The sequence below is a fragment of the Balaenoptera borealis genome (assembly GCF_965194805.1).
Source record: "Balaenoptera borealis genome assembly, chromosome: 18".
Taxonomy (NCBI): Eukaryota; Metazoa; Chordata; class Mammalia; order Artiodactyla; family Balaenopteridae; genus Balaenoptera; species Balaenoptera borealis.
The window spans coordinates 77,603,161-77,747,339 of NC_138877.1; the positions used below are offsets into that span (position 1 = coordinate 77,603,161).

General features: G+C 47.0%; 1 protein-coding gene and 3 long non-coding RNA genes across 4 annotated transcripts; 1 reads left to right on the forward strand and 3 right to left on the reverse strand.

Moving 5' to 3' along the window:
* Positions 1-1,967: 1,967 nt before the first annotated feature.
* Positions 1,968-42,796, reverse strand: LOC309616077. The gene is made up of 3 exons (XR_014237261.1): positions 36,256-42,796; positions 4,879-13,969; positions 1,968-4,574 (listed from the first exon to the last, which is right to left on the reverse strand). It is a non-coding gene; the product is annotated as an uncharacterized lncRNA (long non-coding RNA).
* Positions 13,959-25,885, forward strand: LOC309616079. Its single transcript, XR_014237263.1, has 3 exons — positions 13,959-17,536; positions 17,734-19,834; positions 25,864-25,885. It is a non-coding gene; the product is annotated as an uncharacterized lncRNA (long non-coding RNA).
* A 6,004-nt stretch (positions 42,797-48,800) lies between the features above and the next one.
* ANKRD10 (ankyrin repeat domain 10) lies at positions 48,801-81,890 on the reverse strand. The gene is made up of 6 exons (XM_082365806.1): positions 81,476-81,890; positions 77,834-77,986; positions 73,970-74,061; positions 62,201-62,436; positions 53,658-53,747; positions 48,801-50,430 (listed from the first exon to the last, which is right to left on the reverse strand). Exons 1-6 carry the CDS (start codon positions 81,683-81,685, stop codon positions 49,955-49,957), a joined length of 1,257 nt encoding a protein of 418 aa, XP_082221932.1. The 5' UTR covers positions 81,686-81,890; the 3' UTR covers positions 48,801-49,954.
* A 13,967-nt stretch (positions 81,891-95,857) lies between these two features.
* LOC309615847 lies at positions 95,858-109,296 on the reverse strand. The gene is made up of 4 exons (XR_014237101.1): positions 108,409-109,296; positions 105,641-105,742; positions 104,668-104,762; positions 95,858-100,535 (listed from the first exon to the last, which is right to left on the reverse strand). It is a non-coding gene; the product is annotated as an uncharacterized lncRNA (long non-coding RNA).
* Positions 109,297-144,179: the final 34,883 nt, after the last annotated feature.

Consider the following 144,179-nt stretch of genomic DNA (forward strand, 5'->3'; position numbering starts at 1 on the left):
TTCTTATTTATTTATTTATTTATTTATGGCTGTGTTGGGTCTTTGTTGCAGGGTGCAGGTTTCTCACTGCAGTGGCTTCTCTTGTTGCGGAGCACGGGCTCTAGGCGCACAGGCTTCAGTAGTTGTGGCACACGGGCTCAGTAGTTGTGGCTCGCAGGCTTAGTTGCTCCACGTCATGTGGGATCTTCCTGGACCAGGGCTTGAATCCGTGTCCCCTGCATTGGCAGGCGGATTCTTAACCACTGCACCACCAGGGAAGTCCGTATTATTTGATTTCAAACACTAAAATATTATATAGGCAAGTCTATTCTTTTCACTTTTACCCCCACATTTCTTTTTTTATTTCATACAAGTCTTTGATTTCTAACTCTTTATTAAAAAGTGCCTATTTTCTATTTCTGTGTATGTCAAAATGTACTTTTCCTTCCTTTGACCTGGACTTACTTTCTCCATTTATATTTAACTAAATTTGATCGCTTTCTCTCCTCTAATAAGATACATTTGTCTCAGTTTAAAATTGCCAATTCAATTTTTTTTCTGATAAATATTGTTTCTTTAACGTCTTCCTCTGTAGGAAATTTTTGTTTTTTACCTGTGTCTTCTTAGGATTCTCTTTGGAGAAAGAGCCCTTTTGGGGTGCTTGTTTCAGTCCCCCCTTCGCAGTTGAGGGGGTCTTTCATGGTGGTTAAGAGGGTGGGATTTAGAATTCTTCAGCTCTGCTCCCAAAGCACATGAGGGGACGGGGGCAGAGGGCCCGTGTGCTGGGCGTGGTGGTGAGATGTGCAGTCTCTGAGTGGAAATCGGGGTTATGAGTCCCCAGGGTCCCCCAGACCAAGACAGCTCTGCAGCCATGAAGAGGACGTGCTCTTAGAATAGATGGAACTGTCAGATTCAGAAATCAGGGTTGGAGTTATTGTAGAAAATGCTTCAGAATACTTAACATCAAAAAGCGGTAGACAACCAAATTACATCTGGAACTGGAGGTGGGTACAGCAGAAGATAGTGGTCTACAGCTCCAACCGGCAAGTTTTTAAAGATTAAAATATCCAGCACTCAGATAAAGAGGCCCTTTCCAAAAAAGGTAAGTTGGTTTAAAATTTTCCCTAGGAAAACTTAGGTATACATTTCAAAAGCCAAACACTACTCTCATCACTTGACTCAGCGGCTCCGTATCAGACATTTATCTCAATAATAATAACAGCCAATGTTTATGGAGGCCTGTGAGCGCTGTTGTGATTGCTTTACGTGTATTTGTTAATTTAATTGAAAAGAAACACCATGAGGTAGAAATTACTATTACCCCCATTTCCTGGTGAGGAAACGGAAGCCCAGAGCAGCCCGGCACTGGAAAGAAGTGATTGGTCAGGAACCCCGAACACGATGGAGTCTGGAAAGTGGGAAACTTCTGAGGATCCAGCATCAAGTGTCTGTGGGTGGGACCGGGGGGAGTGGGAGTCACTTCCGCCTGGCTGTGCACCAGCGCCTGGCGGGTGGGCGTGTGAGCAGCGGCTGTGGCTGGTCCAGCTGTGTGTCCTTGGCCTGTAATGAAATACAGACTCCCTGTCAGACGGGGTCCACGAAGTGCTTTCTGGTCCTCGTGGCTGAATCAGAGACAACATTTACACACTGAAGATGTTCCCTAGGGGATTCGTTAATTCAGTTGTCACGGAATGGGGAAGTTCTTTTGCTTTTGTTTGCTTTTCATTTAAAACCTTGCTCCGAAGTGGTAGCTTTCTGCCGCCAGCTCTAATTTTACAAAAAAGATGCACAGGTTTGCAGCAAAAGGGATCTTCGGTTCACTGACTGGCCCGAGGCCGCCAGCTCCTATCAGAGGCTGAGGAATAGACCTCCGGGATCTGATTCTGAGTGTCACGCTTTACTCACTGCGGAGTGAGCTCTATTTGAAAAAGGTGTTTTTCTCTAATAACACTTTAAATTTGTTTTAAAAATTATTTTATTTATTTTTGGCTGTGTTGGGTCTTCGTTTCTGTGCGAGGGCTTTCTCTAGTTGCGGCAAGTGGGGGCCACTCTTCATCGCGGTGCGCGGGCCTCTCACTGTCGTGGCCTCTCTTGTTGCGGAGCACAGGCTCCAGACGTGCAGGCTCAGTAGTTGTGGCTCACGGGCCTAGTTGCTCCGCGGCATGTGGGATCTTCCCAGACCAGGGCTCAAACCCGTGTCCCCTGCATTGGCAGGCAGATTCTCAACCACTGCGCCACCAGGGAAGCCCTTTAATAACACTTTAAGGTGCATATTTGCTCTGGGGACAACAGAGAGCTAAAGCTCAATGAGCCGTTCGGCTCCGGCAAAATCACGGGGAGAATTTCAGAAAGAAACCGGCCGTCATGCATGTTCTGGGTTTGTTTCTGCCTCCTTTGTTAGTCTGAGGACAGTGTCTGCTTTCTGCTCCCAGATTTCCCAGCTCAGGGCACCTGTCAGTGTCCAGTGGTGACCCTTCAAGGTGCCCCTTGGCCCAAAGAAATACCTGACAATCCTGTTTATTAAGTGGTAGCGTCCAAACAAGTATTTGTATCCTCACAAGCAGGTAATTGTTTGAAAAAATAATACACATGCATCAGAATTAAAAACAATATTTTAGTCATCCTTACATAAGAACAATTTCCAGCTAATGGGCGAGCACACCTAGTTGTTACCCCTCAGCTTCTCTGTCCTTGCCACTTGGGGAACCACCACCCTCATTATCGTGGGGCCCTGCCACCCCCATTTCCTGGTCCACGTTGATTTTTGCCTGGTACTTGCTTCTTAGCACAGCAGCTGGAGGAAACCCAGCTCCACAAAGGCATGGAGCTGCTATCTGATGTGAAGTTGTGGACTCCTTCAAGCTCGTCGTTCCCCGGAACGTTACTGAGTATCCTTGGAAGTATAAAGCATCCCGTGGCACACTGGGGTGTGTGGTGCCCCCCAGGGTTCCTCGGCACACAGTCTGGGAACCACTGACATAAGCTCAGTTTCAGATTTGCAGCCACTGGTTTAGGAAATGTACAGGCGTGAAATCGGCCCCAGGAAGTCTCCTTGTCCGATATTCTGTGACTGTAAAAAATTTGTACATTTGTGAAAAACACTTCTCAGTGGCAACAGAGGTCAATCAAAATTCTTCACACCTTCCTTTGCATGAGCGCACATAATATGAGTTAATCTTCCAGGCCTCCCTTTTGGGTGAAGAAGGCCAAGTAAGAATGAAAACAATATTCTGAGCAGCTTCTTCCTTTTTCTTCTTTTTTGGCTGCACTGCACGACTTGTGGGATCTTAGTTCCCCAACCAGGGATTGAACCTGGGCCACAGCAGTGAAAAAGCAGAGTCCTAACCACTGGACTGCCAGGGAGTTCCCTATCCTGAGCTTCTTAGCTGCATTTTCCTGTGTCTGGCTGGTCCTGAAAATCGTGCTCCAGTTTTCTCCCTTTTCTGAAGGCGGCTCAGGCCCAGCGACCGGACCTGACAACTAAACCCTGACAGTGAGAACTGGACAAGACAGGAGGCGTCTAGGACTCCAGGCTGAGCAGTGAGCATGAGAAGTGTCCCCTACACTAATGACAGGTCAGTCTTCACCGAGTTCCCGAGAGCACCGTGACCAACTTCCTATGCCTGATTGATGCGGTGGGAAATTATCAAGCAGTAAAGGAAATTGACTCTATAGAAAGCCTTATTCATATTTTTCTTGACTGAAAACCCAAATGGGCCCCTGAGGGACTAAAGTTCCTGGAGCTGCAAAGATTTGATCATGTGTAGAAGATGGTCTATGTGAAAAAAAATACCTGAATTCCTCGCCTGGGTTCTGTAAAAGGAGATTCAGACAGACGGGACTCCCTCTCTCATAGTCTCACTTGGGGAAAGAATTGATATTATTTAAATGAATTAAGCCTCAACTGGTTATAAATCTCTCTTAATCCATGTCCTTAATTTGAACTTTTTATTGTTCACCAGATTTTTTAGCCTTTTTCAATTTTAGAAACCCTTCCTCTAATGCCCCAATGCTCCGTGATCTTGTGTAAGTGTTTCTGCCCCCTTCCCCCAAGCTGGGAATTCAGAGCTCACCAGTGTGAGCGAGAAGGAGATGAATCTTTACGTAGACGTGCAGAACATCCCTTCTGCAAGGCACATATTCATGGTGGTGCCCAAATGTGAGATGACGAATGCATTTCCATGAAATCCCATTTAGTACGTGACCCATGATGTTGGCAAAGATGGAGAGAGAAGAAAACATCTCAAGTTAAACGCAAAGGAAATGGCCAATTACATACAAAGGGATCCTCTTTAACCTGTTCTTAAAATGAACTTTTTATTTTTGAATAGCTTTATTTAGATTCATACAAAAGTTGCAAAGAAAAGTCTGCAGGGAGTTCCCACCTGGCCCACACCCCATTATTAACATCTCATTGTCATCATTACATGTGTCACAACCAAGAAGGCAGCACAGATACATGACTATAAACTCTATGCTTTACCCTGATTTCATAAGTTTTCCCACTAATGTCCTTTTTCCATCTCAGGGTCCCATCCTGGATCCTCATGTTACAGCCTGAATATTGTGTCTCCTCAAAATTCATATGTTGAGGGCTTCCCTGGTGGCGCAGTGGTTGAGAATCTGCCTGCCAATGCAGGGGACACGGGTTCGAGCCCTGGTCTGGGAAGATCCCACATGCCGCGGAGCAGCTGGGCCCGTGAGCCACAATTGCTGAGCCTGCACGTCTGGAGCCTGTGCTCTGCAACAAGAGAGGCCGCGATAGTGAGAGGCCCGCGCACCGCGATGAAGAGTGGCCCCCGCTTGCAGCAACTAGAGAAAGCCCTCACACAGAAATGAAGACCCAACACAGCCAAAAATAAATAAATAAATTTAAAAAAAAAATTCATATGTTGAAACCCTAGCCCCCAACATGAGGGTATTAGGAGGTGTGCACTTCGGGGGGAAATTGGGTCGTGTGGGCCGAGCCCCCATGATGGGATTAGTGCCCTTAGAAGGGACCCCAGAGAGTCCCTCGTCCCTTCCTCACCACGTGAGGACACAGCAAGAAGACAGTCTATGGACCAGGAAGTGGGTCCTCACCAGACGTGGAATCGGCAGGTGCCCTCATCTTGGACTTCCCAGCTTCCAGAACTGTGAGAGAGAAATAACTGTCTGTTGTTTAAGCCACCAAGTCCTGAGCCTGTTGTATTTTTTGTTATAGCAGCCCGGACCGACTGAGAAACCTCACAGCCTTCAGGCATGATGTCTCCCTGGTCTGTGACGTTTTCTCAGAAGTTCCTTGTTTCTCGGTGACCTTGACAGTTTTGAGGCATACTGGTCAGTATTCTGTATGCTGCCCCTCAGTTTGTGTTTGAGTGATGTTTTTTTTCATGGTTACACTGGGGTTATGGGCTTGGGGGAACCACATCCCAGAGTGCTGTGCCCCCCTCACCCTGGCACACAGGTCCCTGTATCCTGCTTGGGTGTAAACTTAGTGGGGAAATTGCTGTGACACAGGATGTGCACATGTTTAACTTCAGTAAATGATGTCAGAGTTTTCCAAGGTGTAATATCAATTTACACACCCACCAACCTCATCTGGAAGTTTCTGCTTCTCTTCAACCTCACCAACACATGTTATTGAACTTCTTTTTAATTTTAGCCTTTCTGATGTGTGTAGTGGTTTCCCAGGGTAACTGTTTGCATTTTAGTGAGTTTGAGAGCTTTTTATTCTTATTTTTTTATTTTTTTATTTTTTTTAACATCGTTATTGGAGTATAATTGTTTTACAATGTTGTTAGTTTCTACTGTATAACAAAGTGAATCAGCTATATATATACATACATCCCCATATCCCCTCCCTCTTGCGTCTCCCTCCCACCCTCCCTATCCCACCCCTCTAGGTGGACACAAAGCACCAAGCTGATCTCCCTGTGCTATTCGGCTGCTTCCCACTAGCTATCTATTTTACATTTGGTAGTGTATATATGTCCATGCCACTCTCTCACTTCGTCCCAGCTTACCCTTCCCCCTCCCCGCGTCCTCAAGTCCATTCTCTACGTCTGCGTTTTTATTCCTGCCCTGCCAACTAGGTTCATCAGTATCGCTTTTTCAGATTCCATATATATGCATTAGCATAAGGTGGCTATTTCCTTTCCCATGTTAGGGAAGTTTTCGACTATAATCCCTTCAAATATTTTCTCAGGTCCTTTCTCCCTCTCTTCTCCTTCTGGGACCCCTATAATGCGAATGTTGGTGTGTTTAATGTTGTCCCAGAGATCTCTTAGGCTGTCTTCATTTCTTTTCATTCTTTTTTCTTTATTCTGTTCTGCGGCAGTGAATTCCACCATTCTGTCTTCTAGGTCACTTAACCGTTCTTCTGCCTCAGCTATTCTGCTATTGATTCCTTCTAGTGTATTTTTCATTTCAGTTATTGTATTGTTCATCTTTGTTTGTTTGTTCTTTAATTCTTCTAGGTGTTTGTTCTTCAATTCTTCTAGGTCTTTGTTAAACATTTCTTGCATCTTCTCCATCTTTGCCTCCATTCTTTTTCCGAGGTCCTGGATCATCTTCACTATCATTATTCTGAATTCTTTTTCTGGAAGGTTGCCTATCTCCACTTCATTTAATTGTTTTTCTGGGGTTTTATCTTGTTCCTTCTTCTGGTACAAAGTCCTCTGCCTTTTCATTTTGTCTATCTTTCTGTGAATGTAGTTTTCCTTCCACAGGCTGCAGAATTGTAGTTCTTCTTGCTTCTGCTGCCTGCCCTCTGGTGGATGAGGCTCTAGCTGAATTCTTCTAGCTGGTGCTGGCAGCACCTACCCCAGGTAAGCAAGCACTTTCCTTCTGTCTCCACCTGCGGCCACCTGCCTCTCCTCAGATTTCTGGTGAATCCTTTGTCCTGTGACCTTAGTGCTCTGATGGGCTTAGGAAAGCCCATCAGAGCAGGAATTTGTAGTTTTCCGGTCTTCTCCTAGTTGTAAGGGTGGAAGTGACCCTCTTTCTGGCTTTCTACATCCCCAAGCAGAAACCAGAATAACGTTATAGTTTTGGAATCTTTTCCTGCTTTTGAGTGAATCGTGTAGATAGACCATGAGATCTAGTCATATTTTGAATATTTACATGGACGTTGAGTTTATTTATTTTAATGGCTGTACAGCATTCCATGTTATGGTTATGCGACCATTTATCTTTTTTTCTATTACAACTGTGCTTGTATGCATTTCTTTGTGTAAACTCTGAGTGTTGGTTGGAGTAGATCTCAGTGGACTGATTGCTCGGTTTTAGGACAAAAGCATTTGTTTTTCACTATAGTCTGCCAACTCCCTGCCCAAAGCGGCTCCTCACATTTATACTCCCACCAGCAGAATGAAAGTTCTTTTTAACCATGTTCTTGCTAACAGTTAATATGGTCAGGCCTAAAATCTTTTGCTAATCTGATGGAATGATATCCTGTCATTTTACTTTTTCATTCCCTGATTACTAGTGAGATTAGGCATCTGTTCAGATTTTTATTGGCCTTTCTGAATTTTTCTTTCTACCAGCCTGGGTGCTAAAAAAGTGCCTTTTATACACAGAATATCTCTAGAAAGACATACAAAACATTAATATGGGTGCTGCCTCTGGAGGAGGGGGCTAGGGGCTGGAGTCAGACAGGAGACTCTTTAATGCATCCCTTTCTGATTTTTTTAAAACATCATGTGCATGAACTGCTGTTTCAATGAGTCCATTAGTATTTGAAAACACCGATAAGTGAGAATCAGACATTCGCACACACCCCCCTCGGTAAGAAGACGCAGGCTCAGGGAGAGGGTCCTCTCCATCCCTACAGGAGGAGGGCGTGACCAGCAGAGAACAGAGTCTGTGGAAGCAGACGGAGCAAGAACCAAGGGCCAGCGCTCAGCGCCTGGGGTGGCGCCCCTCCACCTTCCTGTGAGGCCCAGTCCTCTTCCTTTTTCTTCTCATTCCCTCCTTTCTTTCCTTTTCCCTTCTGTTTAGATCTTTTTAGCCTCAAAATAAATCCCACTCTTTTTTTTTTTTTTTAATAACAACAACATTTATTGAGCATTTCTGTGCCAGGGAGGTTTTTTTTTTTTTGGCCTCGTACCTTGCGGGATCTCAGATCCCCAACCAGGTATCGAACTCGGGGCATGGCCGTGAAAGCCCAGAATCCCAACCACTAGGCCGCCGGGGAACTCCCAATACATCCCACTGTGATTTAAGCTGGCCTGAGTTCCTGTTGCTCATGGTGAAAGTACTGGACTGTTAGGTCACACTGGGAGACAGGAGAGTGAGGCTCCGGCACCGCCAGGCCTGGGTTCCACCCCTGGCTGTCCACTTCCTAATGTCCAAAGGTGTCATTGTCACCTTTCTGCGTCACTGATGGATGGTATTTCATTGTATGCATCCATCCTCCCATAGATGGGCCTTTGGGTAACTTCCAGGTTTACTATTACAAATAAAGCTATTGTGAACATTTCAGCACATGTCTTTGGTGGGCACGTGTCTATCTGTTGGCTATAAATCAGAAATAGATTTGCTAGTTTTAGGGGAGGCGTTTGTTTAGCTTTGTAGAGACTGCAGCACACATTCTGAGAGTCGTTTCACCAACTTCGGCTCCACCAGCAGCGTGAGAGTTCCAGCGCTGCATGTTCTCAACAACACTTGGTGTTGTCCCTCCTTTTCGTGTTGGTGTCGGGCTTATTGCATTTTTAAAGAGTTGCTGGCCTGGAAATTTACAACAAGAAAATGTCAGCCATGCCATGCTCACCCAGCTCGTGCCCCGGGAATGAGGGTGTCAGGACAGTGACTGGCAAGAGAGGGGCTTTGCCGGCAGGAATGAGCCTCTGGGGAAATGGCATTTCTAGCCACAAATTAGCAAATTGGCATCACTGTTGTATGGTCTCGGTTAACGTGAGCTTGTCCTGAGGGCTCAGCTGCCCATAGTGAGTGCCTGGCTCATGGGAAGAATCAGTGTTTCCAGAAATCAGAATAGCGGTTGCCTCTGGGGGTGGGATGTATGATGGACCAGGAGGGTGTGTGAGGGAAATTTTCTGGTGCTGAGAATGTTCTAGATCTTGACCTGGTGAATATACATGGAAAAAAATCATCGAGCTGTACCCGTAAGATTAGTACACTCTACGGATTATACTGTGTGTGTATGTAGACCCCTGTTAAAAAAAAAAAAGTAACTACGTTCCCTTCTCTTCCTCTATTGGACAAAGGAAGACCTCTGTCAGCCTGGCCTCTGTGATTTTGACGAAGGAAAGGAAACGTGGCATCAGGACAGAGAGGAGACGGCCTGCCAGCTCTGTCTGGGAGAGGGGACAGGTCTGCATGGAAGGTTCTTCCTCTGAGCCGGCGGGAATCCCAGCTAATGCTAAGGGCCGTCAGAGGACCAGGCGTGGAGGGGAAAATACAAGTCTGTTTTCCCACGTGTCAGTAGAAGGAAAAAGTTAAGAAAAAGTGTTACCTTCGGATTTACAAGGCACCATGCTGGGTTTGCCAGTAGAAGAAAACCCAGTTGCTCAGCCAGACTTAGAAAAATATTATTTGGTCCCTGAGTGAAAACAGATGCTGCTTCCCATTACACCCTCTGGCACCCACCAGCAGCAAGGCGTTCTTCCTGCTGCCTGATCAGATGCACGAGGCTAGCGAAGACGAAAGGAATTCCAACTTCGTCCTCTCCAACTTCTTCATCACTTGTCGCATTTGCCTGGTGACAAGTGGGCAGGGAGACTGTTCTCCCACTGAAGTGCATCTCCTTGCAGTTTATCTCGTCCTCCCATCACGGCTGGACGCGCAGGGACTGTGCACCCCCCACTCGCCTCTCCTGGACCCTCGGAGCGGGATTCCAGGGAAGGACTTTCTTTTTCATCAGGTCTAGGGGTTGGGCTGCTGGTTGACTGATTGCTTCCTCGGCCCCCACTGATTGAATTTTTCCAGCTTTAGAAAGTGGCGTTTGCCTCCTTGCCTGGGCAAACAATAATTTAGGCTGTGAACACAGGTCAGCATATGACAGTTTAATCCTTTCAGGCACCTGTGGGGCTTCCTGTGTGGCCAGCCCTTGGCTAAGCTGCCAGCGGGCTGTGTATCTGGCCTCAGCCCGCCCATCTCCCTCGGTTCTCTGTACCTGCCCCCCTTCTTCCTCCCAGGATCCCCTACCTGCAGCCGTGCCAGCTCACACTGTCATTCGCCATCATGTGGACTCGGTCACACCTTCTAAAGGATTTTCAGCCAGAACTGGATTTCTCTGACACCTTAAGAAGCTGCCCCATAATAAACCACGGGACAAATAACACTTGCCCTGTTTTCACAGCCTGAACTATTATTTTGCTTGATTTATGGGGAATTAGACTCAAGGAAGATGTTGGTCTTTTCAGATGTTGCTAAGTGCACGCTGAAGCCCATCGGGGTCAGGAGGGAGCTCGGGCCCTGCTCGGCTCTCACAGCCCAGCAGGGTTCACAGGGCCTGGCAGCTGCTGGGATGGAGCAAAGAGGTGAAGGAGGGCAGCGAGTGCATCGGCGCGGGGGACCCCCAGCCCCGGACTGGCTCTGGGCCGTGCCAGTGGCCCTTCAGTCCGTGCCAGGGCTCACGCCCGGTGGATCGATGGCGTTTCTCTGAAGCGACGAGTTCACAAGGCAGCCCACCCGACCATCGCTGCCCAGCAGAACTGACCACATTCTCTCTCCGCTCTGTGCAGTGTGGTCACCTTTGCCCGCTGAGCGCTTGAAATGTGGCTCATGAAAGAAATTTTAATTTTATTTACCTTCCATTAATTTGCTGTTTTATTTAAATAGCCACGTGTGGCTCTGGCTACTTTATTGGACAGCACGGCTTTGGAGAGTGGGGAGAAAATCATCCAGACTTCTACTGATACTTATTCTCATCTAACAAAGAAACTAACTTCGCCAGCACCTAATATTCAGAGTGGCCCTGGGGCCCTCGCTTAGTTGGCCTCTGGGGGGGTCACTGCCGCAAGCTGTGCGGGGGCCTGGCCGGGAGGTCCCAGTCAGAGGGTGACCGTGGCGCCTTCGTGGCTTGTTCAGAGTCTCATAAGTAGCCTAGGTGTGTGCCTCTTTTACTGGATTTGCAAATTATCTGGTTTTAAGAAAAACTAATCATTGCAAAGTGGAACATTGATTTAGAAAGAGTCCTGTGCAGAATCACAGCTTGACGGTCACGTTGATGAAACGGACAGGACAGAGGGGACACTTCTTTTTTTTTTAATAATAATTTTTTTAAAAAATTTATTTATTTATTTATTTAGCTTGGCTGTGCCGGGTCTTAGTTGCGGCACACGAGTTTCTTAGTTGTGGCATGCATGCAGGATCTAGTTCCCCGACCAGGGATGGAACCCGGGCCCCCTGCATTGGGAGCACGGAGTCTTACGCACTGGACCACCAGGGAAGTCCCCAGAGGGGACACATCTGCTCCAGCATGGCATGGTGTGTGGAGGCCTCTGCAGGTCTAACTGGACCCCTGCTCCCCTGTGTCTGACAAGGCCACAGGATTCAGAGCGACCAAGACTGTGAGTCACAGGTTTACCTTCCCCATCATCCAGGATAACCCTCCCCGAAGGGTAAGTCGCGTCTTGAAATATTGGCTAATAATAGTATAAAGTCACCGAGATGAGAGAGACACTTAAGGATCAAACACATGAAAATGATGACAATTTTTTTTTTTTTACTGTTTTAAAGATCCTAAATATAATACATTATAAAATTTCACTAAATGTTTGAAAAATTTCCAGAAGCCTCTTTGGATTTCAAATTTAGCAGCAATTTTAGTCAAACACCACGGAGGAAGCACTTCCATCTGTGGGTCAAAGAGCCGAAATACAAAGAAAGTAATGGGGCAGCGTGCCGAAACGCACGCCTTTTTCCCGGGCTCTGTGGGAGCGAGTGGGAAGCATCCCGAGACTGAAAGGGAGTGGGTTAGAGCGCGGTACACAGCGAGGGGGGAGCTCCTATCCAGGCAGATAAAAGCATAGAGGCTCCTTGTTAGCGTCTTATTTTAAAATGATTTCAGATTTACAGAAAATTTGTAAAACTGGTACAGAGAGCTCCCCCGTACCCTTCACTTAGTTCCCCTGATGTTAACGGCACAGTGACGGACACCAGGACAGCAACCCTGGCATGTGTTGTTCACCAGCCAGCAGACCTTCTCTGTGCTTCTCCTGTTTTCCAGCTGATGGCCTTTTCCCAGCAGGATCCCATCCGGACCCCACATGGCATGAGTGTGAGGTCTCCCCGCACACTCCCATTTGGGAGTGTTCCTCAGTCTTTAATGACCTGGACACTTTGGAAGAGTCACGGACAGGTATTTTTCAGGATGTCTCTCCCTTTGGGTTTGTCTGATACTTTCTCAGGTGTCAGGAATGCCTCGGAGGGCACGCTGGGTGTCTGTCCGCCCCTCATCCGGGGTCCACAGGTCCAAACATCTCGCTACTGCAGACGCTAACCGCCGCCTCCTCACTAAGGTCTGTTTGCAGGTCTCCCCTGAAAAGTGCTGCTGTTCCTTTTGTAACTAGCAAGCGTCTGGGAGGCACTTGGAGGCTGCACATGTCTTCTTGCTAATCAAGGTGTCTATGTACCCAGTACTCATGACACCCGCTGTATTCTGCTCCAAAACTAAACTGAAAAGAGATCCATTTTCCACTGTGTATCTATAGAAAGATGTGTCATAGAACATATATTCTTTTTTTTTTTTTTTTTTTAGTTTAGTTTATTTATTTATTTTTGGCTGTGTTGGGCCTTTGTTGCTGTGCACGGGTTTTCTCTAGTTGCGGCGAGCGGGGGCTACTCTTCATTGTGGTGCGCGGGCTTCTCATTGCAGTGGCTTCTCTTGTTACGGAGCACGGGCTCTAGACACGTGGGTTTCAGTAGTTGTGGCACACAGGCTCAGTAGTTGTGGCTCGCGGGCTGTAGAGCGCAGGCTCAGTAGTTGTGGCGCACGGGCTTAGTTGCCCCACGGCATGTGGGATCTTCCCGGACCAGGGATTGAACCCATGTCCCCTGCATTGGCAGGCGGATTCTTAACCACTGCACCACCAGGGAAGCCCAGAACATATATTCTTAACAGTAACTGGCTCTTTTATTAAAGTAAAAAATATTTAATGGAAAAACTGTAACCAATCTCATTGACTGAAGCAGAAAAGGAAAGGATCTGGATAATAGTTATTACAACACATGTGAGACTCATTCACTGTATCTGCATAAGTGAGTTACAACAATCAGACTCTTGTAGCCACAAGCCTCCAAGTGCTACAGATGCCATCAACACACTTATGCTGATTTAGAAATGAAAACATAAAAGAATGTTTATACTACTTTGTAATGAGGTGGGGAATGAATATTTTTTTGTACCAGAATTATTCTGGTTAAATTGTAGCAGGATAATCAAAAGTGTTGAACTTAAAGATGAATTATACAGTTTTCTGTTACAAAACCACAACATAGCTGTTCAAACTTTGTGACCTGCCATTGGGAAAACTAATGGCTGTCAGAAGGATGATTCTTAGCAGATATTTAAAAAATAATAACCAACACTGTTAATTTTGTACCTTAAAAATAAAGGTGATTTAAAAAAAAAATGACTGAGAAAATTACAGCTTTTTGAAAGAAACTTGAGAGAAGCTTTTGAAAACAGATGGGCTAAAATTTTTATTGTTGCCTAAAATGATGTGTGTCATCTATTAAAATGCTCCTGTCTGCATACTTAAAAAAATAGACTTTATTTTCTATCTTATTTGACAATCTTCCCCAAAATGGTGGGTTGCAATTCCATTTGCTATAAAATGTTAATATGCAGTGACTTACGATTAATTTGCGAGAACAACTAATTGACATCATGGAAGATGGAAATTTACTAGCTGAATTTCAAACAAAAATGTTTGCAGAATTGGGGGCTAAGATTGAAAAATGAGTAACATGATTTAGTAAGTCAATTATTCATTACTGTTTGGGTTTGTGCTTCATTGAGGAGTATTTTTTTTTTTTTAAAGGACTTGATCTTTTTTTTTTTTAAATTTATTTATTTATGGTTGTGTTGGGTCTTCGTTTCTGTGCGAGGGCTTTCTCCAGTTGCGGCAAGCGGGAGCCACTCTTCATCGCGGTGCGCGGGCCTCTCACTGTCGCGGCCTCTCTTGTTGCGGAGCACGGGCTCCAGACGCGCAGGCTCAGTAGTTGTGGCTCACGGGCCCAGTTGCTCCGCGGCATGTGGGATCTTCCCAGACCAGGGCTCGAACCCGTGTCCCCCGCATTGGCAGGCAGACTCTCAACCACTGCGCCACCAGGGAAGCCCGAGGAGTATTTTTTACAAGTTTGAGAGCCATTAAAATCAAGTATCAAAGTACACAACTTAGAATCAGACCTTCAAATGCTGTATCAGAAAATGTTAAACTAAGAGTCTCAAAAAGAGTGAAGTGTGTTCAATCACATCACTCTCCACTAAAAATACTATTATGTATTATTGTATTATGTACTACAACACAATACAAAAAAATTGTATTATGTATTATATATGTATTATGTATTATTTTAGGGAGGATAAAAAGGTTTGCCGTACCATAAATAAATAAAATAACCCACAATTATTTTAGGGCATTATTCGTTTAATCTTTAACTCAGCCTTTAAGCATGTTTATTGTTGTGTAGGTTTAAAAATGTAGGTAATATGTTAGCACGGCCATACTTATATATGGTTTAAAAATACATAATTATGTAAGGAGAGTTCGCTTAGATATTTTCACTTCTGGGGATGTGAGATCAAAAGTATTCTTAGACCACGGCTCTGAATCCAGGATGGCTTGAACCTCAGAGCAAATGTTTTATATGTGTTACTTCATTCAATTCTCATAACAAGAAGAGGTGAGTCTTCTTTGTGAAGTGATAGTTGTCCCTAGTTTTTAGTTCAGGAAGCGGGAGGCTGAGAGAAGGTGGGAAGTAAACGCGTGGTTTAAAGGCAGGAAGGGATTCGCCGGAACTGAGACCCAGCCTCGTGTGTCTTCCCCCCGCGCTCGGACTTGGGTGAGTCTGTCCCCAGGCCCCACGGAGTTTCTAAAATGGGCTTTTCCCCTCAGTGTGGAGGCTGAAACCGTGAAATCCTCTTCCATCCTCACGGGCACCTTTGTTGATGCCCCGTGTGCTGTGTCCAGTAGATGTGGAACCGGGGATCTGAATATCAGGACTTGCAAACATTCACCAAGGACAGTGGTGAACGTTTAACTGTCTGCCGGCGCCCCGAGAGAATCAGAGCTGTGCCAGTCTGTGTGTGAGGTCGTTGGGTGCCCATGTGCGACGACACTATTGTGCTTAACTTCTGCTTTCATTTGGGAGCCCCTGCACACACGCTGGCTCATCGCATTATCACAAGAACGCTTTAGACAGGTATTATCTACCCCACTTTCCCTTGTGGGCAGGTGGGAGCGGGCAGGGCGCCGGGGGCTGAGCGAGGACCAGCCTTGTGGGGCGCCGTGGCCACTCCAGGAGCATGAGCGCGCCGGCGTTCACACCAATGAAGTGAGGGGGGAAAGAGGTGATTCTGAGTCCCCATTTTGCAGAGAATTGACTGAGGCTCTGAAGGGGAAGTTAAATGACTTTCTCAGGGTCACACAACTTGTAAGTGTGCCTCCAAAACCCATTCTGAATCTACTGTATCTTTCTGTCTGTGTTACTAAACGCTTCGTTCAGTGGTTCTTACCAGGGGAGGTTCTGCCTCCGAGGGGATCTGCGGGGACGTTTTTTGCGGTTGTCGCAGTGATTGCTGGTATTTAGTGGGCAAGGGCCAGGGATGGCGAAGGTTCTGTAAAGTGCAGGGGGTCCCACACAGTAAGAAGTGTCTTATGGCTGCCCAGCTTTGGTTTTACGGCGTGTTTGTCGTTATCTGGACGCAGAATGAAGCACCACATTAGGGTGCGGAGCTGGACAGCCATGGAGGGGTGCCATCCTCCTCCCGTGGTCCATAGTCAGGTACCAGGACCTCCCGGGGCAGTGATGCCGGGGCCCAGACTGCTGGGGAAGTGGGTGGAAAGCTCTGTGTATATTTCCTCTTCCACATCCTCCCTGGAGAATTTGTTCTTCGGAAGTATTTGTTCATGACCTCTCCGCCCACGTGCAAAACACTTTTAAAAAGCCATCATGGTGTCTCGGGATGTTTTGTAATCAGGCGTCTCTGGTTCTATTCCTGGTCCTCCCCCTTTGGGGCAAGTTCCTAAACCTCTCTGGGCCTCGGCTTCTTTGTAGAATTGAGTAAAATCGCAGCCTCACTTGGTCGTCCAGGAAACCAAATGAGGCAGAGCCTGTGCCTGAAGCACACGGACCACTCGTGCCCCGTCCACTCCCTTCCTTCCTTTTTCTGCTACAGGAGGAGTTCAGTTTGCCTCCTGTAACGTATCCCTCATTTAAACAGGAGAAGTGTTTTCATCATCGAGAATGTCTTTCTTTCTGCAGTTGTTCTTGTTCAAAACAAACAAAAATAAGTAAATGCATGGCTACTATTCTGAGCATCGCAAGGGCTGTGGCCTACTTTGAGATTCTAACACACATCTCCCCGCACGTGCACAGACACACCTGCCCATGCACTTTTACAGGTAAGCCTGTCTCCACCTAGAAAGACAGGGTGGGCGTGGCTCCAGAGGACGCCTGAAGGCCGCCCTGGGTGGTGCTGAGCTGTGGGGGCACCCAGACCTGGCGTGGAACCGGGCCCTAGGGCACAGGCAGGATGGGCTTTGGGCCAACCGGCTGCGGGCCTGCGGCCTGGAGAGACAGGCCGCTCGCAGACGGACAAAGCCTTCAACTGCACACGCAAGCACCCGCAAGTGCCCGCACCGCCACCTTGATTGCCAGGGCTGACCCCCGTCGCCCTGCCCTCCCCTGTTACTGAAGCATCTTCTGGGGCAAAGAGGAAGCTACTGTGGTCAGGGTGTGTGAGAAGCCAGCACCATCATTGGCAGTTTCACCACTAAAAGACCTCATTAAGTCAAGCATCTGAGAGTGACCAAGTGGAATTATTAACTTCGGGGATTTCCAGTTTGGTCTGCATTAGACCATGACCAGAGAAATTCACGCCAATGACAAGCCAAGCGCTTGAGTTTTCCCTCTTAAAAAGTTACTTTTAGGCAGAAGCCATGATGCTCTTTCCGCGGAATTGTTATACGATACTGTGCAAACTGCAGGAATTTTCCAAGTGAGCACTTGAAAGCAGTGGTGCCTGGTGGGTTGCGATTCCTTGGACAGAGAAACAAAAGACAATGTGCCCTAAAAATAAAGCCCAGATAGAGAACCTGATTTTCCACCTGGAGGTCACCCAAAAGCATGGTTAAGAATCTGTATTGGTTTTTCAAGGTCTTTCCAGGGAAAGAAATGGAGGAGGGAGGCGAGCTTTTGCTTCAAGTGGCATCAGAGTCCTTGCTTCTCTTTTGGCCCAGGTCTTGCTATGATCCCTGCAAGTTTTCACTGGTGGTTTACAGCCCAGACCGCCTGGCCCTCGGGGGGACGCTGAGCTGATGGGATCTGCAGGCAGGACCCGCGCATGGACGGCCGCTATCTTGCCCTGGTCACACTCACATACCAGGTGAGTCTGAGAAAACAGCCAGGAGAGAGAGGGGTGTACTTCCTCATGCAGCGTGACCCCCGGAGAGGCAGCGAGGGGTCCCGGGTGAACAGACGTCACCTGCAGGGCTGGGATGAAAACTCCTGCCTTTTAGTCCCAGTGGTGGGAACTGGGGGTAATCAAACCAAATCCTGTTCTGCCCTCTTCCGATATTGCAGAGTTGTAGCAGGTCACATGACCCAGCGTTGGCCCTTCGGCGATGACCGTGGCCCGAGGGATGGCCGAGCAATGGCTTGGAGGGAACCCGGGCTCCTCCTGCCCAAGCGCAGGGAACACAGTGTTGTTTGTAAAAGCAAAAATAACGGCAATAATCTAACACCTGTCGGTGGACCGCTTCAATAAATGTTGGCGCAACCGAACAGGAAAATATATAAAAGCATTTCAAAGAATGAGGACGCTCTGTATGTACCAAAATGAAACCACTTCCAATAAACAAAGTAACAAAACAAAAGTACTATGAGGAAGTGTGATTCCTATGCTCTCGTTTGTGTGAAGTAGATGGCACCCGTGTCTACTGGGTATGGAGATAAATATACTTTTACACAGATAATGCAGTACATAATACTTGAGATGTCTAAAAACCAGTAACAGAGCTTGTCTCTGGGTAAAAGAAACACGAGCCTGAGGAACAGAGGTGGCACCAGAGCTCTTATTACATGTGCAAAGAATGTCACAAAAATAAAAGAGTAAAACAATGTAAAACTTCTCATTTTTCCTTTCGACCATGTTTACTAACTACCGCACAGCTTACCCTGCATTAGCTGATGGGATGAGACAGAGAGACACCAGGTTTGCCGCGAGCATCGGGCCAGGAGGCGAGCTTGAGGCCGGGGTGGAAGGGCTTCACCGTGCAGCCGGGAACCCAATGCGCTGCAGCACCGGCGCTGGGACGCGGCTCCAGGGGGAGCCCGTGCAGGTCTCTGCTCCCGTGGGCTGTTGGGAAGCCCTGGGCTGGCTGGGGGGCTCTGCATCCATGGGGTCCTCACCTCGGGATCCTGGCGTCTGTCGGGTCGACACTGCTGTCCGCAGGCGCCCAGGGAACCATCATCACTTCTCTACATTCACGGAGCTTAGATTCCGTCATCCAGTTAAAGGAGGCGTTTCTCAGAGCCTGGTGGGCGGGCGGGGGGGACCAGAAGGCAGCCCTGCCGGCTGTGCCCGTGCTTTGCTGGCCTCATGTCTGTCTGGGACAGTGCAGGATGGACAGTGCGGGTGGCTGGAGAGCGGGTCACACCGACTAACAGAGTATTCAGGTTAAGAGAAGGGCTTTCACTGCGTGCGCGGATTGCCGGTTTGCGAAGAAGGTAGCAAAGCGCCTCAGCTAGGAATCACCCACTTTGCTCGGATGACTCAGAGGCGCCTCCGCACTCAGGGTCACACTAGAAACCAGTCATGGTTTCACGGGAGGACAGGAGATTGCGCGATGAAACGTTTGCCAGGAAATGGGGTCTCCAGCCTCAGCATTCCCCCGGCACCTCAGGGAGTGGCCCTTTGTCGGGGGCCGCTCTGGGCTTTGACCCTGGCAGATTCCTGGTGTCGAGGTTCGAAGTTCGAGCCCTGGCTGCCGAAGTGATCAACACCCCGAGGGAAGCCACCATCAGCACCTTAATTTTAAAGGCGTGGGATCTTGGATTCCTGAACTGGACTTTCACGGCGGGGCATAGTCTCCAAGGTCTGCTGCAAAAGGATAGGACGCGGGTCTCCAGCAGGCTCCCACTGCTGGGTGCTTGGGTGAGTCACGGGGTCACCAGAGGGCAGCAAGCGGGCGTCCCGCCGGCCGGGTCGGGGGGCTGTCTCCTCCCCAGGGAGCTCGAACCCCGTTGAGCCCGTGGTTTGAATCTACAGTGCGGAGGATTGACACCCCGGCCTCACATTTAGTTAACTGGCGAGGTGTGATCACGGAGGCACTGCCATCGCCCCGAGCGACGCAACCCGCCCGGCTCCTGCGTGTGCGTCGGGCGTTCTCTCGATGCGGCCGGGCCCTGCCTCCCCGTGAAGCACTAAGGGAATGTTTCCGTAGTGCTTCACAGGAACTTGCACTTAATCCCCTCAACAGCCGTTTGAAGTGGGTGTGATTTCCTCCGTGTTGCCCGGGAGAGGAGTAATTCAGGCAGGTGGAGCCGCCGTCCGAGGCCCCTCCCTGCCTCACCTAGACGTTCAGGGGTGAATTTGGCCACTGCGCCCCAAGATGCTCGGAAAATGCACCTGCACCGCCCGGGAGCCGGCGTCTCGGCCCTCCCGCACGGCCGCGGCTCTGGGGTAGGTAAGGGCCGGGCCTCCCGCAGGCCCGGCAAGGCGGCTCCCGCGCCCTGGCCCTGGGACGGGAGAGGCCGGGCTGACGGGCGTGCTCGCTGCCTCGGCCGGGGGTCAGCCTAGGGCCCCCCCCGTCCCCCCGCGGGGACGACAGCGCCGGCCACCAGCCTCTGGGTGCAGCCCTTCCCGGAAGCGCCCCGCGCTGAGGCTGAACCCACGGGTCGCCAAGTCCTCGTGCTACCCCAGGTCCCCTCCAAGCCCGCGTTTGCCCGCCCTCCCCCGCTGCGCCCCGCCCCGTCCCGACCTGCGCCGTGTGTTCTCACTGGCCCGCCGGGGCCCGATTTCTTCCCGCTGGAGCCTCAGCCCTCGCTCTGCGCCGCGTCCTCGCCTCTCGGCCTCCTGGGCTCGACGTGGCCTCCTCGGAGGCAGGTCCAGGGCCCCGCTCAGCAGCGCCACTGGCTGTCTGTCCCTCCTGCAGCAGTGAGGGCGGATCGAGGGACGGTGGTGCCGGCAGAGGGAAGGGGCGGTGGGGGGGCAGGGGCGGGGCTTAGGTGGGGGACAGGTCAACCTGCCCCCGTGCAGGCAGCAGGGGTGGAGGGGCAGCGAGGCAGGCACAGTGGGGCGGGAAACGGGGGTCCCAGAGGGGGTGCTCCCGCCACAAGGTGCCCCTCAGGCAGGGTCAGCCCACAACTCTCTCCAGCGTTTCTTCTTGGCTTTGGCCTTCCTTTAATTCTAAATGTGGATTAAAATGTTCACAGGACTTTCAAGGACCTTAGGGATCAACTGGCTGACGGGTGAGGAAACTGAGGCTCAGAGACATTGAGTGATTTGCCCAAGGTCACACAGCCGGCTGATCAGAGACTGGGGTGCAGGCCCCCGTCGCCGTGTATGCGGGACCACCACTCAGCAGCTGAAACAGCACATGCGTGTTTCTCTGATTCTGTGGTCGGGAGGCTGGGCACGGCTTTGCGGGGCCTGACCACGCTGGCCTCTGTTTGCAGTTTCTGTCTCCTTTCCCAGCCTCAAACCTCCTACCACCCTGATCCTTCTTCTTTAATGCCCCTCGAGGTTGCTCCTGTAGTGCTGCTGGGTCCTTTGCATAGTAACAACATGATTCTTTCACAAGCAGACGTGTTTTTACAGCGCTGTTCAATAGCCCACCACCTGCATGGGACTTTCCATCGATTCTTGTCGGGAAGTCTTCAGGGTGCCTTACAGATAAGTGGCCTTTTCAAAAACATTGCAAAGGACAGAAGGACTAGTGAACATATTGCTTTGGGGCCCTTCTGTGCCCTTGTTAAAAAGAGAGGAAAGAGCTTCATTTCTGAGCATCCCAGGTCCTTTTCCTGTGGCCACAAGGGTGCAAATGTATCCGTTTTGATTTACTTAAGGAACGGTGTTGCTCTAGGAAATGACACAGTAGCATTGCAGAAACAACCGGTCACAGATCCTTCGGGAAAGCGACGTCCTTCCATCCATCTAACCTACACTTGAGGTTCTCAAGGCAGGGGAGGGAATGAAACAAAAACAAGAAAGCCCATCGACACTGGAGCATTTCCATAATCAAGCTACACCAAAGATGCGTGGCATGCTCACTCCCCAAGTGACAAAGCTTGGACACACGGACAGCAGACATACAGATAGCAGCGCCCACCAAGCTCCCGTTCTCTCCAGGTGGCCTTTACATCAGCCTGGCTCCCGGACGACCTTCACCGATTTACCTAATCCCTCTGCAGCTTCATCCCGGCGGCACACTGGGAACAAGGACCCGTCAGAAAGGTGGAGGGCAGGCTGCTGTCCCCTGGGACACGCCTGTGTTGTGTGTGTGACATTGCTCTGATGGGGCCTCCACGTTTCAGGGTCTCCCCAGTCTCGTAGGCTCAGAACATCAGTAGTTATTACAGGAGACAAGGAACTGATGTTAAATGAGCTCCCCCAAATCTGAGGTCACGGTATTAGTCTACAGCAAAACTAAACCCAGTGGGCAAAATACAAGTGTTGGCGGATCCTATAGTCCCTCCTGTCTCCATTCCAGACTGGGTGGCTTTTGACCACAGGAGTTTGTTTCTCGCAGTTCTGGAGGCTAGAAGTCCAAGACGAGGTGCCGGCCGATTCCATGTCTGGTGAAGGCGGGCTTCCCGGTCCATAGACGGCTGTCTCTGGCTGTGACCTCACGTGGCAGAAGAGGGGAGGGACTGTCTGGGGTCTCTTTTAAAAGGGCACAAGTCCCATTCATGGGGGCTCCACCCTCATGACCTCATCACCTCCCAAGGGCCCACCTCCTGACACCATCACATTGCGGATTTGGTTTCAAAATATGCATTTGGGGGGACACAGATATTCAGTCTACGGCAGCTCCTTAAAGGCAAATCTACGCGTGGAGACCAGGCACAGTCCGAGGGCTGCCTGGAGCATTGGACTGAGCCGGGCAGGGCTGGGGGGTGGACGACTGGAGCGGTTGTGGTCCAGCTATAAGAACTGGGCCCCCACTGGGAGCCCGCGCGCTTCGCACGTTGTGGTGCCCCCAGGTGGGCCCCTGACTGCTGGCCTGTGGCCCTCCCGCAGGGCAGGATGCGTCCAGCTGATTCCTGCGAGCTTCCACACGTTTGTGTGTTTGTCCCCCACGCAGGTTGATCTTCCACGACTTTTCCTAGAGGTTCACCACCGACGTATGTATCCCCGTAGACACGCAGCATTTGGTTTTGTCGTTTTGGAACCTTATACAAATGGAGTTGCACGTTACGTATTCTCCCACGATGTTTCTTGCTCAAGACACATCATGTTAATTTGCACAGCTTTGTCCCATTCTTTACGACAACTGCATAGTATTTTTTTATGTAACACACCGCAACTTACTTATCCATTTACTCCTGATGGATCGATGCCCAGCTCTTCCCTCCCACCAACAGCTGGTATTGCCTGGCTTCTAATTATGAAGTGGTAGCTCGTCTGGTTTTAAATTCTCTCGATTGCTAATGAGGTTGAGACCTTCACATATGTTTATGGGCCATTTGTGACTCCTTCTCTGCAAACTGTCTGATAGTGTTTTTTGAATATTTTTCTATTAGGTTATTTGTGTTTTTCTTGTCTGTGTATGTGAATTCTCTGCATATTCTGGATATTAACTGTTTGTGAGTTACCAGCATCTTTTCCTAATCCTGGCTTGTCTTTTTAATCTTTTTTTTTTTGTTCAAACAAACATTTTTTTTTTTATTGTGGTAAGAACTACCCTCTTAACAAATTTAAAGTGTACAATACAGTATTGGCAACTATGGGCATAATTTTGTAGAGCAGATGTCTAGCGCTTAATCATCTTGTTTTTTAATCTCTTGATGGTATCTTTTGATGAGTAGAAGTTTTTAATTTTAACATAGTTCAACTTATCAGTTTTGTTCATGATTGTGTGTGTGTGTGTGTCTTCAGATCCAAATGCACCCCATGGTTATAGAGAGAGTCTCTTTATTATCTCGTAAAAGTTTTACAGTTCTTTTTCGTATTTAAGTCTTTAATCCACGTGGAATTGATTTTTTAATGTGGTGTGAAATAGGGATGTAACATCATTTTCCTCTGTGTTTAATGTATTGCCAAGGTACTACTCATTAAATGGTACTTACTATTTATCAAATAGGGCACACCTGCTCCAACACAAATCTGTTTCAGGTATGAAGGGGCTTGGTTCTTGGCTCCCTGCGCTGTCCTGCTGTCTGTCTGTGTGTCCTCTTGCCCACCCCACGCTGTACTAACCATTCAGCTCCCTGAGTTGTCCTCCTCCTGGGAGGGTACCTGCCCCAGCCTTGCTTTTCTTCCACACAGTCTCAGCTACACTGGGTCCTTCATTTTTCCATGTAAATTTGAGAATCAGCTTTTCAAGTTCCATAAGAAATAAAGCTCATTGTGATTTAAGTGAAATTCTATTGAATCTACAAGTCTGTTTTTACTTTTTTATTGTTATTTTCTAAACTTTTCCCCTCAAAAACAGTATTCAAGTTTCATGTAGAAAACTGGAAAACCCAGTAAAACAAAAACAAAGAAAATCACTAAAGCAAATCTCACCACTAGAAATAAGCACTGCTAACATTTTAATGTCATTTTATCATCTTTTTATATATAGTCTATTATATACAAAATACCTATTGAATACATGTATACATATACAGAACATATATAAATATAACACATATATATACATATAGAATATTTATATATGCTGCAGACCACATGTTATCAACCCAAAATGCCCATTTTTTTCTCTTCTCTGGACTCAGGATGCTCTGTCTAGTCGCCCTGGGCCAAGCAGACGTCTTGACCCTGCGTTGTGTCCTCTCCTGCATAGGACCGTGCAGGCAGAACCACTGCAGCGGCGGGGCTGGAATGCCCTTCATTCCACAGACGCCGCTTCCCTGTGCCGCTGCCCTGGTGGAAGTGCCCTGAGGAGCCTGACGTGTGCATCCCGGGCTGGGATGTGGTTTGGAAGACAGACCCTGAACTTGACAAAAGGCGAAGGAATCTTAACCACTTGGTTTTGCCTTATTTCCCTACTTAGGTATCCAAAGAAGTGATATTTGATAAAAAACCCATGTCTAAATAAGACAACAATAGCTCTTTTGACAAGTACAAAATGAAAATTCTAAATGTTGATACAGCATGCTTTTTCACTGAATTGTGAACACTTTTTTCCCTCTTAACTGGCCATAGAATGATGGGAGGTACCATGTAGACTGTGGATGGGCTGGTACAATCCCCCGGCATTAGCACTAGCGTCAGTTCCTATGGGGCGTGACCCATCTGCCTAATCGCCTGCTTCACAGCAGGTGGACAGCTGGAAACCCCTTCCTCCCTCCCATAACTGGGAACCAGCTGTTGTTCTGTTTTGACTCTGACATGAGTTATCAGTGACTCCCCCTAATTGTCACGCCCAGGTTGAGGTTTGGTGTTGTGTTTTAGGTACCATGTGTGTTATCAAAGATGCACCCTGAACTCCCCTTGCCTTCTTTGGGATGGGAGTTCAGTGGACATCACCAGGTGGCCAGGAAGGTGATATGGAGGGTGCTGCTGCCCCCTGCTGGTGGAGGTGGACATTGCCAACCATCCAAGCAAAGGCAACCAGAGTTTCCCGTCCCAGGGGTATCTTTTTCCCACAGGCCACACAGCTAATTTGATGCAGAATCTGGGATTTTCCTGTAACATTGAAGTGAAAACCACCTGGGTACACAACTCCAAAGCAATGGTGGCATTGCTACTAGAGTTAAGCTAGTCTCAAGCAGAAGTTATTTTTTTCCTACTGCTCACCAGGTATTAAGTATTTATGGTAAAATTTTGCTTTTCCTGGACACTGGACATTGTAACTATTTCAAATGTATTATTTTGTTATATACTGTGTATTCACTATTATTAAAGTATTTTTTTAAATTATTATTTATTTATTTATTTGTTTTTTGGCTGTGTTGAGTCTTCGTTTCTGTGCAAGGGGTTCCTCTAGTTGAGGCAAGTGGGGCCACTTTTTCATTGCAGTGCGCGGGCCTCTCACTATCGCGGCCTCTCTTGTTGCGGAGCACAGGCTCCAGACGCGCAGGCTCAGTAATTGTGGCTCACGGGCCTAGTTGCTCCGCGGCATGTGGGATCTTCCCAGACCAGGGTTCGAACCCGTGTCCCCTGCATTAGCAGGCAGATTGTCAACCACTGCGCCACCAGGGAAGCCCATTAAAGTATTTTTTTAACATGTACTATGGCTACCTTTTTAAAGAATCATTTAAGTATTTTTAGTCTGCCTTATATTTTGTACCAATTTTTAGTAGTACATTTGCTCTGTCGATATGAATTTTATATACATTTATTCTAATTTGTTTCACATTGTGGCTTGCTTTTTATTTACTGGTATTTCCTGAAATACAATTCCCATGTTGGCTTTTAATGGTATGTGAAGCATTTGTAAATGTATTAGTAAATTTGTTGTGTTTACTTGTGCCCTATTTAACAAGATTTCAAACACAATTTATTTATGTTTGGCTCTATGGTTTTCCATTTTTCTTTTTCAGGTTTAAATCACCGTGATTTAAATCACCGTGATTTTTCAGGTTAAAATCACCGTGATCTCATCCCAACTGGACTCCAGTGCCCGGTATAACTTTATGTAGGTTTGCTCCTGTCATAACCCTTGAAAACAGCGTTCCATACATAAATGATAAAAAAATGCTTAAGATTTTGTTTTTCAAAAATGTCCTTGTTGGGTTAGGAGCCCACATTCTGGGTATGGGTAGACGGGCCTGCATCTCCGCCTGCTGCCCCGTAGGGGTTATGATGGGGCGGTGAAGTCTCGCCTGGGTGTGGGGCTGTAAATGACCTTTGCACATCAAGGGCTTTGGGGGCTGCCTCTCTGTAGCAGATGGCCACTTCCTGCCACATTCCCTAGAGAAATCCTCGGAAATAAGGAGTTATTGTCTCCAAGAGTTTGTTCAGTTCAGAGATAAATGCATACTGGACTGAGAACACAGGTGTGCAAAGGGCCTTCACATCCCAGGGACCTGCTCCGGTTTCTCTGAAGTGTGAGGTGTGCAGACCCGAGGGAGCGGCTTTCTGGCTCAGAGTTCCCGCCACTGAAGAACAGCGCTGCCCTAGCCACTTCCCACCCGCAGGGGACGGCACGGGTGGACCCTGCTGGGGACTGGAACAGGGGCTTCCTCTTCTGCCAGTTGGTCTCTGCATGTGGTTGAACCGGTTCGTGTAAATCAGAGACCAGCGAAAGCCAGTTTGGGGAGAGATGGAGAATCCAGCAAGTGGGGAGAGAGGCGGAGACTGAACACTGAACTCGGAGAAACAGCTGCGTTCTCAGCAGTCTCCGGTTCCAGGCGCTTCCCGAGGCTCCGGTGCGCCCCAGCCAGCCCTGCACGAAACGTCATTGCTGCCTCGTCTTGCTTCTGGGGGCCTGAGCTTGCTTCCAGTTCTGACAACCCAAGTACACGAATGGATACAGTGACTGATGCTTGTCTGTTTGACGCTAAAGAAACATGCCTTGTGCAAGAAATCAGGTCGTTTAAACATCGTCAACTCCCATTATTAGATATCAAAGGTTATTTTCATAATGGATGATCATTTATTATAATTTGAAAAACTAAACATCAAACCCCCAATGAATTGACTCTAATATTAATGCAGTAGCATCATTGGATGGGGAATATTCTGGAATCTTGGGCTGTTTGCTTTTAGTGTAACACAAGAGAGCCGGCTTTAAAGCAGCTGAAGGACTACGGTCTTGTTCGGAAGAAGGGCCGGCCAGCAAAGGGAGCAGAAACAAGTGGGTTCAGAGCCCATCTAGCGCATCCTGCCCAGGTTCCCTCCGCGTGAGCCCCCTCCTCTGGACAATCTCCCCTGACAACCCCACCACCCACCCTGGGGGAACTCATCCCCCGTGGCCCCTGTACTCCCCCCTCGTGGCACAGAATCATAATTCCCTGTTTACCCGTGTGTCCCAGAAGCGGGCTGAGCTCCTGGAGGTTAGGGGACACTGTGTGCCCTTCGCCCCGCAAGCCCGCACCCGTGAGGGCTGAGAGCAGAAAGAAGCCTGGCTTTGGTGCAGCCCTCCGTGCCGGCCGTCTCCGTTCTCTGTTAAATACATCCTCAACACAACCGTGCCGGTCACTCACACACCCACTGGGTCGTCTGGCCGTGCGTGGCTCGGGGCCAGACCCTGGAGCAGGCGCCTCGGCCCCAGTGCACACATCTGGGGCGGCCCAGTGCACACATCTGGGGCGGCCCGAGGCGCCCAGGCCACAGGCCTCTTTGTCGCATCCAGACCTCCCTACGTGCTTTTCATTTGAACTTCCACCAACTTCCGGGGTTTGTTTACGAGCAGCTCAGGTTTCTGACAATGTTTTTAGAAATCTGATGAATAATTATCACGCTACCATATATTCTGCTCCGTGAGAGGAGAAAACTCAGAACAACCTGAATGACTTATTCAAGGCCCCGTGCAGCCCCAGGCTGAGGCCAGGACGGTGCCCAGGAGTCTGACCTGTACAAATCAGGGGTCTCTGGGGAAGCAGAACCAGCAGGGTTTATACACATACAGAGACGTGTTACCAGGAGTTGGAGAAGGAAGCAGGGCACCAGGGCAGCTCCACCTAAGCCCTCATGGTCACGACCACTGCATCAACCGGTGATTTGGATGTGCAGTCTGGGGGGTTGATTTGTTGGTGGTGAATTCCACAATGTGGTGTTTATTGGTTAATCCATTAAAAGGGGGATGACCCCAAATCCTGAGACTAGGTTAGGACCACCACCTACGACAGGCTGATTATGACGAGTGGGGACGGAGGCTAGCGTCGCTGGAACGGTGTAGCCCACCAGAACCTGCGGTGGGGGGTGTTACTTCCTCCGTCGGGACCCGGAAGCTGAGCCCTGGGCACTGAGACACGAGCCCGGGTCCCAGCCGAGGGACAGAGCGTGACTGAGCGCAGCCCGGTCCAGTGCTGGAGCCACGGTGATGGGACGCTCAGGGACGCTCAGATCTCAGCGCCCGTCCTGCCCTTGTGCTGGTTCTTTCCCGGGGACCCAGGCGGATGTGAGTCATGCTCGGAAGGAGACCTATTTTCCAAATGGTTGGTTTTCCTGAGCGAATTTCTGCGCCAGCTGGGATGGCTTCCAGCCCCTCCCCCCGTGACCGTCAAAGCCCGGCCAGCGGAGGGTCAGTCTTTCCGGAGGTGCCGGCGGGCGGGCTCCAGGCTCATCTGGAGGATAGTGGCTTCAGGATGGGCTACTTGTAGAGCAATCAGCCGTCTTCATAAATTAACTGATTGCCTCCTCATATTACGGTAGAAAATGAGGGCTCAAATTGCTGATGGCGAATTTGACAACGTGGGGTGACTGATTAAAACATGTAAAGGGGGTGGCCCCCAAATCCCAAGGCTAGTCAAGCAGGTGGAGGGAGTGGAAAGTAACTAGAGCGAAGTCCAGCAGATGTGTCTCCTCTGAGCTGCCCTCTCTTCCAAGGAAGGCCCTGCTGAAGTGCTGATACACAAAATCTACTGGACGTGCCCCCCAAAAATCAAAACCTCAGCTTTTATTTACATGAACACTGTTTATCTTTCTTCCTCTTTCTTTAATTCAAATAATATTATATGCAGTACTGAGAGCGAAAGTGCATTAACACACGCACTTCTGGGGATGGTTTCCAGCCCTGGTGGGACGCGTCATCAGGACAGGCTGAGGAGGAGATGTAGTGATTCCATGACTCTTTCCATCGGTCCCCAACTTCCCTGCTCAGGTGGCAGCAGAAACAGGGTGGCTGGCGGGTTAGAGCTGGGTTCCAGAAGGCCTCACCTGCAGGCTCGCCCACGTCCAGGGGCCAGAGAAGCCCGGCGGTCACCGTGGGCAGCTGCATTGGGTGGACCCCTGCCCCTGGGAGCAGCCAGCGAGCGGCTGAAGGCTGACTGGCCCCTCAGCTCCTCTCCCCGGGGAAAATGGGCCTGATGGTGGGGAATCCCCGCCACCACGCAGAAGCCCCTCAGCCGGGTCCCCCTTCCCCTCCAGACGCCTGCCCCTCTTCCTGGAACCTGCCCAGCCTGCAGGAGGGTGCTCAAGCCCAGCCCCCCTCCTAGAGCCTCCAGGAAGGAGACTTCGGCCCAGAGCCCCACCTCCTGCCCCGGACACTTTCCCGCGTCACCGCTCTGCCTGAGGACTCCGCGGCCCCTGCGGCCCCCCCGCTCCGCAGAGGGAAGCCGGCCTCGGGGAGAAGACGCTGCAGCCCCTTCGCACAAAGTGCTTGGGGGCCTGGTTAGGGGCTGCTCTCCGCACACAGAGGGGGCATCTCTGCAGGGTCCTGCCCCCGGGGCAGGCAGCACTCCACCTCCTGCATCCTGAGGCCCCCCCCGTACTCGGGACAGTGGACACACACAGTGGGTGCGGGATAAGCGTCTGAAGGTGGAGCCAAGTTTGGGGCAAGGTGGAGTCACGCGCAGGCCCCAGCCTCCCTCCTCATCTGCCACGGGGTCGGCGGCCCTGCAAAGCTTGCCCTCTGGCAGCACCTCAGAGGCTCCGTGGGGGACTGCGCCCGAGGATCAGCGCCCCCGAACCTTTGCATTTCCTCCTGGTCATTTCCTGAAGGGAATTTTGCAGCTTCAGAGATAGAGGGATCAGGTTTGACAGCTTACAACTTGCTTTGTAAATATATTTATCCTTCAAGCCCGTTGAAGGATAAAACTGATCAAACCCGTCTCACTCAACACCTCATTAAAAATTGAAACCGGAAGAAAACACACTCTGTCCGAAGATGAAGGCTTTAGATCGGGACAGCTCCCACAGCGTCACTTCTTCCTGCTGGCGTCACCGCCAAAGCCACCGCTGCTAGGGACACGAGTTAGACCTTCTGGGCTGCCCAGCGAGGCCCATCCCCGGCTGTTTACAGCCTCTGGGTCCTGAGGCTGGTCTGCTGCTCAAACACAAAGGAAGCTGCTCCTCTGGGCCTTCGCGGAGGCCTGAACGGACGGGCGCCATGGCCAGTGCCCAGTGTTTGTCTTGTCGGCCAAATCGCAGGTTGCCTAGGTGCGCACTGAATTCTCTAGATTCTGAAGCAGAGGGCGGAGAGGAGCATCTGCAAGCCATGGTGCTCAGGGTCGCCGGGAGCCCCCAGGGGGCTGGAAGAGGCGGGAAGGGTCCCCCTCGCGCCTTCAGAGGGAGCCCGTCCAACCTGCAGACTGTGTGGGAACCCGCTTATGTCGTTCAGCCCGCTGTGCGAGGGGCTTTGTCCCATCAGCCGCGGGAGCCCCGGACCCGCAAATGAGAGGTGGTGGGTTGGGGGCCAGAAGGCACATCATGTCCAGGTTCCGACGAGACAACAGGCAACCGAGGCAGACGAGGCCTAGTGCAGGGAAGCCGGCCTTGCCGCTGCGGCCTCTCCTCCCCTGGGCTCCCCGTGGGCCCGAAGCTGTGCCTTCCGTGTGGGAGGAGAGGCACGGGGACGGGTCCCAGGGCCCCGCCGCCCTCACGCCCGGTACCCCGCTGCACACCCACGTGCCGGGAAAAGGGCAGCAGGGCCCGGAGCAGGCCATATGCTGGCCCGGGGGCGCCCAGGCCCCGCTCCCCCGGCCCCGCACGGCCTCATGTCCCCGCCTCCTGGGCCCCCCGGGGAGAAGCCGTTCTCCCTCCTGGGGCCTCCGACAGCCTGGCCTGAGGACAGCCGAACGGGAGCCGTCCCGGGAGGAAGACCCAGGGCAACGGGCTGCGGTGCGTCCCTCTGTCCCCCAACCCACGGGCATCTGGGGCCGGCGGGGAGGGAGGGGGTTGAGGGCAGAAACGCAGACCAGCACGTGGGCCAGGACGCCGGGACAGAGCAGTCAGCAGGCCCGACTGGAGCAAGCCGAGTTCACACACAGCATTCCTTTAGAAGGTCCTCGGTCCTGGCCCAGATGCTCACAGCAGGGGAACGGGGTGAGGGCTGGTGACCCGACCCGTCTCCTCACATCACACCGGGACCTTCCTAAGGGACGGGGACCTGACCGTCTCCTCACAGCACGTCTGGGGACACCCCTGAGGGCTGGTGACCTGACCTTCTCCTCACAGCACATCTGGGGACTCTCCCAAGGGATGGGGACACAGACAGTCTCAGCACACAGATTTTGTAAACTCGTGACCTGAATTGAATTGACTATGACCAAAGGTCTAAGTGTGTCAAATGTAAACAGTAATGGATGGGCTGCTGTCTGAGGTGCAGGAATTTGAGGGCTTCTTTCTCACGGTACCTCCATAACTGCCTGGGTCCTAAATCTCTCTTGGCTCTATCTCTTTTTCTTTTTCTTCATGGCCGTGCGGCGTGTGGGATCTTAGCTCCCGGACCAGGGATCAAACCCATGCCCCTGCACTGGAATGTGGATTCTTAACCGCTGGACCGCCAGGGAAGTCCCTTAGCTCTATTTCTTTACATCAGAGCGTTGGGTCCCTCATTAAAACACGGTGATTATTGGACCTATGTTGCGTTTTCCTAATTTATAAGACCTGGATCCATCAGCTGTCCAATCTGTCTCCTGTGGCTTGGGGTCACCCCTCCCTACGGCCTTGTTCCTCTCAGGTAGAAGCCGGCCACGTCCTCCAGTCCTGAAGGCCAGCTCCTCTGGGCCCTCTGCCCGGCTCCACTCGCACCACATGGCCCTTTCTAAGGTCCCCCACCTCCCTGGGGAGCTAGTGTTAAGGAGAGCTGCCCTCCCCTCCACGTGCTCCTCAACCTCGCTGTCTGACTCTGGTCCCTTCCTTCCACAAACCCGTCCTCGCACGCGCGTGGCCCCTTTGCCCCCCACTCTGATGGGGCACTTCTCCCGTCTGACCGGCCTGGACCTTTCAGCAGCTCTGGGCCCCGCTGAGCGCGCCTTGCCTCCTGAAAACTCACTCCCCGCGTCCAGTCAGCCAGCTCGCGGTGTTCCTCCGACGTGCCTGCCCAGTCTTACCGTCTTCTGCTTGGGCCCCTCTTCCTCTGGCCTCCTTTACGTTCTCTTTCCTTTCCTAGCCTCGCTAGGTGAACTCACCCATTCCCACTGTCACCTAGAATCTGACCACGTCTCAATCCATATACCTTCTTAGATCTTCTCGAGTCTCAGACTGAAACGCCCATTTACTCACTGTCAACTAGATACATATTGTTCTATTTTATTGGAGTTGATTTACAATGCTGTGTTAGTTTCAGGTGTACAGCAAAGTGAATCTGTTACACATATACACGTATCCAATCTTTTTTAGATTCTCTTCCCATATAGCTCATTACAGGGTACTGAGTAGAGTTCCCCGTGCTCTACAGGGAGGTCCTTATTAGTTATCTCTTTTACATATAGCAGTGTTCAACTAGATATTTTCACATGGCTGTGTTATAGGTTAAATTGTGTTCCCCCTGAAAGAGGCTGCAGCCCTAACTCCTGCTACTTGTGAATGTGACCTTATTTGGAAATAGAGTCTTTGAAGATGACCCAGTTAGGATGAGATCATTAGGGTGGGCCATGGTCCCATATTTCTGTGTTCCTATAAAAAGGGGAAATTTGGACACAGAGACAGGTACACACACCCAGGGAGAACACCATGTGAAGATGAAGTCAGAGATTTATAAGCCTAGGAGAGGGGCCTGGAACAGGCCCTTCCCTCACAGTCTTCACAGAGTACCAACCCTCTGGCACCTTTGTTTCAGACTTCCGGCCTCCAGAAATGGAAGACGATCTTTCTGTTTTCTAAGCCTCCAGGTTTGTGGTATTTTGTTCTGTTGGCCCCAGGAAACAGGCAGTAATAACTAATTCTCACATGGTGCTTTCCAGGAGCCAAGCGCCTTTTAAGGGTGTTCCAAGCATTAACTAATTTAATTCTACACCAATCTGTGAAGCAGATGCTGATTCTCCCATTTCACAGCTGGGAAGATTGAGGCGCGAGCACTGGCTGCGTGGGTCCCCAGAGCCTGTGCCGTAGCCCTTCCGCTCTCCCTCTGACCCTCCAGACCACCTGTCCAGGTGGCTCTGAGCTCCCCCTTCTCCTGCCCCCTCCCCACCGTTGCCTGGGAGATGAGTCAGGTGACAGGAAGGGAATCTGCACTCAGCTCTTCACTAAAAGGCCCGAATCCACCACTATCACAGCTGGACTTGGATGTTAGAACTCTCAGTGGCGTGGAGGTTAGGTCGACGGTTCAGGTGAAAGAGACAGTCACCGCCCGAGAAGAGGCCATAAAAGCCTGCACGAGGGCAGCCTCGTGGGATGGAGGGGAGGGGGGATTCCGGAAACGGGCAGGATTATCATCGCTGCGACATGGTGAGTGGCTTGAGGGAGGGGGTCAAGGGCTCACATGTCCTCCAGCTTCAGGAGCTGGTACATGGGGTCCCCGTTGCCAGGACAGGGGACAGCAGGATGACTGGGTTTGAGAGCCTTCTAGAAGGCGGATGAATATTTGGAGCTGAAGCTCAGGAAGGGGTTTGGGCTGGTAACCAGAATTCAGAATCCTAAGTAGTGTTCACAGACGCAGGTAAAGCATCCAGGGAAGATGTTGGCCTGACTTGTTACCCCTCCTCGTACCTTCTCCGCCAGCTTGCCGAGGGGCAGGCAGCTCGTAGGGACGGCAGTGCTGGCCTCTGCCTCCATCGAGCCGCCCCACCAGCACCGAGAGCCAGAGGAGGGGCCCCTGGCACACGGTGGCGTGGGCGCCCCACTTTTCCACCTAGAGGAGGGGAGGGGGCTTACAGGCCGGGGGTGGTGAAGTTGGCTGTTGCCCAGCTACTTAAGGAGAAAGAAGATTTCTCCTACGTGCTGGGCGGGCGATGCCCTCCAGATGGGACCGGGGGTTCTCCCTCTACCCCTGGCCGCCCTTCTGCCCTTGGATTCATGCTCATGCCCCGCGGGGGCCCCTGTTATGAGCCTCTGCGGCCAGCAAGTCCATCCCGCCTTCAGGACACTTCCACGGAGGCGCTGCCCCTTCCTCGGACCCTGCCTGCCTTGGGCCGCTTCCTGGAGCCCCCAGGCTTCCGCTGGGCAGACTCTGCTGGTCGGAAGAGGCGCCCTGGGTGCACCTGGACACTCTGCTCTGCCCAGCCTCCCAGGTGGGGCAGGTAGAGGCTGGGCCCGGTCCTGGGTCCCCCGGCTCCGCTCCAGTCTTCACTCCAGCCGAGTGTAAGGTCCTGCTTGCTCCTTGACCATGTGACTACGTCAAGCATGTCTCAGATGCTGCTTGTGACTTTACTGAGGAAAGACTATTCCTCCTATGAGGAGCTCCCTGTCCTCGCGCTGAGGCAGCAGCGGGACCCTGTTACGACCCTGAGAAGGATGGCGCTTTTTGCTGCCCTGTCTGGGGATCCGTCAGCTTCACACAAGAACTGCACCAGCTTGGTTCTGCTTTCACATTTGCACTGAATCACAGCACACGCGAAAGGCGCGGACCACGGTTGTGTGGCTTGAGGACGGCAGCCAGTGGGCTCACCTGTGAAGCCATCATCCCGGTAAAGACGCAGAACGTTTCCCCAGGGGCACCCTGTGCACCCCGCCCCCGTCACTCAGATTAGATTAAAAGGAAAACAAAACGAACCTGAACTGTATTATTTTTATGAGACAGTCAAAAAAATAGTCAAGAAATAAAAGAACAGGCAAATGCAAAACAAAGAGGAGCAGGCAAAGCGGGATTTCAGGTCCTGGTAAGATAACAGGGCACGCACAGATGGCAGCCTCGGATGTGGCTCGCTGGAGGAGGGCTGAGTGACAGGACTGGGCACGAAGGTGGGACAGTGTCTTGGGCACCACGGGGGACACTTGGGGGCTGCCGACCGCAGGACTGTTCTTTCTCCAAGTTTTGAAAGGGTGGGGGAGGGCGGGTTAGGGGGCCCAGGGGGACAGGGTCAGTGGGAGGGGTCACCGAGAGGGGGCAACCTGAGGCAAACCCACGGGCAGGGGCTGCGGGATCAAGGCGGGGCCGCCACCCCCCGAGGCCCGCCCAGGCCGGGGCGCAGAGCCTGGAGGCCGTCCGTGGTGGGTCTCCTCTGGGGAAGGGAGCGGGGCTGGGGGGCTGGACGGATGCCGCATCCACGCATCTGCTGGGCTAAGGGGTATGTCGCGAAGTTAAAGAGAATGGTCCACCTAAGAAGGGAAACAATCAGTGCACCAAGCCAGACACATCAGGCAAAACCCCCACAAATCCAGGGAGAATCTGTAAAATCCCAATCCCAGTGGGAAGCTGTAATACCCCTCTCTCAGAACCTGACCAGTCAAGAAGGAAATAAATAGACATTCAGGGTTCAAATAAGAATCAACGAGCCAGGGTCTGTGTGAGTGCGTGTGTGTGTGTGTATGTGTGTGAGATATTCTCTTCTTGTGAAAATAGAAATTTCCCAATTTCTTTGATATCAAAGGAGTTTTTCATAAATTGTGAAAAGTAGAGTTCTTGCAGACCACACTGATCTGGAAATTAATAATAAGAAGCCAAAATATTTATCCACTTGGAAATTTGGAAAACACTTTAGAAAATGATTCCCAGATCAAAAGGCAAATAACCTCTAAGTGACTAGTTATGTAGAAATCTGTAAAGTGAGTATATTTCATCTTAAAACCTTTAAGATGAATCTAAAGTCATAATTAGAGAAAATTTTATAGCTTTACCCATAATTACTTTTATTGTTGAGCAGGAAAGTTTGAAATGAACAAGTTAAGTATTCATTATTAGAAACCAGAAAAAGAATGAATAAAAGAGAATAAGAAGGATAAAATTGAGAGTGATAAAATTAATAGAGTACAAAAAAACCCCTGGACCAATAAAAAATACCAAAAGCTTGTTATTTAAAAAAATATATATTTGGGAAAGCCAAGTTCCTGGCAAGCCTGACTTTTAGGAAAACTGAGAGGGAATATACACAATCAAATTTAGGAATGAGAACAGGGATGCAACGGCAAAAGATGCAAGAGATGAAAAGAACTGTAAAAGCTATCTGTACAATTTTTTTTAAATTAATTTATTTATTTACTTATGGCTGTGTTGGGTCTTCGTTTCTGTGCGAGGGCTTTCTCTAGTTGTGGCAAGCGGGGGCCACTCTTCATCGCGGTGCGCGGGCCTCTAACTATCGCGGCCTCTCCCGTTGCGGAGCACAGGCTCCAGACGCGCAGGCTCAGTAATTGTGGCTCACGGGCCCAGCTGCTCCGTGGCATGTGGGATCCCCTCAGACCAGGGCTCGAACCCGTGTCCCCCGCATTGGCAGGCAGACTCTCAACCACTGCGCCACCAGGGAAGCCCTATCTGTACAATTTTTTGTCAATAAATTTGAAAATATGGATGAAATTAATGACTTTGTGGAAAAATTCACCCATGGAGTGGGAGTGAGCCCAGGTAGATAGCCTGATAACCACGTAATCCTGTGAAAAGCATAGCAAAGACTCACCACCAAAAGAAGGTGAAAAGCTGCCAGAGTCAGACGATTTTTCAAGTGATTTTACCAGATATCCAGGGAACATGTAATCCCTATTTACACAAACTGTTCTAGAACAAAGAAGACTCAAGTACCAATCATTTCATAAAACCTTCACAAACAACTTAATAAAGATCCCCCCCATACACTGTAGAGACATTCCTTCCTCATGACAAGCAAACACACCAAGTAAATCATGAGCAGACTGAACCCAGCAGTGATATGTTAAGAACTCAGACTGCGGTCAAGAGGGGTTTATTCCAGAGCGTGGGGACTGCTTCCTCCCTGAGAGATCCATCAACACAGCTTATCACATCCCACGTTCCAGAGAAGAGAAGACAACTCATGGAATTTTATCACTGCACAACCAAAACGCAGCTGATAGAATCAGATTTCCTAATCACAAGCTTGGTGTAAATAGAAATAGAATAGAACTTCAAGACTATAACAAAAGTGTCTTCCAGAAACCAACAACAAATACAACCTTAAATGAGGAAATACTGAAGGTGTTAAAGGCAGAAACCATTTAGAAATGCCCATTCATGTAATATCGCTTCAGACATTTCAATCAAAGCAACAAAGCAATAAAACTGAGTATACAAATACTGCCAAAGAAAAGACAAACTATCATTACTCTCATTTTTAAATAATGGCTAAAAATTAACTTTATTTTTACCAGATTTATTGAGGTACAATTGGTCTATAAAAAACTGGACATATTAATGTATGTAATTTGGGAGCTTGGACATATGTATAGACTCCTGTCACCATCACCACAGCTGAGTAAATGAACACATCCATCGCCTTGGAAAGTTTCCGTGTCTCAGTTTTGTGTTTTTTGTGGTGATGACATTTAACAGGGGAGTTACCCTCCTTGCAGATTTTTAAGTGCACAATACCTTTTTTTTTTTTTTTAAAGATGGAAGTGCTGAATTTTATTTTATTTTATTATTGTTTTAATAAATTTATTTGTTTATTTTTGGCTGTGTTGAGTCTTCATTGCTGCGCGCGGGCTTTCTCTAGTTGCGGCGAGCAGGGGCTACTCTTTGTGGCAGTGTGTGGGTTCCTCATTGCGGTGGCTTCTCTTGTTGCGGAGCACAGGCTCTAGGCACGCGGGCTTCAGTAGTTGTGGCACGTGGGCTCAGTAGTTGTGGCTTGTGGTCTCTAGAGCACAGGCTCCGTAGTTGTGGCACGTGGGCTCAGTAGTTGTGGCACGTGGGCTTAGTTGCTCTGTGGCATGTGGGATCTTCTCAGACCAAGGCTCAAACCCGTGTCCCCTGCATTGGCAGGCGGATTCTTAACAACTGAGCCACCAGGGAAGCCCCACAATACGTTCTTCTTACCTTTCAGCACATACTGTACAGCAGATCTCTGGAACTACTCATCTGGTGTAACTGTAGCTTTACACCCATGGCGCCCTGCCCCCTCCCCCATAACCGCTGTTCTGTTGTCTGCTTGTCTATGTCTATTTCAGGTGCCTCTCAGCAAAGGAACATGCGGCTCTTGTCCGGTGGCGGGCGTATCTCACTCAGCATAACATCCTCCAGGTCCATCCACATTGCTGCCAATGGTAGGAGTTCCTTCTTTTGCAAGGCTGAATAATATTCCATTGCATGTATATGCTACATTTTCTTTTTCCATTCATTTGTCAATGGACACTTGGTTGTTTCCATACCTTGGCTCTTGTAAATAGTGCTGCAGTGAACATCGATCGGACGGCAGACAGCTCTCTGAGATACTCATTTCAATTTTTTTGAATATATATCCAGAAGTGAGATTGCTGGATTGTACAGTAGCTCTATTTTTAAGTTTTTGAGGAAACCCTACACTGTTTTCCATAGTGGCTGCACCATTTTACATTCCCACCAACAGAGTACAAGGGTTCCAATTTCTCCACAAACTTGCCAACACTTAAAAAAAATACTAACAAAAATACTCATCCCAACAATGTGAGGTGGTGTCTTATTATAGTTTTGATTTGCATTTCCCTGATGATTAGCAAAAAAAAAAAAAAAAAAAAAAAAAAAAATTGAGCACCTTTTCACGTACCTGTTGGCCATTAGTATGTTTTCCTTGGAGAAAAGTCTATTCAGATCCTTTGCCCATTTTATTTTATTTTATTTTTTTTCATTTAAAATTTATTTACGATTTAATTTGAAAACAACTTTTCAAGCATGGTAAGTTCTGGGGATGCGAAGTCAAGGAGTTTTTAGACTCACAGTGGATACAAGTAAACAGTGTGACAGTGCTGTGGTATCTACAAGAGCAACCCAAATAAAATGGAGAGAGAGATGCAAATAAAATTTACCTAAAATATTTGTACATTTTTTCCTGTGATTAGATTCCCTACCTCTATTCTACATGTACACAGAGTATAATGTATATTATCAACAAATTATCAACAACAAAATTATGGGCTCACTCACAAAGTCCCATTTTTAGAATGCATCTATATATGTAATACAAAATGAGAAAAACCAATTCTCTTCTGTATAATGTGAGACAAGCAGAAAGCAGTCCTGATAGGTTATTTTTATGTGTTGCTACTTTCAGCTCACTCTTATATGCACACCAGAAAGGCACTTCTAAATCTAATCTCAAAAAGTAAATATTGCATTGTTCACATTATTTGTACCCACATTCCACATGGCCATTATCATTTGCTTGTTTTATTTTATTTTTATTTATTTATTTTTTTAGAAATGTATAGGCTTTTTTATGTTTTTTTTTAAACATCTTTATTGGAGTATAATTGCTTTACAATGGTGTGTTAGTTTCTGCTTTATAACAAAGTGAATCAGCTATACATATACATATATCCCCATATCTCTTCCCTCTTGCATCTCCCTCCCTCCCACCCTCCCTATCCCACCCCTCCAGGTGGTCACAAAGCACCGAGCTGATCTCCCTATGCTATGTGACTGCTTCCCACTAGCTGTCTATTTTACATTTGGTAGTGTTTATATGTCCATGCCACTCTCTCACTTTGTCCCAGCTTACCCTTCCCCCTCCCCATGTCCTCAAGTCCATTCTCTAGTAGGTCTGCGTCTTTATTCCTATCTTGCCCCTAGGTTCCTCATGACCATTTTTTCTTTTTCTTTTTTCTTTTTTTAGATTCCATATATATGTGTTAGCATACGGTATTTGTTTTTCTCTTTCTGACACTTCACTCTGTATGACAGACTCTAGGTCCATCCACCTCACTACAAATAACTCAATTTCGTTTCTTTTTATAGCTGAGTAATACTCCATCATATATATGTGCCACATCTTCTTTATCCATTCATCTGTCGATGGACACTTAGGTTGCTTCCATGTCCTGGCTACTGTAAATAGAGCTGCAATGAACATTGTGGTACATGACTCTTTTTGAATTATGGTTTTCTCAGGGTATATGCTCAGTAGTGGGATTGCTGGGTCGTATGGTAGTTCTATTTTTGGTTTTTTAAGGAACCTCCATACTGTTCTCCATAGTGGCTGTATGAATTTACATTCCCACCAACAGTGCAAGAGGGTTCCCTTTTCTCCACACCCTCTCCAGCATTTATTGTTTCTAGATTTTTTGATGATGGCCCTTCTGACCAGTGTGAGGTGATACCTCATTGTAGTTTTGATTTGCATTTCTCTAATGATTAGTGATGTTGAGTATCCTTTCATGTGTTTGTTAGCAATCTGTATATCTTCTCTGGAGAAATGTCTATTTTGGTCTTCTGCCCATTTTGAGGTTGGGTTGTTTGTTTTTTTGTTATTGAGCTGCATGAGCTGCTTGTAATCTCTCATCGTCCTTTGTATTTCTGCAGTGTCAGTTGTTACTTCTTTTTCATTTCTAATTCTATTGATTTGAGTCTTCTCCCTTTTTTTCTTGATGAGTCTGGCTAATGGTTTATCAATTTGGTTTATCTTCTCAAAGAAACAGCTTTTAGTTTTATTGATCTTAGCTATTGTTTCCTTCATTTCTTTTTCATTTATTTCTGATCTGATCTTTATGATTTCTTTCCTTATGCTAACTTAGGTGTTTTTTTGTTCTTCTTTCTCTAATTGCTTTAGAGGTTAGGTTGTTTATTTGAGATGTTTCTTGTTTCTTGAGGTAGGATTGTACTGCTGTAAACTTCCCTCTTAGAACTGCTTTTGCTGCATCCCATAGGTTTTGGGTCATCGTGTTTTCATTGCCATTTGTCTCTAGGTATTTTTTGATTTCCTCTTTGATTTCTTCAGTGATCTCTTGGTTATTTAGTAGCGTATTGTTTAGCCTCCATGTGTTTGTATCTTTTACAGTTTTTTTCCTGTAGTTGATATCTAGTCTCATAGCATTGTGGTCAGAAAAAATACTTGATATGATTTCAATTTTCTTTAATTTACCAAGGCTTGATTTGTGACCCAAGATATGATCTATCCTCGAGAATGTTCCATGAGCACTTGAGAAGAAAGTGTATTCTGTTGTTTTTGGATAGAATGTCCTATCAATATCAATTAAGTCCATTTTGTTTAATGTGTCATTTAAAGCTTGTGTTTCCTTATTTATTTTCATTTTGGATGATCTGTCCATTGGTGAAAGTGGGGTGTTAAAGTCCCCTACTATTCTTGTGTTACTGTCGATTTCCCCATTTATGGCTGTTAGTATTTGCCTTATGTATTGAGGTGCTCCTATGTTGGGTGCATAAATATTTACAATTGTTATATCTTCTTCTTGGATTGATCATTATGTAGTGTCCTTTTTGTCTCTTGTAATAGTCTGTGTTTTAAAGTCTATTTTGTCTGATATGAGAATTGCTACTCCAGCTTTCTTTTGATTTCCATTTGCATGGAATAGCTTTTTCCATCCCCTCACTTTCAGTGTGTATGTGTCCGTAGGTCTGAAGTGGGTCTCTTGTAGACAGCATATATATGGGTCTTGTTTTTGTATCCATTCAGCCAGTCTATGTCTTTTGGTTGGAGCATTTAATATATTTACATTTAAGGTAATTATTGATATGTATGTTCCTATTACCATTTTCTTAATTGTTTTGGGTTTGTTATCGTAGGTCTTTTCCTTCTCTTGTGTTTCCTGCCTAGAGAAGTTCCTTTAGCATTTGTTGTAAAGCTGGTTTGGTGGTGCTGAATTCTCTTAGCTTTTGCTTGTCTGTAAAGGTTTTAATTTCTCCGTTGAATGTGAATGAGATCCTTGCTGTGTAGGGTAATCTTGGTTGTAGGTTTTTCCCTTTCATCACTTTAAATATGTCCTGCCACTCCCTTCTGGCTTGCAGAGTTTCTGCTGAAAGATCAGCTGTTAACCTTATGGGGATTCCCTTGTATGTTATTTGTTGCTTTTCCCTTGCTGCTTTTAATATTTTTTCTTTGTATTTAATTTTTGATAGTTTGATTAATATGTGTCTTGGTGTGTTTCTCCTTGGATTTATCCTGTATGGGACTCTCTGTGCTTCCTGAACTTGATTAACTATTTCCTTTCCCATATTAGGGAAGTTTTCAACTATAATCTCTTCAAATATTTTCTCAGTCCCTTTCTTTTTCTCTTCTTCCTCTGGGACCCCTATAATTCGAATGTTGGTGCATTTAATGTTGTCCCAGGGGTCTCTGAGACTGTCCTCAATTCTTTTCATTCTTTTTTCTTTATTCTGCTCTGCAGTAGTTATTTCCACTATTTTATCTTCCAGGTCACTTATCCGTTCTTCTGCCTCAGTTATTCTGCTACTGATTCCTTCTAGAGAATTTTTAATTTCATTTATTGTGTTGTTCATCATTTGTTTGTTTGCTTTTTAGTTCTTCTAGGTCCTTGTTAAATTTTTCTTGTATTTTCTCCATTCTATTTCCAAGATTTTGCATCTTCTTTACTATCATTATTCTGAATTCTTTTTCAGGTAGACTGTCTATTTCCTCTTCATTTGTTAGCTCTGTTGGGTTTTTACCTTGCTCCTTCATCTGCTGTGTGTTTCTCTGTCTTCTCATTTTGCTTAACTTACTGTGTTTGGGGTCTCCTTTTCACAGGCTGCAGGTTCGTAGTTCCCATTGTTTTTGATGTCTGCCCCAAGTGGCTAAGGTTGGTTCAGTGGGTTGTGTAGGCTTCCTGGTGGAGGGGACTAGTGCCTGTGTTCTGGTGGATAAGGCTGGATCTTTTCTTTCTGATGGACAGGTCCACGTCTGGTGGTGTGTTTTGGGGTGTCTGTGGCCTTATTATGATTTTAGGCAGTCACACGGCTCAGAATAAAAGGGAGAAAGGAAGGAAAGGAAGGAAAGAAAGAAAGAAAGAAAGAAAGAAAGAAAGAAAGAAAGAAAGAAAGGAAAGAAAGGAAAGAAAGAAAGAAAGGAAGGAAGGAAGAAAGGAAGAAAGGAAGAAAGAAAAGAAGGAAGGGAGGAAGGGAAAGAAACAAAGAAAAATGAAAGAAAGAAAGAAAGAAAGGGATAAAATAAAATAAAATGAAATGAAATAAAATAAAATTAAGTTATTAAAATAAAAAATAATTATTTAAAAAAATTAAAAATAAAAAAAAGAAAGAAAGAAAGAAAGAAGAGAGCAACCAAACCAAAAAACAAATGCACCAATGATAACAACCTCTGAAAACTATACTAAAAAAAATAAAAAATAAAAAAACCAAAAATAAAAACCAGACAGACAGAATCCTAGGACAAATGGTAAAAGCAAAGCTATACAGACAAAATCACACACAGAAGCACACACACACACACTCACAAAAAGAGAAAAAGGGAAAACAATATGTATATCTTTGCTCCGAAAGTCCACCTCCTCGATTTGGGATGATTTGTTGTCTGTTCAGGTATTCCACAGATGCAGGCACATCAAGTTGACGGTGGAGCCTTAATCCGCTGCTTCTGAGGCTGCTGGGAGAGATTTCCCTTTCTCTTCTATGTTCGCACAGCTCCCGGGGTTCAGCTTTGGATTTGGACCCGCCTCTGCGTGTAGGTCGCCTGAGGGCATCTGTTCCCCGCCCAGACAGGACGGGGTTAAAGGAGCAGCTGATTCGGGGGCTCTGGCTCACTCAGGCGGGGGGAGGGAGCGGTACGGAGAAGGCGGGGCGAGCCTGCGGCGTCAGAGGCGTCGTGACGTTGCAGCAGCCTGAGGAGCGCCGTGCGTTCTCCTGGGGAAGTTGTCCCCGGATCTCGGGACCCTGGCGGTGGTGGGCTGCACCGGCTCCCGGGAGGGGCGGTGTGGAGAGCGACCTGTGCTCGCTCACAGGCTTCTTGGTGGCGGCAGCAGCAGCCTTAGCGTCTCCTGCCCGTCTCTGGGGCCCGCGCCGATGGCCGCGGCTTGCGCCCGTCTCTGGAGCTCGTTTAGGCGGCGCTCTGAATCCCCTCTCCTCGCGCACCGCGAAACAAAGAGGTAAGAATAAGTCTCTTGCCTCTTCGGCGGCTGCAGACTTTTTCCCAGACTCCCTCCCGGCTAGCTGTGGCGCACTAACCCTTTCAGGCTGTGTTCACGCCACCAACCCCAGTCCTCTCCCTGCGATCCGACCGCAGCCCGAGCCTCAGCTCCCAGCCCCGCCCGCCCCGGCGGGGGAGCAGACAAGCCTCTTGGGCTGGTGAGTGCTGGTTGGCGCCGAGCCTCCGTGCGGGAATCTCTCCGCTTTGCCCTCCGCACCCCTGTGGCTGCACTTTCCTCCGTGGCTCCGAAGCTCCCCCCTCCGCCCCCCGCAGTCTCCGCCCGCGAAGGGGCTCCTAGTGTGTGGAAACCTTTCCTCCTTCACGGCTCCCTCCCACTGGTGCAGGTCCTGTCCCTATTCTTTTGTCTCTGTTGTTTCTTTCTTCTTTTGCCCTACCCAAGTACGTGGGGGAGTTTCCTGCCTTTTGGGAGGTCTGAGGTCTTCTGCCAGCATTCAGTAGGTGTTCTGTAGGGGTTGTTCCACATGTAGATGTATTTCTGATGTATTTGTGGGGAGGAAGGTGAGCTCCACGTTTTACTCTTCTGCCATCTTGAATCCTCTTCCTTTGCCCATTTTAAAATCAGGTTATTTGTTTTTTTGCTATTGAGTTGAAGGAGTTCCTGACATATTTTGGAAATTAACCCCGTATCAGATAAGTGGTTTGCCAGTATTTTCTCCCATTCCATAGGTTGTCTTTTCACTTGGTTGGTTGTTTCAGTAGATGTGTAGATTTTTAGTTAGATGCGGTGACCCTCGACTGTTTTTGCTTTTGTGCCTGCGCCTTTAGTGTCATATCCGAGAAATCACTGCTGAGACCAATGTCAAGAAGTTTTTCTCCATGTTTTCTTCTAGTTTTATGGTTTCAGATCTTACATTTAAGTCTGTAATCCATTTTGAGTTAATTTTTATGTATGGTATAAGATATGACTACAAAATTTAAAATCCTTAACCAAAAATGTATTAGACTAGGAACATTCAGCAAGATGACTGGATATGAGACAAACTTATGTAAAAAATTTTTTCATATTGACATTATTGTTAGAAAATGAAAGGCCCCACCCGGCCTGGGGGGCGGCCTGGCCCAGTTTCACCCCCTCATCAGCCAGCACCGGCAATCCCCCCACCACTGGCTGCACTTATGCCCCCATCCGGAGCCTGTCCCTCCTCCCCCGCGGGTTTGCTGCCTGGCTCACCCTGGCCCTTCACTCCGCTCGGGCTGTTTCACTGTTCACGGTGACTGTACAGTCTTGTCCCCGCGATGCCCGAGTAGCCGACACCATCACCTCCATCAGAACTGCTCCCCCCGCCCCTGCCCTCCCCTCCTCAGCTTAAATCCCAGCCACTCCAACCGCTGCTGTGTCCAGCTGGCTCAGCTGAACTGTAACGCGGTTCAGCCCAAAGTCAACTCGGCCCTTCTGCCCAGGATCGCCTATGGCTGCAGCCACAGGTTGGGATGCCATTGTCTCTTGGAAACCACCTGCCCAAGCTGGGGGCTCACAATTCACCAGAAACGGGAGCAATCAGGGGACCCACCCCTTCTCACGTCCTCACCTGTGCCTCCAGGCTTCCCTCCTGTATCTTCCATCTTCAAACCCTCTCTTGATGTCACGTCCCCTTCTCCCTACAGCCTACTTCTTGGCTCCTCTTTTCAGGAAAACTCTTCAGAAAGGTTTCTACGTTTCTGTCTCCAATTAGTCTTCCTCCATTCTCTGTTGCTCTCAGTTTAAAACATTCAATCTACAGAAAGGCCTAAAGAGCAATTCAAAGAACCCTGTCTAGATCCCAGCATTTATCCCTTAGTTGCTGAGGTCTCATCGGCCCAAACGCTAACAGCACAGTTGATCCAGCAGTTCTCAAACTGGGATGAGCAGACTCCCCTGGGACCCTGGGACCATTTCAGGGACCCAAAAGGTCACAGCTGTGTTACCAAGATGTGATTTGCTTTCTCCTGTGTTGACATTTGCACTGTGGCTCAAAAGCAATGGTGAAAGCCTTAGCAACGACTGTCCTGATTACCATTATGTTCCTCACTGCTGTGCAGTTAAAAAAGGCCAATTTTGGGGCTTCCCTGGTGGCGCAGTGGTTGAGAGTCTGCCTGCTAATGCAGGGGACATGGGTTCGAGCCCTGGTCTGGGAAGATCCCACATGCCACGGAGCGGCTGGGCCCGTGAGCCACGGCTGCTGAGCCTGCGCGTCTGGAGCCTGTGCCCCGCAACGGGAGGGGCCGCGATGGTGAAGGGCCCGCGCACCGCGATGAAGAGTGGCCCCCACTTGCCGCAGCTAGAGAAGGCCCTCGCACGAACCGAAGACCCAACACAGCCAAAAATAAATAAATAAATAAATAAAGTAGCTATAAAAAAAAAAATGAATCCGATACTGTCTTTAAAAAAAAATAAATAAAAATAAAAAAGGCCAATTTCACTTTAAAATGTCCTTGATGAAGCAAAAAATACATATTACATCTCAACCACTGAGTACATGTCCTGTGTGATGAAATGGAAAGCCTGTGGAACAAAGTACAACATTGCCTCCAGGAAAAGCACTTGCCTGGCTGGTTGTGTTACAACGTAACCAGTTGCTCTTTCTAGAAACATCATTTTTATTTGAAAAATGATAGACAAACAATGGTTACTAAGACTTTATGAGACTTTTTATGTTTGGCAGATGTGATTAAAAAAAAATTAACCAAGTGAGCCTGCCACTTCAAGGAAAACAAATGACAGTATCTGTGGCGAATGATGAAGTCGGCTTCTGACTTTGATATGTTAGTGTTATTAGTGAGTTTTTCTAAATATTAAATGAAATGTTTCAACATCTGGAAGATCTGCGGACCTCAGTTAAAGAATATTTTCCAGGAATTCCCTGGCGGTCCAGTGGTTAGGACTCCGTGCTTCCACTGCAGCGGGCACGGGTTTGATCCCCGGTCGGGGAACTAAGATCCCACTGGCCGTGTGGTGCAGCCAAAAAAAAAAAAAAAAAAAAAAGGGAAGATTAAAAAAAAAGAATATTTTCCAAATAGCTAAGGCATGATGTTATAAAATCATGCATGGATTAGCCGTCCATTCAAAGTACAAGATAAACAGATTTAATGTAACTGAGTACAAGAAATTCATCCACATGGTTTCTGATTCAACATTGCAGCAAACCTTTATGAAACCATTGCTGTAGAAACTACCTCTGTAGAGTTTTGATTTTGTATCCAATACCCATGATCAACTGCAAAGGCTATTAAAATACCTCTCCTTTCTCAATTACTACATACTTGCACACAAACATTTAGAGAGACCTTTCTCTCACAAGTGTTTTATAGTTTTCAGTGTAGAGGTCTAGAACACCTTTTAAGACATATTCCTACGTATTTTATGGTTTTGATGTTACTGTAAATGGACTTATTTCATTTTCCAACTGCTTGCCACTAGTATTTAACACAAACACCTAAAAGGCTCTTCAGACCAAATGTTAAGAGCCAGTGAACTACTGTGAGAGTTCAGCATGAACTGAATTTTGGTGAGTTGAGCAGAGCAAAATTTGAGCTTATTCTTGGTCAATGTGAAAATGATGTCCGCAATTTTTTAAAGTATTAGAACATTTGTTTTCTTCTTAAAGTCCTAATTTAAAAAATTCTTCCCCAATTTTATATGAAGTAGACAGAATAACGAACCTTCGTGTACCCAATGTTGGTGTCAGCTCAGCCCAGATCTTGTTTTAGTTTTGTCCCATTCACTCACTCTCTAGTCCTACATTATTCTGAAGCAAATTCCAGGCAAGATAGAATTCCAACATAACAATCTTCTTATGTATTTCTAAGCACTTTATGTCAGTAACTTTGAACCACAATGTATCACCCACCCACTGAAGTGTGGAGGCTGCCAAAGTATAGATTCTATGCAATATTCTTATCCCCAAGAAGCAGTCATATTCTCCCCAATTCCATGACTAACCAAATGTTCTGATCTTAAGCGTATTTTAAGAGATTCATTTAATGTTTTCCAGCAAATATTAGTTCACCATGAAGTCTTTGAGATACTTTCAAATATAGCCCATGCAGGGAATGAGGGAACGGCATTAGGTTTCCTGTCTTCAAACTCAGCCACTTGGGTGGCTTCATGATCAGTCCCTTAAAAAGGTTTCCGAGGTCACCTGCGTCCGGGCGTGATGACTGACCCTGCACGGGAGAAGGCGGAGGTGACACGGCAGATGTTCTGACTTCTGCTCTCAGCACAGAGTAATTTTTGTGACACTTCCAAAGGCTCGTGCTCCTTCATTTGGTCTAGTAGGTTTTTCCATAATGTACAAAAATAAACGTTTAAAATAATATACTAGGCATGCCAGAATGGCTATTCTGTTGCCGTTATTAACTATAATTTATATACTTAAAAGGCTTACATTTATTAATACTTGCTGGCCCAAAGAAGTTTAGGAAACTATGGTTGTGGTCTTTTATGAAAATAAGCATGCAGGGATAATACTGTTAGCTGACAGCACTTTATACCTCCCCCTACCCCCAAGAGAGATCCAGTGAGACAATGTGTTCATAAAATTAGAGCATGTGAACAAACCAAAGGTGGTGAAAAGGACTACATGGGAGGATGAGAAGAGTAAATGGAATCTTACAAGCAAAATGAAAGGCAGCAGTAGAAGTCTACGCCTCCAGTTCCTCCCACGGACCACCCTCACACAGGGAAGCATACCCAGAGACACAGCGGGTGTGAGCGTTTGTTTATTCCATGTGTAAAGGACAATTTAAAAACAAAATGTTAGTAACACTCTGAGAACATTGGTTTTGTTCATCTGACACATCCTCTATCTTCACCAATTTTTATTACAAAAATCAGAAAAGTAAAAATTCATGACAATATCTGCACAGTGTAACCACTAGTTGCCTAAACAAAAGCTAATTTCTATAAAACCATAAACTTAATGCAGCTTTATTAAGAGAGATTCAAAAGTCCCTCAGTTAAATGGATATACATAGTGGTATATATTTTAAAGCAGAAAACCCCAAAAAACAAAAACAAGGAAAAAAGAAAATATAAGTCAAAAGAGTCAGTTAAATATTTTGACCTGACAGTCCCTACAAAGAGTAACTTCCACTACATATAAGGGAAACCATTATCTGTGGTAAAAATCCTAGAGTCCAAGTAGGAAATGTGGCATAAAAACACATCAAATCAGAAGTCAGTCCCAGGCTGCAGGTGCTTTCAGTGAAATCCAGGGCAGTGAGCTACACCATTAAAGAAGGGACCACTCATGTCCCCAAACCAATACGTGTGTCTACAAGTAAGACCTTCACCACACGGCACGTAGCAAAGTTTCAATGAAAAGACTTTGAAAAAGACAAACGTTCTTTTCTTCATACAAATCACTGCAAGAAATCTTTGTAAGGCTGTACCTTGCATAGGGAAAGAGTTGTCTTTTGTCAAAAATTCTACTGGAAAGAGTAAAAGCAAGCTCTTCAAAATGATGCCCGTGTGCAAAGGGGTAAATTACCAGACACCTCATTTACTGTCTGCAATTTATCCTGATCAGATACAATTTAATTTGACGGAAGGAAAAATGGCAATCTACGGTGATGGTATTCAAAAGAAAATATTGAGATTGGCAGCAGAAAAATTAAATTTCAAAAGTGCATCCTGAAAGAGGCCCACTATCCCACGGAGAGACACCTGTGCGCTAAATAAGCCTACTTGTACTCATGCTAGGACTCAACGAGAACCTGCCAAATAAGAGTGCACTTTTTCAGAAAGCTGAAGTATAAAAAAATAGTACAAGTCGTGGCATTCCTTCAGGGTGATGCTACACTAGTATTCGGAGTTGGTTAGCAGGAGGCCTGATGTGTCCAGGAGGCGGCCTCGGCCCTAAGAGCCGTGGAACAGGTGCATGGTGCCCAGGACGGCGCTGTCGTACCCCTCCTCCACCTTCACGGAGTTGGAGTGCTCTATCACGCTGTTCAGCTCAGGGATGCTTTCAGCAGTGTCCCCAAACCCGTGGTAGTGTCCGTAGTGCAGGTTCTCCCCGATGTCTTCCGCCCAGGAAGGCCTGCTGGCTACGCAGCTACTCGGACTCCCGTTCAGGTGCAGAGAGCCGCACATCTCGGGGTTAACGCTCGTGCCCTTTTCTGGCTCCTCAGTCCCATTAACACAGGGAGAACCCTGGCTGCTCGGAAACGGCGGTCCTGGAACTAGTCCACCGCCAATTCCATTAGGTCCTGTTAAGCACTGGCCACTCCTGCTCTCCATCCCACTGAGCTGTGTCGTGGAGGGGAAGTCCAAATGTCCATTGATGAGACATCCATTTGTCAGTGTATTCGATACGGAGCTACTGTTTTTCGTATCTGCATTAAGAAATACACCTGTCACCAAAATTCAGAACCAGAGGGGAGGAGACAGTATAAAATGCTTCATTCCTGTTACTGTTTTAAAGGATTTATTTAGTTTCCTTTCTTTAAACAAACCAGTTCCTCTTGCAAGGCAAGGCAAAAAACGGTGCATAAGTGATTTAAAAGTAAAACACAACAGAAGCATTTGCCTGGTAAGATAGGAAACATTTATAAATTTCATTAGTGTTGGGGAACCAAATGAAAGAACTTCAGCTGACAAACATACTGCATGAAAAATACCAACAGCACTGAACTGTTCTCAGTTTAAGACTACTTTGGAAAGCAGTTTTAAAAATCATCAGCTGTGAAACAGTCCATCAGAACTGAACGTGTTCCCACAAAGGGCTAAAATAAACCAAAAACTTCTCCAGCTTTTAAGAAATTTAAAAAAACAGGAAAAGCAGTAGATGAAGCATGTGAATTAAGGAGGCTCCCGGGACAAAGTCTGACAGCGCCACGGGAGGCTCCGCAGAGCGCTTCCTCCAAGCCCGGGACGCGCACACAGGCAGAGGAACAGGGAGCGTTCTCCTCAGCAACACTCGCATGACACAGCGCTTCTGCAGAGCGCCACAGCGCAGCGCTGGCCGACTGCAGGAGGGGCCGTGAATCCTAATGATTCCATGCACACAGTCCTGGGCCAAGAGCACAGTTCTGAAGAGCTTCTTCTGAGTTCAGCAATTACAGTGACTACGATCTCCAAGCTTCCACTTTCAAAAACCATAATCTGCACATATAGACATCTGTTAAGAGGGAGATGTCTTATGGGAAAAAAATGTCAATCACAAAACGTTTGGACACATGGGAATAGGCAATTACAAGGTATTTTCTGTATAGTGAAACTCAAGGATTAATATTCACGTTCACAGGAATTCACTGAACAGTACAGAGAATGATCTAAAATTATGATGTGCTTAATGATGTTAAAATTTACCCCAATGTTCTGCACTATTCAAGTAAAGTGTGACATTAAATACAGAAGCACTGACTCTGTAACCTCTAGAATGAGGACACATAGGTGTGTGTCCCATGACCCTAACACCCCGCACACTATGACCCCCGACTGGCACCCGGACATAGGTTTCTGTGTGTCCTGACAATCTTTCTGATGACAAAAAAATCCCATCTTGTTCAATGAACAAAAACATCTTCGAAACATTCTATTAATCATCAATTTTCTGGCAGTTTAAGTGACACAGTTTAACAGCCGCTGTAAATTCTTCAGCGGATTATGGATTATTTCTTTTCAAAATGAACGACAGATTTTCTATTTCGTTAAACTTAAGGCTGGAGAACAAGTGTTTCAAGAACTAAACACGAGGTAAAAATAAAACAGGTTATTCCCAGGGAGATATTTATTTTTTTTCCCAAAAATAAACAGCTTTTCCTGGGTAATAAAACTCATGAGTAGGATGTTGACCTCGACAGTTATTAAGACAACTATACTACTACTAACAAAGATAGAAATTATATTTTTAGGTGACTGGGCCTCAGAAATCCGAGTTAACTAGACTGATGTGTTTTTGTTTAATGTTCACTGCGTGTGTATCATTTTTCTCTGGTGCCCAGCTAAAGTAAATTAGCTCCCTTATGCATTCTCAAAATCAAGGTTAGTTGTAACCCCATGTCATTATGGAACATCTAGTAAAACTGAGCATGAAAGCAGCAAACCTCCCAGAGACTGGCTAAGACCTAACGCTGCTTGGCCAGCCCTGCACCTGCCGACGGTCTACAGGACCGCCCAGGGCCGCCCGTACACTGTGTTCCAACGTACCTTCCAGGACTCGCCTCCTCCACCCCATCCCCTCGCCCACCTACTGCAAGTAATCTCTAGCAATTTCATACCTTTTGTTTATTCAGTCAGACAGTGTTATACACGAAGTGATGAAAAACATGGGGAATGCTTACTTGGCACCTATTACATGGGATGAGTTGAGTTTAAACAATGGCCTTTTCAACGTTAGGTTCAAGAGCGGCATTAAATTTAACCTGAAAACCGAGGGAATTAATGTTTGAAGATTAAAGAGTGATTACTTCTGCCTTTTTAAAAGCATGTAGCAATGCCATTTTTTAAAAAGCTGGCTTTGAGTTCTGTTATTTATCTTTAGCCAAGATCTTTAAATGTATTATCCAATCAGAATTTCCCTTGGAAAATCTACCCATTTCATTTAAGTATTTGGCAAAATGGTGATTCCATCCGTAACAATTCTGTAGCTTCCAGAAAGATGTACACACTTTCTTTTCATCTTAGTGAACAAAAATGAATTTTTCATGTACCTCTGGGAAACAAAATATATAATCTTTTATCCCCAGTAAAGAATTTAGCATACAGATATAATAATAAAACTTTTAAAAAACCAGTATCTATTCCCAAATATATTAACACTTTAAAAGAATGGCTAAAATGTTTTCATGGTCACCTAGATAAAAGAGTGGTAGAAAAAAGCATTAGCTAAATGGCTAAATCTTTACTCTAAATAGTAAAAGAAACAAAGCCCTTACCTTTTAAAAACCAAAAATGACTATCAACTGTTTTAATATACTAAAAATTTTAGTGAGAAAATGTGTTTTGTGAGACACCGTGCTCAGCATCTTAGTAGAGTCAGAGTGAGCGTCACACAAACCAAAGCAACTGGGAATGCTGAGTTAGAGGTTTCACAGTGGCCTGACTGGTTACGAGTCAAAACCACAACATCTACTAGTTCTCAGTGTTTACAGCCAGACATTCCTTTTGCTGCTTATCGCTTCGAAATTACTAGCAATAGATGTCCGTTTGGTATAGTCACCCCAAGATCCTATGTCAGAAAATGAAAAATGTGAGACCTCATTAAAATTAAACAAGGCACATTAAGCAAAAGCCTCAAATCAAAATAGGAAGATTGCACTTATATATTTCATATCCATAAAATGCACCAAAACACTTCTCCTTAGAGCTACAAACTTGTCCAAGATATGCAAATTATAGCATAACATTCTCTAAAACACTGGACAAACTGCAAAAACTGCTTGAGCGAACGCATGTTAGAAATAACACGCATACTGGTTCTTGCAACGGCAGGGGGTCTGCATTGCTGAAACAGTATAGATTTCTATTTCTTTCGGTCCAACGGAACCACCCTCCTGCTCTTTGGTGTCTTCGACCATTGGACCGCTGCTGCGGCTAACAGGAAACCGTCCACTCCCACCTGTTACAAACTCTCTATCGACGTGCATGCTGTCAGCATCGTCTTCCGCCTCGCCATTCAGGAGCGGCATGGGGTCATCCGAGCTTTGAGCTGCACAGAAAACAAAGGCAAGTTTAGGTTCCCTCCACCGAAGCAGAGGACTTTTAAACACAGATGCTTCTCATTCCTTGTTGTCAGAGCACTGGACGCTCCAAAACTGTCAGATAACTTTACAATCTACGGATCATTAATGGACTTGGCACACTACCGAAAAACTTACTTTCCCCAATAGAAAACAATTCCTCAAATGTGCAGTTTCAGTGAAAAGTCATGGCATTTCAGACACCTACTTGAGATTTACTTGTCGGCATAAATTTTCATTTAGGGCTGTTATTTGGACAATGTAAAGCAGTTATACAACTCAGAGACATTTCTAAATAGTTTTAAAGATTCAGGACACTCTATGTTACGCCCCCAAATGTTCCTTCAGTTGTTTTTCATAAAGAAATGACAATTCTTGAACAACATAAAAACCATTAAAACGGTCCTCAAATTTTAAAAAAAGTTAACTTATTTCATTAACAGAAAATAAAGTAAAAGCCAAGATCAAGACAGGTTTGTCCAGTACCTCCCGAGGGCAGCTCTGGCCCCCTGCACCAAGATGCAACGCAACTGGAAACACCCACTAAACGTCTGGGTTCCAAGACATTTGGGAAGGACGCTACGCACGCACCTTATGAGACGCCCACTCCCGCATCTTGGAGAGCAGCTCATGGCACACTTGGCCACTCCTCCAGGGGTCACACACTCTGTGCAGCAATACCTCCTGCAATCCCCGGACAGCCTACTTCTCGGGAGCAGCCACTCGCACGCAGCGTATGGCTTGCTCTCCAGTCTTAAGGAGCACGCGTTTTTACAAAATTGAATCCAAACAAAATCACTTTCATGCCTCGCCTTTATTCATTTACCATGGCATGCATGCATCCCATCAACTAAATTCAAAAGGATCTTTCAAGTTGAATAATAACCCACTGGATGGCTGGATTACAGTTCACCCACCACCCAGCTCCCCACTGCGGCGTGGGTGGCTCCTTTTCTTTCCTATCATGAATATACCGTAACTAACATCCCTACAAATGCACCTTTGCATACACTTCTGGTTCTTTCCCAAGATAAACTAGAATGATTTCTGGGTCAGAGGGTATATACAACAAATAAGTAACAACTTTCAGTGTAATTTCTTTCAAATAAACATTTAAAAACAGAGAAACCTGAACTGTGCAGCTTCAATTACTTCTAATTTTAGACACACACGAGTGATTTTCAATGTAGGAATGAGCATATCAGTTCCAGAGTATTCTCCAAACTGTTGAAACAGTTTTAAATGAAAAAAAGTCTTAATAAAAGAGAAACACAAATTCTCAATGATCCGTATACGGAAGAAACAGAAACAGAGCCGTGTGATTTGTGCAGTTGAGAAAAAGTCTGCACAGGTATGAAGCCAAAAGCACCCTACAAATAGAGGTGATTTAAAGCCAGAGGCAACAAACTGAGGACTTCAGTCTTTTGTGAAGCTTTTCTTAATCCTCCACAGGCCCCAAATCAGTGACAGGCTAGGCTCCATCTTCGCTATGAAACAAGGTACTTTCAAAAAGTCAGTGGTAAACAGGACATCTTAGAAAATGGGGGGTTGGGGGGCTGGGAGAGGGACGTTCCAGGTACCAGTTGACAAAAGCCTCACAACCTTCAGTTGTTCTCGGCCAGCCACCGCAGAGATGAGGGGCCTGCAGTAGCAAGGCCCACGTTTGATGAGCCAGATCAGGCAGTTTACTGAGAACCAGTGCAGGTTATCGGGGCAAAGCCACAAACGTCCTCGTACAAAAGGTCAGACTTCACTGGGGATACAGTGCAGACAGCTTTACGTAGCCATACTCTCAATGCCTGGTTTTGTTCTGGAATTCAGGGCCAGTGTTCCTTGGGGAAAGTGACATCTAGGTTACAGCGGCAATTTCAGATCTCTGAAAAGCAGGTTTTAAAAAGAAAGCTGACAGGTGAGACATGAGGACCCCCCTCCTCCCCCAAAAGTGCAACAAGGAAACAGCTTCATGAAGGCAGGGAATGTGTCTCTTCACTCCCCAAGCCCAGTGCCTGGCAGTGTTCCATCGATGAACGATGCCCAGGCTCTAGCCGGAAAAGGCACACACACAGAAAGCAAGCAGAACTATGAAGAGTAACGAGAGGAGTCATCTCAGGTCAGACTAGCTATAAAATGAAAAAGGACAGGAGGGCAGACCTGCCACTAGGGGGCCAGATGAGCTGGTGGCAAAGGCAGGGCATGTTGAAAATAAAAGCGGGCACAGAGGAGCGGGCACAATACCACCTTAAAGCAGAGACTGATCCCTTAACCAGAGGCCCATGCAGTGCACTAGGGACGCTATCCTTTTACACGTGTCTTTTGTTCATGCAGGTCGTTGCTCACCAACAGAGCGGGATAAAAATGAAACAGACCAAAGCTTTCAGATTCTAGTAAAGAAAACTCTTGAACGTGGGAGGCACATGCTAATACAGACAGCCTAGAATTTAATCACTCTCTCCGTAGATACGCAGTCTTTGCAAGGCGTTTTTCCCATACAGGCTCCATCTGCCAGGATATGCAGCCAGCCGGCTGCTAACCTAGCTGCCTAGAACCCTGGGTGATGTATTTTATACCGACGCCTTCATGTCTTCATTTCTAGCACCTGGAAACAGGAAGGGCTCAAACAGCTCAATGGGAGCACTGAGGTTGTAATCGTTTACCTTTTAAAACTGCACTGTAAGCCGTGAAATTAAAATTGGCCTTCCAGAATTTTGAAGGACACTGCATCTGGACTCGACTCCTTTCTCCACAGCCACGGAGCACGCCACCTGCAGCATTTTCTCCCAACACACCTATCGCCATTGCCAAAGGAACTACCGAAATATTCCACACCGCGTCTGAGAAAAGTGGCTTGTAGACATTTCAGAAAAACACATTTTCTTCCTAAAGTATCCATTTTGATTCTATTTGTTTTAGAAAAGAAGCACATTCCCTTCCCATCTTCCTATTCCAGTTAAAAGGAAAAATTACCAAACATTTGTAAAAAGCGTCCTTATCTTTTACTTTGACTGCCAAAGCAGGGATTTGTTGACTAGACATGACTCCAATACATGTGAGACGATGCGTATTTATGACAGAAAATCACCTAGGATTGGCTCAAAATAAACCCTCCCAGTTTTCTATCCCCAGAGGTGGAGTCATGACCAGGTGTGACCACTGCCTAAGCAGCCCCTCATCCTTGACCTTGCGGCCATTAAAGATGCTCCATTCGGGAAGGTGCCCAGGGCAACACAGAAATCCGCATCTGAATTTTCATCTAAGACTTGAGAGTTGAAAAAAACTCCTAAAGCCAGATACCAGTGAGATTCTAAAACGACATAAACTATTTCTGATCAAGGAGTTTTAAAACATCGGAAAAGCCTTCCTTAACTTTTAAAGACAGGGAGGGGTCTGCAGCATTATAGAAACTGTGCCATCGAGGAAGCTTATTTTCGTGCTGGCTAGGTCAACTTGGGAAGATGTGCCTTTACTGTGCAAGTGGCACCCCCCTCATCCCAAGATGCAGAACATGCACACAACAGGATTTTGATCGCCAGGCACATTTACAACACACATCTAGGGCTTATGAGAAACACCTCATCAGACTTATTTTTTTTCATCAGACTTATTTTAAGGCAAGGAAATCTCTTACTAGGCAAAAACCAGTCTACACAGTCCTGTGCTTTAAGATGTGAACACTTAGGTAACAGGGCGCCACTCCCTAGACACAACCCACACAGCTGACACCGTGCGATGTGCGAACACTGTCAAGCACTTTCACTCAGCGGGTCAAGTGCAGCCTGGGGCCAGGGGACCAACTAGTTGTTCACCGTCCTCTGCGCCTCTTGAGGGGGCCAGCGTGGGAAATCCTAGGTGCTGACCCACAACCAAGCTTACCTCACACCCCTCTGGCCTTCCCACTGAACTGGGAGCTCTGACCATTGGGGAACCCTGTTCCCCATGAAAGGAACCAGGAAGGAAATGTTTCCTTAGTGGTTTCCCTGCATTACTAATTACAACTGTTCTCTTCTACTATACAGTACATTTTACCCAGATAACTACCTTTGCAAAGAAAGGTCCTGTTAAAATCACAACAGCACATAAAGCCAGTAGGAAGGCGGTTCTACCACACGGTGACCTTTCGTGGGACTCCTGCCAGGGCCTCAACTGCAGCAGACTGGGGGTGGGGAAATTCAAGAGGGCAGGTTAGTGAAGATACCAAGGACACGGAGAAGCAGTGACAGTTGTGGAAACACTAACGAGGGATCTGGGGTTCTGTTAAAAGAACACGGAAGGGAAGGTGCATGTGACGCAGACCACCGGAACAAAGCGTGCCAGGACCTGGCCCTGGCTGATTCCCGCTGCAGCTGCCACAATGCGCAGAGGACGAAGTGCATGAGGTTTGCTGAGCTGAAGACTAAAACAGAAAATCACTTGGTTCTTAAATGTCATTCATTCAGATTGTACTTATAAAATGCTATGTCTTTGGGGATTGAGATAAAACAATCATTTGTTATTGCAACACAATTAGGAATGTTCTCTGGTCAAATTTTTAAAAGCAAATACGGCCATTTACTGCAAGTTTGAGAACACTGAAGATACACCAGAAGTTATTAAAGTCTTTTGTGTATGTCACATACATGGAACTACATTACCAATTTGATTTCTATCATCTGAAGTTTTTAGTCATTAGCTAACCTGTATCACTTAACAAGCTCATTAAGCCAAACCCATCCTCCTTTCTCCTTGTCTTTTTAAGCCTGGTCAAAACGAACAATTCAGAGCAGAAAGTGGAGGGAGATTCTCTCTGTTAAATTCATCCTGGGGATCATGTGCTGAGCAACTTCCTACTGCTGACTTTAAGCTAAGTCATGATGTATTTTTCCTAAACGGTGTTTTATAGTAAATACCTAACACGTGACATATGAGATGCTAAGCTCAGTAATACATCTATTTGACTAACACAAAACCATGAAGTCAACTTAACACGTGAGGTCTGGTACCACCACAGCCTCCTACTGATGGCAACTGTTAACCCAAAATAAAACTGTAGGTTCCTGGGTCACTTTGTAACTCACACTGCCTCTCCCCAGTGAACACTCTGGAGCTGCACCCCAACAATTATGGATTAAAAACAAGATGAAAAGTTTCTCTCATGGATGGGAGTGGCATTCTTCTCTATTCTGGATCATTGATAATTTGGACAAGTTTTCCAGGAATACATTTGTGAATAATTGCAGTTACTCCTGAAGATTAACTAGAATGCTATACAGACCTAACACAAATTTTACTGAGTAGCTGCAGCTGAAATCCCGAGGTCCACCTGTCATTCCATCCTGAGCAAATGGTTGGTAAACGGGGAGGAAAAGAAAACCCAACCAACCCAAACTTAGTTATATATACTGATATTTCCTTGCACCATCCTAAATGAACAAAATCCATACCGGGGAAAATATTACCCCAAAGTACTTTTCATTTATATCAACCACCCACATAGCTTTGGATTTTATTTCACCTTCGAGAGGTCGTGGCCACAACTATCACATCTGTGTTCTGACCAGAGTGCATTCTGATACTGGTGTGAATGACCACATGAAAGGCATTTAAAGTATCAATGTCTGTAGTACAACTTGCTTCCAAGGATAGTCTGTATTTGAGCAGAACAAATTATCACTGCATTACGTTCTCTTACATCAATAAGGTTTCCATGGGAAAAATTACTCCGATTACCTTAAAATATCTGAAAACAGTTTATTAAGAGAGAGATCCTACTCGCTATGGAGAAGAGTAGGTAACTTTCACATTCGTGATTCCAAACTTAAAAAAAAAGTTAGAGTCAATTTTACAGGACACATACATCTTTAAGAGTTGGCTTGGCCAGAAATATTTCTGGAAGTTAATTGCTTTTGTGAATATATATTCCACACTAAAAACATCAATATGTGTAGTTATTAAATTCTAATAAGACAGAATAGACTAAGTTTATTGATAAGGTCCACGCTATGCATTTATGTAGCCAAGATAGTATTCCAGGCATCTATTTTTAAAACAGCAAACTTAAATTGCCCCCCCAAAAGATTTACAATTTCTCTAAATACTTTTACATGTGAAGTTATTCAAAGATGTTATTTTATATGCATATGTTACACAAGGGGGTAAACATATTTTTTTACTCTGGCATGAGAACTAAAAACTTATCTACAAAATGAGTAATTCAGAATGAGCAAAACCTCAAGCTCATACATTTATATAGCAAATCAAAACAAGATGTCAGAAATTAAATGAAAATGAACTAAAGCAACATACAAAAAAATAAATAAAACCCACCCACACACAAAAACACCCCAGTCACAGAATGTGAGTAACTATACAGCTATTGAAGCCAACTATTATTTCACTTAGAAAATTCAGGCAGTTGGGAAGAAAAACCTTGTTTTAGTAATTGGAGAATTACTGCCCCAATACCCCATTCACAGTGAGTATGTTATGGTAAAAAGAAAAAAGAGAAAGCTTCTCCCAGAGAAAAGAAAAAGGAGTGCAGGGGCAAGGGTGGGACGAAGGCCCGTCTGTTCTACATGCGCATTCACACACATGCACAATCCTGAGTGACACGTGGGCTGAACCTCAGGGGCCAGTAGCCAAGTGAGGGCCCGGAAACAGGAGCTGAGAAGTCAGGTGCACAAGCTGAGGGTGAGAAGACCCCCTCTCTCCACGTGCACTGGAGCAGCACTCTGGCTTAGGTGTGCGTAATCAGCACCTGCAAACTCAAACGCCAGGCTCCAACCCCATTTTCTTCTCAACTGGCATCCTCGACCTGAGCACCAGGAATGGGCACTTTGGGGAAGCTGCACTTTGAGTTTCATGTGCAAAACACCAGCCTCTAACCCAGTCAGCCAAGATGAATTCCTGTCTAGAGGAGGAAGATAAAGTCTCCCAAATACCTGCGTGATTATTCAAACCCAAATTGTGCACCCCCGGGGTCTAGGAAACAAGTTCTTAAGTTTTAGGAATCCTTGGAAAGGCTTGAAAGAGATACTTCAATAAGAATATACTGGCCAATTCAACCGAACTTAAAACCTGATGAGACAAGTTTAAAACTCTTTAGGTACATTTGAGTCTTCTTAGAATGTTAAGTGACATCCTTTTTAAAAAACTAAACAGAATTTAAGATTTATCCTATACACTAACATGACATGGACACCCGTCCAATTCTTGCATGAGGTCGTAGAGTGAAGCTAACAATACGATCCCAAATTAAGCAGGCATTAAACAAAACAAGGAATATTTTTTGAAGTTTAGACATACCTTCAGGTTGTGCATATGATTTTTATACCTTTCTAAAAACTATTAGGCCCGTAACTTACAAAAGCTATGAATTTGAGAAACGATTACTTTTAAGTTCATACATTCATTTCTATAGAAAAGTCACATAATCACAAGTTTTTATACTGACCAACATTTTAAAAGTTGTGAAGGAGATGATACAATTTTATTGACTCTGTAGGAAAAATGTTTTTGTTTGGATAGACTCCAGTTACACACAAGAGGCACAGCACTGGAAAGAGGATAAAGCTGACACATTAAAGTCAACTGAAACTAGCCACTCAGGTTTTTCTCAGACTATACTTGTATAGTTGTTTTTTTTTTTTAAAGCCAAAGGGCACAACTTTGTATTTATCTTTGGCAAATCTTATCTGAGCGCATAATTTCACCATGATTACTTTTCACCTCATCTCTAAACTTCCTTTTCCATGTAAGTATGCTAAATATTCCTGCCAAGCTAGTAATTCTTCTTAATTTTTTTCCCCCTAAATGAAAGGGAGATTTTTTTTTCCTCAACAGTAAAGAGTGACTAGTTGACTCTGCTTATTTACAAACCCCGAAACTATCTAAAGATAAAAAGGTGGAAGAACACTTAAATCTAAAATAACTTACCTTAGAGACTTAAGTCCTCAATGTCAAAGTGGCACACCGGGCCTTGCTGTGACAAACACACACCACACTGTGTCCAATGCAAACATCTACCTTCCCAGATGTGAAATTATATTTTACTATCACACCAACAATTGTTGTAAGCCCAGGAAAATTCACAGGAAAAAAAAAATGAGGCACAGGGGCAGATTTTTTTTTTAATAGTTGTATTTCAAACAGGTACAACAAACGAGAAAAATCTAATTCATGGCAGGTAAACCTGGGTGTGCAGAAAGTTATATACACACATTTACACTTCAGCTGTCAACACTGCCCTCTCATATCCTCCCCTTTCGTTAAATGGCCAATCTTCAAAGTGGCAACACAGGAAAAACTCCTCATCACTGCACCAGAGTCCTCCGGGCACAGTGCCCCTTACGTGAAGGAGTCATCTCGAAGGCGCTTTCAGCCATAAAAAAGAAAACACGTTAAAGAAAGGAAACACATTTGCTCCTTCCCACCCACAAAGTGGTCTCACCTGTGGTTCTAGCTTTCTTTGCTCCAAAGGGTTCCGACTCTTCCAAGCATCTCTTGCGATTTGTTCCCACACTAATGTGATTAGGAAATACATTCGGATGGCCCCCATTTAAGGGGCCACTGTTATAGAAAGGATTCAGATGACAATTCTGGAGGTTCAAGAGAAACTGGGTACACTCTTGGAAACCCTGGGTTTGAGCAATGTCTGCTGCCGTCAGGCCACTGGCATTTCTCAGGCTGTACGACACAAAAACACTGAATTACATCCCATTACCATTTTCATCTGGTCTCTGCTCCTGCTGAACTGACTAACTATCTGAAGGTGATATGAAAGAGCATACAGATTTACAGCAAGTCTGAATTAAAGAAGGAGTTACTCATCCTAGCTCTGTAACTAACTTCTCTCTTATGCACATTTGATTACTAAGCAAGATTTGGGAGACAGTAATTTAAAAATCAATATACTAAACTTTAAAAAAAAGGCATCTTCCTATTTAACTTCTCAAAATCATTTTTTATGTTAGTCTGAAGAATGTAAATTTATGCTAACTTCAGACTTAACCTGAAACTGAATTCTATATTATCTGCACTTAATTTTAATAATCCATTCCTTTAGCTCGAGTAAAATCATAACAAACAAACATGTACTGAATTGTCCATGGCATTTATAACAACTGGCTTCCTAAAAACAAAGCCAACTGGCTTAACGACAAGCCAGAATTTGTGCTAACATGTGACACTATAAGTGGAAGTTTAGAAGGATGTCCTGAGACTAATTTATCATCAGACTGGAGATCTGAAAAGCTGAGTTTTCTGTGTTTTGTTTTTTTGGCCTTAGGAAAACTTGCAGAATTTCAGAGCATTTGAGTGGGTGTTTCCTTCTAATACTGTCCTAGGAACTCATCCCCCTAGGCTGAGTCCTACCATCAAAAAGAATCAACATCATCCTATGTGGCTAATAACATTAACAAGGTCCGATGTCCTCTGCATTAGCTAAGAGTCAGACTAAATCAGAAGTGGTGGCAGAATATAAATGAAAGCTCTAAATAAGATGAATACGAAAGAACCAGTTGAAATTGTAAATCTTAATTAGGAAACAAAACTGAGGGAACAAAAGCAACTCCACGCTGAAGTTCCCCTGGAAGACAAGAAAATACACTGCTCTCTGAAATAAATCTGTAAACAAGCAAGACAGGTTGTTAGCTGCAGGCCGATCCACTGAAACTGGAGAAGCACCGAAGGGCCGAGGCAGCACCACGCCTCCCAGCGAGCTCTGCCACAGAGTGCAGTTGTGACCAAACACAGGCCTCGTCTTGTTCCCGAAAGAACAGGGCACAACCCTGGATGCTTTTTCCCTAGACTAACGTTAATGGAAAAAAAAAAGCCATTTCAGAGAGAAAACTACAGAATCAGGGACAAATAAGGATTTTCCATTTTAAAGATAACAATAAGCCCTGTATTCCTATTTCCAGCCATCATACTCAGAAGGTTCCAAACTCAGAAATGAAAAATCTATATACTTTTGGACAATCACTAAATATGTCTCCACTTTTAAAAGCATGAGATAAAGAAATGTATCCTACATTTTGAAGAAAGGCAAAAGCCCAAACTCAATCTGATCAAATATAAAAGAGACAAGACTTGAAAATCCCCAAAACCAACAATATTTTCTTAAAAATGTAAGGCAGCTGTGTGCAGGGCTACTGGGAACTAAAACTGACATTTTTATTTGATTTCATGGCTATGATTTCTGATAAACATTATTCTAAAATTTCATAATATTTTGATATATGAATTAAATAGAGAGGAAATATCAAAGTTTGGGTACAGTGAATTACATTAGTTATGTGTACAGAAAATGATCACATACTTGATTTTTAATATCAACATGTTATAGAAATTTAACATTCAAGCCAGTGTAAAACGGGATAATTTTTTTAAATGGTGTATTTCATTTTCAGAAGATATGAGTGAATGGTCCAAAAAGGTCCACTCTATCAAGGATGTGAACAGAATAAGTAGCCGCATTAAAATTAAAAAAAAAATTTAACTCTACATAATTTGAAAAGACAAAGACCCAGAACATTAGCAAAGTTTATAAAATGATCATTTCTATAGATAAATATGAACTTGCTCTCCAAAAATTAAAGAATACAGAAATGAGAAGTTGCTGCTTAAAATCAGGACAAATAACGCTGACAGTAAAGATTACTCCTCAGTGGATGATAAAATAAAGAACAGCACACAGATTTTTAAAATGGCATTTACCACCCTAAACGCCAATTCACTGAAGAAAGCTGAGATGCTCAGGGAGGATGTCAACTTTTCTAAGTCATGGAAAACAAGAACATCCAAACTACACTCAATTCCTTTACTCTTAATTCAGAAACTGAACAGTAGACTGAATCTGAGTTAGAATAGCAAGTTTACTGTTCTTCCAAGGAAATATAGCCTTAAAGAAAAAGAGTAAGTGCACGCCAGTATCCGGAGACTGTAAATGTCCGAGTGGGAGCGCCTGCCTGCACCTGAGAGAACACAGGCAGCGTCTCCTGCCCTGTGTCCCACTACCACGAGTGGTCCCAACACTTGCACATCACTGGGCTTGGACGAAGCCAATCAGATTTCCAGGTGGTATGAGGTATTATCTTCAAAACTCGAAAGAACAGTCACTAGAGTCAACTCATGCTATGTACTCCTCATGTGTGGACCAAGCAAGTAAGAACAATCACAAGCCGAACTGAACTTCAACTGGTTCCTCATATAACTCTGAGGGATCCAAAGAGTGATCCAAAGGGGAGTTCAAAACATTCCAGCAAATGTATGGACAGATATCAGAATCTGGGACATAAGGTAACTGGAAAAATTAATTGGGAGATTATAATTTTGGCACTATCCCTACAGTAGTAGTATTAGAAACAGGGACATACAGTACCCCTTCTCCACTTCTGGTGAAACTACAGAAGTTTTCAACTATATTATTTCTCAGTTACTAAGGACTGAATGTAACATTCGGTTTAATAGTGTTTATGTTCCTCTAAAGCAAAAAGATCCGTTAATACCTGACTCTGGTACAGGACAGCAGAACCTCCCATTTCCCTCTCCTACCTCCAAATGTTTTCCTTCCCATCTCCTTTCCTACGTACCCACATTCATCCCTCCTTTCTTTATTTGTAGTTTAACATGCTAATTCTGCCTTGCTCATATTTAAAAACTTGCAAGTGGCTCTGCAATCGTATGGTGCACAAAAACTGGGTGGAAAGGAATGACTGGGGCCACCAATCCAGGGCAGGCACTTTTTCTGCAAAGGGCTGGACAGCAAGGACTTCAAGCTCTGCAGGCCACAGTCTCCATTATCTCGTTGTAGCCTGAAAGCAGCCTTGGATGATGTGTGAACACAGCACTGGCTATGTTCTAATAAACCTTTAGTTACAGGCACTGAAATTTGAATTTCATATATTTTTACATGTCATGAAATATTATCCTTTTGATTTTTTCAACCCTTTAAAAACATAAAAATCATTCTTAGTTTATGGGCCATACAAAACCAAACAATGGGCTGGACCAATTGAGTAACATTTAACCAACAGATGATACTGGTAACTAGTCCTCTACTCTTTTTTAAAAAATTTTATTTTATAGAAGTATGTTGATTTACAATGTTAATTTCTGCTGTACAGCAAAGTGATTCAGTTACACATACATACATATATATATATACACACACACACACACACACACACACATATTCTTTTTTATATTCTTTTCCATTATGTTTCATCACAGGATGCTGAATATAGTTTCCTATGCTATACAGTAGGACCTTGTCGTTTATCTATTCTATACATAACAGTTTCAACTGCTAACCCCAAACTCCCAATCCTTCCCTCCCATTCCCCCTCGCCCTTGGCAACCACAAGTCTGATCTCTATGTCTGTGGGTCTGTTCCTGTTTCGTAAAAGTTCATGTGTCATATTTTAGATGCCACATATAAGTGATATCACATGGTATTTGTCTTTCTCTTTCTGACTAGTCCTCTACTCTAAATAACAGATGCCTATGGGTTCCTGAAAACTGTCTCTCTGGTAATTTTATGCACAATTCAAACAAAAAAATAACTTTTTAAAAGTTGCCGAATCTGTTAAATCACAAAATGTTAAATATCAAGAGAATATCTAAAGGTAAACTTTAGAAGAATGTAAAATAAAAGACTTTGAGAGAGCATGCATGCAGAAGAAATAATCATTCCTACTCCATCTGAGTGTTCTCTGTTAAAAGTTCTAAGTGTCTTACGACTGAATTAGGCGACATGCTTAATATGAATGAGGCGGAAACTGTCTTTACAGGTCTGAATTCCTCGTCGCCTCTTAATACTTAATAAGTAGAAAGGGTTTTCAAACGTATTACACAGAGGCTGAAAATCACGTGGATTTCTAGGTGAAGAGCAGCATAAAGAATAATTAAGCGGTATAGTTCTTAAAACACTTTAACAAAGGAGGCTCAGGTCTGTCTTTAAATGCATTTTTTAATATATGCTCTCCTATTTGTTAAGCATGTTTCAATTTTAACGTTTTAAGAGTTGAAACAGTTATCCTGGTTAAAATGTATCATCAATTTATTAAGCCTTCAGCTCTATTTAGTGCTACAAGTTTAAGCAGGGATTAAACCTAAGCTACCCTCCATGATTTTCCTAAAATCCAATGGGAGCTGGGCACATGAATGGGATTTAGGATTTACAGGTTCTATGATAACTTCCCATTTGAATGTGGTCTTGTCTTCTGTTACAGGACTCTTCAAACAGTCAAGCCTTCGCTCTTCAATCCCGAGGCACTCACTGCGGGCGTCATATGGCCACACTGCACTCACGGCTGGCTCCTCCTACCAACCCCACGTGAGGGGCTGCTAAAGACAAAGTTAATCTGAACTGTGGTCTTCACACACTAGTCCAAATGGAAATTTTCAGTATCTGGAAGATACTGTTCAAAATTACTCTCAAAAACTGTATTTTGCATGAAAATTGGGGTAGTAATGAAAGTGTACACAATATTTTTAGACTAAATCTTTAAAAAACACACACATGAATTTCGTGCCTTTGGTTTACTGCACTTGGGCAGATGATGCCTGATCTAAAGTGTACCTCTGTCCATTTCTGACAGCAAGAAGCCCCATGGGGGACGTGCTGTGAGGTTGTTCTAAAGCTCCAGTTCACCTTTCTGGTCCCCTCTGGTATCCGTTTGAAAAATTTTTGAAAATGGGCAGAGATTTTAAAAAATCAGACACCAGTCAATTTGATGTCCAAATTGGGTCTAGTTTGTTGGAAGTTTTAAAGCTGACTTTCTTTAAAAGTTGACACGATCAGATTCTTAGACTAGTAAAAATCAATTTGCTACAATCTGTTACGGAAGCTATGACAACTTTCACTGAGACTATGAAAAGTCATTTTTGGGCAGGCTACCCATTTTCTCCCAGTAGTTCCTAGTGTTCTTTCAAAATTGTAATATGAAAACATGGGAAGACATAGATTAATATTTACTGTGAATTATTTATTCTGCTGAATAACTGGCAAAATAAACTTTTTAAAAACTTTACTAAAGTTAAAACATAAAGGCTCATATACTATATTTTCTGTAATAAAATTCTGAATAGAATATTAAGACTCATTATACCTAAGAATGTCTCCCCAAAGAACTTTAAAACTAAACTCCACTCTGCTGCCAGCTAATCCCCCATCTATTTTCCACTTATAGTGTCACAACATCAGAATATGAGAAGCCGTTCTAATAAGTTTTTCTTTTTTTTTTTAATTTGCAAAACCACGGATCAGGAATTATCTGAAATATACTTTTCAGAATCTAAGTTGTCACATCACCTTCAGGATGTTTTCTTTTTTGTTAATGCCATGTGACAATAAAAGATAACCACAATTTTTATATAAATAATATTTCTGTTAAAATTCTGATCTCAACTTAACTATTGTTAGTTTACAAGTAAATAGGTAGATATCATAAATTAGGGTAAGCAAAGCATGCAAATCTAAAGAATCTATATCTGAACTCCTAGATTAGCATTAAAACCAATCACCGCAACAAATACCTCAACAGTATGCCTCGAGTGGAGAAAGGAAGCCATACTGAACATTCAATGCCACAACTGTAAGGTTTTCGGAGAAGCACCTGTGGCAGTTTCAGCAGTTTCTATATGGAATGCTCCCCCTTTCTAGGATTACTTGAAAAAATCAAGTCAATTCGAATTACGTAGCTGTAAAACATTGACATGTGTAGTTTTTACAGATTCAGAATCTTCTGTGTGATTTAAAACGGGCAATGGTTCATAAAACAGGAAACTTAAATAATAAGGGATCACATATTTGCAGGCAACATTTTGATTAAAAATACATATACATACATGAGGTGCAGAAGCACATTTACTGAGCGTAAGCCATTGTCATGTGACCACCTTGACCAAGAGCTATTGCTCTAAAACACTGCCTTTTCAATTACTTCTAGTAATTTTTAGCATGAAGCCAATTTAATTATGTCAGTTATTTCAACAAAAGTTTAACAGTATGGACTAAAAACCATTAACTCACGATTCTGGTTACTTTAAAATTTGGTATGCTGTATCTCAAATACATTAGTAACTATTCCTAGATGGAAATAAGCAAATACATGGAATCATTAAAAAAAAAAAAAAAAAAAAGATAAAAATACATTACTAAATGTCCATTTGTACAGACAAAACATTACAAACATCTAAAATTTCTTCAGTAAAAGGAAAACGTGTATTTTTAACCCTTTGGTATCCAAACTCTTAAATACGTAATTATGAAGACTTTCTTAAATATATTCTTCAGGTAACAATAGGAAGAAACTATTTTTTAAAGTTTCTACTTGAATAAATTTGGTGCCAAGTTTTCAATTCAAGTTCAACATTACTGAGGATAGTTTTATGTTGCAACTGAAGCCCAGTTATGTTTGCATACATTAAAATATAACAGCATCATTCAGAGAGTCTGATGAAATATTTAACCTGCTCCCACTGTAATTTAGCAAAGGAAAAGACATTTGAATTTAGAAATCATTGGTTTTACTTGAAAGCACTATATAAAAGCAGTGCTTAAACAAATATTGAAACCTATGTATTATTCAAGCTGTCATGAAAAACAATCAAAATTCTAAACTGAATTTGTCAGCAACTCTAGAATACTGTCAGCCTGCCATCTATCTGCTCCTTTCCAGCAGGCAGAACTTCATCAGCTATCTCGGGAAGTAATTCCTCCACCTTGCCTGCAACAGGTTAATAAAAGGAAAAAAGAGCCAGAAAATTGCAAGATCAGACAAGACTGCTGTAGTGACAAGCAGGTCAGGGAGGGAACGCTAGGTCAGGACTGGAACGCACAGGACCCAAGATCAGAAACCACGAATCCAGAGTTACACTGCTAATAAATTTCATGGTTGGACTATTATTCTGAAGGGCAAACAGGTGAACAGATAAAAAGAAACCACAAACTTCAAACATGAATAAATGTCTAATGAAGTTTGCCAAGGGCAAAAGCTGCAAACCAACTTCCGACACTAATATTAAATATGCTCATCACATGATTTGCCCTAATGAAAATTTTGCTTCTAGACAGAGCTCTACGGGTAAGCAAATAAAGGTGGGTCATAAACATGGACCAAACTAAACCAACTCCATTTCAATTAAGAATTTTTAAAAGTTCAGCAAAATACTTTTTTCTGCAACATTCAAAAAAGTCTATTATGATCACATTTTAAGACTTTTGTTACTAAAGCCAACTGTGTCTATTTTCTAAATTAGGCAAGAAAGATTTTTTCAGAGTGCATCACTGAACTTGCTTATATAAGGTTATAGATGCTTCTCCAGCTATCTGATGATCATAGTTAAGTTCCTCTTGGGATGAAAATAATTAAGTTAAAATATATGTAACCCACTGGAAGATCTGGTTACCACAGAATCAACGGCTTCTACAGAAATGCTCTCCTACAGAAAGCTATGGGACTTTGTCACAACGTAATTAAACACTGGCACCTGGTATAATGTAGTATTAAAATGGACTAGCAAATTGGCCTTAGATGCAAGCAATTCTGAATCTCTAAATCCCACTAAATCCCTTTATTTCTACTCTGAGGCATTAAAAAAAAAATCTACTTTTATATCTGGTTGATATGGAAACATTCTCCACTACATCTCTCAAGAAAATAAAGACAAAAATAACCAAAATCAGTCAGTGCCAAAATGCTAAAAGGAAAGATAATTCAAGGCTAGAAATGTGTACTTCACAAAGTTGTTTGTAAAAGGTCTTTTAAAAAAATTTATATATATATATATATATATATATATATATATAAATTTTTCTTTTGTAAAAGTAAATGCCAACACATAAACATTCAGGATTGATCCCAATCTTTTGGAGTCAAGGAGGAAATGTTTGATTGAATCACCATGCAGGTTACATTCATCTTCCACTGGCATGACTAGAGCCCCCAAGTCACCTGAACAAAACAGTGCCCAGCTGGCCTGTGGGAACACAAATTGGCTCTCTTGCTTCTCCTCATTGGTCACATAAAAGGTGGTCTTAATTATCAGCAGACAGCAAATTTTCAAGAGTCCTTCTCTGAAATCACATTAAAACTTAATTTTATATTGTCACTTATTTGATCATCCAAAAGAAAAATAAGGCAACGACTTTTCCATGTTACTATATGTCCTTCTTCCAATCAAAAACCCTGTGTGTGTAGCAAGTAGCATTCAATCTTGGCCACAGTGAAGAACTGAACTGCCATATAAGCAAAGTTAAGGATGATGACAGTTTAACTTACTTAATGAAAACTCCCTACTTGAGAAAAAATGAGAGTGAGAAGCGTCTGTAGAGGTTTAGATCATTTAAAGTATACAAACATTTAGTCTGGTCACAGAACTGACAATCCTGTGTGTTTTTTTATTTTTAGATGTAAACAGTGGCAAATAACAATGACAATCATATAAGGAGAAACAAAACCTCACATGAAAAAGAAAACTTGGCACCAAAACTCAAGATGTAAAATAAGAGAAGAAAAAGAAAGTCCATCAACATACTCACGTGTGGTGCTAGAAAATGTGCTACGATGCACAGCAGCTGACATGCGTTATCTTACAGATGCAGCCTACATTGACAAGTAGGTTATGTAACAAACCATTCTAGCCACAGATGCCTGGTACGCTTGCCCTCACCATTATCTACCCCACGACCAAAAAAGCAGCAACTTCAGATTTTGGCCACTTTACGTAGCAAATATATAAAAAGCAAAGTAGGAATTAGCAACAAAATTATTAATTACCACCAAGTGTGATAAAATACTGATACAAGACAGCTTTTAATCTGGTCACATAAAAAGGAAAAATTTCCACTAACTCCTAAACACTATAGCATGTAATATTAAAATTAATAATCTGGCTCACTTTGAACTGGAAACAAAATAAGTTAACTTTAAGTAAGTAAATTAATTCTGTGCCCCTTGATGACCTTAAAAGAAAAAGGCATTTTATTTGCTAGGACTACACTTTACCACATGAGCAGCATAACAGGAAACAAATAAAAGAGATCTAAGTACCATAATTTGGGGGAATCAAACTATTATTTGTTGGTAGACTAAAAGTGTTAAACTATAAAAATGTGCAGAATAGATATTAAAAAGCAATGTACAATTTAGCTTACTGGCAAAACTGACATTTTATCTAGGTGTTAAAACTAAATAACCACATATACAATAGCAATAAATAATGATTACTTGTGCTCTATCTCCAGGCCAAAGACATATAATTTTAAAAATTGCTTTTGGCTAGGTGGCTCAGGCTAAATATTTCTTCCAAAAAATATCTGAAAGTTCAGTCAAGGGAAATCACCATATGCAGGGTCTTGAGGGAGTGGCTCTTATACTGAGAAGGAAAAACAAACTGGCACTCGAGGCCATGCTCAGTCACACTTGGTGGGAAAGAGACACTCGAGGGTCCTGTAACAAGGACAGAATTGTAAATAAAATGATCTCATTTTAAAAAGACACCTATTAAAAAAGGACATAGCGCAAGAAAGATATTTATTGGTTCAAAGGATTAAGCTATCCATTAAAGTGAATAAAACTAACATCTTAGTAATAAAATGCTCAGGACCAATTAGAGTATTGTTTAGAAAAATAAGTCACTGAAAAGATCAACTTCTAATTATTCATTATTTCAATAAATGACAATTAAGGAATCGAATCAATTATTTTACGACTCTGTATTTTATAATCAAAGCTTCTGTTATTAAAATTAAAGATTTAAGTTTTAAATCTAAAAAACAGCTAAGAAAACTGCATCTACAACTTTGCTTTAAAGCAATGCAATGAGAATCATCTTGATGTTTTCTAAACTGTGTAAAATATATTCATATTATCAATTGTTTTTACATTACCTTAAGTTATAACTACGTATGAAGTCACAAGGTTCCCTGCAATGTAACAGTTAACACAGGTCATATTTATAACACTAAATGGCTACATAAGTAAATGATCCAAGCCCAAACTAATGTCTAATCTTAACAATAATACTTAATGAAACAGAAGCTAAGATACTAAGAGCCTAATGATAGCCCTTGGTATCAGACAGGCCTTTCATTAACCTATATGGTTCTGCTGTCCAGGATCTGTTTTCAATATTTATTATAATACAGAGTCAAAACAATGAAGTGGAAACCAAAGGGTTAAACTAAGTCAGTTTTGTGGGTTTTATTTCTCCCAAAGTCTAAATTTTCACATTTCCAATTAGAATAAAGTGGTTTGTAATTAATTTTTATGAAATATTCAAGACACTCAAGGTAAAACAAAAAAGCTGATATTATCATAGTTATTTTGGTTATTACAGCTCTATAGCTTACACTCAATATTTAAGGGTGAAAACCGCATCCATTTTGTTAATGCTGTGAACTGCAGAAGAAAAATTTTTACAATGAATCTTTAAGAGAAAGTTAATACAAATGAATTAAATACTGAAATAAATGTATAATGCCATGGCTAGCTAATGATTTGCATACAAGATCACATTTTAAAATTAATACACTTAAATGTTAATACTGTTCTCTCAAGCTAGAAATAAGCCAGTTGATGTAAACTGGGCTAAAACAAGGATATTCCAAAATAATGCCATCAGTATCAAAAACTCAGAGTGAGTTTTTAAGTCTTTAATGTGTACAGTTCCATTTTACAAGGAATTATAAAATCATTAAAGAATCATAATAGGTTTTAAAACATAAGATGTTCTCATATCTGCTAAAAGATGAGGAAACCATCTTTTTAGCAAAATTAAGAAAAGCTAACTGTCTGCAGGAATTTTTTTGAGCCAGAGAGGCCTGAAAAGATATTCTAATCCAATTCGAGGCACTCATTCTGAAATTAAAACTTGGCAAAGTTTGAAGACTTGCCCACAGTGACACAACTAGTTAATGGTAAAGTCAACAATGCCAGGCTCCAAATTTAATGAGTTAACTGTTCTTTCCACCCTAATATGCTCTCTCTCTCCCGGCAAGAACGCTGAGGCTGCTGGGATTCAGCCCCTTCTGCTAGTGGTCAACTCAACTCACACAGCAACTTGCTCACTAACGCCAACTGATCTAAAAAGCAAAACTCTACTACCAATATTGAAAACAAAGCTCAGCACTTTTGCTTGCTCTAAGTCCTGTCTCTAAACACGACACCCCTGACCACGTCTTTGGTTGGCAAGAATAAACGAAGATGCTTACTCGGCATGAGCCCCGTTAGCCACCAGGGCACTAATGCAGTCCAGGCTCCCAGAGCGAGCCGCCTTGTGAATAGGAGTCTCGCCCTCACAGTCCTGAAACGACAAAAAGGAAAGCATTGAGACCCATACAAGACTTCCACGTGCTAAAGTAATTAACAAAGGCCATGTGCCATCTCACTCCTCTGAAATAGAGTAAGGTGAGCCAAATTTGAAGCAGAACACAAAGAAATGTAGATGTGAAGAGAAAATAAAAGCAGACCAAGGAAGGAGCAGGTTCTCCTGAATTCTTAGGTCAAGAACAAAAAAATCATGGGGCCTCTCCAACCATGACAGCACGTACACTCTAGGTAGCAATTTAGAAATAATTTTTATGATGGAACACAGCACAGATGCATATAACACCCCAATTATCCTCAGACAGAAAAATAGTAATCAAGGCCTAATAGCTAACGTCTGGTCTAGTCGACCTACGTCCATCTACGGCCACCCCAGGAGAGCCTGAGTCGAGACACGCCAGTGCCTCCCCTGGATTTTTTATCTCGAGCCTGAATTAGGACTATACTTTAGACAAGACAGCTAAGGTTAAAGGGTCAAGAAAAAATTGGGAAGGGAGAACATAGGGTCAAACACAGGCGGCTCTGTATACAACTCAGGCTGTCTGTGATGGGGGATTTTGTTCAAGGACTTTTAGAAAGGATGCATTAGAACCTGACTGACCCTTCAGGAAACAATGTTGAAGGAGGCACAGGAAATGAGCAGACTCGGGGAAATGACTCTGAAGATTCATACGGGAATCAGAAAAAAAAAAAAAAAAAAAAAAAAAAAAGAATTACTTTACACTGTATGAATGGACCAAAAAAAAAAGTGAAACACAGTTTCATTCATAGGCTCTCAGGTAAAAAAATGTAAAGGAAGATACAGCGATTAAGAGAAGGAAGTTGTTTCCATTAGAAAACCTGATTTAGGACTTTCTGCCTCAGAAGTGCCAACTGACTAAGCAGCAACAGTTCCTGAATCCCTCACATCCCATCACCACTGAACGCGAACTTGGCAGTAGAGAACTGCGCATAGTTAAGGGATAAAGAGGTAAAGCAGGAGTGGGCAATGGCGTACAGTGCATGGCACTTGGAAACATGAACTCACGGGGGGAAAACTGGGGTGAGGACTGAACTAGAAAGAAGGAGCGGTAGAGCATCTCACAGAAAAATGTAATATGAAAGACTCAACTGCTTACTGGAGGGAAAAGTCAGGTATAAGCTCAAAAGTGATGTAAAGTTCCAAACAGGACAGTCCCAATTTTGAAGAAAGAAACAAAATCATGAGGCTATACAGGGAAGTATCCAGTGAAATCAGACTTAAAAAACAAAACAAAAACCTTCCCTATTGTCTGAAAAGGGGAGGGAAGGGAGAGAGGAGGTACATAATAAGGACAAATAAAAATTACGTACACGTATTGCCAGGAAAAGTAGAACTAAGATTTAGGTGAGATTCTGCCATACCCCACAAAAACTCAAGAAAACCAAAAAGGATTTTAAAAGCTATCTTTGGTACAAGAGGAAAAAGGTTTTCTATACTATTTTGAGAACAGGGTGGGATAGCAATAGATGCCAGAGAAAAAAGCAAAACTACCCTGCTCCTGTTTAGCGTTATACGAGGAGACTACTTAAGCTGGGAAGGGCAGAATAAACACTATTTAAAGAAAACTGCAACCAAGAGAATGAGAGTAAAGAGCCATTTTAAGGTTACTCACATCTCAAGTTCAGACCAGTCATATTTCAAAAATACCAAAGAGTCTGTAATATGATTCTAGAACTACTGCTGGCAAACTCTGAGTCATAAAGGACAGTGGGAGAGGTGCCAGAAATCTGAAGACGGACAAGTCACCTTGAATTTTAATTAAGAAAATCTTACTTCTAATCTAGTTACAAGAAACTAAAGGCAATATCAAATGCCAGCACCATTCTAGAAGGGATATTAAAGAGATGACTTACAAAAAGTGACACCCATGGGTAGCCACTATGGACTTACAAAAATAAACCACTTAAAAACTAACTTCACTTCCTCTTTGGGTAAACTTAGAACGCTGAGCCTCCAGACAGCACATCTGAGCTTCAGTAACCCCTCATGCCAACCTTAGACATGGCACAGCAAGTCTCTATTAAACTTGAGGAAAAGGAACTTAGAATGGTTAGAAACTAACATGCCAAAAGAAGAAAAGGTATGCTAAGGTTCAAAAAATTACAGGCACACGAAGAATAAGAAAAACCTGCATCTAGTTGTATAAGTTTATGTGGGAAATGAGAAAAACTGTCTACCTTGAGATGAGCCAACAGAAAGCCTACCGGGGCCTCAGGGTCACTGGGTGCCTGTCGCAGCAGCCCAAACCGACAGCCGAGACTCGGACGGGCCGAAGCTTCGCACGTGAGACCACAGCCAACCAAGGCCCTTCTGGGAGCAGGGCCGAGACACTTAAGAAACCCAAGCGACACCCTCGTACATGGGAGGACGTGGGGATGCTGAGCCAGGTGGGCTGTTTAAACGCAAGAGGAGAGCTGTAAGGAGGGCAGGATCTGGGGACTCTTGCCCTGGGAGCAGAGCTGAGGAGGGATTCCCACGTAGTGCTGTCTAGAGCAGCCGGGGGGGGGGGGGGGGGGGCGGGGAAGGAGGAGAGTCTCAAACCTTTTCTCTGTGGGAAATACTGAGCTGCTATAAATCATTACATGAAAAGGGGGCTTCTGGGTTTAAAAAGATTTGAAAAGCAGCGTTAGACAATTTCTTTAGATCTCTCTAAATGTTATGTAACAATTTAATGAAAATCATCATATAGAAAATTTATACTTAAAACTCCACATGAATACTAATATTAATTACTGCTATTCATGGGCTATCCGTATTTTATTGACAGGGAGATTGAGTTACAACCAGTAAACCACGTGCCCAAGGCCAGAGAGATGAGGAAGCAGGGTGTGCCCTTTCTACCAGGAGAAAAGGGGGGCGGGGGGGGGAGAATCCACGAGCAGGAAGGAGACTAGTGGGGACAGGCGACGCCTAGCACCACAATGGAACACAGTCGCCCACTTGTAACTCCTGAATTCACGGACCAAAGCAACAACGCAGTAGAGGAGCACGCGTGAAAGAAGAAGAGTGGAGGGCAGCAGGGGACCCAAAGAGCTGTCCCACATCCAGCTTCCAGCTTAGTAACAGGAACAGGCCTAAGATCCAGGGTTCTCCCCATGCGCCCTTCCCACCCAGTCTCTTAAAGAGAACAAACTGCCCCCTTATCCCTCACCCCCTCCCCTTTCTCACTGACCCTCGTTTCAAACCACTGCTGAAACACCTTTCCTCAATTCGGTGTCCAGGCGTCACTGCCTACAGGACACCTGGCTACCTCTCTGCGTCTCATCATCACCTCCAACCCGCAGCTGAAGCGACAACTCGTGCTGGTCAACCTGCTAACGCTAACTGAACCACACACATGACTGCAGAGGACTCAACTGCCGTTCTCTTGCTGGGAACAGATGTGTTCTCACCATTATCTGTGGAAATGGAGCTAAGGCAGCTGTGAGCAGAGGAGCCAGGAAACCTAGGCTCAAGGCCAGGCTCCTTCAGTCACCAGCTGTGACCTTGGGCAACTCACTGTGGATCACAGTAAGTCACATAACAGGCGAAAGCACTCTGAACACAAGGCATTGCTATGTGACGGGCCAATTACCCACAAATAACTTCATAAACCTAAGTTCCAGTTAGCCCACAGGTAAAGATATCAAACTCTAATTAACGCCTCAATTTAAAACTCAACACCACGTAATTAGAACTGGAAGAAGAAAACAAAAACCAACCACGTCCATCACGGGCACTCCCTTACCGGTTTGTTAATGCTGGCTCCTGCTTGGATCAACCAGACGAGGCACTGAGGATGTCCCCCAAAGGCGGCGATGTGGGCCGGGGTCTGTGCGTAACGGGTGGTGGAGACATCCAGTGTGGCTCCAGCTCTCACTAACTGTATTAAGCACTCCAACTTGGAGAACGGCAGGAGGGGGGATGAAACAGGCATAAACGTCAGTACACTATTAAGCGTTACACAGATATTCTAAATTCTGTAATGGAGATGAGTGGCATTTTTTGTTAAACTTTTTTTCTGTTTAAGAAAACAAAGTTAAGTCATTCCTTCCCAGTATCATACAAATTTTAAAAGGCTTATTTAAAGGAACATTTTCCCTCGTCCTTGTAAAAGAAAGTTGGTACACAGGAACAGGAAATCGAAACAATGGACACTATACAAGTTTAAATATTTTGTTTTTCCTACAACTGAAAAACCCCAAATCAATATAATACTGTAAATCAACTATACCTCAGTGTTTAAAAAAGCCAAAGTCAGAAAAGACTAGATTGCATATTCACAGACTTTTGTCAGAACTGAGCTTTGCCACTCGCACGCGCTATTCTAAAGAAGAAAAACGTTACAGCGATTGGTCGGTCAACCCTTCACGGTCAAAGACCGTTTTCTGCAGCCTGCACTGGCCGCGCTGGCTGAATACTCGGTCGAGGCCCAGCTCCAGGTTAGCTCCTTAGGGAAAAGACGCGTGGAGCAGGTGAGAGGGCAGCGCTCCGTCTTCTCACACTGTTTGTACAGAACGCCCCCCCCATCAAAGATAAAAAGGCCTAGAGCACAGCTGAGCTGTGCCCCTAGCAGGTGACTAAAACAAAAAGCCACAGGAGGCAGGACAAGACTTTGCAGCCAGGCATCGGTGTCATACTCGCTTCTGGAAGAAGAACCAGCGCACTCCACAAATATTTAGCAAGTGCCTCCCGTGTGCCAAGCACGGCGGGAGCAGGCCTGCTGTCCTCAGAGGTTTACACTGCTCCGCCCAGCGTGTCCTCGGGTCCCGTTTCCCTCCCGAAGCACAATGCAGCTAGCAAAGAAAAAGCTCTCAGTGCCACCAGTTCTCCTCCTGAGAACAGACCTCAAGCGAAGAGCAGCTACACGCGGGTCTCACCCCGTGTCTCTTACCCGCTTCCAGCAATGTAAGCCCTTCCCTGTAAAGGACAGATCACTGCCATCAACGGTTGTGCGAGGTGAACACTCACAGGTGGTGGCACACTGATTTTTAACACATGACCTGTCTTCCAGGAGTCTGAATCTGAGGGTAATGGCTGATAAAGAGGTACCACTTTGATATATTTTTATCTATCGCCTTTATCAATGCACTGAGCGAACAATGCCGGCCAATACCAGTGATAAGAGGAGCAGGTCTGGAGCCCAACAAAACGAAACAAGGATGAAAACCGCCTGGTGCGCCAGAAGCGGTCAGCCTTCACATCACCTGAGAGCTCGCTGCACGTCAAGTCTGCTACCTGTGGGCTGGATGTGGAAAACCCGGTTTGGAATTCTGTAAAGATGCCGTTCAATAGAACAGCTCGTAGAGGCAAGGCGTAATCAGAGCTCCTGAATAACGGTCAGTCCTCTGGGAGCGGACAAGCCTCATCAACAGGTCAGGACCCGGTGCGGAGCGGCCCGCCTCTAGGAACGCGGCCTGAGGGCTGGGAGGGGTTCACCGCACGCGCCACGCCCGCCCGGCTGCCTCGCGCGCGGGCTGAGCACAGCGAACGCGTCCGGGCACACAGACGGAGGGAAGCTGCGGGCAGGGCGCGGGGGGACAGGTCAGGGGTGCGGCCCGGACGGCCTTTTCGCACACACTCAACGTTACTTTCTGCGGCCCCTTCTGTATCCAAGACTCTGCGGTCACTGTGATTAAAGACAACTGAAAACCCCGAAGTAAATGCCTCTGGCTGCAGCTTTTGGTCTAAGAGGTTCACCTGCCGCTCGCGTTCTACGGAAGCAGAGACTCCGTGAACTCTTACCGTGAAATACACAGGCGTGAAATCGACCGCCCTAAGCGCTTACGGCTACTGTTAATCCCCAGAGATGCCCGAAGCAGCCTCGGACTGGGAGACAGTCTGAGTAACCACTTGTAACGAGGCCATTTCACAGGACGCACCGGGTGGTCCTACTGGGCGTCCGTCTCAACCGGGGTTGGGAGGATCGGAATCCCGAGGGGAGCCGTCTCCCAGAAAGCTGTGCCTCTGCCTCTTACAAGGGCGCCTGTCCCCAAAGCACAAAGGCACAAGCGATGCTGGGAAGCAACGCTTTGAGCGTTGCCTGCAGCTTACGGTACAAGTGCACAAGGCGCCCTCGGCGGGGAGATCACCCCCCAGCCTGGGGAAGCCTGCGTTCACGGGCAGAGGGCGAAGGGCGGGAAGGAGGGCGCTTTCCCCAGGGCGCTCGCTCTCGGCGCCGGTACCCGAGGGCAGCAGCGCTGCGGGGCGCGCCGCGGGCTGTCGCCCAGCCCCGGCCTCAGCCCTGCCGCCACGGCTCCCCCGCTCCCTTCGCTAACGTAAACCTGCTTCCCTCTGCGAGCGCGCTCGGCCCCTGCGTCCCCGCAGTTCTCCCTGCACTGCGAACGCAGCACCTCGAGCAACGCGAAGCGGCTGCGTCAGGTGCAAGAAGGTAACTAACCACAACACAACAATTTCACCCCAAGCCGGGAACACGTTTCACCATCATCCTGCCTGTGTCTCCGCAAAACCGTTTCCTGACTTCAACCCAACCCCACCCTGTCAGGGCGAAACGTCTCCAGAAGGCCCCGAACGGGGGTCTCCGCGTCTTCGTCACGAAAGCCACTCTCGACAACAGCACCGCGCACCTGCCTCTGCGGCCACCTCTCCCGGCACACAACCCCCTTTCCCGCACCGATGAGGAAGACGCCGCCGCAGCTCTTCAGAATTCAGAGCAGCACGCTGCCCTTCCGATCTCGTGACACTTCGGACACCACAGGTGTGCCTAAGCCGGGCGAGCCGAGTCCCAAGCGCCCGGACGACGTTCCACACGGAGGCCCCCAGCAGCTCGGTCCGAGCGTCACCTTCCCCCGACCCAGCCGTCGGGGGGCCCCGACGGGCTGACCACGGAAACCCTCTAACGCGACCTTCGGGCCGCGGCGGCCTCCCGCCCGGGCGTCCCCGTCGGAGGCGCGTCAGGAGGCCCCGCGGCCTTCCTCACAGAGGTTTTCCTCAGAGAGGCTCCGGACTCTCGCGCGCCGCCCCGGGGACCGCGTCTCCGCACCTCGACCCGAGCCGGCCGCCGCGGGAGGCTCGGCCCTCAGCACCGCCGGCGGCCAGGAACCCTCACCCGCCCGGGCGGCGCCTCCGGGAAGCCGCCCGCGTTCGAAGCTAGCGCCGCCGCACATGCGCCCCGGGCCCCTCCGGGCGCCGCCGCCGCCGCCGGGCCCGCTTCCGCCCGCGCTCCCGGCACTCCCCGCGCGCCCCTCGGGGCCCAGACCGCCCGCGCCGCCGCACATGCGCCCCGGCCCCTCGGGGCGCCTTGGCGGCCGACCCCGCTGGCGCCCCGCGTTCCCGACACGCCCCGCGCCCCCCACGCCTCGGCCCCCGCCTTCTCCGACCCCCCAAGGCAAAACCGCGGAAGATGGCGCCTTAAAGCGCCCGCGCCCACCTTGCCAAAGTGCGCGGCCCAGTGCACGGGCGTCCAGCCGTAGAAGGAGTCCTCGGCGGCCAGATGGGCGCGCGGCGTGTGCTGCAGCAGCGAGCAGAGCGCGGCCAGGTCCCCGTCGCGGCAGGCGCGGTGCAGCGGGAAGCGGAGCGACAGCAGCTCCTCGCTGGAGAAGCCCGCCTCCACGCCCGCGCCCGCTCCCGCCGCCGACATGGTCCGTCACCGGAGAGCGCGGGCTGGCGAGCAGAGAAGACGCGCCAGTGAGGACCCGAGAGGCCGCCGCCGCCGTCCGAGCACAAAGGAGCGAGGGCAACACCACCGCCGCGTCCCGCCGGCTGCCGAGCAGAGCGCGCACAGGGGCGGGGCGGGGCGGGGCCTGCGGCGCCAGGACTGGGCCTGGCGCCGGGAGACGCCGGGCCAGGAGGCGGGGCCTGGACCGTCGGGGGCGGAGGCCGGGGGCCGTGGGGCGGGGCCTACTCCTGGAGCGGCGGGGAGGGGGAAGGGGGCGGGGCCAGGAGCAGGGGGCGGGGCAGGGCGTGGTGAAGGGCAGGGGACGGTGCCAGGCCACTCCCGGGGCCCTGCAGGCGGCGTGGGCTCTGCGCCGCGCCTCCTGTCCAGACCCCAGGCCCGACAGTGTCCCGACCCCCGTTGATGAAAAGCTCCGGGAGGCGCAGGTTTGGGGTTTGGGCCCGGCCCTCTGAGGTTTTGGCGGCGCAGCTCTAATTCGCTCAATTAATCAGGCGGGGCGTCTGCGGGGACCTGAGGGCAGTTCCCGCGCTTTCTGTCCTGCTTGTCTGGCGAGGTGGGCCGCACGTTTTCGAGAACCCATGGCAAAAACACTGAGAAACATGGCAGCATGCAAGGAAATACTAAATTCTCTTTCAATGATCGAGGATCACAGATTTTTTTAAAGATATTCTTTTTTGATTATGAGTAATACGTCAAAATCATCAGTAATTTCACTGTTAAGGGATAACCACTATTAACATTTATGGCTATTTCCTTACAGTACTTTTGTAACCTTATGGTCTGTTTCACTTGTATATATTCGTTTTCCTTGTGTATATTGCTTTCCTTTTTTCTTCTACAAAATTCTAAATCACTGTAATTCGGCTTTAAGTAGGTAACCAGATGTCTGGGAAGATATTGATGCATACGGTAGCACATTGCAGCATTAGTTAATAAAACAAGAAATTAGAAACCTAACGCCTAGCAAAGGGAAATTGTTAATTTATGGTATAAATATGCAACACGGTCATCCAAGCATCACACAACAAACGTGGGTTGAGTACAATAGTGGATGAAACGCTGGGAAATGCTCCAGACACAGCAAAGGAGACAACATAGCAGGGATCTCACCTTAGTGAGCAAGTACTCATGGATGGGAAGTGTGAACGAGACTTAGAATCTGTCTCCCATCAGTTAGATGAGGCAAGAAAGGAAATTTCAGTAATTCGAGCAATACTTTTTTGTTTGGACCAAAAAGGTAGAAGTATGCTATAAACCCATTTCGAGCTTGGTCCACTCCAGAATTCAATTATTTTTCTTTGTAAACACCATGACGCTTTTAATCTAATTATCTCTTTAAGATGTATACCTGGGACTTCCCTGGTGGAGCAAGTGGTTAAGAATCCGCCTGCCAATGCGGGGGACATGGGCCCGAGCCCTGGTTGGGGAAGATCCCACATGCTGCAGAGCAACTAAGCCTGTGCACCACAATTACCGAAGCCTGTGCACCCTAGAGCCCGTGCGCCGCAACTACTGAGCCTGCATGCTGCAACTATTGAAGCACCGGCACCTAGAGCCCACGCTTGGCAAGGAGAAGGCACCGCAATGAGAAGCCCGCGCACTGCAACGAAGAGTAAGTAGCTCCCGCTCACCACAACTATAGAGAAAGCCTGCGCACAGCAACGAAGACCCAACACAGCCCCCCCAAAATTTTTTTTAATAATAAATAAATAAATAAAATTTAAAAATTAAGAAAAAAAGATATATACCTGGGCGATGACTTCCACCCTTCCTAGGAAAGAGGCAGCCCATTTTGCAGAAGGACATAAGCACACCTTGTCATCCGTAATAATGAGAGGGGAGTAATCTTCCTTACCCTACCTTCTGCGAATGATGAAGCCAAGGCAGAGATAGGCCAAGGAACTTGCTCAGGGACAAGCTGCCTGCCTGTGGCAGAGCTTAGAATAATATCCAGACCAGTTTCCAACCCACAGTTAGACTTTTTTTAACCTTGATATTTATTTTGCATAGAGTCCTAAGGCCTCGGAAAACAAAGCAGGTTACAGTGATAGGGTGCTTAGAGTTCGTCCTTCCTCAGCTAAGATGACTTTCCAGTTTCTCGGGGCTACTCGGACCATATACATATTGAAGTAGCTGTCTAGAAATAGATTAATATGATGATGGACCCCTAAAATATGCTGCATGGTAATTGTGGGTATGAGACTGATAAAGCACAGTCTAGGGAGTACTGCTAAAGTCAACAGTCCAATTGCTTGGTCCCAGGTTTTGTCCAACTCTTACAATCATTACTAATTACAGATTTTTCTTTAGGACTGTTGTTTTTAAAAAGCTCTAGGGAAAAAGAGTGCCTTCATGACTCACATCCTTTTTTTTTTTTTTTTTAATTTATTTATTTTTGGCTGTGTTGGGTCTTCGTTTCTGCGAGGGCTTTCTCTAGTTGCGGCAAGCGGGGGCCACTCTTCATCGCGGTGCGCGGGCCTCTCACTATCGTGGCCTCTCTTGTTGCGGAGCACAGGCTCCAGATGCGCAAGCTCAGTAGTTGTGGCTCACGGGCCCAGTTGCTCCGCGGCATGTGGGATCTTCCCAGACCAGGGCTCGAACCCATGTCCCCTGCATTGGCAGGCAGATTCTCAACCACTGCGCCACCAGGGAAGCCCACATCCTTTGTTTTTTATTTGATAAAGCAACCATAAATAAATGACAAAGATTCTCTCCTTGACCGAACTCTACTCAGGATCCCCTGAATTTCAACGAGGCCTCAACTTTTGGACTTGAGTGTTCATCTCAGCATTGTCCAATTCTAGCAAGAATCCTGCCAAGTTGGTTTGGCTAGAATCCCCTGGCCCCCATCTCTGATAACCCTCCAAATCTAATTGGGTTCTTCGCCCTCCCACTACCCCCAGATGACCGCTCACCCTGGCTTGCCTTCAGCAAGAGTCCTCTTAGGTCGGTTTAGCCAGAACCCCGGATGTTTAGTTGACCCTGATGGCTCCTCTTAGTAACTCTCCATCCACCGACACCCACCCTGCTCCTTGGCTCTGAGTTCCCGCTTGCCCATGTGGCATTCAGAGTTCAGTCTGAGCTCTTTCCTCGACTGCAAGAAAAAAACAAGGTCTCACCAGTCCCATTGCAGGGGTCCCTACACCCATATGAAGGCCCCCCCCCGTTGGATCAAGTCTGCCTTTCCATGCTTTAACAAGTGTCTTTGAATAATGTCTTCTTTAACAGCTTGAAATAATTTTTTTCTTTAACATAAGCAAACTTGGGTATTTGAAGATATGATTCAAATACATGATGGAAAAGAGAAGGATTCAAAACTCAATATATGTATTAGAAACAAAACCCAACTCAAGCCTGCCTTTATGATTGGCATTGTGTTTTCCAAAAAAGGATTGTGTGGTGAGGAATTGCTCACATAGGCAGCACTCAGTGGAAGGAAGCTCCCGTGGGAAACGCACAGAGGGGTCCACACACTTGGTAGATGGCGGCGGGACTCTTCTGAGCGCTGCTGTCACCCTAGGAACGGGTCACGGTGAACAGTGTGTCATGGGAGAAGAGAATGGAGAGCAAGGCAGGCCCGCGCTGTCTGCCACAGCTGGAGCTTCCGTAATTCCTGGAAGTGCCAGCCAGTGAGGGCTTTGCTGTGTTGGGTGAGGGAGGGGCGGGGCGCAGAGGGAGAACCAGCTGGTGGGCGTGCAGCTCGCTGGGGCGGGGAGGAGGGTCCACTCTGATGGCGCCCTCAGCCTGGCCTAAAAGCGGGACCAGAGCCCAACTGTTCTGTTCTCTCTGCTGCCCCTTCTCCCCGCCCCTCCATCTCCCACCACGCTGCCGGATCCATCTGTGAAGAAGGCAAATCTGCTAAAATTGGACGTGAGAGTCTGGGTCCACTTGGGCTACCGTCAAAAGTACTGCAGACCGGATGGCTCAAACAACAGACACGTGTTTCTCCCAGCTCTGGAAGTCCGTGGTCAGGGGGCCAGCTCTGTGGGTTCCGGGGAGGCCTGTCCTCCTAGATCACAGTTGCCTTCTCTTGTCCTCACGCTGTGGACAGGGGGCCCCGTTAAACCCTCAGTACAAATTTGCTGAGTGATGATGTGCAATGCACGCTAGACTCAGATCCGTTGGCCACTGCTTTTCAGAAAGAGAGACACGCCCTGGACCAGGGATCTTGGCTATAACCAACATTAAGGTTCTGGAATCTTACTGCTTGTCCTGTCTTACTTATATCTTGTTAGAAAAGTGATTAGCACAAACGTTCTTAAAATGAAATAGAAACAGAAGGTCTGTGCTCCCTTTAGAAGCAGACTGTGAAAGCAGAACCATGGGGACGGAAGGTGAAGGTTTGCAGAAGGGAAAGGAAACAGCGGGCTGGCCGGCCGGCGCCCAGAGATGGGGGCAGCGGGGTTGGGCTGCTCCTGAGCAGGGTCCTGCTGGCCACTGAGGATGACCGCACGCGCCTCCTGACCCCTTGACCTTTAACTTGGCAACCACACAGTCTGTTAAAATGTTTTAGCTGATTCCTTAACTTCCCAGTGTTATCACTGGAGAGAAAAGCCCCAGCGAGTCATGACTAGTATTAAACATGCCCGGCTGGCCCCGTGGGCGGGGTTGGTGGCCCCTCCGTGGAGCAGGTTGGGAAGTCCCTGCCTGGCCACCCTGAGGCCGGCCTTCCAGGTAGAACCACAGTCTTTGGGCGGAAGCTGCTGACAGCTGCTCGCTGGACCAGACCCAGGCACCTGGTGCGATGGGTGTTTGTCACTCCTTCCTCGCCCATCCTGACACTCCCACTGTTGGATTTATTCTTTAAGAATGTTCCAGAAACAAGAGCATGTAGCCAGACAGGAATCTCTGTTACCGAGGAGAGTATAATCCTAGCCCCCTGAGGAAATAACAGGAGTTAGGCTGTCAAATTAAAAGCACTCTTGCCCAGGAGGCCCGGTGGGAGAAAAAGCTCTGGTCACTTGGTCCCAAGGTGGTCTCTACCTGGAAGACCAACACGTGGGTGCCTTTTTCATCCCACTTCCCTGGAGCCCTGCACCCCGTTCCTGGGAGCATGGGGTGGAGGAGGAGGGAGGCCCGAGCAGCGGTGGCCCAGGGCACTGTGGCTGGTATTCCAGCCCTGTGCCCTTTCTCTGTTTCTGTGGGCGAGGACGCGTGAAGAAAGTATATTAACGGGTCTCCTTGCTGGGGGAGCATTTCTCAGCCTGTTGGCTTAATCTCCTCATTCATTAAAGAAGATAAACATTACCCTGGCTCGGCAAAAGGGTCTTTGTCAGGGTCAGTGGAGGTTGTGGTTGTGAAAACGTTTTCAGATTGAGAAGATCTAGGTTACTAACTGTTCTCCAAAGTACCTTTATTATTTTCCCCACCGCCAGCAATTTATAAACATTTCAGTTACCAAGTCTTCCTGGTATGAGGTATTACCTACTGCTAGATGTTTTGTTTCTCTTGAAGACTAAATGACAGTGTCCAGGCCCCCGGGGGTCTTGTTGTCAGAAACTGGAGCCACTCAGAACGTGTGCCAGCTGCCCAGAGTGTCCCCTTGGAGCTTGCCTGGCTCACGGGCACCACTGTCCTAGGGCTGCTGGTGTGACAGCGCACTGACCTGTGGCTGAGAGACACTGCCCTTCCCTGGCCCCTCCATCCCAAATGTAGGGTGGACTCTTCCTCTTAGTTCCTCAAGGCACAGCAGAGAGCGGGCTGTCACTGTGGGCAGCACTTGCCGAAGGTTTGGGGACACCAGCAAGCGCTTGCTGCCCTCCTGAGAGTAGCTGAAGACCAAGGACTGTTGTCACTGTCGTTCATGTGACCGGCCCCGCTCCACTCCCTGCCTGCCTCAGTGGATGAGGGGCGAGAAGAGGGGCGAACCAAAGAGCTCATACCACACTCAAACATCTAGTTCCTGTGGATTAGACAGAAATGTGAAAGCAAAAGTGAAAATGGTTCAGAAGGAAACAGCAGACCATCTTTATGGCGTTAGAGTAGTGAAGGATTTCTTAACAAGACTCATGAAGCAACCCATAAAAAAAAAAAAGGACAGCTCTGGCTATATTATAATTGATAACTTCATTTTGACAAAAGGCACCGGAAACAAAGTGAACGATAAGTGGCAGACCGAAGGAAATAGTTTGCAAGTCTTTCAACAAATAAAGCATTCGTATTCAGCATAAAGAGTCTACAAATAAACAAGAAAAGGTGAACAACAAAAGAAAGCAGGCAAAGGACGTGGAAAGGCAGCTCACTGAAAGGAAGTGTACATATCCGGTAAGCAAGTGAGCAGGGGTTTCTCCGGCCCTGCTGCATGCGTCAGCACCATCAACAGGTGAGTTGGTTCGGTAACGCTAGCGTGATGCTCTGCGTTGCGACAACAGCTCTCTTTCCCATGCGCACCTTTTCAGCCACTGCTCGTCCCTCTGTTTCCTTTCATAACCTAACTTCAAAGAATTTGCAGAGTTATTGCTTCATGTTCCCTCCTCAGCCCATTCCAGCTGGGTGTCAGCCCCCAGGACCCCCCTGGAAGAGCCCTGGTCAAGCTCAGCACAGACCTTCCTGTTGGCCAAGCCTGTGATCAATCCTTCATCCTAATCTTACCTACTTGGGCGCTCAGCGGGTTGGCCCTCAGCGCCTTTTCCAATCGCCCTGATCTCCTGGCTTCCGTGACTCTCCAGCTCTTCTGTCCCACCTCCAGAGATTCAACGACCCCAGGCCTGGGTCCTAGACCTTTTGTTCCTCTCCATACTTCCTTCCTAGGCAATGTCGTCCCATCTCACGCCTTCCTATGCTGTTTATGTGCTGATGATCCGGAAGTTCACATCTCCAGCCCTGCGCTCTCCCTCAGCCCTGTCTTATAAATTCAGTTCCCACCTGCATCTGGATCTCTGCTAGGCGTCTCCACGGATGCCCCAGATGAGATGCTCGGGTCGCCCCAGACCTGCTACCCACACTCACCCCCACTGGGTTCTCTGCAGTGGCTCACGTCCAGCACCGGGGTCAACACTCTCCACTCCCACACACGCCCTCACGCGGGTCCTGGTGGCCCTGCCTCCAGGGGACCCCCTTCCTTCCTCTTCCCCTCCTACCACCCAAGCCACACTCTCTCACTTAAACCAGCGTGACAGCCTCTCCGCTTTTCCTGCCCAGCAGCCAGAGGATCTTTTCAAGATGTAAATCTAACAACAGCACTGCCTTAAAACCGGCCAATACCTTTTCCTTGAATTTAAAATCCAAATGGCACAGACTTGGAATGTTAAATTGTATTTAATTTTAATTTATTTAAATTTGAAATCTTAAACTTGATTCAGTTATTGGGAAAGTGCTGAGTATTTTTAAACAACCTGAAAACAACTTGGATACGGGTAGCTGCTCTTTCGACTACAACTATCCTGAAATCTAAATGCAGATCAGATATTCCCAGTGAAAATCAAATTCTACGACTGAGATGTGCTGCAAATGCAAAGTGCACCTTGAACTGTAAAAACTTAGTAAAAGAATATAAAATATCTCACTAATAACTTAATATTGGGTACATATTAAAGTTATACTATTTTGGATACATCGGGTTAAATAAAATAGATTATTCAAGCTGGTTTCACCTGTTTATTTTAGTGTGGCTACTGGAAAATTTTAAACTACATATATGTACCCTGTATTTTGTGTCCGTTGGTCAGCTCTGGCAGGTTGGAAGCTAATACATCATCTAGCAATAAATCAGTGGAACTAGCTGAGGATTTTTTTCTACTGAGAGAAGACTACAGGTTCCTTTGATTGAGCACCAGTCTTGACCAAAGGCCCATTTTCTTCTTTGGAAAACTGTCTATTCAGAGCCTTTGCCCATTTTTACTGGGTTATTTGTCTTTCTATTATTGAGCTGTAATAGATCTTTTTATTTATTTATTTTTAAATTTTTAATTTTATATTGGAGTATAGTTGATTAATAATATTGTGTTAGTTTCAGGTGTACAGCAAAGTGATTCAGTTATACATATACAAGTATCTATTCTTTTTCAAATTTCTTTCCCATTTAGGTTATTACAGAATACTGAGCAGAGTTCTTTGTGCTATACAGTAGGTCCTTGTTGGTCATCTATTTTAAATATAGTAGTGTGTATATGTTAAGCCCAATCTTCCAATTTATCCCTCCCCCGCAATAGATCTTGTATATTCTAGATACAAGTCCCTTATCAGATATATGATTAAAACAAATTTCTTCTATTCTGTGGGTTCTCTTATTTTCTTCATGATGTAGCTGTAGATATACATTTTAAGGCATTCTTTTTTTTTTTTATTGTGGTTAGAAAAACCATAACATTGAATTTACCATCTTAACCATTTTTAAGTGTACATCTCCGTAGTGTTAAGCATATTTACATTGTTGGACAGCAGATCTCCAGAGAACGGGAGCTCAGCTCTCTGCCTGGGACCCAATGCACTGACTCAGCTGTTTTGGATACTGTCACTTAGATTGGGGACATTTTTGTGTGGTCAAAATATTAAATCATTACACTTCCAGGATTTGGAAACTGCTGTACTTAGAGGAATTATAAGGTTCAGAGGTGGACCAGGGGAAGGTCAAAGTCAAGCATCTCTTTAACCTACAGAAGGTTATGAAAAGGACTTGTAATATCTCGTCTTACCTGGGGGCAGCAGGGCTGTGTAAACTGATTACATCTATACATCCTGATTGGCAAAGAGTGATGGTCATGATTTTAGAACATTTAGTGAGAAGACCCTGGCCTCTGGTTTAGAAGGCCTGCTGGGGTATTGGGTCCACCACAGGCCATGTGATGGTGTGGCAATGAGAAAGTCACTTAACGTCTCTGAGTGGAGGTGACACCTCCCTCCCAAGCACTGTGGTGAGGGTTCAATGGCATTGTGTGCATGGAAACAATTCACAAATCACAAAATACTCTAAAAATGTTGGCGAGGCATTCTGGGCAGAACTGTGTCCCCTCGAAATTCACACGTTGAAGCCCTAACACCCAGGAACTCAGAATGTGGTTATATCCGAAGATGGGCTCGTAAAAGGATGGGCACGTTAAAAATGAGGCCATTAGGGTGGGCCCTAATCCATTCTGACTGGTGTCCTCTAAGAAGAGATTTGGACACACACAGAGGAAACACCTTGTGAGGACACAGGGAGAAGATGGCTGTCTGCACGCCAAGGAGAGAGGCCTCAGGAGGAACCAATGCTGCCCTTGACCTTGGACTTCCAGACTGCAGGCTGGGAGACAAAAAATTTCTGCGGTTTAAGCCACCCCATCAGTGGTACATTGTTATGGCAGCCCGAGCAAACTAATACTAGAGTCAAGTAGGAAAAAAACCCAGAAGTAATGACTCTGAAACATCCATTTATTGATAGGGAGCTGCAGAATGATGCCATAGAAATAGGAAAGGCTGGAAATCAGAGCTATTTGCTTCCCGCTTGGCCACCGTGTTACTTGGTGACTCGCGAGTCTTAGGACCTCTCTGTGCCTCAGCTTCCTCGTCTGGGGTCTCGGTGTTGGATTAAAGCCCTCATTCTCTGATTCCAATCCCCCAGTCCTCTATTTTACAGTCATATTGGTGACATCAGGGAACGAGGGGAGAAGGGTTTTGTCTGTCCTGAGAAGAGTGCACAGCTGGCAATTACAAATAAGATGGTTTAGTTTGATCCAATCTCCAGCTGCCTTTATAAGTGGGCTTTTAGAACAAACACCAATCCATTGCCAAGTCTGCACCTCAGAACAGAAGTTCTCTCTCCGTGGTTGTCTCTAAGGCAGGATTCATGACCTTCTCCAGACCCACCTCTCCGGAGAAATGGGAGCAATCTCACATTTTAACCCAAATATCACTTTCCAGCCTGCTCACCTCAATGTGCTGAGCTTATCCACAACCAGAACCAGTTTGGATAAGAAGCCATGGAAGACATGCTGACAGTTGCTGAACGAAATTTTTCATCTTCTCCCAGAAAACGCTGGTGGGCCAAATCCTCTGCAGCTAAAACACTGATGGTGCAAAGTGGGGGCCAGCTCCTAGAGCATGTCCATCTCTCTGTGCCGCAGCCAACGTCATTCTGATAAACCAGAATTCCAGTGCAGTGAAAATTACTTGAAATTGGGTCATTCCTGGAGATTGGAAAGCTTTCTTCTCTGTAGAGATCTTGGTTTCACTCAGGGATCAGATGCAAAATACTTAAGCACCCTCGGGGTCTGACAGTGGCTACGTGGCCACGGGGAGGTAGGATGTCAGCCCCCCCTCTGTGAGGGTCAAACCACGTGGATCCTTGGAAAGCTGGTTCATCTCCTCACGACAGAAACCCAGCGTGTGCTTTCTGAGCCTTCACAAAGCACTGGAACATACTCTGTGTGTCTGCATACTCTGTACACGTGCTTGTGCACCTTGCACGATGCTGCAGCAGGAGGGGGGCATGGAAGGGATAGCTGTCAGGACTTCATAGGCTCTGGTTCTTCACGGACAGATTGGACAGATGTGATGGTTAATTTTATGCATCAGCTTGACTGGACCACGGGGTGCCCAGATACTTGGTCAAACATTATTCTGGGTGTTTCTATGAGGTTGTTTCTGGATGAGGGTCACATTTAAATCAGTGGACTGAGTAAAGCAGATTGCCCTCCCTGATGTAGGTGGGCCTGATCTGAGCAGCTGAAGGCCTGAACAGAACAAAAGTCTGACCCTTCCCCGAGTAAGAGGGAATTCCTCTTGCCAGATGGCCTTCCAACTGGGACATCAGCCTTTTCCTGCCTTTGGACTTGAACTGAAACATCAGGTCTTCCTTGGTCTCCAGACTGTCAGGCTTCAGACTCAGACTGGAACCACACCATCTGTTCTCTTGGGCCCAGCTGGCCAATTGCAGCTCTCGGGACTGGTCAGCCTCCCTAATCACGTGATACAATTCTTCACAATTATTGTACAGTCACTCTTTCTATATTTATATGCACATCCTGTTGGTTCCATTTCTCTGGAGGACACTGACGACTGCACAGCCTCTGAGGTTATGTTTTTCTCAGAGCTCAGCCTGGTAGACAATAGAAGCTTTGGACACTTATTTTTCAGGCTCAATTAGATTTTCATTTCTTTTTTTGTTTAAGGAAAAAAACCACACTGCCTCTAACTTAATACTTAAATAGGTTCATTTTATTTGGCACTCCTTGAATAAAACGATTCTCCTTTACACAGAATGGTTAGTAATTCTATTTTGTTTTTCTTCCTAGAGGCGGGGGGGTGAGTGGGCAGTCCTGGTTTCTCAGGCTAGGTTCTGCGTCCCCTTGTGGTTTTTGCCTCCCTTGAACAAACTTTTATACTTCTTTCTTCTTTGCTTGAGAGAATTTCCTGTTTGGAAAGAGGAGATTTTCTTGAGAAATTCTAGGTGTCCCTATGAGCCTGTGCTGCAGACCCTCCCGCGGTTCACTCACCCCTGTGAGCCCCAGTGAGGCTGGGGAGTGCGGGACCAGGGGCAGCGCTGGATCCCCTCTTTTGTGGTCCTTGACCCAGAACAAACGCCTTCCTGGGGTCGCGTGAGGTGCGACCCTCCCACAGGTCCGGGTGGGCGGGTATGTGTGCAGACCGCGGGCTCAGCACTCAGCAGGCATCGCCTCGTTCAACCCCCTGCACCCCAATGAGACGGGTGCTCTGAAGACCTCACTTTGAGGACGAAGATGCTGAGCCTTCGGAAGTGCTGTCACTTGCCCAAGGTTACCCCAAGGTCACACAACCCACTGGGGGCCCGATGGGGATTTGAACCCAGCCTGGGGCGCTCTAAATCCTGCACTCTCAACTGTTACCCAGCCCCACCAGCTGGGAGTCAGAGCAGCACCTTAGTGAGTCCTTCTCGGTTTCCCCAGAGGAGCCCGGGGAATGGGAGGACACGGGAGAGGCGGGCGTCCAGCGGGGGATGGAGGCCGGCCGGGCGTTCTGAGTTTAAGGTGCTGGGCGTCACCCCGGTCGGGCTCAGGCTCAGAGGATGTTAAAGACGCAGGACAGAGCCCCAGGCGACCCGGGTGTGTTTGCACGGAGGGAAAGTGGGGAGCGTGGGTTGAGGGGAGATGGTCAGCGAGCGAGGAGGGGAGGGAGCCGGCAGCTCTGGGGGAAGAAGAGGCCTCGGCCAAGGTCGGGGCAGAGCCGGCAGGGAGGTGGGGGGAGCCCCCGGACCAGCTCCGGCCCCAAAGTCCAAGGCGGGGAGGCCCCACTTCAGAGCAGCTGGGCCTGTGCCTGACGACACCTTGAACCCCTGGGAAGTCCCGGTGCCGAGCCTGGAAGCCCGTCCTCGGGGGCGTTGAGCCAAGGACGGGATGGAGGCCCTGCCGTATGGGGATGATGGGGGCCCGGAGGAGCAGCCGGTAGGAAGCGTCAGGACCCAGAAGCTCCCCCAGGCTGGGCCGCTGAGGCCGCCTGAGCCTCCCCGAGGGCCTGGGACGTGCGCTCGGAGAGGGCGGGGCCCTGGGTCGGGGCTGGAGGTGGTAAATGCCGGGAACTGAGACAGTGCCCGGCGTGAGGCAGGTGCTCGGGGCTCGTCAGGTGAGGCCGAACGCGGGTGACAGGTGCGCTGGAGGAGTTGCCTGGAGCCTCCACGCGGCTGCCAAGTCTACCTCGGCGAGGCCGGGAGGACAGGAGGCCAGCCGAGGGAAGAGGCTCAGAGGAAGGTCCCGGTGACAGGCGTGGGCCCAGGGCAGAAGGCGCGGGGGAATGCGGGGACCGACGTCAGCGGTGAGGAGGCCTTGTGGTGGGGGGAAGCGGGGTCCCAGGCGGGGTGGGGGGCGCCTGCAGAGGAGGGCGCATCCCAGGCCGCGCGGGACCTCCCTGGGCCCGGTCACGGGGGCAGGAGACCACCGCACGTGGGTGTGTCACGGGCCCCGCGTCCCTGTTATTCCTGGGAAAGAGGCACGGCCTCGCTCGGTCCAGTGGGAAGGGAGGCGACGCCCGCAGGTGGCCCGGGACTCCTGCAACGTGCACGTGCTGGGCCAGGAGACCCCCGTGTGCCCACGCTGGTCCCCCTGGGATGGCACCCCCTGCTCCTCCGGAGCTGCTCTCAGGGCACGCGGGGCCCTTGAGTGGACGCCTTACGTCCCTTCTCACCAGGTAAAAGAATCCCAGCACAAGCACCCATCCTCCACACTTATCGATCACTGGGCGGCCCGCAGTTCCCTTTACCTAAAGCTTTCTGAAGACTTTCAGTGATTTTTTCCAGAGCTGCTAGGCTTTTAATCTGATAAAGTATTTCTTGGTCCTCTTCTGTAAGAAAAGTTAAGCACAATGATCTAGATTTGACACACAGTTGTGGTGTAATTCCAAACTTGTGCTTTTCCTCTCTCCAGGCCGTCTGGTGCTCCACCCAGGCTCTTAGTCTCTGCACCGTCTCCAGAGGCCCCACGTCCCACCATAAGCCCTTCAGCCCCCTTGCCAATGGTTCAGAAAGGTGCCCGGAGCATCAGCTGGTCTTCCTTTGTCAGCACAAACTCTATTCATCAACAGTTCCCACCCCCTTTTCTTATCTTCCGCCCCCAGGCCATGTGACATCCATCAGAGTAAGACAGGTATCATTAAGAAACCAGATATAAAACACTATGTTAAAAAAAGATCAAATGCCAGGAAAAGGAATAATTTCACTGTAAATTCCACCAGCCCCTTGTGGTGAGGAGCCTCTTGCAGCCCAGGAAGGGGAGTGAGAGCAGCTCCCCTGCTGCGGAGCCTGAAGTCCACGTCACAGAGTCACCCCTGGGAGCCCTCCTTTAGAACCTCTCTGCCTCGTGACTCCGAGGTCTGGATCATGAGGACGATGTTACGAGGCCTGCACGTTTGTGTCACTGGGGGGTCAGTGGTGGGTTCAGGGTAGCCCCGAACAGTGAGTCCGGGAAACGTGGGATCGCTCCGCTCGTGGAAGAAATGAACGCACCCCCAGCGGGTGTGAGGCAGCCTGTGTGCTGGGAGTTGTGCGTCTGTCTGGAGGGGAGGCCGTTGAGCACAGGGGAGGCTCTGCCTGTGGTGACAGGGGCAGGAGGCCCGGCATCTGCTCAGCAGAGCGTGGGCGCCCGCGGGACCGAGGATGGAGAGAGGAGGGCGCGCCTCCCTGCGGGGACCCCGAGGGGCAGGAGCCATCCCTGGGGCAGGGGCCTGGAAGGCACCAGGGACGGGGTGGGACCAGTGACGCTGCGGGTATTGGACCATGTTTGATCTGCACAAACAGGGATTTCCAACGGCTCAGCCTACCCCGTGGTCCCCAGGAGGCGTTCTGACGTGGGGAGGTGGGAGGCGGCTGTGACGGGCGCTCCTGGACAGGCCACCTGGTGCAGCAGGTCCTGGCCTGAGGCTGAGGGAGGCCGCCTGCGGTGGAGCCCACTGTGAAAGCGTTGTAACTCAGGCGGCCACATCCCGGCCCAGGACCCTTCAGCCTGCTGCCCCCCGAGCCCCGGGAACCTGGAGGGTAAAGGACGCCCCTGCCCTGGGCAGCCAGGGCGGCAAGGCAGAAGCGGGACCCGGCCCAGGCCCCTCCCCGCCCCCCTTTTCCCACTCAATGCTTCCCAAACCACACGCCTGAGCAGAGGGCGGGGCAGCGCGGTGACCTGCAAGAGCCTGTCTGTGTACACGGCGCTGCGGCGATGGGGGGCGACGTTCAGAGCAGCCCCTTCCTCTGGCTTCCAGGGCAGAGGTGGCCCTTCCCCTCTCCCACCCGCAGCCTCAGCCCCCCCTGCCCAGGACCCACTGCCGCTGTGCTTCTCTCTGCTGTGGTTCCCTTTTGTCTATTGGTCACCAAATTCTTAACAACCCTTCCTACAAGATGCAAAAGCAAAACAGGTGTATTTTGATGTTAGTAATACGTGGGGTCCCCTGAAACGGGGAGCTGGGTCTGAGGGTGCCGCTGGTCCCGGGCTGGCAGAGGGCCTCAGCTCTGCTCCTGGACCGTGAGGTGGATTCTGGGTACTCAGGCTGAGCTCAGGGTGTAGCCAACGGGCCCCTGGGGTTGGTTCGTTTCCTAAGAAAGCGTGGGTGGCTGTGCATTGCAAAGCACCTGTGAAATGTGGGCAGAGAACCTGAGAAAGTCAGCCCCACCCAAGTCCAACACCCATCCCAGCCATCTGCCCAAATGGCTGAGGTCCCACCAGTAGAGATCCATTCCTTTGAAAGATTTTCCTAGTCAAGATTTCCCTGCTAGAAAGGCAATACTCACCAGCAGAACAGCACTTCAACCGTAGCCCTCTGACATATCAGGGGTTGATGGGCAGCGGTCCCAGGCCCAGGAAGTGGGACCCACCACTGACCTAAGGACATGGACTTGAACCTACTCTGTGTATCCTGCCTCCCTGGGATGAGGCCACTTGAATATTTAACTGTCTAAATGAGGTTGTTGGTTGGAAGAGAAAATGGAAAAAGGAGGAATCCAAGGAAAGGATGGAACACACGTGAAAATGGACTTAAAACCATTGTTAAAGTTATCCTAGAGCAAATGGTAGATTTTGGGAGGTGGGCACGCCAGGGACCCTGCAGCCGGAGCCTGAACATAGGCTCTCACCTGTTCCACCTCCATCTGCCCCTTAATGTCCAGGAGCCAAACTAGGTTCGGGGCGTCTAACACTTCAGCCAGCTTTTCCTAAATTAAAAAGCTGACTCGGGCTGTGGGAGGAAGTAGGAGGTGGTCAAGCAGTAACTGCAAGTAAAATGTCCCCAGGGGAGGTCACACTATGTAGCTCAGGCTCCATTTTGTTAGCACTTTCTCATGGGTGGAAGGTCTGCATTTCATGAAACTTTAAAAAAGCTCAAGTGGGAATCAGGTGTCCTCTTGGTGCTCTAAGTCCTATGTAAGGTCTGTGTCATCTCTCCCAACGATCACAACCGAAACCTCTGCAGAGTTCACAGAGGAACGATCTGAGGCTTCGGAGAAGAGAGCAGGTGTGGAAACATTACCCATGAGGGGATGAATTTCATGTGTCTGTGTTTATTTCTCTCCTGGCTTTGCCCCAAGGCTCAGCCTCAGTGGTGGTGAGATGCTGTGTCATGAGAACCAAAACTCAGATAGAAATCCATCTTCCTGGCCGTAGGAAACAGGCTAGGAGTCCCTGGGAGCAGAGAGTGCCTGAGGGAATTCAGGAGGGGAGAATGCAGGAAAAGTGGATTTCCTAATTCTATGTACGGAACCCCGCAAGTCCCAGCCTCACCCTGGAACTTGTATATACACAAGACACTCAAACCAGCAGAGCAAACACTTTGAGAAGTGAAAGCTTTGTGGGAATTCCCTGGTGGTCCAATGGTTGAGACTCCGAGCTTCCACTGCAGGGAGCACGGGTTCCATCCCTGGTCAGGGACCCAAGATCCCGCAGGCTACGCGGCCAAAAAAATTAAAAAGTGACAGATTGAACCACCACCCACACATGGCAGGACAAAATATACCATGTGAACCTAATCAGGTGGAATGATGGCTAAAATAAAAACATCAATCGTTCTCCAGAGGATTAAATCAAAACAACATAATATTTACAATGTCTAGGATTTGATACCCAACATATAGGGAACCAGGAAAATATCACCTTGTTATCACAAACAGCACATTGTTAGGATGGGAGCAATGTTTTTGGTAGCTTTCTGTATCCTAAAAGTAAGAAAAAGTTCTGAAGCACACTTATTCTACACTGTGAAATTGTTCCATTATCTGAGTTTCCTGTCTAAACCTGCTATTTTTATTCTCCCCCGTGGTGCACTGCCTCTTTACATGTTTTGTATGTGAATTATAAGCTCATGTCTGGCAGTGCTTTTGGCTGAGGAAATCATGTGTAGCTTGGTTGAGGCTGTTTCTTCAAAGTAGTTTTGCATTTGTTTCTACCAAGTGTCTCAGCAGTGTCAATGCCAGGGCTCTAAAGCTATGTTTCCCAGCTTGGCCAGAACATGCTGAAAGGACCAATTCAAACCATAACCCCCCCACAAGCCTGTGTTTATAAACTTTCAGGCAACATCAAAAGACAATTGACCAACTGGGAGAAAATATTTGCAATGTACATCACAGACAGAGACCAATATCCCTCATATATAAAGATTTCTTAAAAATGAAGGTATAAAAGAATGAGAAAAAGATGTCAACGGATAATTCACAAAAATATATAAAAATGACCCTTGAACATGAGATGTTCCAACTCATTTATACTTAGAGAAATGTGAATTTAAACAACTCCACAATACCACCTCTCACCTGTCAGGTTGGCAAAGATGGAAATGTCTGATGATTTACTCTGCAGCCCAGGCTGTGGGCAAATAGGTTCTCGCATATGTTGCTGGTGGGGACACAAACTGGCACAGCCTCCTGTGGGCTGTTTGGTGGTTCACACACAACCACACACGCACTACACTCATCTTTTGACTTAGCCATCCACTGTAGCTATCTATCCTGAAGATTCCATTCCAACAAAATGAAAAGACACACGCTTAAGTTACCCATCTCGGCACTGTTTGCAAAATATTGGAAATAAGCTGAAAGCCCATGCATAGCGTGGTGGTTGAATAAACTATATTAGGTCCACACAGTGGAGAACTATGCAACTGTAAAAAAAAATAATGAGGAAGCTTTCTACAAACTAACATGAGTGGTTTACAGTATATATTGTTAGGTTAAAAGAAGGAAAGTACAAAATATCTACAGTGTGCTACCTTTCATGTAAGAAAGGAGAGGTTATGAGAAAACATACATGATCATAGCTCAATAAAGTGGCTTAAAAAACACTGGATAAGAAGACATACACTACGACGGTATTATGCTAAGTGAAATAAGTCAGACTGAGAAAGACAAGTACTTTATGATCTCACTTATATGTCGAATCTAAAAAACAAAACAAACAAACATAACAGAATGAAAATAGACTCATAGATACAGAGGACAAATGAGGGGTTGCCAGAGGAGAGGGGTGTGGAGGATGGCAAAATAGGGGATTAAGAGGTACAAACCTCTCGTTATAAAATAAATAAGCCACAGGGCTGTAATATACAGCATAAGGAATATGGTCAGTAATACTGTAATAACTGTTTAGGGACAGATGGTTAATAGACTTATCCTGATGATCGTTTCATGATGTATTCAAATGTCAAATCACTATGTAGTACACTTGAAACTAACATAATATTGTGTGCCAACTATATTTCAATTAAAAGAGAAAACATACAATATAAAACAATAAACAGAATAATCTTGTACCCAAAAAGGAGCATTTGCATGTACCTGCTCATTTGTGTCCAAGACCATACAGGAAGGACAAGCCAGGAAGTAGTGAGGCTGGTTAACTACGGGAGCTGGGAGGGGACAGGTGGAAAGCAGGGGGGTGGGGTGGAGTGAGGCTTCCCAGTGTACCACGTTTTCTGTTAGAACCAGGGTCACGTTTCACACACTCCAAAATAAATAAGTGAGATCAACCATGATGGACAGGGACCCAAAATGGAATACAAACCCCAGATGGAACGTTATAGGTAAATAAGAGAACCCCATGGAAGGGGATGGGAAGAAAAGAACCAGTAAGGAACTTTGGAAAGCAGTAGACGACGGTATACTGTAAGGCTGAGAACAAAAGTCTGTACACAGCTCTTGTCTGATAGCAAATTTGTTTTTCACAGGGGTGGGTGTACGCTAGGAAGTCAGCAACTATTTCCTGTGATTCTAGGGCTGAGCAAGGGGGTCAGCTCTTGTGACGTCTGAGAGCCAGGTTTCTCACAGTTAAAAGGAGAGGGGGAGGCTCAGAATTGCCCGGTGGTACAGGCCTGGGGTCAGCGGGCTCATCTGAACAGATAGATGTAGAATAGATGCATCTGTACACACACAGATCTTCCTGGCTCTGTCCATTGGAAGGGCCTGCAAACAATGACACGCCAGGAGCCGTGAACACTCCCAGCCCCAGATCTTGACTTCTAACTGCCATTCTCCAATACAAGAGACCAGGGCTCTTTGGAGACATGGCTGGTCCCAGGGCTGGGCCAGGGAAAGTGAGGGAGGGGCCTGGAGTTTCTTGTGTTGCCAGAAAGCTAGGAAGTACTCAGAAGCAATGGCAGCATGCCAAGCCCCCAAGAACCAAATCTGAGCATCTGAGAGACTAAATATTAGTGGTTTGTTACCCACTATCAGTATCAACTATCAGTAAGTTCACACTGATGTAAACACATAATGGAATAAACAAGTAAATAAAGGGAGGAGAAAAAACAGTTCTTCCTTACAGTAGAATTCTAACCAATAAATGTAGAAGGAGAGATGGAAATAGAAAATCACCTTTTGGCAAATACTACAGTGATAATTTTTGCAGGTAAGAAGCAAAGGATGCTAAATAGGTGAAAATACGATGAGAAATAAGATATTTTCACAGTCTGAAAGTATCTCGCCACAAGATACTAATTATTTACAAACGCAAAAACTATTAATTTGATTATGGAGAAATCTGGTATTCACCACCTTAAACAAGTGATGAAGTAAACATCCCTGGTAATGAGATATGTCTGCATCACATCTTTAACATTCTTGCCCAAAATGCATAACCTGGATCTAGTCATGGGGAAATTTCAGACAGACTCAAATTGAAAGAGATTCTATGAAAGAACTAGCCAGTTCTCTTCAAGGTCATGAAGGACAAAGATAGACTAGGGAACTTCCCAGATTGGAGGAAGCTAAAGGGACATGAGAGGTAAATGCAATGTGAAATCCTGGATGGATCCTGGAGCAGTAAAAAAAAAAAAAAATTTAGTAAGATAATTGGCAAAATTTGAATCAGGTCTGTAGGTTATTTGATAGTATCACATTGACGGTAATGTCCTGGTTTTCGTGACTGTACTTGAGTTGCTTAAGATGTTCACAGCAGGGGAACGCCATGTAAAGGGAGCGCAGGAAGCTCTTTGTACGCATTTGCAGGTTTTTTTATGTCTAAAATGATTTCACAATGGAAACCGTTTTAAATGCTCACATTGTCCTTGTTTTACCCGTGCTATTGTTCCCCAGACACGCCGCCGCTCACGCCTGTACACTCGGGATTACGGGCGCACACACAGCAGCAACCCACTCCCATTTATAAATAGCCGGAGACAATCTGCCTATCGCCGAGAGCATTCTGCAAGTAAATGTCTTTGTTCAGATGCACCATCGTAATCTCTGCTGAGGGTGCCAGCCCTCCATCCTGCTCAGCAATTTCCTTCTGTTTCCGCTCCTGCCAGGGGGCTCTTCCAAGAGCCTCGGAGACCTCACCTGCACCCAAGGGTCACCCACACCTCCTGCCCAGGGTCACCCCCCACCCTTCTCCCCTTCTCGGAGCTGTCCAACCAGGCTTCTATTGTGACCAAACTAAAATGCTAATGAGGCTTTTATCTCCTCTTGCAAACCTCCAACCACCTCTTTGCACCACCTCCTGTCCTGCCTCGGGGCCAGTTCCCCGTCTACCTCCACCCGCTATGGATACAGCGTGATCCCTCACTGAGCAGTGCCTCCTTTTCTCCACCTGAAAAATTCAGGATACAACTGAATAATTTTATTCTCTAGCTGGGAGAGGCACAGTCTACTTTCGCCACACGCAAGCTCTTGCTAACGTAGGAGACCTTCACTAGCGGAATCATGCTCAAAAGAGTCTAAACGATTAAGATGAAAATGACGCCACGAACACAATGTTCGGGCAACCTTGGTGCTTCATCTGATCTGCCCTCCACCAATGCAGGACTCTGCTCTCGTGACACCTTTCCTCATGTCCTGCAGCTTTGGGCAGGCGGGCAGGACATGGCTTACAAAGAGGAGGGGCAGCGGATAAGAGACGGGTCTGCCTGTGTGCTTGTAAATCCATCACCTGCACCTTGCGAGCGGCCACTACATGCATGCGCTGTTTGCTCACTCCAAGAAAGCCCTCGTGCCGTGGACACGGGTCCTCTGAGGAGGACGAGCTACAGGCCTTTCCAAAGACCAAGGGATGGACCCCTTTGCCATCCAGTCCAAGCAAAAGCATTTCCAGTGTGCAAGGCGGGGCAGGCTGTTGACCCCGAGGTGCCTGGCTCGCGGTCCCCTGGCCCGAGCATTCTTTTAGGAGCCAGAACGACAACGGTCTAGGTACCCAGCCTTGTAACACGAGGAGGCTGTTCAAGGCCAGTGTCTCAGAACCAGACACGCCACGGCAGCTCTGCTGGTGACAACATCACTCACTGGAACCTGGCAGAGGGACACGGCAGGAGGGGGGCACTGGGTCTGGCCCCCTTCCATCTGTCGTACATGGCTGTCTGTCTCACGTACACGTCACGGCTGGCCCGGGCTTGTGCCAGTGAGCAGTCCCTGACTCTCACGGGACAGTGGCCATTTGTCAAGAAACTGGTGGACCCAACAGATCAGTGGGTCACCAGCTGCCCCTGCTCACGGGGAAACACCTGAAGGGCAGCTTCAGGGTCTTTGCGCAGCAAAGTAAGCAGCCCTGAAGGCGCCCCTCTCAGAGCTGCTGCTGGGATGGATGGCCGCCTCCCGCGGTGTCCTGGGTCCTGGTTCCATCGGGAGTCACATGGCAGGACAGAGTGGAACGGCTTCTTCACAGTGTCGGCCCAGGGCCCTGCTCTCTGCCCCCACATTCCCTCCTAGGCTGGCCTTGGCCCGCCCCGCCCCAAACTCATAACTTACCTCCGTCTTCCTTCGGTCGGTCACGCTTGGTGGTTAGGAGCAAAACAATTCCATTAACAGATCCGCTGGCGGTAAAGCCTGGCACCCGCCTCAGGGTCTGGATGAATCTACCATGGTCCCAGCAGCTCAAGGAGCTGCACAGGGAGGAGGGCCCCCCAGGCCCTCAGGTCAGTCTCAGGACTGAGGGACGACTGGGGACGAACACAGCGAGGGTGTGGTCCCCTCTGCAGCTGTCCGCGCCGCACGACGGGTTTGGAAATTTCATGGTCCCTCTGAGGACCCTGGTGGGCCGGCGCTTCCTCTGATGCAGGCTCGCCTCACCCCGTCCTCTCTCCCTCACTCCTGACCCCCGACTCAACCCCTCCCTGTGGCTTGCTCTCAGCCTGTCCCGGGACGTTAGGTCCATCCTCACTTCCTCCCACTTCTTCAATGAATTCGATGCGTGTGATGCAGAGACGCTGTGTCCCCAGGCCAGTCCAGCTCGCGGCCGGACCTGACTCACCCTGTAACCTCTCCTAGCGTGGGCCCACCACCAAAGACATCCAGCTATATTTAATTTATAACCGTCAGGCTCTTTGCAGAAGTCAAGGAGCGGACGCGTCCAGAGGTGTTAGGAATATTAGCTGGAACTGGAACCCTATTCCTGCTCAATCTTCCCAACACCAGAGGCTGGCTCACTGGAGAGACTGGGGAACAGACTGAAAGGCAGGCTCCCGGGCCCTGCCTACGGAGAAGCTCGGGGGGGCCCGGGAATGAGAATCTGAGCCGGCTCCCCTCCCCCGTGACCTGGCCTTGCCTCTACGGCCCAGCTCGGGTCCCAGCCGGGAGTCCCAGGAGCTGTGCGGTGCCCCCTTTCCAGTGCTTGGTCTTTAGGGCAAAGGGAAGCTCTGTTATCCCGCAGGATGCTGGCTCTGCAGCCTCAGAGCCTTGGCTCCCTGATCTTTAATCCAGCAAGTTCATTGGTTGGGGAGACGCTTTTCCCATTCCTTGGGGGCACCCCTGGGGGACACTCTGGGCTCTCCCTGTCCCGCCCACTCCAGGGAGGAGCAATGACCTGAGTAAAAGACTGGGAAGGAATGGGCAGAACCACAACGCCCTCCTCGGCTGGGGCGTCCACCTGCTTGCGGGACAGTATCTCTGTCCAGTGGTCCTGGGTCAGACCCACAGGTGGGAGGTGGAGGCTTGGGTCCCTGAGCCCCGACAGAGGCGGGAAATCTGCCCGACCCGGGGGAAGCAACCTCGCTCTCCGACCACGTGTTCATCCCCAGTGAGGGAGGCGTATCTGCCTGCATCCTCCCGTCCTCCCACCTCGTCTGAGCTCGGTGGCGGCGGGGGGGACCTGCCAGGCTGCATTTACCATTAAAGAAGAGTTCTTTTCTTGCCTGGCAGAGAATTGATCTTCATGTTGCATCGTCTTAGTGTCAGTCTGATAATTCATTTTAATACGGGCTTCTTTGATGAAGAGCATGGAAAAAAAATGAGGGAAAACATAAATGTTCACTCCCGTGAACGTTTTGATCCATACTGTACTTTAAAACATTAGCTTGGGATGCTAACACAATTTTCAACTTCTACTGAAAATGTGCTCTGGCAACTTAGTATGTAAACAGTCAGGCATCATCTGACCTCCTTGAACCCAACTGTTTGGCAGATGTTCCATGAGCTAACTCTAGGAATTGGAACTTACATCTGGATGTAAAATTTCAAGAAAATGCTGAACGTCCCTGCTGCTAAACGCATTTTCACGCACTGCGCCTAGATTTCTGCCATGCCGCTCTCTCCTTAGCAAGGATCAAATGTCCCGTCTTGGGTCTCAGGGTGCTATTTTACTTATCTGTACGCATTTGGACCACATGAAGCTGCAGTTTGGGAAAGCACATTGTTTTGTTCACTACTAGCTCTGGGGCCTTGGGCCAGTCCTCTTCCAGGCCTTAGTTTTATCCTGTCGGGTGGGGTCGCGGTCACTGCCCTGCTCTCGGAGGTTTAGGTGAGCATCAAACGTGCTGGGTGGTCAGAAGCTCCTATTTCTGTGCGCCCTGGGTTCCTGCAGTGGCTAAACCCCACCTGCATCCCAAGCACAAGGCCTTTCTTGCACGTGCACCCAGAGACCAGCCAGGATAAAGGAACTTGTCTCTGCCTGTCTAGGTGTGACCTCCCCAGTCACAGGAAGATTATAGCAGATGTTTGGGACTACTGTTTCATCCACATCTCCATCTGCTTTTGCCCCAGAAGTAGCTGGCCTCAAAGAATGCTACCATGATGGGATTGTGCATATATACCACAGACCTCTAGGAACACATGCAATTAGGCTTTAAAAAATGTGTACTTGCTTTTTTTCTTTGTCGGAGTCTTTGTTGATGTTGGTGGTAGTCTTTGTGTTTCAAGAAATGATGATTTATTTGGCTCCAACATCTCTTGGACCAGAATTTCATCTTGGAAAAAGCACACAAGGACAGTTAAACCAGCGATGCAAGACCCTACACCCTTCTGCTCTACGCAGACCTAAGGCAGGCGGCGAATGCAGGACTGGACACAGGGACTCAAGGAGCTCCGTGGAGACGGACCTGGTTTCTAAAGAACCTTGTCTCGGGGGGAGACCACCGCCTCCCTAAATGACTTCTGAAAACCTGAGATCATCCAGGTACCCTGGACAAGAAGCATGCCCCCAGAGACACGATGCTGGAAACCCGGCCCGGGCGTCGTCGTAAGTCTCCTTCCTGCCCCTGCTGCCGTTCTGTCCCCTCTCTGAGACTTCCCCCTCTAGCTGTCCCCCGGCAGGCCGGCACGAGCATCTTCCCTGATTTCTACCTCGTGCGGCAGGGTTTCCTTCCTGTACACCCTCTGACCTCTGCCAGGGAGCTGCTAACATGGGCGTCCTGGGCTGTGCGTCGGGCAGCCCCGGACCACACTCTGGTTCTGCTTTCACTGGCTGTGCTCTTACACACGTTTCTCTTGAACCTCGGGTCTTCACGTCTGTAAAATGGGGTCTGTGCTTATCTCATCGGGATTTTTATGAGGTTCAAATGAAGCAGGGCACGTAGGAAGCACTTAACATAGACTGGGATGGGGTTGAGGCTAAATGAATACACGGCAGCGCTGAGCCCCAGCTGTGAGCCCGGGGGTCATGTGACCGGCCATCCCCGCGCTGGGTTTGTATTCACTCGAGCCCTGATTTTCCTGGTTCAGCATGAAAGTCCCAAGTCCCGGGAGCCCCTCAGTCCCAGCGAGTTGAAGCTGTCGGCTGGTTCCCCGGTTCACAGCCCTCCAGCTGTCACAGGGCCCGACCCGGGGCTGGCGCGGCGGCCAGGCAGGGGACAGGGCTCGGCCTCCTGGGGTCAGTGTGACGCGCAGCACGCTGGGGTGGCCTCTGGGGACCCCCCGCGCCGTGACCTGCAGGCATCCTGAGAGGTCCCCGGAGCGGGTGGTGACAGCCCAGCTGCAGCAGGACACACACACTCCCTGCTGGCGGGCAGGGATAACCTCGGGTGAGAGGGGCCGAAGTCACCCTCAGGACTGGGGGCTGGGGACGCCCCAAAGGTGGGCAAACCGAAACCAAAAGCTGCCGGAAACTTCCACGCCTCTGTATGTTGTGCGTATAATCGTAGCTGGAAAAACCCTCAGGTAGACATGAGCCGACCAGGTGTGCAAGGTGAGAAAGCTCTGTGCTTTTAAACCTTGTCCTTTTTCTACTTAAAATTTTCCTTTTTGAGAAATGAGACATTGCACGTGCAAACGGACAACGACCTGACCTACATAGCACAGAAAACACTCTGGCCCACGTGTGAGCGCCCTGTGGGGCAGCCAGCTGGCGCCCAGACGTCACACCTGCAGGAAGCTGACGCCGCCCCCAGCAACAGTCCCGGAGGCCAAACACCCGCCCGCAGGGATCGGCGCCCCCCTGGCGGCCGGGCCTGATCAGTGACGGACGGCTTCCCGTGCTCCTCCCTGCTTCCAACTCAGGACGCGAGAGAGTCAGACGTGCTCCCCTAACCCATCACACGGGACCCGCTTCTGGTCAGCCCCTCCCCCAGGACACCCCTGAGCTGTCCCCCCAGCACCTCCCCCAGGACACCCCTGAGCTGTCCCCCCAACACCTCCCCCAGGACACCCCTGAGCTGTCCCCCCCAGCACCTCCCCCAGGACACCCCTGAGCTGTCCCCCCAGCACCTCCCCCAGGACACCCCTGAGCTGTCCCCCCCAGCACCTCCCGCAGGACACCCCTGAGCTGTCCCCCCAGCACCTCCCCCAGGACACCCCTGAGCTGTCCCCCCAGCACCTCCCCCAGGACACCCCTGAGCTGTCCCCCCAACACCTCCCCCAGGACACCCCTGAGCTGTCCCCCCAGCACCTCCCCCAGGACACCCCTGAGCTGTCCCCCCAGCACCTCCCCCGGGACACCCCTGAACCCCCTTTCCCACCATGAGCTCTCCCCTCCCCACCTGCCGGAGTCTCTGCCACACGCCGGTGCCGGTGGGTGACCCTGCACAGCGAGTTCTGAATCCGCACCTCTGCGGTTCTCATGAGGGTCGCCTTGGCTTATTTCCAGACACAAGGAGTTTTCACTTCTAAGGCTCTCCACTTTCTACCTGGGAGGAGGTGAGGGCAGGGCAGGGGCCGCAGTTCCCCTGCAGGGTTAGCTTGCTGAGCCCAGAAAATCCTCAGAAATCCCGGTGACTCCATTGCATCTGACCTTTTCCCGAAGGTTGTCTGGGGCTCTGGGTGGTGGGCCGCCCGGACGGGGCGGGTGCGGGTGTCGGGACTGTAATTCTCCGCTACAGTAACTGTCAGACCCCCCAGGCAAGTGTGAGTGCTCGTCCCAGCCGCCCCCTGACCTGGTGGAGCCGGATTCTCCCCGAGAGTTCGCCTGACCAGCGGGCGGCCCCGGAGCTGCGCGGCCTCACCAGTAACATCCTAAGGGGGTCTCACTGTGCCGCAGCCCCCGCCCGCGCGGGGCCGTGGGAACGCGATCCTAGCCTCAGACCAAGTCACCTGGCTCCGCCTTGCGCGACTGCACCAGCTTATCTGGGACACACCCCCCGACGGTCACCCGCCCCCTCCAGGCACGGACCCCCGATGTGCGGTAAGGGAGGCTCCTTACCAAATACTCCGGGAATATCCTCCTGACTTTTTGAACTGGTTCTCATTTCAGTAGTTGGACCTGGAGGGGAGGATAAAAGCCCCAATAGTTTAACAACGTTCCCTGAGTTTGCACCGACTTCTCTGTCAGCGGCCTGGCTTTTGCGGGGCCGACCACCTGCTCGAGGGGAGGGGCCCTGCACGGGGCTCCTGGGACGCGGGGGCTCGTCAGGAGGGAGGGGTGAGGACGGGCCGCTCACGGGCGCCGCCCCTCGGGGGGGCAAGGAGCGCCGGGCGGGTGAGGGGGGACCCGCACGTCCTTCCGCACAAAGCCCACGCTGCTCCCGTAGGACCGGTGCCGGCCACGAGCGCGTCTGGGGGCTGCGGATGTGACGTGCAGGAAGGGAGACCGTCACGGCCCCCTGCCCTGTGCCTCTCTGGGGGGCGGGGGGCGGGCAGAGACACTGGCCCCGCCGGCTCCTCCTCCGTAAGCGACCGATCCGGGTGGTCCGAGGCCCCTGGGGGAGCTGACCGCCGGAAGCCAGTCCTCCGTGGGGCCCCTGGGCTCCTGGCCGCCGGCCTCCCCGGCCTTGCCGACCTGAACCGGCCTCGCGGGCCGGGAAGTGGGCGGTGACTCTGAGTGTCGGTCCCCCGGCAGCACCACCCAGGGCTCCTCCCACTCTTCTTAGAGCTGGGTGTCCGGCTCCACGGCCTCCATTCAAGGTCAAGGTCAGCCTCTTCCTCCAGCCCCTGGGGGGAGCAGAGAGCAGACAGCCGCCCCCAGGGACCGGCGGGGCAGGGCCACCTTCCCCTCGGGGCACACAGAGCGTTCAGGTGGCGCCTGCAGACGCTCAAGTTCCAGCACTAAAGCAGTGACGACGCTGATTTTCAAACAGTTTTAATGATGGACAATCTGCATACCAATCGGCTCATCTGCGGCCCGCGGCTTAGAACAATACGGGAAAAGGCGGAAAGAGGGCCGTGCTGTGATGACAATGGCTTCCCAGTGTGCTGACCTCCGTAAACGCAGCAAACAAAAGTACAGGCCTCCTTGGACGCGACGGCAACGAGTCATTACGAACGGGTGCAGCTGCTCGTGCAAGCGCTTTGTTAAAAATACTCTTCTCATTCCGTGTCTGTCCCCAGTTATAATGCAGCCATTGTGCCGGCCAGCCAGTGAGCGTAGGCAGAAAAATATTTGTTTTGTCATCTCGGCCGGTTTGTGAAGTGCATTGTCAAGTGTAGCTGCCTCACCGTGTTTTGCCTGCTGACACCCCCTCCTCCTCCTGACATTCTCAGTTTTCCACCTGCCCTGTGCCCGCGTTAGGATAAACGAGCTGGGAAGCCCTTGAAGGTCACCTGCGGACGGCTCTGTCTGGACGAGGAGACGGACCTGACTTGGGGCTGTGTCTGGAGGGCTTGGTTCAAGCCTGTGTGGGAGCAGCTCCCGCGGGCACCGGCGGCCCGACAGGCGTAAAAGGAACGGGCAGCCGGGGGAACCCAGCAGTGTGGGGTGACCGCACGTCCCCACCTGTCACAGACCCTTCGACACCCCACCACCCAAAGGATGCCATCCTTGGTAGGCGCCTCAAAACTCCAAGTTTCTTGCAGGAAAGGAGCTGGAAACAGTAGCTTCTTCATGACGAGGTCAGGCAGGGTGACCTCCTGCTCCTTGCCCAGACCCAGGCTGGGCTGGGCCGCCCCCCTGGTAACTCTGGGCCCGGCCTGGGCCACGTCCTGCTCTCAGGGGAGCCGCATGGGCCCTGTGCTGACTCTCCAGGGCCTGCTCGTCCGGCCTGGGAGCTGGGCCGGGAGCCTGTCGGGGCCCCTTTCCTCGAGCTCGTCCTTGGTGACCTCTGAGGGGGGCAGGAAGGGGAGGGGGGAACAGGGGGCCTGGGCTTGCGGCCTCCTGCCAGGAAGAGGGGGTCGGGGGGCCCCACCCCTGTCTGCACCTTCGGCCTCCTCGGCCAGTGAGTCACATCCCAGCAAGGGGGGCACGTCCACTGTCCCCTTCCTCAACTCAGAGGTCAGGACACAACAGCCGGAGCCAAGTGGGGCCTGCTTGGGTGGGATTCGAACCAGCCACCTGTAAAGGACATTCTGAGACATGGGGGGAGGCTTGAGTGTGGGCCAGTACTAGCCCTGCACGGGATCTTTGTTAATTTTGTTAGTGTTTCAATGACACTGTAAGTATGTAAGAGAAAAATGCCTTTATCTTAGCAAGAAGGCATTTGCATAAAATCATAAGACATCTTGGACGTTGCTAAAATGCTCCAGTAACAACTAGAGTGTGTGTGTGTGTGTGTGTGTGTGTGTGTGTGTGTGTAAAACAAGATAGCAAAACGTATACAATTGAAAGCGGGTGATGGAGTTTCCACGATTCCCCCACTTTTGGGTAAGCTAGAAATTTTCCATAATTAAAAGTTAAAATATATAATGTATGCTACTCTCCCATGGAGTATTGGATCTGAAAAATTTTTCAAATATAGAACAACGTTTCAACTTGCTCCATTCCCCCGGGAATAAATGGTAAATTCGGGGAGGCATGAAGGGGAGGGACCCCTAGGAGAAGGCCATGGCCCACCTGACTCAGCCCGAGGAGGCACCCATTTTCTCCCGGCCACAGCAATGCCCCGTGACCATACCTGTAAACATTCTTATCGGCTGGAGCTCAGCTCCCTGACCGCAGGAAAGCAGCAGGACGAAGAGGGTCACTCCTGTATTAGCTGCCATGTCCCTCCAGCTGCGGAAGGAAGACGCTCTCCTGACGTCCCCTCAGATTCTCCCGCCTTGGTCTCCAGGACACTGTGGAATGTCCAGGGTGTGTGACATCACGGCAGAAAGCGAGCCTGGTCCTGCCCTGGGTGTATGGGGTGGCAGAGAATTGTGCTCAGGGTCTGTAACTGGGAAGGAGGTGGGAGGCTGGCTGGGGCCTTGATCTAGTGGAGATTCGCCTCTACTCACGCCTGTTTCCTGTTCTGGTTGCTTCTTCAGTCCTGGAGATCCTTTGGCTATTTCCACAGCTCACCTGGAAGCTTGTTAGAAATGCAGAGCCTGGGACCCAGCTCAGATCTCCTGAATCAGAATCTGCATCTTCACCAGAGCCCTGGAAGATACATGTGCACAGTGAAATTCGGACTACAGGGCGTCTTTTTTAGTGGTTACTATGGCTCTTGTGGACGAGGAAAAAGTTTTCTTCCACCCCCTTAGGTCTGAAAGTTAAACTGGGTCTGAAAGTTAAACTGACAAAGACAGATTAATGAGACAAGCATACACATTTATTAAATATGTTTTACATGAAATGGAAACCTCCGTAAGGAAATGAAGATCTGAAGAAACAGTTGGACCTGAGTGTTTTCATGCTGTGTTTGATGAAGAATGGAGAGTCGTGGAGGAATGCGGAAGGTCGAGGAGTAGGAGGTAAGTGTCATGAACAGGGAAACTCAGCAAGGCCTGTTCGCTGGGATTCTTCTTGGGATCCATTTGTCTTCAGAGATGAGGATGCTCCTTTCTTCTGGGTATGGGGTGGGCCCTGTTGCAGGGAGGGAGGGTAGAGGGACGCTCAGAAGACCTTCCTGCTTCTGCCTTTTCCTCAAATGCCTCAGCTCAAGATACCCAAAACGCCATGGGGCCATGTTTTAGAGTAGCATTTCCTGAACCCCATCATTCTCCCATCTGAAACTTTCCCAAGAAGATAGTCCAGAATAGATTGTCCCCTACACAATGACCCAGTCTCTCAGCCCTGCGCATGTCTGTGGAAACAAAACAAACCGAGAAAGGCTAACGGTTAGAACAAGCTTTAAATTCGGGTCCAGAGGACAGTCACCGGGGAAGATTTCTAGATGTCAGGCTCAAAGCATCTTCAGATGGAGGGAAGGCAGGCAGCCCTGACAGATTTTCCTGGTTTGCAGTGTGAAAGTCTCTGATGATGTCATCAGATACTCTGGTGAACTTGAACTATCTGAGTGGCCCACACAGAAACAGGCATGAAGGTTGTCCACACATGAGCTGCTGTGGTGAATTCTCTGAAGTTTTTATCAAATTGTCCAGCTTCAGCTGGCAGAGCTTTGGGAAAAGGGCAGTTTTTATTTTAGTGATTCAAGTTTGAGGGATGGGAAAAAATTAGGAACATTAGTTTGGAAAGTTGTAGCCAGATATTGGAGGAAATGAGAGGAATTTGGGTGGCAGCACTGAGATGGTACTTGCAGGGCTGACAAGGGAAGGAGGGAAGAGGCAACAAGGCGGCCAGGGCTGAGAACTGAGTTTAGACAAACGCCCCTGAGAGCGGGCACCGTCGGACAGAAAGTGCTGCTGTGTGCCCGGCGTCTCGAGGCCCAGCTGGTGGCTCATCTGCTGCAGGGGCGGCCCTGCCAGCCTGTGCCCCCCGCAGGTGGAAAACCAGAGAGAGCACCCTCTCGCGGGATTCCAGCCGAGCTCTCAATACACTAAACGAGCCGGAAGGAGAAGCTCCTTCTGCTCGTGAATCGCAGCAAGGTCTACCCAAACATGCTGGTGTGGCGAAAACCGTAAACCCACTGGTCTGTGAGGCTGCTCACAGGACCTATGTCTGTGTCCTTCCCTATGATTCTCCTTCTTACGACAAACGACACAAAAGACAGAGACTAAGGAAAACGATGGCTCTCCTTGGGGGGGAAAAGAGCAGTAACAAGAGTACTCAGACCCGAATTCATAAGACATTACACGCCAAGGACTAATTACCACAGACGTGTTCTCCTTCCGATCCACATCTGGAAAGGAAAAGACAAGGGGTGCCTCTTGTCACCCTCACTCGACCAGACTCTGAGCAGAAATCCGGGATTCTTACTTTGCCAGGTTTTTCAGATGTCCCACGACCTCAGGGACCACCGACAGAGTGACCAAGAAGTCCCAGCCCATGCCATCCCATTGCCAAAACTGTTGGGGAGGAAAAAGATTTCCTCGGCCCCCTTAGGAAATGTCACTAAGGCCTGAAAATTAAACTATCAAAAGACAGACTAACAGGAGAAAAGGTATGCAATTTTTATCAATATTTATGTGCATGGGAGTCCACAGAAAAGGAGCAATATTCACAGAAGCAGTTAGCCTTGGGGGCTTAGATACCATTTTAACAAAGGAAAGGGGGTTTGGACATCAAGGGATGGTAAATCATGGAGAAGCAACTGGGAAATATTGGTACAGGGCGGAATGAATGGAAGATGAGGGTTTTTGTTTTTTAAGATTTTTTTTGATGTGGACCATTTTTAAAGTCTTTATTGAATTTGTTACAATATTGCTGCTCTTTTATGTTTTGGATTTTTGGCTGTGAGGCATGTAGGATCTTAGCTCCCTGACAAGAGATCAAACCCACACCTCCTGCATTGGAAGGCGAAGTCCTAACCACTGGACCAGCGGGGAAGTCCCTAGATGAGGGTTTTTATGGTAAAGTCTCCAGTATGATTCTCTACCTCCCATGATAAGAGTGCTCTCCCCTTCCTGGTATGGGGGAGAGAGTTACCTTCACAAAGGGAGATTTATGCCCTGACTTTAGGGAGTTAAGGAGAGGCCAGAGAGCTCTTCCTGCATCTGTTGATTCTTGATTGTCTTCAGCTCAAAGTAATCCTTCTCCGTAAGTGGCATATTCTGCTACCCTTCAGCCATTAGACAGTATGTCTGTAGGTCACCAGATTCATCAATTAAAGATAGCTCTCAAAGCACATTTGCAGTTGTTTTCACTTATGAAATATCCAGTGGACCCATAATTTGGCAATAGCCATATAATCAGTTGTTCTGAAACAGAAGTGGTGCTGGCTGTTATAATGTAAACTGTTTTCTAAATGGAAGAATTAAAGGACTGTAGTTGGAGAAGTACGCAAGCAGCGGTTCATGTGCTGCTTCTTGCAAAGACGTATCCCAGCTTGCAGTCTTCTTCCCGGGTGTGTGTTGCGGTGTTCAGTCAGGCGTGTGCGTGTGCTCCGGGGCTGGGCCGTCGTCCTATCAGCTGGGGCGCTGCCCTGTGACTTGCTGAGCTGTGCGCTTTCCACTGTGGTTGTCTCTCCAGCTTCTCTTTCTCCTGCTCTTTCTCTGGTCTCCGCAATCTGTATAATTGTCTTCTTACTTTTGTCCTCAGAAAGCTTTAAATAGAGTTGCTGGGAAAGGTGAACTGTGTCAGAGTCACCAAGTTCTGATGCTTCACGGATTAACTGTGGAGACTGGTTATGTGGATGCTGTAAAGGCAGGAGGGGACCTGGGTCTTGCACGGAGGACACGTGGGCTGTGGCCAGTGGCCCTTCCTACCTGGGGAGGGTCCACGGGAGGCGAGTCCGAGCAGACCAGCCCTGCGACTGCCCAGCTCGAGGCTGCTGGTGGTGCCGGGTGCTGCGTTTGGGGACCCCAACCTTGACCTCAATGGACCAAAATAGCTCTGCATTCCCAGGACCCCTCTACCGGGAATTCTAAGTGCGGGCGAGAAAAGTGAAATGCCCAGGGGAAATGCCACCTCTGCTGAGGAAGCAGCAGGGAGGGTTTGCCTGAGTAAGGAGACCCCTGAGAACACCGCTGTACCCATCCATCCATCCATCCATTCGTTCATCTGTTCATTCATTCATCTTCTTTGTCTCCACATGGGCTGCATTATCTGAGAGGATTGTGTTTCAGCGTTGCTGTTAAGGAAATCAGATTGGTTACGCATTTCTAATCACAAGACATCAGAGCCTCTGACCCCTCCCTTTTGTTCTCAGCAGCTAATCAGCTAAGAAGCTCAGCTTTGAAACTAGTGGCATAAAATTGCCAAGCGGTTTAAGAAAGCCAAGACTTGCCCAAGTTAGTGCCAGTGTGTTGGCCAAATTCAATGTGAGGTTTTCAGATTGTTTTGAATCGGTCTCCTCCCGTTAACGAAAAAAATCCAATAAAAACTGAACAAATAGTTTTTTTCTGCAAAATTAAATATAATACATAGAACATATTTTGAGGCAGCTTTCAAAATAAAGAAAAGAAGAAAGAAAAGCGTAGAAAGAATTAGGTACTAATTAGTACTAGGGGAACAATCACCAGGGTTAGGTATAAACCTTCTAATATCTGGCCAGAAACATCTCCTATGTTAACCCAATTCTTTCTTGTACATCTTAGTGGCTAAATGAGAAAGTCATGCATTTAAAAATCACATCACAGTAATGTGATGACCTGGAGCAGAGAGAGGGAGCTGAGACATGGTCACAAATGAATCTTTTTCAAATTGAAATCAGACACTTAAAACCAATTTTGAATTTTCTAATTTTTTTATCTAGTAATTCTTGGAGGTAAATAGGCCAAATAATTCCATTTTAATAGACCTTGTCATTAATGTCTGCTCATAAAAGTAGCTTCATTACATTCGTGGCCTGAAGCGGGAATGCAGAGTTGTCCTGGAGTCTCCAAGTGGTCCAGAGGGTCAATGCAAAATTGTTTTGCACAAAGCGAGCTGCAGAAATAATTCTGGACTTTTAGTTTTGATTTCCTTTCTATTGATTTACACTCAGTACATCTAATTCCAAATCTTATGGATGGCTGAGTCATTCAGCTGAAGTTTTGTAGTGAAGGAACCATTAAGAAAGTGTGGAGCTTCCCTGGTGGCGCAGTGGTTAAGAATCCGCCTGCCAATGCAGGGGACACGGGTTCGAGCCCTGGTCTGGGAAGATCCCACATGCCGCGGAGCAACTAAGCCCGTGCGCCACAACTACTGAGCCTGCACTCTAGAGCCCGCGAGCCACAACTACTGAGCCCGTGTGCCGCAACTACTGAAGCCCGCGCGCCTAGAGCCCATGCTCCGCAGCAAGAGAAGCCACCGCAATGAGAAGCCTGCGCCCCACAACAAAGAGTAGCCCCCACTCACTGCAAGTAGAGAAAGCCCACGTGCAGCAGCGAAGACCCAATGCAACCAAAAATTAAATAAATGAATAAATAAATAAATTAAAAAAAAAAAAAAGTGTGGAGAGGGAAGGTCATATAATTTCCACCTGGATGAGGAATCGAGGGATAATTTTATTCTGAGATCAAATTCATGCCGAAAGCTTAGCAGAGCATTGGTCAATGCCATCGTTTAAGTATAAAGAAACTGAAGTTTTAGGCAGGAGAAGAAGGATGCTGAAAGGGTCCAGAATTTGCCACCCCCAAACATGCCACTTTGGCATAACGATTATTTCAGTTAGAGGCAATTGAGAATCCTCATACACAGGAAAATTTCTCTGCCCTCCCCTTTTCTGCCTAAAAGCAGGGCATAAGTCTCCCTTTGTGAAGGTGGCATAACTCCCCTCCCCATCATGAACCAGGACAAAGGGAAGCTGCCCTGTCACCAGAGACAGAGAGCCACCGTGACACGAGTCTGCACAAACAGGTCTTGCTGAAGTAACCCCTGTCTTCCGTTAGCTCCCCATATACCTCCTGGTCACTTTTTCACAATTTATCACTCTTTGTTCAAATGATATAGAAGCTCCCGATTCTAACCACTTCTGTGATTTTTTTTAACTTCCTTTTTGCAAAGTCCTCGTGCATGTTAACTTAAAAATAGTAGTAGAATTTGTATGTCTTTTCTCTGGTTAACCTGTCTTTTGTCAGTTTTATTTGCCGGCCCCAAGCCCTGAACCCACAAGGGTTTTCTTCCCTTCCACATTCACATACCCCTCTGTATTCTGCGCCGTGGACCCCAGGTCAAGAAACCCCCAGTTAGAACAAAACCTACGAGAAGAGTCGGGCACTGGTCCTGACACCGTTGACTGGGAGCCGGTTCTCTGCAGATTAGCACAGCGTGAATGTGAACAACCATCCCTGGTTTCCTGCCAGGAACTGGTGGAGTGCTAGTCAGAGTGGGACCGGGGCCAGCTCTGCCCCTGTCTGCCTGGCGGGGTTCCTGGACCTGCTTTCTCTGACCCGCCGTCCACTCCTCCTCAGTAACTTTCCTGCGTGCAGCTCCTATGGATCTTTGTTGATGGCTGTTCAGAGCTCACTTTCTGTGTAACGTGGCTTCATCCTGTGGTCCTTCCAGGAAGCTCTTTGAAACGCCCATGTTTACCTGGTTCCCAGGAGGCTTTTCTCTCCCCTTCCTGCTGCAGAGCGATGCTCAGTGTCCCACCTCGGCTGCCTCTGGGTTTGACTGACTTGCAACCCAAGGATGAGTTTTCAGTCCTTTTATCTGAAAGAAAAACTTCCAGGTGGCCTCTGAGCTTTGCTATTTCTGTGGCGTCATTAAAACTGCCGCTGGATCCACCAGTTGGGATTTTATTTTTAATTGTGAAAAAGATATGATCCTTTAGTCCAGTGGTGCAGGGACTGACATCTGGCTTTTATTTTATCTTGTATTAGGATGAAATGCAAAGGCAGGCAAGAATAGAGCCCTGTAAGAATTCACAGATATCCTGAATGATTAGTGTAGAAAGTGCTTGCAATGTTTGGGAAGAAGTTTCCAGATATTTTTGGAAGGAAAAGCAATATTATATAAGAAAGCTACATTTTCTATCATTTGCTATTAAATACCCAGAGAAGCCATATCCTAGTGCTTCTTTGTGGCTAACAGGGCTGCTAGCCCCATAAACTGACGGAGGTAAACAAGTCTGCGTATTGTGGGTGAGAACAGGTGGTCTCAGTGTTAAGTGGATGGGAGGGTGGAGAGGTTTGTGGATAAACTTGCGAGAGCTGTAAAGAATCTGAGCTTCACACAGGGGCAAAGAGAAGGGCACAGTTAGGATAAGCATGCCTGCTTTCCAGTTAGAAAATTCTCACTTGCTTCAAATGTTTACTGAAATGCTCTGACGGTGCTCCCAAATCTGCATCCTTGGATGGGAAGGGCAGTGCACTAACTAGAGAGAACGCAGGGGCTGCTTTTTGGACGATCTCTGTGGATGCCTTCAGCACTCTCCTTATTTTGTTCCTCTTACACTTTTGCTAGGAATTATTGGATTTAAAGGTTGACCATGTACCTATCTTACACTTTGGCACTTTCACGCCCACCCCTGAAAGCTGTCGTCTGCCAGTCTGCCTGGTCAGCTCCCTCTGGCCTTCCCCTGGTCCAGAGCCTCCGGCTTCTCTTCGCGTGGCCAGAGGCGGGTCTCTTGGTGGCGGCCTGCCTATTGACCTGTTGAAGTTGGGGTCCTTCGTGGTGTGAATGAATGGATCTGGTCTTAGAAGATAAGTCGCTTGCTGAGGAAATTACCCTCTTTATTTCTGTTCTTAGCAGGAAGGCCTTGGCGTTCGTCCAGCACTTCATGAGAAATCATGGTTCAATTATGCTTTATTTTTCCCTCACTTCTTTCTGTGTTTGACATAGTGGTGAAAATTAAAGAAACTTAAGTGGAAAGTGCATCAGTAAAATAAAAGCATATTGCAATTATATTCTGACCTTGATTCTTTTCCTCCATAACTATATTTTTCGCAAGATTAATTATATTCTAAAGTATGCCCAGGTCTCTTGGTGTTTGCTTCTAGATGTTTGCTAGTAGGGTGATTGAGTGCTACTTTGCCCTCAGATGAAGTGATGCTTTCATAACTTCTAAAGGTGACTGAATGCCTGACTTTTTTTATATTAAAAAATTAAATTTTCTTGTTCATACTGATAAAAATCTGGCTGCATTCCAATTATCAGGATAAATTAGTGTGTTGTCTGTAGAAACTAGCTCTCCTGTTTAAATGGAGAGCAGATAAAAACCATACATGCAATTAATCTACTCTGTTCAGTGACAATTACAGAATGATAAGGCTGAGCGTGGTGGTGAGGTAACCTTTTAGATCATTCCTGTTGCACTATAAAATGTTTGGTTTCTACCAGAAATCATTTAATTTAATACTAAAGGGACGATAACCTCATTCCAGTAGTTTTGTTTATTCCTCAAAGCAGTCATTAGTTATATGTTTAAAAATTAAAAACGAATGTACACCCAGTAGTCACAATTTTTAAAAAGAACATCAGCTAATAATTTAATAATTTTAATTGCTCTCTAAGATTAGATATGTTGATTGAAAGTAAATGTAAAAATCTCTTCCCTGTGGTCATGAAAGTTTTGACGTTTATCCACATGCCCACTGATAAAGGAGGTTGATGGTACATAGTTGACAGCATTCAGTTCTTACTTAAAAGATCGAATGTAAGAACTTGACATCATTAGTTTTGGCTGAATACACATAGCACCTGCCACTGTGCACGCACACACACACACATACACATAAACATACACACATGTACACAGACGCACACCCCCTCAGAACCTTTCTGGATGAATTGACCCATCTAAAGTGGCTTCTGCCCACTCTCTCCGTGTTCTTTCCACCTGATTTACTAAAGCATATCCCTGGGTAGTGCTAAGTGCATCCTTTGTTTATGTGTGGGTCTTCTCTCCTCTCAATAGAAGCTTCACAGGACAGGGGCTGTTTCCGAGTTGCTCGCCTCTGTATGCCACTGAGGACACAGAACAGTAACAGCATGAAGTACGTTATTTGGGGAATGGATGAAAAGTGACTTTCCTGTTTGCAATCAGGTCCTTTCTCTGAACCTCCAGAATACTTAGCTTTCACAGTGCCCATCACCTCGTCTTATTGCCGCGATTCATGTGTCCACTGCATCTCCTGGGGCTCCTGGGAGTGGGTACCATGTTAGATAGATTTGTTATTCTTCCGGCCCCCAACTCAGGCCCTTCACCATGGAAGGTGCTTAAACATTACTGAAGAGATGAGTTCCCCTACTCAAGTCCTGTTTCCTACGGACTGTTTTAGGGCAGGCTAATGTGTAAAGATGTTCAGATGTAGATTTGTGTGGCTGTTTGCGTGGTTATAGCCAGGAGCCTGTGGCCTCATGTGAGGGTCCATTCACGAGGTCCGTACCTTGTTTCAGTAAAATCAGTCCTGACACGCCCAGTGTGTGTCCCAGGAGTGATGGTGAGCGAGATCTTGCCTGCTGCATTGCCCTAAACATCTGCCCCATCGTCCCAAATGGGGAGGGCACCTCATCTTCACCTCGACTTCTCAGGCTAAGTTCTCTGTGTCTCTGGAACTTAGATCATTTTAGGCTAAAGGGAAAAGATGAAAGAGGCAGAATTTCTCTCTCTCCCTTTACTTGTAAGGTGTTTCTATTTCAATGGTGGTGTCGTGGGGATACGACCTTAAGCACTGTCTTTCCTTCGGATATACATCAACTAAGAGGAGAGAGTGACTCTGCACGGCCCCTGGGGAAGTGCTAGGGCAGGCTGGGCCTTCCTGCATCCTTCAGCTCACCCTATGAATCGTCTCCCTCCTGAGCAGGTGTCTAGGGAGTTCCCTGGTTGTACCGCAAAACTAATTTTGATAAATTCGAAAAGCATTTTATGTCACAGGTTGTCTTCTAGGAGGGATATGGTGAAGATGGTGGTTTCATGATCCCGTTAATAAAGTCCTGTGTGATGTGCTGTGTAGCTCAGTGTGGTGTTTTTTATGGTTCTGTGTTAACTCCCTAGATTTCAGTAGTAATTGTAAATGTAGGGTAATCATAATATTGACTTCTGTACCAACCAGTAATTTTATGTTAACTTGGGGTTGTTTTTTTTTTAATCTCACATCATGGAGACAGTATTAGATAGTTTCAGAGAATTGACCATGAGGCAGAAAATGGAAAGCTATGTTTTGAGTCATGTTTTAAGGAAACTTTAAAGTTAAATATAAAGAAAACAAGTAGACTACTAGATCCGTTTGGAGCAAATGTCCTGTGACTTCTACGGTCATAGAGTTGGTCTCAGCTTGGAGAGGTTGACGTGCCGAAGGTGACTTAGATGTGCACAGGGTGAGTCTGCTGAGGATCAGAAAATGGTACCTAAATTTTGGATTCAGTTGCAGCGAACAAAATTGTTAAAGGGAGGCCTGGGCTGATGGACCCAGAATGCAACACTTTGTCCACTGATACTCTAAAGTTAAGATGTAAGACTCCATTTTCTAAACATTGTTAATCCATGTAATCATTGTTTTGATCAAAATGTCTTTATAATTGAACCTTACTTTAAAACATTTGTTTTCTTAAATATTTACCCTTGGGAATAGATTTCTATGAAAGAAAATAAATCTCTTTTTCTTGGTTGCCCTTGGCTTGTTCATTTCAATCGTGGGAAAATCATGTTAATTAAAAAAAAACTTGATACCATGGTTCACTGGCACTATGAGTTACTATGTCTGACTTACTTGATTTAAAATAACTTTCTGCCCTAATTTTAAGATACTGTGCATTTTAGAAATTTTCAGATATAATAGAAATACAAAAGAAAAATTTTAATTCACCCAAAATTCCATCACATCACAGGTAATCTCTGTTCGTATTTTTGTGTACACCCTCCTTTTTTCTGGGTCTATAACATTTTTAATAAAATAAGATCATGCTATGCAGAGTAAATATGTAGTGTTTTGTAAGCTGTATTATTTTAAAATTGAAGTAGTTAATGAGGATTATTTCATGCCATTGAATGTTATTCTTCTGTATCAAGGCATCACAACACATGGTCTGTTAACCCTGTAAGGAGGTGATGCGGCCGCATTCTGCCCACCCTCTGGGGCAACTGCAGCCCAAAGCTCCCAAAGGCACCGGGACCCCGAGGCCATGGTTTACATCACATGTCTGTTCCTGGTGTTCTCAATTTGTCCTCCCGTCAGGGCTTTATGATTAAATACTCTTTCATAACTCATGTGAAAGATGAAAAGTGTCACACTGAAGTTATCTATTCAAAATTTAAAAAATAGGATGTTTTCCCACCAGTTGCTTTGCTGTTTTGCTAGTTCTTGTAGAACTTAAGGGCAAAAAGGAAAAATCTGTTGGTTAGTTCTTTTGCATGAAATTACTGTTGTGAATTTGCATTTGTGGAAATGGGCATCTCTTCCCCGTGGGGCTGCCCTTGGCTGGGTGAACTCTGGTCCCAGGGACAACCGCTAGGGTGGGTGTTGGTGGAAATAACCCCGGAGGGGGTTAAAGGCGGGGCGGTTGTGTGGGCAGTTCCTTTCTGGACCTGAGATGGGCGTGTGTCCCCTTCGTCTCTCCAGGGCATCGTGCAGCAGTTCCTGGTGTTGCTGACGACCAGCCCCGATGAGAGCCTGCGCTTCCTGAGCTTCAGGCTGGATTTCAACGAGCATTACCGCGCCCGGGAGCCGCGGCTCTGCGTGTCCCTGGGCGCCAGGGGCCGGCGCAGCTCCCACACGTGAGGCCCCGGCCGCAGGGCGGGGCAGGTACCGCTGGAGGCGTCGTCATGGAAACGCTCGCATCGCCTCCTCGGGGACCGCCTGCTGCCCTCGATCCCGGCAACCTCGACAGCCCGGCGTCGGGTGGCGGCAGAGTCGTGCTTTCCTATGTTGGAGTTGAATATATTTGTAATATCACTACGTTAAAGAGGCTGGCTTGCACTATTGAAATTTATTTTTTAAAGTCTTCATATTTAAAAGATACCACACTTTGTTGAGGCTTTTAAGCTCTCCGTGATATAATTCATGTTTGTCACTTTTTGAAAAAAACACAGTTTCTTTTAGAGAAAATTAGGGTGATGGATATTCACCAGTTAGGATGGTAACATCGTTGCTATTTTTCTGGCATCCTCTTCAGAACGCTTTTTTGGTAATATAAAATTAAACTGAAATACATAGAAAAATAGAGAGCATTTTATCATCTTGGTAGTCAAGTTTATCAACTGTTACCTGTGTGAGAACCTTGTAGCTTACTGCACCATCTTTACATAATTTATTCTTTATTCTTTTCTTTCAAGGTCTACACTTTCACGATTAACTGTTTTAGATAACTTGGAAAATAGTGTAGAAAAAGAGCAGGAGTGATATAGAACAAAACATCCTTAAGCCTAGATTTCTTGAACCATCAGCTGAATCAACATGTAAATATGGATGACTAAGAAAGGTAATGAAGTATTTTATTTTCAAGATTCTGATAAGCATTGGAAAGAAATTGTCTTGAACAATGAAGATTTCCTTTTTCCTTGCCTATTTTTTCATTGTAAATATTTATATACTACTGCCCAGATGCTGGGGGGACATTTTTTGTAAAAATGTCATATCGAGTCACATAAAACTGCCTTTATTATGTTGCGTAAGTGAAAACTTAGAACATTAAAAGCAATTATCTTTCAGATGTGTTGGTTCTTTCTTGATGGTCCATGAAGAGACATAGTTCACTTGCCAGGTTCGGGGGCTGGGGGTTGGCAGAGCTTGTGCTTCAGTATATGAATTATTTAATCAGTGAAACCAAGAAATCAGACCGTGTGCGACTTTCAGTGCAGATCCAGAGGGAGCGCCCCCCTTGCTGCTTGCGTGATGCATCCTTTCAGTTTTTAGCCACATCCGATTCCTGTGGGTGCAGAGTCCCTTTAGAAGAAAAGGGGCGTCAGGGGCGCTGGCTGTGCAGAGATGGACCCAGGGCGAAGGTCAGAACTTCTTAGGATTTACGTTTAATTTCAGTTTAAAGATTCATACAATCAGAAATTTGAAGCAGGATTCTCTACTGCAAAGCTTCCCAGAAATGATGATGTATTGTGTATCTCCCAGAGAAACTGCCCGAAGCTTTTTGACCTTGGAGGCTGCTTTTAATTTATCTGAAGCATTTCTCCAGAGATGACTCTGCAGTAGAAACCACTCTAGAAAATGCCACTCTAGATTTGGGGACAGAAACGCCCTTTGACTTAGGAGCCATCAGGTAATCAGGCCGAGTCGTGGGTTGTGGAGTCGCTTCCGAGAGGAGCCCGGGCCGGGCCGGGTCGAGGGGCTCACTCAGGAGGGGCTGTGGGCCTGGAAGACGGAGGCGCTGACTGCAGAGGGTCAGGCAGCCTGTCACCCCCGAGCAGGGTCTCACCAACCAGAGTCGGCAGCGGCTTCGGGCAGCGGGGGGCTGCGTGCTGGGGCGGGGAGGGGAGAGCCCGCTGCAGGCTGAGCCATCTCTGGAGGCAGGTGCCCCGCGCGGCCCCGGGAGGGCAGGGCCGCCGTTTCACCCAGAAGATGAAGATAATACAACACATGACTCCATATTTGCCAGTGAATGGATGGATGGCTTAGCCAGGGTGACAGTTCATGTGTAGGAAAATAGTCTCTTTTTCCCTTGCCTTGATGAATGGGGTTGTTAACTGCCGGGATGTAGTAACAACAGGGCTGACACTGGGATGAGGACCATTCTGGAAATCACTGTCTGCCTCTGCCCTGAAGTGAGCCTCCAGGGGAGGCTGGAGAGATGGGGCCCAAGTGTGGCAGCCCGGGGGGCTTCAGAGCAGTCCCCTCACCGCTCCTCTCTCTTTTCTTGTAAAGGTGCTTGATCTGCACTGAAGGCACCTTCTTCCTTTTCCATAGTGATGGGCAGATAACCCGAGCCCTGGCTTCCTCCTGACCAACTTGGGCCTTTATTAGAGCTCTCAGCAAGGACCCACCTGGAACAGAGCGTCAGACCATCTTAGGAGGAAAGCCAGGGAGTGGTCCCTGCCCCAGGGGAGAAAGGACACAGCTCTGTGAGAGAGCGGAGAGGCGGGGACACGCCCCGGGCACCTGGGACGAGGGTCCAGCCTCCCATCAGCCTGCCCTGCCCATGGAATCACAGGGGAGCCCAGTGTTCCCCCAGGAACCCCTTTCTGCTTCCACTGGTTGGGGATTGCTGGACATCGCAAGCAGGACGTCTGACAGATATGGCTCTGGCGTCACTAAGATTTTGGGAAGGAGCAGAGCCTCACATAAGGGAACAGGCTCATTTTGAACCCCCGGAAAGACCCATCTGTGTTGCAGCAGGAACCTGCGCTCAGGCTCTCCTGGGCATTTCACCACTAAAGCTGAGGCAGAGCAGAGCTGGGTGGGAATCTGGGATTAAAGGATAGGAAGGGGCAATGAGCTGACCCCTGCTTTGGAGAGGTCACTGCGGCCGGGAGCAGGGTCAGGACGAGGCCTTCACTCCTGCGCTCCCTGGGGACCCTGAGGGGAGTTACTCCAGTGAGCCTCTGGGGGAGTCAGTTTCAACCACAGATCTGCACGTGGTGCTAGCCTCTTTTCCCTTCCTATAGAAAACAGATACAATATAAAAATATAGGGAAATTTCAAAGGTAAACATTTCCAGTTAAAAGTCCCATAATATGGAATGGATTCCAAAGTCCACGTCCGGCCTGGATTTTTGACTCTCTTGTACCTTTCCAACTATGATACTCTGCACATGTACACACACACACACACATACACACACACACACACACACACACACAGAGGCTTCCCCACTGTGGGTGGCTTTTCAGAGTTTCATAGGAAGGGAGCACACCTATTCATGTCAGAAGAATTCAGGTGACATTCATTTTCTTTCTGTTGTGTTGGTGTCTGAGGTCTGGTCTCTACCCCATCAATCTGTTGATTTCCAGCCTTCTTCCCTTCAAGGCTGTGTCATTGTCCGCCCTTGGACCACAGATGCTGCTTACAAGAGAAAAATGCAAACACCAGTTCTGCTGCATTAAGTATGAGACTGGGTGATAATAATCCCAGACGTTCCCAGCATAGTTGCTTCCTGATAGCTGGAGTTGACCGTGGATCTGAACACATACTCAGCTGCCCCATTTCTACACTGAACTTCGAGTGTTTCAGACTCTGAAGAACTTGCCAGATATTAAAACTTATTGCTAGATATAAATTTTCTTTGGCTTTCCTTGAAAGTCAAACAGAATTAGACGATAACTTTCATTATCAGAAGCAACTTTAATCGGCCCCCATCCATCCCTTTGGGTTCCTTTGTCGCTACTTTCAATCTCTCATCTTTCTTGGTGTCATATTTCTTTGGGGGCATAATTCTTCACAATGAATGTATTAAATCCAAGTTTTATTTGTACAGATTTTGACTAATTCAGGGACCAGTAGGTTGTATTTACAAGGATAATTCCTGTCTCATATTCCAATGCCATGACTACCGAGTTAGACTGGATTCCTTATACAGAAAGTGTTCCTTCTGATGAATGACAATTTACTTAACTAATGTTTGAATAATCTGTTTATATTAGAGCCCCATTGAGAATAATCAGTTTATTTTGCACATGTGACATTGTGACTCTGGAATTCATTAAACAAGCATTGATTCACTCAGCGGCACATGTTGGTGGAAGGCCTACCACGCTCCACACGTTGGTTTGGGCACTTAGTGCAAATGCACACAGTTCCATTTAGAAGTCAATAGGCTAGACACTAGCTCACTGTGGTTTCCTGCCTTGCTCTTCCTTTCAGTTGCTTTGTGCATTTCTTGAGCAGTTATAATCATTCAAATTAGGTGGCAGTGGATTTTCTTTAGCTCCGGGGGGCCAAGGTCTGTGTTTGTCCTGTCTGTAATTATTTCCATGGACCACATGACCCTCATAGACACGCCCGCCTCCCTCCTGTCCATCCTCTCCTTAATCCCCAGCAATCATTCATCGTTCTCCATTTCTGTACTTTTGTTGTTTCAGGAACACTTGACAAATGGGATCATGCAGTGTGTAACCTTTTGGGATTGGGTTTCTTCACTAAGCATCGCTCTCTGAACATTTCACCCAGCTAGTGGTGTGCACTGGTAGTTCGTTCCTGTTGATCGCTGATGACTCTTCCATGATATGGTTTAGCATGGTATTTAACGTTTGGAGGATACCTGGGTTGATTGCAATTTGGGGCTATTCTGAATAAAGTTGTTATAAACATTGGTGTACAGGTTTTCTTGGAGACACACATTTTCATTTCTCTGTGGTAACCACCCAGGAGTGAAATTTCTGGGTCATATGGTAGTTGCATGTTTAGTTTTCTAAAGAAACTGCCAAGCCATTTTCCAGAGTGGCTCTATCTAGCATCTATGTATCTATCTATCTTTATTACAATGTAATTCATCTGCTGTAAAGTTCACTCTTGTAAAGTTTACTATTCAGTGTTTTTAGTATATTCATAAAGTTGTGCAGCCATCACCACTATCTAATTTCACAAGATTTTCATCCCCCCCAGAAAGAAGCCCCTCAATCATTAGCAGTCACTCTCCACTCCCCACTGCCCCCAGGTCCTAGCAACCACTAACCTGCTCTCTGTCTCCATGATAATGTCTCTATTCTGCCCACTTCATGTAAATGAAATCATGCAGTAGGTGACCTCCTGGGCCTGACTTCCTTCACTTAGCATCATGTTGTCAAGGTTCATCTATGATGCAGCAGGTGTCAGTACTTCACTCCTTTTTATGGCTGAACAACATTCCTTTGTATGGATGGACCACCTGTGTCTATCCATCCATAAGTGGGTTATTTGCACTTTTTTGTCTGTTATGAATAATGCTGCTGTGAACATTAGTGTATACATTTTGTGTATGTGTGCGTGTGTGTGTGTGTGTGTATGTGTTTTCAGTTCTCTTGGGTCTGTACCTAGGAGTGGAATTGCTGATCATATAGCTAAGTTTAACATTTTGAGGAACTGCCAAACTGTTCTCCAAAGCAGCTGTACCATCTTACATCCCCACTAGCAGTGCATAAGGGTTCCAATTTCTCCACATCTTCGCCAATGCCTGTTATTATTTATCTTTTTGGTGATAGCCATCCCGGTGGGTGTAAAGTGGTACAGTATCTCATTGTGGCTTTGATTTGCATTTCCCAAATGACTAATGATGTTGAACATCTTTTCAGGTGCTTACTGGCCATTTGTGTATCTTCTTTGGAGAAATGTCTATTCAAATACTTTGCGCATTTTTAGAGGAGTTATTTGCCTCTTTATTTTTGAGTTGTATGAGTTCTTTATTTTTTTGGATATGCGTCCCTTGTCAGATATATGATTTGCATATATTTTCTCTGGCTGTACCTTTTAAAATTCCCAGCAGCAATGTATGTCTGTGTGGTCCAGTTTTTCTGCTTCCTCAGCAGCATTTAGTAATGTCACTATTTTTTATCTTAGCTATTCTAACAGGTGTGTTATAATATCTCATGTGGTTTTTTTTTTAATTTTTATTTATTTATTTACTTATGACTGTGTTGGGTCTTCGTTTCTGTGCGAGGGCTTTCTCCAGCTGTGGCAAGTGGGGGCCACTCTTAATCGCAGTGCGCGGGCCTCTCACTATCGCGGCCTCTCCTGTTGCGGAGCACAGGCTCCAGACGCGCAGGCTCAGTAATTGTGGCTCACGGGCCCAGCCGCTTCACGGCATGTGGGATCTTCCAGGACCAGGGCTCGAACCCGTGTGCCCTGCATTGGCAGGCAGATTCTCAACCACTGCGCCACCAGGGAAGCCCCTCTCATGTGGTTTTAATTTGCATCTTCTACAGTGACTAACGATTTTTTGAACATCTTTCCATGTGCTTATTTGCCATCTTTTGCTCATTTTTTAATTGGATTGCTTTTTTACTGTTGAGTTTTGAGGGTCCTTTATATGTTCTACTTAAGCCTTTGCTATATATGTGCTTTGCAAATATTTTCTTCTTCCACTCTGTAGCTTATCTCTATCCTTTGAACAGGGTTTTTCGTAAAACAAAAACGTTTAATTTTGATGAAGTCCAATTTGTCAGTTTTTCGTTCTGTAGATTGTGCATTTGATGTCAAGTCTAAGAACTCTTTGCCTATCTTTTGATCCCAAATATTTTCTATGTGCTCTTTTCCCTGAAAGTTTTATAGTTTTCTGTTTTATACTTTGAGTGAATTTTTGGTCAAGGTTTGGGACTTAGGCTTAGTTTTTGTTGTTGGTTTTGGGTTTGGCTTTTTGCCTCTGGCCGTCTGCTTGCCTACCGATGTTTCGGGGGCTATTCACGTGGGAGTATTCCTCGACTCTCCGCTGTGCTTGCTCTGCTACACACGCCTGTCCCCTGCCAGAGGACTGTCCTGATGTACCCTATCCCTACCTAGGAGTTGAATAGGCTGAGTTGTTTAGTCACTTATTTAGTTCCTTGTCCTTTCCACATACCTTTTAGAATAATCTTGTCTGTGTCTACAGAAAAGCTTGCTGGGACCGTGATTTACGTTTAAAGTCACTCCAAGTGTGCTTTATCACGAAAGGCACCTCTTCCCAAAGGAGGGAGGTCCTGCGCAGCGTCCGAGACTCACCCACCGGTTCTGGCCCCGCGATGCCACACTTACCACTGTCGTGATTCCTATCGCTTAAAAAATTTGCGTCCTAGTTAGCTGCCTGCCTGTGTGACTAAAATGAAAACTCAAGGTAACGCCCAGCAGCACGCCTGCGCACTTCTGGTTTAAGGACGACGGGAAGGAGCGAGTAGATGAATGGGCTCCGAGGGTAATTAGCTAGGGTGACAAGCCAGTCTTCGAAATAGATCCATGAGAAGTAATATTGTCTTCTTTTCTTGCCTGCGATGAATTGAGTTTTTATTTTTTAATAGAAAAATTCATAACTGTATTAACTGGAATAAGAAAAAGGATAGAAATTTTAAAAAGAGCCATTAAGTAGATGATTGTATAACATTTGAATTAAAATCGCTTCTTAAAAACTCTACTCCTAGGCTTTAAAAAGCCCTATTACCATAGTTTTTTTTTTTTTCAACCTGTACTTTGAAGGGAGAAGAAGGAATAAATATTAAAAGATATGTTTTTTTTACCCACCAGTTTTTTAAAATTAAACTTAGAATTCCTAGTTCTATACGCTTTCTATGTAACTTGTTTCACACCTATTAGTAATTGCAAACATCTAGTAACATTTGGGAGAAAAACAATATTGCGCTTGAATCCTGGCCTAATCCCTGTGACTGCCAGTTGTCCGCAGGGGGGCAGATGGTGCCAGCCCCCTGGCTCGTGTTCTGCTGCGGGCCTTTGCTCGGGCCTCTGAGGGCGGGCTCTCTTGAGGCTGGCGTCATGGCAAGAGCGTTTGGGAGGAAGGAGGAGGTGAACTCCATCCCTCGCCGTCTCACCCGCTCACCTGTGAGCACAGGTGCACAGTTCGCTGTGGAGTCCGCAGGCCTCGGGCTCTGCCTCTCGCCTTGTTCTCTCCTTTGGCTTCCTGGCCACGTGAGCGGAGGGCCCTGGGCGTCGGCCTCTGATGTCCAGCAGATACAACTGTCCCTTCTGATGGGGGTTCCGGTTTCTGGCTGAGCCCTGGTGGTGGGTGAGCGGCACAGGTTGGGAGCTCAGGCCGCAAAGGTGTGATAGGGGGACGCGCCCGAGGGTGGTGGAACCGCGGGTGCTGCAGCTTCTCCCCTTCTCCCGCCTCTTCTCCCCACCGACTGGGATGACAACTCCCTTTTGCCTCAGTTTTCCTGCCTGTAAAGTGAGGACAAGTGCTGTCTTGTAGAGCCTTTGGGAGATTTAAGCGAGGTGACAGGTGTCAGTGCCTGGCACAGGGTGTCCTTCCAGGGTAACTCCTACACCTCGCCTCGCTTTCCTCAGCTCTCCCCGGGCCTTTTAGGACAGGTGCCTTAGGAAGCTGGGGTGGGCCTCACAGTCGCTCCTTCCCCAATACCCTGGAAGAAGCTCTAGGGGATTGTCACACAGATGGTCATCCCCAAGCCCTTGGAGGGCACCCGGAGAGCTCGGGGAGCTAAATTGAGGTGGGAGAGATGCTGGGTTAGAAGAGCAGCTTCAGTAGCCTCTAGTTGGTCCTACGTTTCCAGCAGCAACAAAGGTTAGGGAAGCTGTCACTTATTGATCAAGTCCTGGCTACTGGGGGCTGATTGTCCCAGAGTGTAGCTTCCTGTTGTCACAGGACGTAGCTGTCCGGCTTCTGCGTGTCTGCTGCACAGCAGGCTGGCTTCCTGGCTGCTTGTCTGGAGACAAGGGGCTGCTGTCCTGGGCCGCTGCTGCAGGTGACGGGCCAAGGTTCTATTTTTGTGTATGTTCTGGTCATTCATCATCCATCTGTCTATTCAGTTTCTCAGCGTGTGTGAATGACATAAACTTCTGAATGTGCGACTAAACTGCTTTAGGAGACTAACGCTTGATATTTCTTAGTAGAGTCGTCCTAAAGAGAATCTCAAAATGTGACCTGAACTAAGCAGACATGTTCCCAGAAACTTCCCCGAGAAAGCAACAGCTGCTGCTATTTAAAGGTTTCCTTTAAACCCACTGTCCGGAAAGCTGAGTTGGTTGAAGCGTGGGGCTCTCTCCCCAGCTCCTGGCTCAGAGCAGGTGGAGGGGGCAGGGCGGGCAGCTGACCAGAATGATGTCCCCAGGGCGCTCTCTCTCACTGCCTGGTTTTTAGGTCCAGAATCACAGAATTGGAAGGGGCTCCAAAAGCGACTCGTCCAGCCCCTGCCCTGGAAGAACATTTGTAAACGGTTTTTAAAAAAGTTTAGCTGAGACCGAGACATGATAATCTTACCTGGCGGCAGCTGAGCCAGGATTAAAACCTCCAAAACGTCAAAGGAAAAAGCAGCCACGAAAGGAGATGGGAGGCCGTGACGTGACGAGGAGGAGCGCGCAGCTGCCTGAGGCCGACAGCCTTGTGTGGACGGCGGTGCCGTGTAGGGGGTTTTGTGTAGATGGAGGGAAGTCAGTGAGCCACTTCTTGCCGGCCGTCAGTGCCACTTTTCCGAATTGGCCAACATTGCAGTTACATTCAGAACCTCTTGGCTAAACACTTTTGTTCCTAGCCTCTGTTTGAGTTTTCACTCTCTTAGCAGCAGGCATCTCCAATTATTCTTTAAAATTAAAAAAATCTTAAACCTACGTAAAGATTGCCAGGAGCAGTACAGCAAGCATTTTTCCTGCACCATTTGAGAGTGACTTGAGGTCACGATACTCCATCACCCCCGAAGCGTTTCATTATGTATTTTTTGCAAACAATGCCTACACAACTATAAAATACCTATCAAAATCAGGAAAGTAGCATTGATGCATTATATGTTGTGCAATAATACATTCCTTAAAATTACCACTATCTAGTCCTCAAGCCCCATTGAGCATTAACCCTTAAACTTCAAGTTTACAACAGTAATACAATCAAATAAATAGCTTTTCTGTATCTTAGTAATAACCAACTATAAGATGCGATAAAAATATTCTTCATGTTATAGCAAAAACTATACTAGATGAGGGCTGTAACCCTAACACACTCAAAATATACAGACTATTTTGTATATACAAAAGATGTCTGGTGTGGGGAAAATGTAATAAAGTTAGGTATTTCCTTTCAGTTATCCAGAAATGGTCTCAAAGTTGAAAGGAGAATAAGAAACAGAAAGGCAAACTCCATCACATAAAATATGAAGACATTTAAAACCCTAACGCTTTAAACAGGAGAAAGTGCTACTAAAAGTAGTAAGGTCTCAGGGGGTGTAAGGATTAGAGTGTGCTGTTAAAAAATAAAATACAAAGGGACATTGCAGAATCTTTTCTATCATACCATTAAGTTTATGTGTTTAAAAAACCCCACACAAAACAACACTACATAGTTTAACCATACTATGTATTTTCTCTGAGGACGCATGATGCATGTAAATGAATAAAAGATCTGAAAAAAAACCCCATATCAAATTGATAAGAGAGTTACTTTCAGGATCAGGAAATAGGAAAGGTACAGATGTTGATCTATTATGTTTTACTTTTTTGGAATTGTTTAAAATGCTCTTGTATCGCTTATATAATTAACATTTGATTAGAAAGATAATTTTAAAAATTACTGATTCTTTCTCCTGTTATCAAGCAATAGAGATCAGACCAGGCCAAATTCTTTTCCTTTCATGTGTCTCCTGCTGGCTAAAGCTTGCAGAAATGTAGCTGAAGATGGTCTGAAGCTATTAAATGACTCTGGGGGAAATAGAAAGTAGCTATTCTCTTGTTACTGGAGGAATAGTTACTACAGCTACATCCATGTACAAAGAAGTTCACGGCTCAAATCACCGTGAGACACAGGCTGGATGCCAAGGAACTTTGGTGAGGATTTAAAGCACGGGGGGCCAGTCTGGGCTTCCTCACACCATGGTGGCTGGGTTCCCAGAGCGAGCGCCTCAAAAGAGCCAGGTCAAAATGCAGGGTGTTTTTACAGCATCATCTAGCCTCAGAGGTCACCTCACATCAATCCAGACACACTCTGTTGGTCAAGACTGTTACAAACTCTGCCCAGATTCAAGGGGAGGAAACTACTGACTTGACAGAAGAAGTGTTGAGGTCGCATTTTTTGGGAAAAAAAAAAAAGCCCGTGGAATGGGAGATAGTGTGGCTATTCTTGGAAATGACAACCTGCAGCTGAACCATATGCAAAAGAGCATTTGCAAAACATTCCAGACATCTGTGCTTCCCAGAGAGCGGAAAACACTAGATTATCCTTGTGAAGTGAGTTAATAAACCGCAAGACATTTCAATGTATGTTTAGTAGTTGGCTAACTTAATAGGCAATTAGAAATCTAGAACAGTGTTTACCTATCTGGGGCCCTCGCCCCACTAGGGTCCTTTATGTCAGTAATAAGGGTCCTCCAGATATTTTTAATATTTCAAAATGTCAATGAGAAATTGTACAGTGATTGGACATCAATGCAATTGAAGTATAACTAAAAGGTTCATTCCCTTTTTTTTTTTTAATTTGAGCTAACTTGTATCGAAGTTGTGCTTCTCAGTTATATATGTTTTTATTAAATAAGAAAACAAATGATCACTTAATGAATTAATTTTATTTGGTAGGTAAATATTCCAAAACACGGTAGCCTATTAAAGAAGGGCAGGAACTGGAAAGAGAAATAATAAAGGGTACTTTGTGATGGAAAATGTGCTGAGATTTTCTTTGGTTAGTCGAGGTGACTGAGCTCAGGAAGGAAGATAGATTGCAGAGCTGTCTGCATAGTGAGGGTAGTTGTGAGGTGTCAGAACAAGAAGAAAATATGGAGTGAGGACCTTGGGAGAAAGTCTAGTGTGAGCCAGATTGCCTTATTTGCCTGGAGATAATGAAATAAAAACAAGATAAAACAAAATGAAGTCATCAATTATAGTTCAGTGACTTTTTCAGATTTTACTGAAAATGGGTAAAAAAGTTGTGGGGTGGTAAATAGAATATTGTTGTGTTTCTGCAGTTAGGACTTCTTGGGCCTCCGCTCGCCGGCCCTTTTCCCTCTGCCGCCGGAGCGGGGAGGGCAGCCCCCAGCCTGGGTCATCTCTCTGAGGTTCTCAAGGGCTCCAGGGAGGGCCGACCTCAATTTAACAACAACATAGGAAAAGCTACAAAAACGTACAGGCTGCCATCTTTAGAATCTGGCTCTGGTGGCACGAAGAATAAAGAAAATACCACGTTCTGAAACAGATACCAGTATTGTGCCCGTTGCTACATTATTCAGTATGTAACCACGTGCAAAAGAAAGAGTTTCTCTGAATACAGCGGCCTGGGGGTGGGAAAGCCTGGGGTGTGGTCTACTTTCAGATGTGTAGCGTGTTAACGCTCCTGATTCCTGCCATTTGCCTCTTTGCATTGGTTCAGTGCACACCGTCCGTCCCTCCGCTGTCTCTGTTTGTTCAGCTGCTTCTCATCATGGGTCTGGCTCTTCCTTTTCTTTGACAAAATGCTTGCTGGCTCCCGCCTCCCTGACCTAGAAGTTGCTTTCCTGTTCTGTGCCCCACAGACCAGCTCTGCAGGCTGTATTTTTGTAGATGAAATTCGGGCTAGAGTCCTCTGGTGGCGTTGGGGTCACACGCCTAGATGCGGACTTCGTGCCTTTGCCTCCCAGCGTCTCTGTGCGGCTGCCTTCAGCTGCTGGGACGGTGGCTCTGCGTCCCGCGCGCTGTCACGGTAGATGCTTGCCCCCCGCCCCTCCCGCTAGGGCCTCCGTGTGTCCTCGGCCTGGGGCTCCCCCTTTGTGAAATCAGATTGCAAGAGTGTGACTGGGGGCAGAGAGCGTCCTCTGGCCAGTGTGCGGGGGAAGCCAGGTACCCAGCTGATCAGATGCCACCTCCGGGGCTTCCTCCTTGCCTGGCTCCCAGGCCACAGGGGTGACCAAGATTTCTGTGGGCACTGTGCCCTCTCTACAGAGCCCAGGCCGCCCAGAGGACGCTTAGGGGCCAGTGGCATTTGGGACAGACACTCTTGCTAAGCGTGGTTGTTAACCTCTTCTTTTCTCTGTGTGGGGTAGAAAAATGAGCTGATCTACCCCCTGTCCGGACCACTTTCAGAGCTCTACTCTAGCCTCAAAAGCATTTCTAAAGCGCCCTCAGATGATGCTGGTGTAAAAACTGAGACCGTTAGGCACATGCTGCTTTGAAATCCTTTGCATCTTGCCCCCAACCCCTTTACACTAATGACAACTATGGCCCCAAGACAAAGTCCTGCTCTTAATAAAGCAACTGATTTCGGCTTCTGAAAACTAACAGAAATTAGAACTCTAGAATGAATCACTGATTAGACCAAATGAATTTACATCAATCACCTTTGATGGTAGGTGTAATTTTTAAAGAGAGTTTAACTTTACATCTGTATTCTTCTCTTGATTATTCAGTTTTTCAAGTTCTGTGCATCAAAGTTTTAATCCCAGAATGAGCACAGACTGCTGCGGGCCTCCTCCCCAGATGGTCATCCTGTGCTCAGAATGCAGGTGACATTTCCAGTAGGGCCTGCTGTGAAATCATCCCCTCTCACCAAAGCCCTTCCCCTCCATTCACAGCTGTCCTCTGACGAGAGGCCGCTTGCTGAGTGACAGACCCCACAGCTGTGCCACTCATGCTGGATAACGCCAGGCGCTGGCCCCATTGGAAAGGAGGCAGAGCTTGCTCCCAGAGGCCCGCTCCGGCTCTGGCCTTCCTGGGTGACCAGGTTGCTGGGATGGACGCAGCTGTCCCCCAGGAAGGGGCAGAAATCCCAGCTCACTCATGTCCTAACTAGGGTCCTCAGCATCATGGGCCCAGCTGTCCCCGGTCCTGATCTGAACCAGTGACCTCAAAACCAGAGTCTTGTTCCCAGCAGCTGGAATGTCCTGTCACATGGTGTTTTTATTTTAAACTTTGGCTTCCCTTGCAGAGTCCTGCACGCTCAGACGCCCCCGCCATGGTCAGAAGGCGGAAAGCACCCGATTGCCCAAGGGCCTTGATGTCATGCCACTCTCACTGTTCATCCAAGCCAGTGGGCGAGCACCTGCTTCGCCTGGGAGAACGACCCCCCAGCAGTCCCGACTCGGGACTGGCCGCACCTCACAGGCCTTGGCCTGGAGATTGTCAGGGCTCAGGGATAGCTGCCCTTTCCCCCAGCCTCCACCCAAAGCTGCTCCTCAGCTGGGCCCACCTGACCCCGACTCAACCCGCCCTTCTCCCACACCCCCAGTGGGACTTGGGTGAGAACCGCCAGGACAGCAGTGACGGGAGGGGCTTCTGGCTTGGTTTCCTCACATGCTGTTCCTTCCACCCCTGGTTGGGCCCCCATGCCCCCCCTCCAGGCCTCCCGTTAGGATGGTAATCCCTGGCCCTGGAAACTGGTCCCATCCTTAGGGCCCTGCTCCCAGGGGAGATGGTCCAAGGGCAAGGGCAGGCCTGTTAGGCTTCTGGAATTCTCTCTTTGCTGTCAAACCCTTCCCCTTCTGGGTCCCAAATCTGAGGGGTGTGCGCAGGAGTCGGACAGACTGTGTTACTGGCCAAGCTGGACTCGAGGCCAGGGCTTGGACATGGCCCCAATCTGGGCTTCCTACACCACCCTGCACCCTCGCCCCGGCTGAGTCACAGGCGGGACAACGGCAGGGTCAGCCTGTGGGTGTCCTGATGAGGGAGGGGCAGGCACGTGTCTGAGACGGCAGATCCCTCAGACCAAGAGCCTCTAGAGCGTCCATGGTCTGGGATTTCTTTTTTTTCCAATGTTACTCTTCCTTTCTCAAGAAAGAATGACCAAGAAGGGAGAGAAAGCAGAGGGCTTTCCCCCCATACACCTCAAGAAGGCAGAACTTCCTACGTCACAAGCTGTAGTGGGTTGAATAGTGTCGACGCATTTCATGTCCACCCAGGTCCTCTGGATGTGCCCTTATTTGGAAATAAGTTCTGCAAAGGATCAAGAGATGAAATCTCTGTGGAGTAGGGTGGCCCTAAATCCAATGACGTGTCCCTATAAGAAGAGGAGGACACACAGACACAGAGCGGAGACGGCCGTGTGAAGATGGAGGCAAAGATGGAGGGACGCGGCCACAGCCCAGGGTCGCCTGGGGCCCCGGGAGCTGGAAGAGGCAGGAGGGCCCTCCCCGGAGCCTCTGGACGGAGCGCAGCCCCGCCGATACCTGGATCTCAGACTCCTGTGCTCCACACCTGTCAGAGAATAAACCTCTTCTGTTAAGCCACCTAGTGTGTGGTTCCTTATTATGGTGGCCTTGGGAAACTAATATACAAGCCAAGACAGAAATAAGGACAGGAGAGAGAGACACAGAGACAGAGAGAGACAGAGAGAGAGAGAGAGGAACTGTGTTCCCTGTAAAACCTCAGGGACCCGCAGCCTTGGTCGTCAGGCTAAACACCTCCAGCCACGTGGACACACACAGGTCATGTGACCCTCGGTGGGCTTTTGGGTCTAGTGCCCACGCCTGCCCCTCCTGGAAACCTTGTCTTGCGATGTGTCCCACAGGGTGACTCTGCGGAGGGCCCCGGGCCGGTCACTGCAGCCTGAGGTCCCCTCCCCAGGGGACAGGAATGGGGAGGTGAGGTGTGCCCCTCCCCGCCGCGCCATGTGAGGTCCTCATTCACGGATCCACGGGGCCTGCCACGCCCTCGGAATTACTTCCAACAAGCAACCTAAATCCCATCGACAGACGGATGGGTAAAGAAGATGTGGCACACGTCTACAATGGAATATTACTCAGCCATAGAAAGGAACGAAATTGGGTCGTTTGTTGAGACGTGGATGGATCTAGAGACTGTCATGTAGAGTGAAGTGAGTCAGAAAGAGAGAGACAAATATCACATATTAACGCATATATGTGGAATCTAGAAAACTGGTACAGATGAACCGGTTTGTAAGGCAGAAATAGAGACACAGATGTAGAGGACAAACGTATGGACCCCAAGGGGGAAAGCAGGGGGCGGGTGGGATGAATTGGGAGATTGGGATTGACATATATACACTAATATATATAAAATAGATAATTAATAAGAACCTGCTGTATAGCACAGGGAACTCCACTTCGCTGTACAGTAGAAACTAACACAACATTGTAAAACAACTATACCCCAATAAAAAAAATTAAAAAAGAAAAAAATACCATATCACTTACACGTGGAATCTAAAATATGGCACAAATGAACCCATCTACGAAAAAGAAACAGACTCACAGACACAGAGAACAGACTTGTGGTTGCCAAGGGGGAGGGGGAGTATGGGAGGGATGGAGTGGGAGTTTGGGGTTTGGTAGATGCAAGCTATTACATACAGAATGGATAAACTACAAGGTCCTACTGTAGAGCACAGGGAACTATATTCAATATCTTGGGATAAACCGTCATAGAATAGAATATAAAAAAGAATGCATTTATATGTATGACTGAGTCACTTTGCTGTACAGCAGAAATTAACACAACACTGTAAATCAACTGACTTCAATAAAAAAATTCAAAAAAAAGAATTACTTCCAACAATCTGTTCCATGAAACTGTTTTCCCTGTCAATCATGAGTCATAATACTGAGTCACAATTTTTATTAAAGTTATGATTTCTGATTCCAAAATACTTGAAAGTTTAGAAATCCACCCTTAGGGTTGATTTAAGGTTTTTTCCCCTGTAAGAATCTAGCTCCAAAACGATGTCATTGGCATCTTGGGGGCGATTTATTTTGGTAGGAAAAGAAAGAAGAAAAACTCAGGCAGTACAACTTTTTCAGGGAAGCGTTTTCTGGTTCCCATCAGATCTGCCCCTTGTCCTGGGCTGGTAGGAAGCGAGAGGCCCCCTTGCTGGCCCAGGGGGACGGGGACACTTTGCAGTGAGAAGTGCCGAGGGAGGGAGAGGAGTCGATGGATAAAAGGAGGCGCCAGCGTCCTGGAAAGGGGGGGCGGTGGGGGAGTGTCACGAATTTTAAACAAACTTAAAACTGTGAACGTTGTTCGTATCAAACAGTGTTTTCCCTGTGACTGAAACTGTTCATGTTTACGTTTGATCACACGGCCACTTGTGCGGGTCTGTGTCCTGTCTTACTTCTTGCCATGAATGAGCTTGTGTTTATCTGTTTACTGCTCTGTCTCTCCCCCTCCACCTCGAGAACAGGACCCTGGACCATCCTCTCTCCTGCAGCTCCCAGAACAGAGTAGGAGGGGTGCAGAAAATACCTGTTATCCAAACGTAACTCGTGATTTTAAAAAAGCTGTATAATCAAGTCCTGAGGAATTGATTGAGGGAATATGAAAGCATTATGAGAGAAATTATTAAAGATGCTAAGTTGTGCTATTCACACGTGAAGGTAGACTCCATGAGGGACAAGACAGACTTAGATTTAAGAAAGAATTTATTGTATAAATTATATTTAAAACCAAACAAAAGATTGGAAGGAAAATTACAAGGACAATATAATTAATACCTAAAGATCAATAAAAAGGACAAATGTACCAGTAAAAAAAGAGCAAAGGACATGAATAGACAATACACAAAAAAATACAGGAAATTAATATCCAATAAGCCTATGGAAAAAAGTTTGTTCTCACAAATAATCAAATTAATGAAATTAAAATATTATGTCTCTCCCAATCAAGTTAGCAAATATCAGGTAATTACCAACACACGTTGTTTGCAAGGGTGGGATTTACACACCAGTGAGAATATATACCAGTATACTCTTTGGAAAGCAATTTGGCAATGCTGTAATAGTCTTGGATCCATAATTTCCACTTCCAGGAATTCATCCTAAGGAGTTATCATGGATGTCTACATAGATTTACCTATTATTACTTTAATATGCATATTTAAATTAGTAAAAAATGAAAATTACCTGTATATCCTACAGGTTTTTAAAATAAATGATGGTACATCCAGAAGATGGAACACTGTGTACCAATTTCACAAAATAAATATTTTAATCATCCCAAGAATGTATTTATTGATATGAGAAAATATTTACTACATATCATTGAATAATAAAAGGCAGATTATAATTCTGTTATATTTTTTAACAGAAAATGTATAATTTTTATAATTATAATTATAAATACTGTTATATTTTTATATTATATAATTTATAATATTATATTTATATGTTTTAATTTATATGTTATAATTTTTATATTAAAAAATTCTGTACATCGAAGGTAAAGATTCAAAGTATATACCTCAAATATTTGAATAGATAGGCTTATGAATGTTTTTATTTTATACTTGGGCTTTTCTGTGTTCTTAAACTTATAAACAGAGAAGCACTATTACTCATTAACAGATCAAAACTATGATTAAAAAATTAAGCTATGATAGTGTAATAGTAAAGGAAATAGGAAATAGAGTGATTATTTAGTGATATTTAGGGAGGTGACTGAGCTAATAGTGAGAATGTTCAAAAACATTCTTTTGTTCGCACGCTAATCAGTGCATATTCTTTCCAAAGCAGTTTCGCAGGGTGTCCGGTCTGAGTCCTGTATTCCCCTAACTGGACAATAGCATGGCTCTAGGAAACTTCCACCTTCGTTCCTTAAGCTCTCTGGAAGATGTACAATTATTGGGTGATTTAGAGCTTTGTAATTTTGGACAATTTTGAACAAGGATGATTGCCTTTGCTTAAGCTATGCAGATGAGTTGTTTGCTTCAAGTTCTGACATAATTATCTCTCAGCCACTTAACTTTCTTTTTTTTTTTTATTTATTTTTTAATTTTTTTTTATATATAGTAGTGTGTATCTGTTAATCCCAAACTCCTAATTTGTCCCTCACCTAAATTTTTTTTTTTTAATATATATATATTTTTTATAAATTTATTTATTTATTTATTTATATTTGGCTGTGTTGGGTCTTCGTTTCTGTGCGAGGGCTTTCTCCAGTTGTGGCAAGCGGGGGCCACTCTTCATCGCAGCGCGCGGGACTCTCACTGTCGCGGCCTCTCCCGTTGCGGAGCACAGGCTCCAGACGCACAGGCTCAGTAGTTGTGGCTCACGGGCCCAGTTGCTCCGCGGCATGTGGGATCTTCCCGGCCCGGGGCACGAACCCGTGTCCCCTGCATTGGCAGGCGGATTCCTAACCACTGCGCCATCAGGGAAGCCCAGCCACTTAACTTTCTAAAACAGGGTCTCTCGACTGTTTTCTGCCAGGTCATTCTCCGTCCTGGGGCCGTCCTGTGCGCTGTGGGGTGTGGAGCAGCTCCCCTGGTCGCTACCCACTAGAGGATAGCAGCACCCTCACACCCATCGTGACAACGAAAATGTCTCCAGACGCGGCCAGTGTCTCTCGGGGGGCAAAATCACGCCTGGTCCAGAGCCGCTGCTCAAAAGATGCATTGTTTTTACTAAATAGACAAGCAGAATTATCCATCTTTACCTAATTTGCATTCCATTTTCGAAATTGCCCCTAATTTTGTTATACTTTTACCCATAGACATTCGACACATGAAACACTACATGTGTAGAATCAGATGGGAGAGTTATATAACCTCACTGAACATATACGAGTAAGCAGTTCCATCCCATAATCGATAAAATGAGGTTAAGATGATTTATTGTACTTAAGGTACCCAAAATGCAAGAGTCTTTTGACCAAAACTTTTCTAGCAAATTTTAAAACTCAGTAACATTCTACCACCAGTGTTTTTATAAAGCCCAGACGAACGTCTCCTACTCTGGGTTTTAACTTGAAATGCAGCCAAAATAGAGCGATTCTTTCTCCCCATTTGAAAAGAATGACCAAACGAAGGACCTGCGGCCATTAGGAAGGCCTGCTGCACGTCTGCAGGTGTTACTCGTGTGTAAACACTCAGGTGGAAGAGGACAAGGGGCCCTCGAGAGGTGTCAGATCGTTGCCCCCTGTAAAGGGGAACACCTCCCTTTTCTCTTTCTTATTTACCCAATAAACTCCCTTCCATGGACACGTAAGTAAAGGGCTTCACAGAAGGAACCGTCCACCTGCAAGGCTTGCTGTGTACCTGGTCTCCACCTGGGAATACACTCCTTTGCAGGACTGTCATTTGCTCTTCATTTCCTTTTACTATTCTAATCATTATTTACGGTGTTTTTCTCTCGGGCTTGTAGGTTTTGATGTTGTCAATTTAAAAGAAGGTGACACACCATTGTAAAGCAATTATACTCCAATAAAGATGTTAAATAAATAAATAAATAAATAAATAATAAAATAAAAGAAGGTGACAAAGGCGTGTAGGCCAGGGGTTGCCAGTGGCACTTGGGAGTCGGGGGGGGGGGGTGGTCCTAGGGGCCGCACTGGGTGACGGGGGAGTTTTCACACGGGTGCCTGCCCAGTATTGCCAGATGGCTCCGTTTTTTCAAGACAAACAGAAATCCATATCTTCCGTGAACTCTTCCTGTTTTTAAACATGACCAACCAATTTCAAAGAGCTTAAAAACACTCTGTAGTTGAAACAAAACCTTTCCTCAGGCCTGACCTAGCCCGCTTGGTGGGCGGCCCCATCTGTTCGTTAGGAAACCTACCTGCCCTTTGTCTACACCAGTTAACACCCTTCGGATGGAAGGGCCCAGCATTTGGATACGTGAGCATCTTGCCAACGTGACTTCTGAGAACTCTGCAAACTCAGCCTGTCTAGAGGCGCTGATGTAGACCCGCCTTCCTACTGTGCAGGTGTAGCTCTCTGCTCAGGTCCCACCTCCATAGCTCACCTGGGGTTCTGCTGGCTCTACCTTGACCGGCCCAATGAGGCGAGCCCCCCAGATCCACCCTTGGTGAAAGTCCAGGGCTCTCTGCCAACCGAGGAAGCTGGGCTCATTTCCTGCCATCGAGAAGAAATGCTGCAGCCGGACGGGGCGGCTACAGGCTTGACCCATCTCCATGCTTGTTTGCTTCCAGAATTCCTCAGAGACACCTTACAGGGAAAGCTACAGCTTATTAGCTGGTATGGACATAACTGATGATTGACATTCACATTTGAACCTTGAGCTCTTCAGAGAAGGACAAGAGTATATAAAACAATCAGCTACCTGGAGTTTAGATTTCTGGCCTCGGCTGGGACTCTGGTGTGTTCAGATCTCTTTGGCTCATGAAGTGCCCCTGTCTTCTGGCAAAAATCTGCTTCATTTTTTACCCCGAAATAATTTTTGACTGAAATGTGTAGTCCTAACCACTCTATTTTGTTTTATGCATCTTACCCTTGCCCACGAATGGTTGTAGAAAAGCTTCCAAAGACAATTGAATTTAGAAAAGCTGCTGAACTTCTGGTCAAAAGTGACATGTTATAGGGAATGTGAACTCTAAGCCAGACAGGAGCAATGGGTTCTGAACAAAAATCCAAAATTTCTGGATGTTTTGTAAATGCTTTCATGACAGCATACGCATGATACACTATCTCAAAGTAATACGCTTGCTGCTTGTTAAATGCTAGTCTAATGGATTTTTCTATTTTTAGATATTAACTATGCCATCCAGTGGAAAAAGAAATCACGCTCAGTAAATTCTACAGCTTTAAATATCGTATTCCCTAAAGGGATTATGGTAAGACCCTCCTACCTCCTTAACTCTGGTTTGAAATGTTCACAAGTGTGACATTATCTTGCTCATATTTTTATTTCTATACCACCAGCAATTTGAACTAAATAAGCAGAAAGGGTGGGGTGACAGCGAAGCTAGTGAGAGACAGAAATATATGAAATCAACGACATTTTAGGCCAGGCTTTCTCGGATGAAATTTTGTAGGGAAACTGGTCGATTCTAGTCAAACAACTAGACATTTAAAAATAATCAATTAATAATTCATTCCATTTTCAAACTTGTTCAATATATCTTAACATTAAAAAAATTAGTTGAATGATATAAACAAATGAATAAACATATCTCTGGGGAAACTCTTAAAGTAGCAGGAATAATGGAGTG

Excerpts from the sequence above, each read along its gene's own strand:
- ANKRD10 (XM_082365806.1), bottom strand. The coding sequence starts at position 81,685 with ATGTCGGCGGCGGGAGCGGGCGCGGGCGTGGAGGCGGGCTTCTCCAGC. Across the intron at positions 74,062-77,833 it reads GAGCCAGCATTAACAAACCG|GACTGTGAGGGCGAGACTCC; the intron begins GTAAGGGAGTGC and ends TTGTCGTTTCAG. Across the intron at positions 50,431-53,657 it reads CGATAGAGAGTTTGTAACAG|ATACGAAAAACAGTAGCTCC; the intron begins GTGGGAGTGGAC and ends TTCTTAATGCAG.